Source organism: Diabrotica virgifera, chromosome 6, assembly GCF_917563875.1.
Source record: "Diabrotica virgifera virgifera chromosome 6, PGI_DIABVI_V3a".
NCBI lineage: Eukaryota > Metazoa > Arthropoda > Insecta > Coleoptera > Chrysomelidae > Diabrotica > Diabrotica virgifera.
Window position 1 is genome coordinate 230,251,403 of NC_065448.1, and position 144,179 is coordinate 230,395,581.

The following is a 144,179-nucleotide window of genomic DNA, read 5'->3' on the forward strand; positions in this document are numbered from 1 at the left end:
TGTTGCGAGTGGAACGTAGAATTTTGCGTAGATGCAACTACGAGCACTGGAGATATCCCTCAAACGAAATCCATAACATCTCAAACATCCTCAAAATCAGTGAGAGAATAAACTCTCTGAACAGGAACTTCACAATTAAAGTAATCAACGGTCCCCCCTCCGACACACAAGAATCTCTCAAATGTTCCTGTTCATCTTCCGGCCACGTATTCTACCGAAAGCCCAAACGCAAAAAGATTCATCTTCCGTCTGCTCTAATGCAAACATGCATTGACGAACTCCCAGTAGAATACGAAAACATCCTCGAGGCTACCCCGTTAGCCTTCCGTACCCACCTATAACACATCCTCTTCCCTACCCCGAACAGGGAGAAGTTGGTTATTTGCGGTTTACCAACTTCATTGCACAATTATACCTGTTCGTCCCAAGAAAATAGCCGCAACTATTTTCATCACTCGAACGCTCACTGTCCACGCTGCGCTCAAAAGCCACCTCCTGACCGCCGACGAGGGACGCAGGTTCGCCTGTCGTTGTACAAGGGTTTCTAGGGAGACTGGTCGAGAGCAAAGCACGGACAGTACACGTAAATGTCTATGGAACCAACAACAACTCCATCAAACTTTCTTCTCTGTTGTCTTTTTAGCCTTCTGGACACCACCGTCCGGCATAACCCAGGAACACCAGAAACACCGAACACGACACATGCCCCAGTGTGTTTTTCGGACTGTTTGCTTTTGCGACCACTTTTACATTCACTACAAACCCTGAAGAGGACTAAATCCTAAACGGGGACACTCATTGATAGCATTTCTACATAGCAATTTATTCTATACACGCAAATCAAACAATGAGAAGAAGAAGGAAGACCACAGTTGAGATGGGTAGATGACATAAAAACAATAGCTGAAACAAATTGGAAGTATGTTGTTCAGGATAGAGACCGATGGAAGCAGTTATGAGAAGCCTATGTCCAAACATGGACGATGGAAGGCAAGCAATAGGAAATAGCGGAGAAGAATGGATAGACCACATAAGCCGAATAACAACAAATTAAAGATGGCGAGAGACGGTTCCCCAATAGGAAGACGATCAGTGGGAAGACCACGAAAACGATGGAACAACAACTTACTGGAGGCACATCGAAAAACAGGCAGAGTCGTGTCTACACAAGAAGAAGAAGAAAAAAAAACGAAAATGCAAAATGCACTGAAGTCAAAGAAAACAATATAACAGATAACAATTGAAAGAAGGTTAAAGACTATACCTAAGCTAGGATATATGAAACACGTAAAACAAGATCCTCAAAACCTTGTTTATAAAGCAAACAAAAATCCAATCAGACCAAATGACCGTTTTGGAGTGTAATTTCCAGGGGCAACTCTGAATTGTATGAAAATTTGGATTTAGGTTCTACTTACCCTAAACTTCAAAGTTGAATTTGTGCCGTTGGTTGTTTTTACTTGGGGGGTGACATTTACCCTTTCTCGGGGGGTGACAAACGCGTGTTTAAAATAAGGCCGGAAATGAATAAATTGACTTATTTTAAGCACCTTTTGTTCTATAAAGTTTTTTACCTAAGTCAATACTTTTCGAGTTATTCGCGATTTAAAATGTTGATTTTTTAGACAAAAAACTACGTTTTCAGACCGTTTTTCCCAAATAACTCAAAAAGTAAATATTTTATCGAAAAAAATATTTTTAGCAAAAGTGTAGCCTATAAAAAAAAAACGAAAAAAATGGTGTACCAGTAAAATCTACAAATTGAGTAGAAGCAAAGTTGTAGCTCAAGAAAAATACGTTCTTGTTCGTCTAATTCCAAATCGAATAATTCATCGCGAAATCACCGAAGAAAGAAGCGTTTTTCGGGAAAACCTTATTAACATTATTAAAGTATCGAAAAAAGGCTTATTATTTGTTTTTTACAAAAGCTTACAGCATCAAAAATAAACGAGTTACACTGAAAAAAAAAGTTGGCCCCTTTTTTGGTAAAAAAAATCGTGAAAACCTCCCTCTCTTTAGCACCCTAAATGAAATTAATCGTTTGGCTTTACCATCTGTTTTAACTGTATGTGTATTGTTTATGTGATCTGTAAGTGATCTGTGTTTGATTGGTTTGAAGTGCTTATTTTTGAAAACATTTGGTTTTAAATTAAAAAAAATTTTCTAAAAATTTTTGAAAAATTTAATTTTTTCAAAATAACTTAAAAAGTATTAGTGATAAGAAAAATCTTAAAGAGTAAAAAAAGGTAGGTTTTGGTACTATAAATATGCTAGTTTCATTTTGTTTCTCCGTAAGACAAAAATTGGTTAAGATATGGCAGTTCAAAATTTGCATACACTCGTGATTAGTGACCCATTCAAGCTTTCTCAATTATAACCCTTTCAAAAATAAACACTTTAAACCGGTGAGACTGACAGATCATATAAAAAATAGACGGGTAAGTAAATTGCTTCTAAAGCGGTAGCGATTAATTTCATTTGGGGAGCTAAACACCGCGAGATTTTCATGATTTTTTACAAAAAAAAAAGAGGGCCAACTTTCTTTTGAGCGTAATTCGCCTATTTTTAAAGGTAAAACTTTTGTTAACAATTAAAACAGAGCTTTTTATAAACACTTTAAAAAAGTTTAAATGGGTTTTTTTCCGAAAAGTGCTTAATTTTTCGGTGATTTCACCTTGAAATATTCGATTTGGAATTAGACGCATAGGAACGTATTTTTCATGAGCTACAACTTTGTTTCTATTCGATTGTTAGACTTTATTGATACACCATTTTTTTGGGTTTTTTATAAGCTACACTTTTGCTAAGAATATTTTTTTCGATAAAATATTTACTTTTTGAGTTATTTACGAAAAACCGCCGGAAAACGTAGTGTTTTTGTCGAAAAATCAACATTTTCAATGGAAAATAACTCAAAAAGTATTGACTTAGTAAAAAACTCTATAGAACAAAAGTTGCTTAAAATCAGTCAATTGATCCATTTCCGGTCTTATCTTGAACATATGTTTATTCACCCCCGAGAAGGGGTGACTGTCACCCCCCAAGTAAAAGCAACCAATGGGACAATATCAACTTTGAAGTGGAGGGTAAGTAGAACCTACATCCAAATTTTCATGCAATTCGGAGTTGCCCCTGAAAATTACACGGTATCGCCGAATTTCCCGTTCATTTACTGGGCTAAAAGGAAATTCTGAAAAGAGCCGAAATTCAGAATTTTTTGTGCATCCATCGATAAATATGATCTACTATAATAACTAAATGCAGGTAGTAAATAATAAATAAGTTTTTTCTGGACGTCAGTTGTCATTTTATTATCAATTGGACGTAGCTATGCAAGAAGGAACCAACTACCAAAATTTAAAATTTGATATTATCGCTTATATGGCATAAGGAAGGTTTAAGCTTTGCTTAGCAAAAAAGAACCAATGGCTTCAGCATCAATATTTTGTGTTATAACAGTTTGGGAGCCATATTGCATTTTACAAAAGAGAACCAGTAACCACTGTTCCAGTGTTGTTGATTTGTTGATGAAGTTTTCCGTGTACCGATTTACCGATATATTTGTTTTTAATTAGTGTTAATAAAAGTTAAATTAGTTTAAAAACATTCACTAAGAATGTATTCACGAGGCAAAATGATGGTAAATATGTGCAACGAATCACAGGAGAATAAAGCACCGTATTTTGAAGTTAGTTTGTTATTTTTTACTCGAATCAGCTTATTGGTACTTACTTATGTTTTTCTAGTGATTTTTTAACATTACGTTTTCATGTAATTTTATCTATTGGTAGTGTTTTTTCCTTGTTTATAATTTTTCTCTTAAACACAAGCAAGTTGTCTCACATTTGATGGTGATTGGTTCCCTATCAGAAAACAGAGAACACAGAACCATTGATACCTAAAAGTATGTTTGTGGTTTCAGGAAAATGTCCTGCTCCCTGTTTCTAATAGTGAAAATATGGTTTCTACTAGTAATGAGGATGAAAACATTGTAACTGATCCTTAGAATGTTCCTGGTAACAACTATGGTGAAAATTTAGTCATTCCACTTAGTTATAGTGATGAAGATGATTTTGACGACAACACACAATAATGAGAGCAGTATGATTCCTGAGAGTAATACTGATGAAAATGCAATGATTTCTGAGATTAGGCCTAATACTGACGAAAATTTAACGATTTTTCCTAGTACTGAAAATGACAATTTAGAAATTCAACTTCCTGACGAAGAAATTATCATGGCATCTGCTCCTGATGCTAATGTTGCATTAACAGAAAAACAAAGTGTTTTTCAAAGTACAGAATATTACTCTGATAATTCAGTAGAAGTTTCTAATACGGGTAGGCCCAAAAAGGGTAGGAAGAGAAAATAATGGAATATAAGCAGGGAGAACAGAAAAAAAAAAGAAAAAATCTTAATAAATCATATGTGAATACTAAAGGTGTTAAGGTTTATTCAAAGTCATTAAGAGATTATATATGTAACTGTAACAACAAATATTATGAGCAGGTAAATGTGGAAGAAAGGAAAATTATATTTAATAAATTTTGGGAGCTAGGGGATTACAACTCGCAAAACATAATGATTGGAACTATTGTTAAGGAATCTAAAGTTACACGTCATAGAGGTAGAGATGCTACCAAAGGTTATTCAGTAGAAAATATTACTTGGCTGAAAAGGAAGTATGTAGGAATTTTTTTTGTACAAAGCTTGCGAATTTCTACTAAACGTATAGATGCCGCACTTAAAAAAATGTGGTCTAACTCTTTCCTAGACAAAAAAAGGCATTAAAGGAGAGCTCAATAAAATTTATGATTTCCGAAAAAATAATGTAGTAGAACACAAATAAATTTCCAAAGTACAAAAGTCATTATCAATTAATTGTGGTAAGTCTCAGTCGGCTCAGCGATGAATTTTATTCGTATATGACATTGAAGTCTAAAAGCTTCGAAACTATATCTTGCTTGTCTATCATGAATTAATACTAATTTTATAAGTAACACAAACACAACCGGAACAATGTGGGTCATTAAAACATTCACCCTCCTAGTTGAAAGGCTTTATTTGCACATTTCCTTTCGCAGCTTCAGTTTGTTGTTTGATGTATCGTCACAATGACCATTCTACGTCGGACCTGTATGAGCGACACTTTTGTCAGTGGTCCAGGGCAGCCAGGAGCCGCCCATAATAGTTAATGACAACAACCGTGAACAATAAGTCTTTTGTGGATTGAGTCATAACTAAAGCTCTAGTTAAAGCTGTGCTATTGTCGAGTCCACGGCATATTGTTTTAATATGGAATAACCGGTGTACATCTGCAAAGATAGACAGTAGAAAAATCTTGTAAATGTGCAATATAAACCGAATTTTAATTATATAGGATGCCGGATGAAAACGAAATATAGGCCTTATCATGGACTTAGATAACAGTTTTTATAAAACCCAGCGAAAGGTCAATTTTTGAATAAAGGGGGACGCACTATTACGGAATTGATTATTTTATAGGACTACTAGCTGACCCGGCGAACTTCGTACCGTCTTAGAAATAAATCAATAATGTGTTAGAGTTCAATAAATAAAAAATTAACACAACATTAAAAAAATACTTAAAAAATATTACATATTACCCAATAAAAAATATCGATTTAATTCATTCTGATCAGAAATATTTTTTGCAGTTCGTAAATATAAAACGATGGCGGTTTTTCAATGCACGAGTAATTTTTCTTGCCCGAAACATGGACACTTAAATTTTATTCAGCAAACTCCCAAAAAATTTGCAATTAAAAACGTCACTAATACGGTCGATACATACATACACAAATGTTTCTGTTTACTGAGAAAGAAGTGACACCGGTAGACGCCTGGCGGGGACACTACCCAAGTAGCAATTTGTCGACGCGACAACGTTGTCTACCGCGTGGCAACGTTTTGTTACAACGTTGATATTGCCTAGAAGACGACCCAATTCTGCACTAATTTGGTGGACGATTTTTGAGTTGACTTGGCGTTGCCTAGGCAACCTTAAGCGTTGCATAAGACAACTGAGGCGACTATAAAAAGTGCCTGCGTGCAATGGTTGCTCAAAGAGTCGGACTGGTTATGTTTTTTTACCTATATAAAAAGTAAACTATTTTGACATCATACCAGGTATTTAAATTTATATAAATACATAAATAAGGACTTAAACAAAATTACCTGATGTGAAATTTATAAACGCATCTCAGGTTACCGTCAAATATGGATATTCCACCTTTAAAAAACACACGCGCTCATTTTTATCACCTTTTTAACAAAAAATATGTAAATTTAAAAAATCTAATTTTAATATAAAAGCCAGAATTTATGTTAAAGATGTTTTGTATAAATTTAATGTATTGATGGTGCTTTTACAGGTATTAGAAAATGCCTGCATTTTTTATATTTTGTGTTTTTATTTTCTTTACATCCCAAAAAAAACAAAATGGTGCATTAAACAACATTACCAATATTACTTAAAATATACCTTATTACCAACCATAGACGGATGAGACAACCGAGAAGTCCAATCGCCAACCAAACACGGCCTGGACCGACTATCCCAACCACTTTAGAACGCACCCTCTTATTGGGTGACAGAAGTCATGTGACCAGTGCAATGAAGTGCATCATTCTCCTTAACAGCGTTGCCACATTTAGTAGATATCTACTGTTTTGGTATATTTTTGATATTATTTAAAAAATTCTAGTAGGCAATGTTTTTTATTAGATGTTTGGTATACATATTTACAGGGCCTAAAAAGAATCTACTGATTTCTATTGATTTTTTGACAGCAAAACTACTATCCGCTGCAAGATGATTCGGATGGAATTCAGACAAAATATGTACAAAAAGTACATATTTTGTCGGAGTTTCAGCCAAATTATCTTGCAACGGATATAGTACTGAAAGAGTAAGAACTGGCCTGGCAACCCTGTCTAGCAAAGCTGACACAAAGATTTAAGCTTATCAAATCTACTGATAAAACAATGGACAATGGAAAAACCAGCTAATAAAAAACAAATAAACAGGTTGTTAAATAAATCGAAAATTTGCAGTAAAATAAAATATAAAATAATAAGAAAAAAGTAAGGTTATAAAGTAAATTCTTTTTTTGCTCCTGAAGTTGCCGTAAACGTGTCACACATCTATAGAACTACACGTAAAGGCCCTGGGGTCGTGAGAGACAACTACCTAGTCGGCCAGAAAACCCATGGGCGTAAATTAGTTTAGCATTATAACGTTCTTAAGTAGTTGCGATTGTTGAAAAAACTTAACTGTGATATGTAGTTGTCACAATAGTAATAACTTAGTTGCCCATATAACTAAAGATATTACTTAACGTTGTAACATCGTAATGTCAGTCGGGTTAGGGGTCGTTGGCCGAAAAAACTGAAAGTCCACTGTGGCAACGTTATATACAGTGCATTTGTTTGTACTGACAACCAATGCGTCGAAAAATTGCTACTTGGGCTAGTCATAATTGGTCAATTGTCGAACAGGCTTAAAAATTATTAAATTACTAATATTAATATTAAGAAATAGGGGTAGGTGATAAAAGGGAGAAAATTAAGTATTGATATTTTTAATTATTCTTCTTCTTTTACATTTAACATTTAATGTTACATCATAACCATTGATGGGTCTTTGTCTGTCTTGCTATGCCCTTCCATTTAGGCCTTCCTTATGTCCTTCTTATACATTGTCTTATATTCATAGTTTTCAAGTCGTCTTCTACGTCAAACAACCATCTATTTTTTCGTCTGCCTGTCAGCATCTATTGTAATATTTTCGTTTTTGTCTTTGTATCTTTTTGCTTCTAGGTATATCCCAGCTATAGCAATTTTCAACTTTTCACAAATCTTTCAATATTGCACAATTTATTTAATTTTAATTCGGTAATTTCGTCGATCTTCGACAAAGTTCCCGCGTCCCGCAGCCAACGCCTTCCGCCGCGACAACGACAAATTTGCTTAGGTCATCATATATGATGAAATGCATAGTTTGCGAGTCTATAAGATACATATGTTACCGGCCAAACCCGATTTCAGGACAAACTAGTTTGGCCTAAGCGCGTTAGGATAAACTAGTATGGCCTAGGCCTAGAATATTCCATCTTCTTCGGTACATATTATATCCTTAATATTCCTGTATGAGTCATACCCTCATAATTAGATAAAAATAAATTCCAGAGGTAAACTTAAATGAAATTTTTTCTCGTGAACAATTTGAGGGGAAGTAATGGTTCTAATTTCTAGAGATGCCGTCACCGAGGATTAATTAAATGGAAGAAACCTCGCAGGAAATAAAGTCGAGGACAAAAGTGAATGCGAAATAAAGATCTCGACGCGTGTGCCTCCTTTTTTAACAGTTTTTGTATGAACTGCATAAACATTGATTATCACCATATCTCTATCGATCGGGTTCCAGACCTTGATTGTTAACATTTCGACACCGCCTGATTCAAGGGATACTTTTATGTTGTTAAAAAGTGGCATTCTAAATACGTCAATCAATAAACGCTTCAAACTAATCAAGTTATTTTAGCCTGCTTGATTAGCTCGAAATTTAACTTTTAATCTTTATAGTATTCGCTCCGTGCTTGACCATGTTGGAGATACACAGAACTATGCCAGGGTCCGTAGCGGCGAAATATGACAGTTTTTGAGAATTTTTGTATATGTCAGTGTTATTGTTTGTATAACAAATTGTATCAAAAATGGTAAACGTACATATCGCACCTCCGCTAAAAAAGAGTCACAACTCAAAAATCGCCATTATTGAGATGAACATGCTACAAGTATTACAATAAGTCGTACTTTCTTCGATAAAAGCGTCACTCTTATATTTGTACTATTTACCGCGAGATGGCGATGTGACACTTTTGTTTTTTACAGGTTAGCTCAGCATGCATTCCTGTACAGTGTCACCTTTGACTTTATAACAGTCGATACGTAGTGCTTAATCCTGAAAAGAGTCACATTTAGAATTGTGACAGTTTTTTTGTGAATTATTAGTTATATCTGATTATTGCAATAAGTAAAATACTGTTCTCTTTTGTGTTGTGACAGTTTTTTCGAAGTTGTGAACGAGGAAAGTACTTTTTAGGTGGTGCGGAGTAGTGTTACATTTTGAGTTGAGCCAGTTTTTTTGAATATGTAAATATATTTTTTAAACTATTTTTGGAATATGACTGTTTTGCAGAACCGGCACATACGATTTTCAAATCAACTGACGTTTTTTTTTAATTATGACGCTTTTTTAGAATTATTGACTGTTATTTTCTTGTTTATGACTAAAGTCCGAATTATAAGCATTTTGCTTTTTTTTACTTTTGTTTCTTATATAAATACCAAACTACTATTTGTTAATAATACGATAATTAAAAATAAATGTAATTTAATGTTAATGTCCTTTATTCATATTTATATCATTATATCCATGTTAAAATACAGGTTTTTTTCTTGACCCTTGCTTATTTCATAAAACTTTTTCTTATTTTTGCGACATTTTTTTGCTTATAATAGTGCTTATTTTGACCTTTCCGTCATGCTTATAATCCGGACTTTATTTATGACTGTGTGTTATCCTCCCTAGTTTTTATTTAATATTATTTTTGTTGCAGCAAACAGGCTGGTGCCATAAGCTGCAAAGTTCATCGAGTTCAAGGACATACAGAATTATGGTCCTTGCAAAGAAAATAAAATCAGAGCGTTATGCACCAGATCAAGTGTAGTTCAGGGCGCATCTGTGTTGAGATGGACGTTGAGAGGTGACTTAAATTTTTTTTGCAGAAATTGGTTGAAAATAACTCAAATAATAATATTTGAGTTATCCTCCCACTCAAAAAGGTCCGGAACATTATTTAAATAATTAATTAAGGAAATGTAATAAAAATTAAAATGTATTAATCATTATCAAAGGTCACTGGTATGCCCAATCAGATCAAACTATCCGCTGTCCTGCGCGTAGCACCAATAATTAATATTTATTTAAAAAAATTCCTGACGCCGTCGTAGTTAATCGATTTTAATTTTGCAAATTTCAAATGAAAGGTACGGTACACTTCTATAAGCAAAAAAAATTTCAACTTGATATCTGCTTTATTTTCAGTCCTGTAACATTTTGAAGAAATGAATTTTTTTTGGGAAAGCTGGCTTGCAAAATTTATTTTGCAAAATCTATTGCATCGATCTTAATGAAATTTACAGTATTGTTTTATTGAATCACAATGTTTTTCTGGGTGAAATGTGAAGGTCCTAAGTTTAGCATAAATGGTTGAAAAACGTAAAATGCTAATACATGTTTTTGTATGGTTTTTTTGCAATTATTGATATTTTGCAACAAGGGTGACTATTTTTTAAATGTTTAACCAATTTTGTATTATAGGATATACGATTACGCAACTTTTATATTAGTACAATTTTTCTCGGAAATTAATACTTTTAAAGTTATAATCAAAAAACGAACAAAAAAATCGAATTTTTCCTTCATTTTTTGACATTTTGATTATTTAAACAATGTTCCGGACCTTTTTGAGAGGGAGGATAGCTCAAATATTATTATTTGAGTTATTTTTAAGCAATTTCTGCCAAAAAATTTGAGTCACCTCTCAGCGTCCAAATGTACTAATATTTTTACAGATGTGCCCTGGTCTAGTGCGAAACTCAGGTAATCTGATATTAAATAATAAAAAAATAGCGTGCCTGAATAACAAAGTTTTCATTTTAGCTATAATATTGTTTCTTCTTTTTCAGAAATCTTAGAGAGACATCTTTTATAAGAATATTAGAATAATGATAATGAAAACTATACCTTTTACCAGAACTGAAAGACGACCTCCAAATCTCGGACAAGGAGAAGAATAAGTCCAACACCATGAGTTGTAGAGCCACTATGGGTTATAGAACCAATGATGATGATGACAAAAAATGTCTTCAATTTTCTGTATAATTGATAGTTATGAGATTCATCTCGAAAACCCTTTTCACCTCTTTTGCTAATTTAACTGAAGCTTGTGCTAACCCTCCCCACATAAAAAAAATTAAATTGCGTCCTATACAACCCTAAATAATGTAACTTTTTATTGGTCTAAATTTAGTAATTACAGATACTTCCTTTGGAAAATAGATGGATTTCTTAATATTTCATGTATATCTCCTTAATATATCTGTATGAGTCAGACCGTTATAATTAGATAAAAATAAATTCCAGAGGTAAACTTAAATGAAATTTTGTCTCGTGAACAATTTGAGGGGCAGTAATGGTTCTAATTTCTAGAGATGCCGTCACCGAGGATTAATTAACTGGAAGAAACCTCGCAGGAAATAAAGTCGAGGACAAAAGTGAATGCGAAATAAATATCTCGACGCGTCTGGAAAGGCGTCCTCCTCCCTGTGTCCCACTGGAAACGTGTGTAGAGTGGCGTTAAAGTTTCGGATTAAAGTATATAAGAGATTGAATGAGATAACTTTGTGTCATTCAACTGATGGGAAATCCTACTTTGTTTCGTGTTGTTTCGTTTCCTTATTTTTGCTGAGAGAATTGCTTTAGTTTTTCTACTATAACTTGATGAACTTAATCCCTTCTATAGGTCAAACAGAATCACATATTAGATACTCCTGAAGTCGTTTGCGAGCCGGAGAAATAAGAACTGAATTTAGATATTCTTGATGCAAATATTTTAAAAATATCTGTTTTTTTTTCGTGGCAGCTTTACTTTTTAAGATAGCTTTGGCTACAGGCATGTATTTGCGTTTTTAGAATAGGAAATGTCACATTTTATCTTTTATAAATATCACGTTGAAAATGACAGCCATATGACAGCGCCATATTGGCAGAGAGTCTCGAAGTCCTTCAAACCCTGTTGAACGCTATTATAAACAACGAATGCACTGAAAAAGTCCTAACAATAAATGTAAAGAAAACAAAATGGACAACAAAATGTAAATACTATAAAATTTAATAACAAAATCTTAAAAAATGTGGAACATTTTAGATATCAATAGGTAGAGACCAGATAAATAATTAGAAGGGGTCGAATTGTAGTGTTACCGTCTCATGCTCAGAATCCTGTGGACAGCACACGACATGTCTAACGGACATGTTCTAGAAACGATGCACACAGAGTGAGAATTAATAATTGTCATGTGAAAGCTTTGGATTAAAGTATATAAGAGATTGAATGAGATAACTTTGTGTCATTCAACTGATGGGAAATCCTACTTTGTTTCGTGTCGTTTCGTTTCCTTATTTTTGCAGAGAGAATTGCTTTAGTTTTTCTACTATAACTTGATGAACTTAATCCCTTCTATAGGTCAAACAGAATCACATATTAGATACTCCTGAAGTCGTTTGCGAGCCGGACAAATAAGAACTGAATTTAGATATTCTTGATGCAGTTATTTTAAATATATCTGTTTTTTTCTCGTGGCAGCTTTACTTTTTAAGATAGCTTTGGCTACAGGCATGTATTTGCGTTTTAAGAATAGGAAAAGTCATATTTTATCTTTTATAAATATCACGTTAAAAATGACAGCCATATCACACCGCCATATTAGCAGAGAGTCTCGAAGACCTTCAAACCCTGTTGAACGCTATTATAAACAACGGATGCACTGAAAAGGTCCTAACAATAAATGCAAAGAAAACAAAATGGACAGCAAAATGTAAATAATATAAAATTTAATAACAAAATCTTAAAAAATGTGGAACATTTTAGATATCAATAGGTAGAGACTAGATAAATGATTAGAAGGGGTCGAATTGTAGTGTTACCGTCTCATGCTCAGAATCCTGTGGACAGCACACGACATGTCTAACGGATATGTTCTAGAAACCATGCACACAGGGTGAGAATTAATAATTGTTATATGAAAGTTTTGGATTAAAGTTTATAAGAGATTGAATGAGAGAACTTTGTGTCATTCAACTGATGGGAAATCCTACTTTGTTTCGTGTTGTTTCGTTTCCTTATTTTTGCAGAGAGAATTGCTTTAGTTTTTCTACTATAACTTGACAAACTTAATACCTTCTATAGGCCAAACAGAGTCACATATTAGATACTCCTGAAGTCATTTGTGAGCCGGAGAAATAAAAACTGAATTTAGATATTTTGATGCAGTTATTTTAAAAATATTTGTTTATCTACTCGATCTAATATAATATGTATAAATTTTTAGTTTGTGAAAATTATCATTATAGATAGCAGTGCGTGAATGGTTTAAAGTGTGTGTGAAGTAACAATGTATTTTAAATGGGATTTATTTTCGCACTCTTTTTTGGCCCACTTTCATATTATCAAATATCCTTAACTTTCGCGTTGTCATAGTGATGACATGTGAGCGATAAATTACAACAAAACTTTTGACAGTTTTGTGGTTTGAAAAAAGTTAGGATTTTTAAATGGCAAAGTTCTAAAAATTGTAGAATAGAAATAAATTCCAGTGACGAAGAGTTACAGTTTTTTATTTGTTTATTATAGATAAAATATTGTTTGATACTGTGCGTGAAGTACTTTTTGCGAAGTTACGCGATGTCGCTCGTGCTCTAAACATCGCGTGCGTTTACAAAAAGCATAATTCACGAATTGTTTTATAAATAACTGTTTTTTTCGTGGCAGTTTTACTTTTTAAGATAGCTTGGGCTACGCTACAGGCATATATTTGCTTTTTTAGAATAGGAAAATTCATATTTTATCTTTAATAGATATAACGTTAAAAATAACAGCCACATCACACCGCTATATTGGCAGAGAGTCTCGAAGACTTTCAAACCCTGTTGAACGCTGTAAACAACGAATGCACTGAAAAGGTCCTAACAATTTAATGCAAAGAAACAAAATGGACAACAAAAATAAATACTATAAAATTTAATAAAAAAATCTTAAAAAGTGTGGAACATTTTATATATCAATCGAAGACTAGATAAATAAATTAGAAGGGGTCGAATTGTAGTGTTACCTTCGCATGCTTAGACTCCTGTGGACAGCACACGACATGTCTAACGGACATGTGCTAGAAGCCATGCACACATAGTGAGAATTGATCATCATGTTAAAGTTTCGGATTAAAGTATATAAGAGATTGAATGATATAACTTTGTGTCATTGAACTGATGGGAAATCCTACTTTGTTTCGTGTTGTTTCGTTTCCTTATTTTTGTAGAGAGAATTGCTTTTCTACTATAACTTGATGAACTTAATCCCTTTTATAGGCCAAACAGAGTCACAGATTAGATACTCCTGAAGTCATTTGTGAACCGGAGAAATAAGAACTGAATTTGGATATTTTTGATGCACTATTTTAAAAATATGTTTTTTTTCGTGACAGCTTTACTTTTTAAAATAGAAAATCCACGAGGAAAATAAACTTCCTGTAGCTGGCTGTATACCATAAATCACAAAAATACCAAGTTTCTTGTAAAAGATATATATTAAAATACCCTAAATAAGGGTCACAATACAAAACGTTTTCGGATTAAGGAATCCATCATTAGTGTTTAAAAGCCAGAATTTGCATGCCTGAGCCACCAAAATGTATAGGGTTTATATAGCCACCAACTGACTCGTCAGTTGGCCATTGAAATCCAATATGTGAGGTTTTCTCCGAAAAAAGTTCCAACCACGTGGGGAGAGTCCTGTGTTGCCCTGGGTAACATCCAGGTTTATCTATAACATCCGATGAATTTTATATAAATATGTAAAATAACTTTATTATTTTCATTTAAAGGGTTTTTACCCTCTATATTTTGGTGGCTCAGGCATGCAAATTTTGGCTTTTAAACACTGATGATGGATTCCTTAATCCGAAAACGTTTTGTATTGTGACCCTTATTTAGGGTATTTTAATATATACCTTTTACAAGAAACTTGGTATTTTTAAAATAGCTTTGGCTACAGACTTATATTTGCCTTTTATAGAATAGGGAAAGTCGTATATTTTACCTCTTGTAGATATCACGTTAACAATAACACCCATATCACACCGTCATATTGGCAGAGGGTTTTGAAAACCTTCAAACCCTGTTGAACGCTATAAACAACGAATGCCTGAAAAGTTCCTAATAATCAATGTAAAGAAACAAAATAGACAACAAAAAGCAAATACTATAAACTGTAATAAAAAAACCTTAGTGTGGAATATTTTAGATATCAATATTTAACTAGACTAGATAAATAATTAGAAGGGTTCAGATTATAGTGTTACCTTCGCATGCTCAGAATCCTGTGAAGAGCACACGATAGGTAACGGGCATGTGCTAGAAACCATGCACACAGAGTGAGAATTGATCATCATGTTAAAGTTTCGGATTTAAGTATATAAGAGATTGAATGAGATAACTTTTTTATGTCATTCAACTGATGGGAAAATCTACTTTGTTTCGTGTTTTTTCATTTCCTTATTTTTGTAGAGAGAATTGCTTTAGTTTTTCTACTATAACTTGAAGAACTTCTAATAGGTCAAATAGAGTCACATTATATATACTCCTGAAGTCATTTGTGAGCCAGAGGAATAAGAACTAAATTTAGATATTTTCGATGCACTTATTTTAAAAATTTCTGGTTTTTTTTTCGTGACACCTCTACTTTTTAAGATAGTGCCGTTATCCATCTGAATGTGATGAGGTAAATGAGAATAGAGATCGTGTTTTACCTCACTTAAAAAGCTATTCAATGCTCTATTCAATCATACATATAAACATGAACATAATTATTTATAGGCGTCAAAAAAATTTAATTTTTTTTCGAATTAAGTTAAATAACACAAAAAGAAGATTGTATGTAATTTATTTAATTCAAAATACATTTTACGGCTATCAAAAAAAGAGAAAAATATTTATGTGATAAATAAACCTTGCTTTTCAATTAAATTCAATGTTCAAGCTGCCACCCACCTGCAACTTTGAAGTTTGAACATTGAATTTATGCAAAAAATATTTATTTCTTAAATGAACAGTTTTTCTGTTTTCTTAAAGCAGGAAAATATATTTTGCATTAAATAAATTGCATACAGTGCTGGATGACAAAGTAAGTAGTTGGAGAACTCAAAAGAACGGTCTGCCACAGGGAAGTGGGAGGTCGTTCACAATGCTTTTCAATAATGTATACAAACGACCAATCCACGCCGACTGAAACCAAGCACTTCCTCTATGTTTACGATCTCGCAATATGTGCTCAAGGAAACAGTTTTGAAGAGGTGGAGGAGAAACTCGAAACTAACTTAAAAACAATGATACTGTACTACCTGCAGAATAGTGATGTAACGAATGTCATTTTTTGAACATTGGCGAATACGAATGCGAATGCGAATATCTGCGACCGACATTCGCGAATGCGGATGCGAATGCGAATGTTCAGTTTTTTTTTAATTTGTTTCTATTTTTGTAATGTTTCCTAAATTTATAATGACAAGTTAATTGATATTTAGTGTAAATCAATCTGAATCTTAAGCTTTATTACATAATACCAAATAATAAAAAAAGTGAAGGCTGATAATGTGATTAGGATACAAGGTTAAGTTCAATCTATCTATTGCCCTTCATTTGTCCAAAGTTGAACGTAGGCCTCCCCCTTATTTTTCCACTCTTCACGGTTCAGTGCTAATGCTGTCGATCTGGTACCTGCGTATCTTTTTAGGTCATCCGACCATCTCGTCTATGGTCTGTCCCTCTCTCTTTTGTAGTCCCAAGGTCTCCAGTGAGTTATCGCTTCATTCCATCTTTCATCTCTTTGTCTGCTGTTGTGTCCTGCATATTTCCATTTGAGAGTAGCTGCATGTTTGAGGTTAAGTTACCTTTTCTTAATAAAAAAAAGATGAGAAGTGAATAGATTTTGATTTTATTAACCTAATATTATCTTAAAATTATTTTTTTTTCTGGTTTTCATATTCGTCAAACATTCGCACAAATTTCGCGAATGCGGATGCGAATGCGAATATGCAAAAACATGCGAATATTCGCGAATGCGAATGCGAATACGAATATTCGTTACATCACTACTGCAGACATCCCTGAGACCAAATTCTTCTAAAACCCAGGTCTGCGCCCAGTGGTGACTCGTGGCTTTAGGGACAGGGTCGGCAAGGTTTTGTCTCCTCAGATAGGTATGTCATATAATTAAAAGGCTTCAGTTTCATAGGAGATTTTTGGTTTTTGTTTATTTTTATTTTTTTTTTCGTTTTTTTTTGTTTTTTCCTATAAATTTAGAACCTAAACCTGTTTATAAAGTAACTCTAGTCTATGTTGTTTCGAAGTAGCAAAATGGGTTAAAACGTCATTGTAAAATTTATTATTGTTTTGGAAAGATTTAAAAAGATTTTTTCTATTGACACTTGAGACAAGCATTATCTCTTGTTTCATGATGTTTCGACAATACGTTTTGACTCTTTTGAGACAACAGGAATCCCGTTCATTTGAGGCAGAATTTGTCCACATTCGAGAACAATAATTTAATAATTCCGGGAACAGTTTGATGTACCTAATAAATTACAGTACCTATATAAAATTATATATATTTTGTAACTTATCCCACCTTCCGGAAATATTTGAATCAGCAAATAAAATTTCATTTTCTTATTTTATTTGATTAAATAATTGTTTGGGAAAGTATGCAACGTATTTTAGTATTTTAGTTTATTAGTTTTTTATAGTTAAGCATATGACTACTTAATTATGTAATAACAAATACCCTCTTAGTTTTCTTATAATAAATATATACATAGTTTAACTCCATTTTATATAATAGATTTTATAGTTAAATCCTTCTTTGCTACACCACTGGTTGTTCATAAATATTTTCTTGTTGAAAGAGAAAACGCACCCACTTTGACAAAAGTTTGCTTGGCACATGTATCAGGCTAGAAAGTGTTTCAAGAAACCACATGTGTTTTCTTTGCCCCGAAAGGGCGGTACCTGAACCTTGCCAAGGAACAAGGAAGACAAAACTCAACTCATTACGAAATTCTACGTCGAACGAGACACATTTGCCTAGTTTACCACCCGGGTGGCGGTCCCATCACGGAGATGCTATCCACTCCTGGAAATACCGGCCAATTACACCCATTTTAAAGGTAGGTGCGATATTTTCTCTAACATTGATACAATTTATGAACATATAGCCAGGTCACCTTCTTCACATTTGCGTACAAACACACACATTTATTCATTTTTGCTATACTAAACGCACATACATATTTTATCTCTACAATTCTAAACAGTCCATTGTCTCTACTACCTAACTAATTAAACCCAGCGACCATTACTCATCAATCAGAAGACATTAGACGCTTCAATAATGATGGATAATTTTTAATAAACTTGTTTAATAGATATTTTGAAAATTCTTTGACGTAACTTTTAAATTTTGAATTGTCAAAGAGGTGAGTAAATAAAGCGGGGGTGTACTAGTTTTAACTTTTGCCTGGAGACCATACAATTCACCGGACATCAAGGCAGTGCCGTCATAAGTTTGCCTTATCAATTTATTTTTGATATCAAAAAATTTTAATCTCTCCTTTAAAACACCAAAAATAAATTCTGTCATATGGCATCTACTCACGTCTGAAAACCTAAAAACGTAACGTGTATCGAAGAACAATTGATAATTGTGAATGACATGTTACCTCTATCAGTAGTTTCGTCTACTTCTACCGAAAAGGTTCAAAATGTAACTACTAATTGATTCTTTCTTTCTGTGCTGTTTTAGGTACGCGGCTAAATCTCTTCGAGACAGAAAGTAAAGAAGAAAATTCCAGATCGAATTTGTTAAACAATTTTATTTGTTCTCTATAATTAACTTGATTTAACGGACGCTCCGATTCATCCTGTCCCCTAAATGGCAAATCCTGGCAACTTAAAAAAAGTACAATATGAATAATTAAACGACGTAGAACTAACTAATTTCATAGTTTCACCCCGGGCGCGCTAGCAAGGCACGTGCCTTGCTGCCGTTCGCAGATCACCGATCGGCAGATTTGTATCTTCCGGACTTGCAATTCAAATGAATACGGGGAATGTAAAATTGGTTGCCTATCATCTAATATTCCATAGCTTCTTATTACAAGCAAATCGTAAATCTGGGGACGGCTTGCCGAAGCGGGCCTATCGCAATCGGGTGCATGGCTATAGGATCATTAATTTGAAAAGTCTCTTACGCACAGCGCACAGGGATCGCTTAACGTATCGGATCGATCGAACTATTTTAAAAACAATGAATAAAATTTAGCCTGTATTATCTCACAGATATTTTTTTATTTCACAGAAAAGAATATCATCCACTTTGATTAAATTATATATTAAAAAAAAAACTATAATGTGTCCATAAATGTGTGGGTCGGCACTGCCGACCCTGCCGATCCTGACCAGCCGCCACTGTCTGCGCCTTCCACCTTCATGCAAAGGAAACCAAGCAAAAACTCCGAATTGGGTGGAATGGTAATACTTTAGAACACACAGACCAACCATGAGAACAGGGGTCGCTCCAGAAAAATCAACAATGGTTAACTGGGGGAATATAGACCTAAATGATGTGGCCTGTGACTATCGAGAAATACAGGATATGGAACATCGTCTTAAATGCAGATACTGTCACCGAGAAAGATGGAAAGGACGTAGCCCGATACTGGGATATAGTAAATCGATCCGGACACGATAAAGTAAGTATCTTATTTTACAAAAGTCTTCGTCTGAAAATAGAACATTGTTCTAATTTTCCATGTAGCAGATTTCGTGTAAAATACACCAATATTTATACTAATGCAATAATAGTGCAATAGTGCAGTGATATAAAATACCTGTATCGCACAGAACAGTGAATAGTGTCGTGTCAAGGTCTCAGGAGACTGAGACCCCAGAAACCCTGAAGATGACATCCCAAAGACGTCGAAAGCTCGGCTGCCCTGTGAATATCGACGCGGTTAAACCCGTAAGCCTGTTGCGTTTAATTTTAATAATACTAATTCTTGTGAATTATTCCTGAATTACAGAATTATTCCCAGCTTTTAGAAATCTCAAGAGTAGTCAATACTCTAGAGTAGTTAATGTTTAACACTGTGATCTTAGACTTTTACTATTCTATTTTTTTTTTGTCCTGCAATCCTATAATAGAAAGATATTAAAATATCTGTTACTTACCATTTAAAACATGAACTACTGTCGATGCAGGGCTAGCGTTGGACGGCATACACGTGTAGTTCCCCGTATCACTCAGCAAGGCTTTCGTCACCAGCAACTTGCTGGTGGTACCTGCCTCCGTCTTCTCTGTTTCTAGGCTAATTCCGCCTCGTGGTGAGTCGAAGTCAACGACAGCGTGGCCGTGGTACCAAAGGATCGATGATGGGGGCGTGGAGTGGACGTTCACTGTACACGTCAGGGAGATGGTGCTGCCTTTCTTGACGTACACCTCCGGGGGACCGGATATCGATGCCTGGGCATCTGGAAGGGAGAATACTGTACGATTTAGTTATAGCATTGAGTATTTTTAAATTCTTTTTATGTTCTATATTATATTTTAACTGTCGACAACATTTTTAGATAAAATAAAAAAAATATGAAATAAATGGACTTTAGACAAAGAGGAAAAGAACAACTAATATCTTTTGTAGTCCAGTAAATGAATATTTTTACGCATAATTTTCTGAGCCAGTACCGATTTACAACACAATTTGGCTATGGGTTTTACTGACTCTCAAGTTCAAATTCGACTCTGTATGAAACAAGTTTTTATTCAAAACAATACAAGGTGTAAATATACTAACCAATTCTAAGCAACTTTTATTATATAAACTTTTTTATTATAGTAAATACTTTTAGACTTATTCACAAGTGAAGTTACTCAGGCCTAATCGAAAAACTTCACCTTGCTAGACTACCAAGCAGATTCACAAAAACCATATATTCTTATCTCTCCAATCGGGCAATACGCGTCAAGATTGCAAATCAATAATTATCAACACCATTCACTACAAAAGCGGAAGTCCTACAAGGTTCAATTTTAGTTCCAATATTATATTACAGTCTCATAGTCTACAACACTGACATCATCATACATACATAGAACCGACAGTTCAGAGAAATAAGGAAAAAAATATCCTGTTGGTGACACAACCCCCTCCAGACCGAGACCAAATTTTTTGAGTAGTATGGACATCTATAATAATAACCTATATGGCGTTCACTGAATATGTTTATCTTTATTGGTTACTTAGAAAATTGCAAAATAAATCATAAATTTTGAGTTTTTATAAATATTCATAACTTATGTAAAAATAACTTAGAAACGTCTTATTACACGGAATGCTGAGACTTCTGGTACTTAAATCATACCCTAAGTTTTAAAGCAATCCGTCAAATAGTTTAAAAGTTATTTAATTTGTTATAAAAATATAAATCAGAAAATGATGAAGTTACAGAATACTTTGAATAGTTTATGAAAGAAGAAGATTTACACTACTAATTTAATTAAAAAAAAATGACCAAAAATAATTCTAAATATTGCATAATTATTTTGCAACAGCATGTGAATTCAAAAAAGGGGGGGGGGAGCTAACTTCGTCCCTAATTGTCCTAGGACAATTATTGTTTTTCTTTCTGAATGTGTAAAAAATTCAGTTTTACTAAATATGAAAAAATAATTTTTCTACGGGTAACGGTTATTCTAATTTCTACCTATAACTAAAAAGTTATTCCAGTTGTTTATAAGTAAGCAAATAATCGACATGTTTTTGCAAAATAACCGTTTAAAATTACTTTTTGTCATTTTTTAAATTAAGTTAATAGCATAAATTTTCTTCTTTCATAAACTATCCGAGGTATTATTGTAACCTCATAATTTTCTGACTGAAGTGTTGCAAAAAAATGAATTTGGGATAAAAAAATTAAATAAATTTAAACTATTTAACCAATTGTGTTGAAATTTAAAATCTAATTTAAACACAAGAAGTCTCAACATTCCGTGTGACAAGAAGACATTTTTATAATCTCAAAGTTTATGATTTATTTTGCAATTTTCTAAGCAACCAGTCAGGATAGACATATTCGGCGAACACCATATGGAAGTTTTTTATATGATTTTTGAGTTTCTTATTCTCAAATTTGTTTAGAATGCTTCACTTTTTAGCAATAGACGAAAAAAGCGAAAATTTACCGTTTTTTGATTTTCATTTTTTTATAACTATGTATATCATCACAATCGACCACATTATAGTTTTAGGCCTGGAAAGGATGTGCCACGAGAAAAATCTTATTTCTCTGGACTACGAGTCTATCCTACTATATGCTGATGATACTGCTTTCCTTAATGCGTGCACCGCATACGATACGCTGAGACTACCGTCTGTGTTCGATAGAGCCCAAACCCAGCTAAATAAAATCACAACATGTCATGGTGTAACAAATCGAGAGTTACACTCAACCCTACAAAAACTCAAGCGATTGTCTTTAGACATCCTAATAGCCCCCAAGTAAAGCATGCTCGGATGACTCTCTAAAAAAAACTTTAAAACACTATGCCCCTGACTACGTCACATACTCAACAGGCGTCCCATGAATAAAGTTTCCTTCCCTCTAGACATTCTTTTAAAATTGGTCACAATTGAACTTCTTGATGAGTATTATAACATCTTAGAAGAAATCCCCTTTAGCTATCGTAGATAACATAAGCTGCATCACATAAAAGCTGATGTAGAGCCGTTTCCAAAGTATTATGGTAACATCCAAGGTACTCTTCGCTTGTTGGTTGGTTTATGCAAAGATTCTTTTACCTTACACTTATCTCTTGGCTTTTAAAATAAAGTTAACCACCTTATAAGCTCTCTGCTCCACTGGCTGTATTTGCTACTTCATTCTGCAGAACTCTTGCAAATCCCCCTCCTACGCTCCCGCAAAAAAGGGAGATACTTCACTTAAAGAGGCGTAAGGCTAAATGAGGTATAAATGACATTTCTTTATTTCATTTCACAGGGATAAATTTGAAGTAGAGACTAACTAGAATCAATAGTCAAATGTAGAATCAATAGCAAATAGGAACAGGCTCAGAAAAAACTTCATTAATAAGAACAAACAATCGTGGAAAAGAACATTATTTCTTTATAATGCATTATTAAACTTAACTAAAATCAGATTATTTATAAGTTTAAAAACATTTTATACTTTGGATTAAATATTTTTAGAGTAGATACCTACCCATATTTTTAGGTGAAGGTATATAATATGCTGAAGGAGCTGTAATGATGTGCTGAGAATAATATACATTAACGCATAAAAATATTGCATATTTTGAAATAATTAACGTATAAAATAAAAATTTTTGTGCTGTCCCCAGTCTCATAGGAATAGTACATATTTTTTTCGAATGTGATGTTTTGAAGTATCTTATAGTTGGTATAATCGGTGTTGGAATACTTCCAACAGATATTTTCTTTTTCTGTTACATTACTCGTTATTCGTTATAAATTATCGCCACGTTGTTAAAACACGTAACTTTATACGTTACTATGTTAATATTATTAAAAAAACAATCTGACAATTCTCAAAAAGTAACTTAAAAAAAACATCAAAAAATTACTCTCTCGATAAATTATAATTTTAGCGCTTGTTCAAGACCAAAAAGGAAAAAATTTGTACGTATTTAAAAATTATAATAAAAATTTAAATAAGACTCCCGTTACTAACTATCTACATCTCTATAGTAAGGAAGACGGTAGCAAATAACCCATTCTTTTACAATCGGATTTAAATTTGATATGGGCTATATGGTGGATAATATAATTTTTACATTGAATCTTATCAAGGTAAGTATTCACTATTCTACCGAGATACCTGTGTTATGGTGCATTAACACGAATTTGTTATCCAATATGGCTTTCAAATAGCAAAACATGATCTACTAAAATGTTTTTAATGTACATATCAGCTCTCATTCAACCAATCACCTCCAAAAGTTCGGTATATCCTTTCCAAGAAATACCACTGCATAGCACTATGCCGCCACCACCAAAATTAACACTCTGTGTAAAGTTACATCTGGCATAGGGTTCATCATATGGAAGCAATATTTACAAAACTTCGTCTACTACAGAAGAGTTGGCAAAGAGTACCTATATCAGTTGTAACTTCATACAGAGCGTAAGATTTGGTTTTGGCGGCATAGTGCTACGGAGCGGTATTGCTTTGAAAGAATATATCGAACACGTGGAGATGATTAGGTGAATGCCAGCTGATATGTACATTGAAATCCTTTAATAAGATCAGGTTTGCCATGTGTTTCAGAAAAATAATATTAATTTAAAATATATAAAATAATAAGAATATTTAGTTTTAATTTACATTCATCTTTTTCTTAGTGTAAAATCATTATTTGCTTTAATTTCTAGTAAGCTCGTCAGCCTCCGGCTAATAAAAAATATATGTCACAAAACACAGTAATAATAATTCTTACTCACATCAGACTAGATCGTCTCTCGCGGTCCGCGATAGTTTTTACATAAAAACGCGGGCATTTTTACTAATTATATTTTCACATTATCACGAAAGAAAAGGTTTTTTTATTCATTCATAGTGCAAACGGCGACGGCCATGTTGAGCCTCACGTATAAATCTCTAATTATATAATATAAAAATCGTAAATAAAAAGTTGTGTATTCTTTATTTGCTGTATATGCTGTGACCTCATCCATTCTTCAGCCTGTAAGAACCATCCCTACTGGCAACACAGTCCTCACAAGTCCTTTGCAGTAAGGCCTGAAATAACAAACAATTCAGCTCTTTAATGTGGGTAGCGCAGCAAAAAGGCTACCCCACCATGTGAAAGCCATATTGGATATTTATTTATTATTTATTTATTTATTTATTGTTTATACATATGACCTGGCCTCTAGTGACTAATCCAGGTCGTTTTTTCCTGATGGGATTACAGATATTTTTTTATATTTTTAAATTTTTTACTAAACTACTAAATCTATTTTTACAATTTATTAACTAATGTGCCATAATCTATTAATTACATTTAACAAATACATTTAACCAATTTAAATAAACAATATACATTTGTTAAAATATTTTTGGTACCATCAGCTCCCTTCTAAGTTATAAAGACAGACTCTATTTTCAGAAGAGAGTTGGTAGTCTTTTTTTTAATTTAATGAATTATTTATTGAATTATTATTATTATAATTGTAAATATCTATTTTTGAATTTATATTTTATTTTATTTATTTTAACTTTATCTTACTCAACTTCATCAGGGTTGGATTATTTGTTGTCTTTTTCTATTATTATAGATTTCTTGTTGTTTTTTAGATATTATTTATATTATTTAGCCATATTGGATATGACATATTGGTGTTCACGCACGTCTTCATGTCGCTAACATAGTGAAGACTTTCCTTGATGAAATTCAAGTTAAAAATTATACTGGCCAATATAAAGCCCAGATCAGATTTAAATTGGATTATAGCATTTATATGATACTTCAAAATATCGCATTCGGAACAAAAATCCTATTCCTACGATACAAGGGGCTAAGAATAACAGCACAAACATTTTCATTCCCCATGCATGTGCAATATTTTTGTTCGTGAGTATATTATTGAACAAAGATTCTTTATAGTATATAATTAATATTCTCTGAGCTTGCAGTTCGTGACATACAAACTCTCCGTCAAACAATTACTTCAATTAATTGTACTCGAAGAAGCAGATTCGCCGAATTACAACCGCCACGTGGTCACCAGCATTATTCCGCCGACATTAAATCCGACTATTGATTGCGTCACGAAGTCCCTTTAACTTTGAATTATTGCATTAAGTGATAATTCAGCTATCCAACTGTCTAATAGTCTCTAATGCCTCAAAGTGATTCCAAGTCGGCCATGTTTGGAGCTCCGAGCCGAAATTCACATACGTAAGATCTAAATTATAGTTTTGTATCGTCTTCTAAGCTATTGTCTTGTTTCCTTGCTGTTATGTTATGTGTTTTGTACATGTCGGGTCGTGGGGTAGTTGAGCTAACTTTGGTATTTTGGGAAGATTACACAGATAGTCAATATTTATTTCAAAAACATGTAGTTTGTTTTATCCTATTAACAGTTAATTTGAGTGACCGTAAACAATAATATAAGGTAATATACATATATCCAACCAAGGTGAATTCTAACTTGAGTTCGGATTTAAACGCATAAAGAAACGCAAAAAAATCGCATAAAGAAACGATTTGTTTATCCTATTGACAGTTGACATATCCAACCAAAGTGATATAGTATAACGTGGGTTGGAATTTAAAACCATAAATAGTGCGGCAGATTCGTGCAAATATTAAAGAATTGTGCATTTAATGATAGAAGCATACATATAATTTGGACCACATATACTACACATACAAAGATTCTAATTTAGATGGGAGGCCATCTCAGATTATTCCTTTTACAAAAATGGCGGGCATTCAAAATGGCGAATATACATATGTGACTAATAGCCCGATAACTTTTGAACGAGACTTCAGATTTCAACCAAATTTGGTATATAAGTTCGTTTTTCGATTTATAAGATCGAGGTCTTGAACCGGAAGAATCGGTTTACCAGAAGTTTTGTTTTCCTGGTTTTTATGTAAAAATATGTTGTTTTTTTCAATTATTTCACCCTGTATGTATTAATTTTTCAAAAAGGTAATACGGCCATTAAAAAGAGCGTAAAAATATTTTTTTGAAAATATCTTATAACTTTTTAGTTATGTTAATTACCACTTAAAAATGTAGAACGTATTTTCACATGTACCTATATGCGACAGATTCGTGCCAATATTATAAGAATTATTGTTCATTTAATGGTAGAAGCATATAATTTGGACCACATATACTAGGGGTTCAAATTAAGATACGAGGCCGTCTCAGTTTTTGTTCCTTTTACAAAAATGGCGGGCATTCAAAATGGCGACTATACATATGTGACTAATAGCACGATAACTTTTGAACGAGATGTCAGATTTCAACCAAATTGGGTAGATAGGTTTTTTTTTTGATAGATAATATCGAGGCCTTGAACCGGAAAAATTAGTTTACCAAAATTTGTGTTTTTACTGTTTTTTTATGTAAAAATATATTGTTCTTTTTCAATTCTTTTACCCTGTATATATTAATTTTTCAAAAAGGTAATACCGGCGTTGAAAACAGCGTAAAAAAAATTTTAGTAAATATTTTGAACTCTTTAGTTATATTAATTACCATTTAATAAATGCATAACCTATCTTTACATGTAGGTACCTATGTGTGGCAGATTCGTGCAAATTATAATATAAGAATTATTGTGTATTTAATGGTTGAAGCATATAATTTGGACCACACATACTACACATACAAAGATTCAAATTTAGATATGAGGCTATCTCAGATTTAGTCTTTTAAAAAAATGGCGGGCATTCAAAATGAATCTACCGCCCATAAGTACATGTGAACAAAAGTTATGCATTTATTAAATTGTAATTAACACAACTGAAAAGTTTAAAATATTTCCTAAAAAATATATTTACACTATCATCAATGGCGGTATTACCTTTTTGAAAAATTTATATATACAGGGTGAAAGAATTGAAAAAAAACAATATATTTTTACATTAAAAAACAGTAAAAACACAAATTCCGGTAAACCGATTCTCCCGGTTCAAGACCTATTCATCAAAAAAAAGAACTTATATACCAAATTTGGTTGAAATCTGACGTCTCGTTCAAAAACTAACTGCTATTATTCACATATGTATATGTGCCCGCCATTTTTGTAAAAGGAACAAAAATTGAGGTGGCCTCGTATCTAAATTTGAACCTTTATATGTGTAGTATATGTGGTCCGAATTATATGCTTCTACCATTAAATGCACAATAATTCTTATAATATTTGTACGAATCTGCCGCATATAGGTATATATGAAGATATGTTTTGCATCTATTAAATGGTAATTAACATAACTAAAAAGTTAAAAATACTTCCTAAAAAATATTTTTACGCCCTTTTCAATGGTGGTATTAACTTTTTGAAAAATTAATACATACAGGGTGAAAGAATTAATAAAAACAGCATATTTTTACATAAAAACCAGGAAAAACACAACTTCCGGTAAATCAATTCTTTCGGTTCAAGACCTCGATCTTATACAGCAAAAAAAGAACCTATATACCAAATTTGGTTGAAATCTGAAGTCTCGTTTATAAAAGGCAGAATTTGAGATGGCCTCCCATCTAAATTAGAACCTTTGTATGTGTAGTATATGTGGTCCAAATTATATGCTTCTATCATTAAATGCACAATTATTGTTTCACATATCGGCTGCACTAAAAGAAACGCAAAAAAACATAAAAATGTGCCATTACATAGGATTTTACCATAATCAAAACAAAAGAGAATGATTATACATTGATAAGTAGTACAAGACAAAACGTATCAGATATAATGGAGATAACTATATATGAAGTAAAACAAAATTTTAGTCTAACAATGGGCTCTGCCTTTTTAGCCTACCTTAAAATACGGCCTCATGGATCAGAGTTATTGGACGCATTCTTAGATAATATAAACGATAAAGAAGAGACAATAAAACTTACCATCGAACAGGAATATAACACTCTACCTTTCGATGTTTTAATATCAAAGAAGGAAAGTTTATAGAAAACTAATACACATCAACAGATATTAAATGACAAATCAAATCATGGTACCAATTTTAAAAGGAGGTCATTAAATCCTTATACGCTAGAGGTAATTCCTTAAAAAAAGGCAAATTTCAATGACAATTTTTACAAAATGTTCTTTAAATATTTCTGATATACAGGGTGTAACCAAAATACAGGTCATAAATTAAACCACATATTATGGGACCCAAAATAGTTCGAATGAACCTAACTTACCTTAGTACAAATATACACACGAAAAAAGTTACAGCCCTTTGAAGTTACAAAATAAAAATCGATTTTTTCGAATATATCGAAAACTATTACATAGTTTTTGTTGAAAATAGACATGAGGCATTCTTATGGCAAGAACATCTTAAAGAAAAATTATAGTGAAATTTGTGCACCCCATAAAAATTTTATGGGGGTTTTGTTCCATTAAACCCCCCCAAACTTTTGTGTCCGTTTCAAATAAATTATTATTCTGGTGCCATTAGTTAAATTAAATATTTTTAAAACTTTTTTGCCTCTTAGTATTTTTCGATAAGGCAGTTTTTATCGAGTTGCGGCTTCTTTTTTAATATGTTTACATAAAAATTTTGTGAGGGTTTTTTTCCTTTAAACCCCCCAAATATTTGTGTACGTTCCAATTAAACTATTACTGCGGTACCATTAGTTAAACACAGTGTTTTTAAAACTTTTTTGCCTCTTTGTATTTTTTTGATAAAGCATCTTTTATCGAGATGTGGCTTCTTTTTTAATATGGTTCAAAATATAGGTACCTAAAAATGTACATCATAAATAAATTTTCATATAATTACCTAGTCTCCATAATCGTACTTTACCATAAAAATATGTGGTGGATTTGACAAATATTCAAATATCTCGATAAAAACTGACTTTAGGAAAAAGTACTAAGAGACAAAAAAGTTTTTAAAAACTTGTGTTTAACTAATGGCGCTACAACAATAATTAAATTGAAACGTACACAAAAGTTTGGGGGGGTTTAAAAGAACCAAACCCCCATAAAATTTTTATGGGGTGTCCAAATTTCATTATAATTTTTTCTTAAAATACTACCGCCATAGCAATACCACATGTCCATTTTTAATAAAAAATCTCTAATAGTCTTTGATATATTGGAAAAAATCGATTTTCATTTTGTAACTTCAAAGGGCTGTAACTTTTTTTACGTGCATATTTTTACTAAGGTAAGTTATGTTCAATCGAACTATTTTAGGTCCCAGAATACGCGATTAAATTTATGACCTGTATTTTTGTTACGCCCTGTATAATTAATAGGTAGTTCTATAATATTTACTGAAAAATCACTTTTTCCTATTAAAACACTTCCCATGAGATTTCTTTTATCATAGGTACATTTAGTTAATAATATAATTTTTAATAACACCATAATGTAGAACCAAATATTTTAACGCCACTTGCAAAATATCCAGCACCATTTTATTTAAATCTAGCGTAGTATGAGTTTCACATCTAGTTATTTTAAGTTAAAATAAATATTGGGATTGTGTTAAAGTTTCTTGGCGAAAAACTAAGAGATTTTCTAAAATAACCACTTAGAACTTAAACATTTGTTTTATATATTTCTCTTTCTACAAATTAGTCTTTCGCCGGAGAAAAATCTCTATTTCTCAGAACTGAAAGTTTCTTTTATTTTAAAAGTTATCAAAAATGTGTTTGCTTTAAAAAGATAATGGCTCAAATTTTTGTATATTTGAAGATTCATATCAAAAATAATTTTTAGCGATTATACAAAAATAACGAAAATTTTCTTCTTCTTCTTTCTTCCCTAGATCAGGTCGGCTTTGACCAAATGGTATAGCTTTATTATACGTGCGACAGTAGTAGTTTAAAATGTCTGTCATCTGTTGACCATTGTATATTCGCTATCTATAGTTATATTAATGATAGTCCCAAAAGGATGGAAATGTTTAACTTATTTTAAAATTTCACTCAAATGAAAATTAATAAAATACTCTATCCTACACAATAACACCTGAATAAATACTTTCACTTCCTCGCGAAGAAAGGATCACTAATAAAGATAAAAAAACGAAAAACGGCTGTGCCTTAATTTAACACCTTACAAAGAAGAACTCAAAGCACCTAGAGAAGAAGTCCACTATAAATCCTAAAATAAACTTGGAAGAAAACCGAAAAGTAGGAAATACCAAAGGAAAAAATTAAAATAAAAATATTAGCACGGAAAAACTTATGTGTTGTCAAAATCGATTATAAAATAAAAATTCAATATTTAGAATTTGTCGTTGTCATCACTCTCTGGTTTGCCTCTTATTATTTTTAAAGTTTTTCCAATGGTACCTACTTTGGTGAAAAGACTGGTGATATCAACACTGACTATGATATTGTTGGAATTTTAATCTATTTCTGCTACTGTTTGCTTCTGATGTGTGCTGGAGGTAATATTATATCTAGGGGGAACTTTGGTAATCTGCTGCAAGGAGAACCCATGCTGTTGCAAATTGGTGTAAAGTGTACATTTTCCTTGTGGGTTTTTGGAACTCCGTATAAATGAGTTGTTCTGCTGTAGTGTAATGTTATTATTCTTTTTTCGAGTATTCTTGTGTAACTTGTGCATTGTTTTATATATTTTATTACCATTAGACCATTTATCACAGTCGCAGTCATAAACGGAATCTTTAGTAAATTGCTTGGTGTTGGAGAGTTAAAATGTATATAAAACTTTTTTTTTATTCTTCTCTCTTCTTGTATATAGGCTTTAAGGCCTGTTTCTTCTTCAATATTAGCCTCCTAAATTTTTAATTTTTTAAATTATCGCACCATTTTTTTCTTGGCCTGCCAATACTCCTTCGTCCATTTGGTGACTTGTCTCATGCTATTCATACTATCCTATCCTTTGCCATTCTACTAATGTGTTCGTTCCACTCCTATTTCCGTTTTGCCACCCATCCATTTATGTTTTCTACATTGCATGATCTTCATATGGTTTCGCCTTTCTCCCTATCCAACAGACTTTTCCCTGATATTCGTCGAAGTATTTTCATCTCTGTTGTTTCTAGTCGTCGTCTCGTTTTATATGTGCCAGGTCTTGTCTCCGCCGTGTATGTCAATATAGGTCTAATTGCTGATTTATAGATTCTGGCTTCTGTGTCTTGTCTTAGGTGTTTGTTCTTCCAGATTGTGTCATTAAGAGATCCCGCCACTTTACTTGATGTTAATCTTTGTTGTCGTACTTCCTCTTTAACATCTCCGTAACTGGTTCCTATATCTCTTTTCAGATATCGAATCCTTGCTTCCTGCTTTATTATTTTCCCATCAAATTTGATTTTACGCCGTAGTGGGTATTTAGATGTTGTCATAATATAATTGATTTTTTCTGCTCATATTATCATATTATTATTGTAATTCTTGGTTGTTGTATTGAAGATGTGTGTTAATTTTTGGAGATCGTCTCCTGTCTTGGCGAATAATTCGGCGTCGTCTGCATAACATAATATTTGGATTTCTTTGTTCCCCTTTCTGTAACCATGAGCTTTACTGCTTCTATTATTTTTATAGAAGCATAGCTTTCAATAGAAGTGTATAAACGTAGATAAAAAATAATCGAGGTGTTATAAGTTTTAATAAATCTAAATATTATGTAAAAAGAGTTGTTGAGTTGTTATATTGCACTTCATATATCTCGAATCGATAAATAAAACCTTTCAGGAACCAACTTACTTTCCAAGAAGAAATATATCCCGAGCTCAAGCCCAAACCAAACAGATTTATCATTGGCTGCACAACCCTGATGAAAAGTTGCAAACTAATTATTGTTCAATAATATTCACCTTCGGCTAAAAGTTTAACCGAACCCTTCACCTCCCTGAAGGCATTTCCGAGATTATGTATTTTGATGAGGTAAATTGCGTACCTCATATTTTACCAAGTTGGAAAGTCTATTTCTTGAGCGTCTCACGATATAATTTCTAGTTTAGAAGTTTGTATCTGTAACAGATACGGACTTAACGAAATAAAAAAGTTTTCGAGGTGTACGACTAACACTTAGAATTTTATGGTTGTAGCTTATCAAAATTCCGGGTTTTATTATAATAGTGTAGGAAACAGAGGTTGAACCTTGCAAAATGAACACAAGTCCGGTTTTATTTTTTTTCTGGTAGATCAAGGGGTGCTTATTATAAGACTAACTTTTTCTGAGAAAATTTCGCCCCGGAACCCCCTTTTTCGCCCCTTTAAAGGGGGTAATTTGTGGTTTTTGCGGAACGTAGCCCTTCCTGTACCTTTTACAAAAAAAAATTTTTATAGAAATATGAAGCGGACTATATTTTCTATGATTTATTTCCCGACAGCATATGTCTATCATCCACCGTTTAGCGGGGCTGGCGCCCCAAAGTTGACAAGTTTTTAAAAAAGATGTTTTTAAAGAATATATATTTTTCCCTAACTGTAACGGAAATTAGGAAGAAATCCTGCGACAAGTATTCACAAATAAGTGACTGATTTTTTGGTATAGGTTTCACTTAAGGGTAATTAGCCTATTTTTAATAACAGGGTGTTACATTTTAAAAAACCCCTTTTTATACCATCTGAACCGTTTACGCTAGAGTAAAAAGACTTTCAGCGATTACCCACGTACTGGTGCTATTTACAAATTTGTATAATTTACCCCATTTTTTCCTCGGAACCACCCCAAAAAAAGAAGAATTAATAAATAAAATGATTTTCTTGAAATCCTTCACACACAATGCCCTTTATTAATATGCTTCATATATCATTTTGTGCACGTTATTATTATTCATGCATGGACACCAAAAGCGATTTCCTAGTGCAACCCCTGTAGTCAAAAATAAATAAATAAAATGGGGGTTGAAACTTTTTTTTTTTTTTTGCTTTTTGATCCATACGGGCATATGCTTCATAAATAGTGCTTTTTAAAAATATATATGGTTATTGCAACATTCCTGCGGAAATCACCCGTATCCTTGAAAATATACTGCAGAAACTACCCCTATCCCTTGGCGAGCATGTTTTTACGATTTTCTCATTACCTATGTATTATTTTTAAACAAAACTTATACAAGGTTAAAGACCACTATTAACTCTAAAAATTAGGTCCGATTCATTTTTTCGTGTAAGCAACCGTTACGGCACAGTGGCGCCGTAAACTTCGTGATATGCTTTGGCGGGCTACAGTTTTTGTTTTTTATTTCGTCACTTCTTTGTTTTATTGATAAAGTACTTATGTAAAATAAAACAACACAGTGTAAGCTACAAATTATGACCTATACACATTTTACATTCTTTGCCCCCAAAGCCACAGTGGTGGCCCAAAATCAATTTTTGCATATTTTCGCCACCTACACGCATTTTATTTAAGTGGCGTATCCAGGGAGGGGTGATGGGGGCGATCACCCCCCCTCAAACCAAAAGTGATATTATATTTAAAGATTATAAAAATATTCATTTATTTTTATAGAAATACTTATATTATTATTTTTATAATGATGGCGTACTTTTTATGTTTTAGCGACAGTGGCGGATCCAGCATCGTTAAGGGGGGTGCCAATTGGCTAAATTTCTATAAAAATAAATGAATATTTTTATAATCTTTAAATATAATATCACTTTGGGTATGAGAGGGGGGTGATCGCCCCCATCACCCCTCCCTGGATCCGCCACTGCTTATCGACCACTTAAGGGTGAATATTGTGCTATTAAGGTAGCATTAATGAAATAAAGTGCGTGTAGGTGGCGAAAATATGCAAAAATTGATTTTGGGCCACCACTGTGGCTTTGGGGGGCAAAGAATGTAAAATGTGTATAGGTCATAATTTGTAGCTTACACTGTGTTGTTTTATTTTACATAAGTACTTTATCAATAAAACAAACAAGTGACGAAATAAAAAACAAAAACTGGAGCCCGGCAAAGCATATCACGAAGTTTACGGCGCCACTGTGCCGTAACGGTTGCTTACACGAAAAAAATGAATAGGACCTAATTTTTAGAGTTAATAGTGGTCTTTAACCTTGTATAAGTTTTGTTTAAAAATAATGCATAGGTAATGAGAAAATCGTAAAAACATGCTCGCCAAGGGATAGGGGTAGTTTCTGCAGTATATTTTCAAGGATAGGGGTGGTTTCCGCAGGAATGTTGCAATAACCATATATATTTTTGAAAAGCAGAATTGATGAAGCATTTGCCCATGTGGATCAAAAAGCAAAAAACAAAAAAAAAATTCAACCCCCATTTTATTTATTTTTTTTTGGCTACAGGGGTTGCACTAGGAAATCGCTTTTGGTGTCCATGGGTAATAATAACGTGCATAAAATGATATATGAAGCATATTAATAAAGGGCATTGTGTGTGAAGGATTTTAAGAAAATCACTTTATTTATTAATTATTCTTTTTTTTGGGTGGTTCCGAGGAAAAAATGGGGGTAAATTATACAAATTTGTAAATAGCACCAGTACGTGGGTAATCTCTGAAAATCTTTTTACTCTAGCATAAACGGTTCAGATGGTATAAAAAGGGGTTTTTTAAAATGTAACACCCTGTAATTAAAAATAGGGCAATTACCCTTAAGTGAAACCTATACCAAAAAATCAGTCACTTATTATCGCAGGACTTTTTCTTAACTTCCGTTACAGTTAGGGAAAAATATATATTTTTTAAAAACATCTTTTTTAAAAACTTGTCAACTTTGGGGCGCCACCCCCGCTAAACAGTGTATGATAGACATATGCTGTCGGGTAATAAATCATAGAAAATATAGTCATCTTCATATTTCTATAAAAAAAATTTTTTGTAAAAGGTACAGGAATGGCTACGTTCCGCAAAAACCACAAACTACCCCCTTTAAAGGGGTTAAAAATGGGGTTCCGGGGCGAAATTTTTTCAGAAAAAGTAGGTCTTATAATAAGCTCCCCTTGATCTACCAGAAAAAAAATAAAACCGGACTTGTGTCCATTTTGCTAGGTTCAACCTCTGTTTCCTACACTATAATATCCTTTCACAGTTTTCGTTGTTTTATTAAATTTCATTTCTCCAGGTACGTACCTTTTAATTCCTATAAATATTTTCTCATGAAATAATTATATATATAATCTGGTTCTCTTCTACTGTGAGGTGTCGAGAAATCTGTTTTTACTTCCTAATCATCTCTCTCCAAAGTTTTCTTTTGGATTTCCTTCCACTGGCTTCGTCCTATGTAAGGTTTCTGCTTTATAGTGATTTTCCCACAGCATCGTTCCATTGTTGACACGGTCTTCCTCTTCTCCTTGTGCCAATTCCCTTTGCTTCTCAAACTACCTTGACTTGCCTCTGTAGATCTAACCTATTTAAATGACAAATCTCAGTTTTGATCTTTCTATTGCTTTTTTTGGCACTCTCAACATCTAGGTTCTTTCTTATCGTTTCATTTTTTACCTTGTCCATTAGCGTAACTCCTTCTAATTCTTCGTAAATACATACTTCATTTCGGAAGATTGTATCTTGCTCTTCTCCCGTTCAGTTAGCTTCCATGTGTCACTTCCATATAGCAGAGTAGGGAGGCATATTGTCTTATATACTGTCACTTTTGTCTTCTTGCTAATTTATCTTTTGCTAATGAAACCTATATTCAGGGAGCGTTATAGTCGTGATGTTTTAGTACTTCTGTTGTTCAGCTCTTTTTGCATTTTTTCTTTTTCACCTATTATAGTTTTTAAATATTTAAAATCCTCCACCTGTTATACTAAATTTCCATGAAATAATTTTAGACCGGTAGTATATTTTTAACGAAACAACCATTTTTAATCTAAAAAAATTCAATGGATCTTTTACTGTCGTATAATTAAAACTATCCAACATCCTCTTTTGACTAAATTGTCGCCAGTCATTTTTTCAAAATATAATAACTAATCCCTCAAAGAATTTACCGAAAAATATCCCGTTATGGAGTACCCTGAAGTTTCCATTTATTTTGGACGACATACCATTTGGACCACAGGTATATAGTTTGGTCTTTCTTTTCTGTTGCAATAGCAACATAAAAAACATAAATTCTGATCTTGAATGGTCCTAGAGCTGGTACCAATCTTACTTTTGTAATATGTGGAACAGGCTAAATAGAACCTATGCACTGTATTAAATATCTCGGCATCCAACTAGAAAGTTCAACAAAGAGAGAACGGCGGCAATAACAAAAATTATGCCAAAAATCGGCGATCCAATTACTCTCAAAAGAAGTAGGTATGTTCTTTCAGGTTGTATTGTTCTGAAGCTATTTCCTTGTGGCATTTTTATGATTAATTATTTATATGTAAAATAAGCCACAATTAAAATGAAAAAAATAATTTTATTAACGTTTCGACGCCCAAATCGGGTGCCGTTGTCAAAATACAAAATACTACTAATGGAAACAAAAATGTTGTTGCTTAGTAAAAAAAATTCTTCTAATAATTTATTTAATTTGACTCATTTATATCGGCAATTCAGATACATATGATACATTTTAAAGTAGAAGACTTTAAAATGATATTGCCAATATTTATGAGTTGCGTTCCTGGGACGTTCATTCGATTACATGAAATCAACCCCAACTCAAGAATATCCGTCACAAAAAAAAAATCATAGCATGTGATCTCTCTTTAAAAAGACAACCACATGCAACGGTGACATTAAAATTCTAGTATTAGAGATCTCATAGTAAATCACGAGGGAAAACCAGGAAAAAACTTCGTGATACTATCCCGATATCGTAAGTATTTGGTCTTACATTTAAATTACTCTCAAAATTAATACCAAATTCTGACTTTACTATAATTTTGTTTAAATTATAAATAATATCAATAATATATGGATATATAAGTAATACTAAAATATAAAGTATGTACTAACTCGACTATTGACTTATTAATTGTGGTATTTTCTTTCTATTGACTTCCTCTTTCAGTATGGTATCCACATCCTACTGCATTCCACCGAGGAATTTGCGACACAATTGGTTTCGTTTAGCATAATTAGAGCCGCTTTTTTGATTTTTCTCTTTTTACTATCTGTTTCTTTCAGGACTATACTTGAATCTCTCCACTGAACTCTATGTTCATTATCCCATGCGTGTTGACATATTTGAGATCTATCAAACTCTCTATTTTTAATATAAGATTGATGTTCACTTATTCTAACGTTTAATGGTCTTGATGTTTCACCTATATAAAGATAGAGCCAAAATTACTTGTTCTAACGAAAATTCATTTTTAGAAGAAAAACAATTCTTAACATCTGTTTTGTTAAAAAATGATTATCCTTTATCGTTTATAAATAAGGAATTGTCAAGATTGGATCGAATGGAACAGAACAACATACAACGGGATCCTACAACATTCACAAGAAATAATACGAGGAAAATATCAATACCACACATAAAAGGACTATCCGAGAAACTTAAAACAATAGGAAATAAATTCAACATTTCAACAACATTCAAAACAAACAACACATTGAGATCTATTCTATCTAAGACTAAACCTAACAATGAACAAGAAAGGACAAAGAATTGTATTTATAAAATACCTTGTGAATGCGAACAGTTTTATATAGGTGAAACATCAAGACCATTAAACGTTAGAATAAGTGAACATCAATCTTATATTAAAAATAGAGAGTTTGATAGATCTCAAATATGTCAACACGCATGGGATAATGAACATAGAGTTCAGTGGAGAGATTCAAGTATAGTCCTGAAAGAAACAGATAGTAAAAAGAGAAAAATCAAAGAAGCGGCTCTAATTATGCTAAACGAAACCAATTGTGTCGCAAATTCCTCGGTGGAATGCAGTAGGATGTGGATACCCATACTGAAAGAGGAAGTCAATAGAAAGAAAATACCACAATTAATAAGTCAATAGTCGAGTTAGTACATATTTTATATTTTAGTATTACTTATATATCCATATATTATTGATATTATTTATAATTTAAACAAAATTTTAGTAAAGTCAGAATTTGGTATTAATTTTGAGAGTAATTTAAATGTAAGACCAAATACTTACGATGTCGGGATAGTATCACGAAATTTTTTCCTGGTTTTCCCTCGTGATTTACTATGAGATCTCTAACACTAGAATTTTAATGTCACCGTTACATGTGGTTGTCTTTTTAAAGATAGATCACATGCTATGATTTTTTTTTGTGACGGATATTCTTGAGTTGGGGTTGATTTCATGTAATCGAATGAACTATCTTTCAGTAAAGTCGTCCCAGGAACGCAACTCATAAATATTGGCAATATCATTTTAAAGTCTTCTACTTTAAAATGTATCATATGTATCTGAATTGCCGATATAAATGAGTCAAATTAAATAAATTATTAGAAGAATTTTTTTTACTAAGCAACAACATTTTTGTTTCCATTAGTAGTATTTTGTATTTTGACAACGGCACTCGATTTGGGTGTCGAAACGTTAATAAAATTATTTTTTTCATTTTAATTGTGGCTTATTTCCCATATAAATAATTATTTCAGGTTGTACATTCTACGCTCTTACACGGTGCCCCTATGTAGTAAAAAGCCTTGAAATAGCTACAAAAATATAGAGCTAGGATCGATAACGTCCAACAATTTGATACAAAATGTGACGCAGAACAAGTAAGCCTAGGATGTTACTGCCGAGCTAATTACGCAAATAAGTAATAAAAAGATGACACTACAAAGATCGAGACCAGAAAAGAAACAGGGTTGATGAGGTAACAAATTATATATAGTGCGGTCGTGGGTCCATACAGCCCCCGGTTGCAGGATGATATAGACGACACCATTACAGTCAAAGCTACAATTATATTACATAAGATGTATTTTACGACGAAAAAAGCAAGAACTAAAAAAGGAAAGCGAATGGGAGAACAACAACTCAAAATAATCTGTTATGCAGACGATGCAATACTAATCTCTCAAAGTGAAAATCATTTACAATGTATCCTGCAGCAATGTAACAGACAGAACCGCTAGAAAGTTTAACATGTTAATTTCCCCAAAAAAGAAAAAATCCAGGGTTATAACAGCAAATACAATAAGATGTAAATTGGAAAGAGAAGTCGAAGATCATGTGAATAGAGCAAACAGAGCCGCAGTTTGCCTCAATGACACAACATGGAGAAATAAAAATATCGGAAAAGAAATGAAAGGTAGAATTTACACAACAGTCATCAGACCAATAACGACATACGTGGCAGAAACACGACCCTACACAGAGAGGACAAAAATATAGCTCGAAACAGCGGAGATGAAAATACCCTTCGAAAAATCGATGGCTCTATGGGACAGAGCTAGAAGTATAGATATACGACAAAGATGCAAGGTGGGTAACATTAATAACTGGGTAAGAAACAGAAGAATAGAATGGAATGACCACATAAGACGAATGACAACAAACAGAGTAGGTAGTAAGGACAGCGGAGGGACGGTTCCCCAGTAGTAAGACAATCAGTGGGAAGACAACGAAAACGATGAACGACAACTTATTAGAGGCAAATTGAAAACCAAACAGAGTCATATCCATATCTATACAAAAAGAAGAAGAATAATGTATTTTCGACTTCATGCACAACTTTTTTGACTTCTAAATTCCCCCGTTGTCATGCCACATACATCTGGATATTTTATTTTACCATATTTTTGTTTCTGTACATTACTATCTCTTTATGTTATTTTAAGTGATTCTTATCGCTTTTAGGTAAGAATATTTTTTATACTTTATCCTCTCGCATTTTCAGCCTGCGAAAGGCATCCCAATGTTTCGTTTACGGATTGAATTTGTCCGCGGTGCCTTGTCTAAAGAAGGGGTGTATTTTAGTCGGTAGGCGACTAGTCATAGGGCATTGAATGCATATTCTGGATGCTATATGCCTAAGCATGTGTTCCGGATCCAATTCAACAGAACTAGGGAGGTATTCCCTAATCGGTTTAGAACCTCTCCACCTCAGTAAAAAAAGGTCAATATAATTCTTCCTAATGTTGTTCTGAAGCTATTTCCTTGTGGCATTTTTATAATTACGTATTTTTTTATGGGAAATAAGCCACAATTTTACTAAAAAATGAATTTATTAACATATAATTAATATTAATTTATTAGTTAATAAATTCATTTTTTAGTAAAATTGTGGCTTATTTCCCATAAAAAAATACGTAATAATTCTTCCTGTTGTTCTGAAGCTATTTTCTTGTGGCATTTTTATAATCATTGAAAATGATTAAAAATAGTTGATTCTAATTCTTCTTATTTATTTAAAAAATAGTTGATTATAATTCTTCTTATTTATTATTAAACTTATTTCCCATTGAAAATAGTTGATTATAATTCTTCCTCTTTATACGGCTTGTTCATTGGTGGATTTATATCCCTGTGGAAGGTTGTCACTCCATTATTTGCGCGATCGGCCGATATATCTACCGATTGGTGATTTATCTCTTGCTATTTTGACCACATTTGTCTCCCCCACTCTACGTACGTGGGTATCCTATTCTTTTTTAGTGTCCATTCGTTTATACACTGTACGTTACATTTTTATCTTCTTCACTTCTTCTTTACTCCTCTTTCGATCGGGGTTTTCCCCTGTAATAATTCTTCTCAGTACTCTCATATCTGCCGTTTCTAGTAGCATTTTTGTTATGTCTTTATCGGGTATGTTTTCTGATGCTTATATCATTATTGGTTTTAAACTTACTTTATAAATTCTTGACTTCATCTCAGTGTTAGTATGTCTGTTTCGCCACATAGTGCTATTAAGGCATCTTGTCAGGCTTTGCATTTTTTACTTGATTTCTCACTTCTTTGTCCAGGTTTCCGTAGCTTGACATTGTAATTCCGAGATGTTTTACTTCCATTACATATAGTGGACTAATCTTTGCAGAATATCTTCATCTTAGGCTATTAATATGGGGCCGTCTGCGTAACAAAGTAGTTTAATTTATTTGTTTCTCATTCTCTATCATCTTCCATTGTTGACATTTTTGATGATTTCATCCATGAATAAATTGGCATAAGACTCAATAAGTCTCTCTGTCTTATTCCGCTGCCTATATCTATAGGTTCTGTAAGGTGTCCATCTATTCTTCCATTTTGTTCTTTTGGTATTTATATGTCAATAGTTTTTATCATAGCTAGGGGGACTTCTCTATTATACAGAAGATTAACCAGAATAGCCAGATCAAAGAAAAATCTGACTCCAAAAAAAATAAAGGAAGGATGAAAATTTGGGAATAGGTAGTTGAAATTGTTTATTATTATATAAGAAAAAGTTTACAATTCTCCATCCCCTCCATTTTACCAAAATGGTGGGGAATACCCCCTCTCGAGGATGAAACAAATACATTCAAAATAAGACCTGAGTTGGACAAAATGAATAATTCTAAACAACTTTTCTTCTATAGAGTTTTTTCACTAATTCAATACTTTTTGAGTTATTTGCGAGTGAATATGTTCATTGTGTTTAACACAATAAAACATGTTTTTGGACGATTTTTCGGATGTAACTCAAAAAGTATTTTAGCGAAAAAAATATTCTTAGCAAAAATATAGCCCATAAAAAAATGAAAAGAAAACGGTGTATACATGAGGTCTGTAGAACCAGCAGAAGCAGAGTTGCAGCTAATGAAAAGTAGGTTGTTCTTCGTCAAATTCCAAATCGAATAATTCAATGTGAAATAACCCAAAAACGAAGCACTTTGAGGGGAAAATTTATTTCAATTTTTTTAAAGTGTTTAAAAAAAGGTTCGTTTTTGTTTTTTAGAAAAACTTGTAATATTAAAAGTAAGTGAATCACCCTCAAAATATTTTTGATCCCTTTTATTTTCTGGTAAAAAAATCACGAAAATCACCCCCTAATTAGCATCACATATAAATTTTAACATTTACAATTTCAGAGGTTATTTTGTCTATGTATTATTTATATAATCTGTAAGTTTCATCGGTTCAAAGTGCTTCGTTTTGAAAAAGCTGTAGTTAAAATGGCTTGAACGAGTAACTAAGCACGAGTTTAGGCAAATTTTGAACAGCCATGGCATAACCAGTTTTTGTCTAACAAGAAAACAAAAAATTAAAAATATTCAGAAAAGTAAAACGTACATTTTATTACTCTTTAAGATTTTTGTTATTCCTAATTGTTTTTAAGTTAATTCCATAAACAATTACGATTTTTTTCAAAATTAAAAAAATGTTTTATTTAAACTCAATTTTGTTCCAAAACTGAGCACTTTGAACCAATCAAACTTATAGATAATATAAAAAATACATGAGTAAAGTAACTTGTAAAGCGGTAACGATTAATTTTATTTGAGAAGCTAATTAAGGGGTGATTTTCGCCAATTTTTTACCAAAAAATTAAAGCGACCAACAATATTTTGAGCATAACTCACTTACTTTTAATGTTAGAAGTTTTTTAAAAAACAAAAATAAACCTTTTTTAAACACTTTAAAAAAGTTGTAATGAATTTTCCCCGAAAAGTGCTCCGTTTTTTGGTTATTTCACACTGAAATATTCGATTTGAAATTTGACGAAGAAGAACCTACATTTCATTAGCTGCAACTCTGCTTCTACTGGGTCTGCACACCTCACGCATACACCATTTTTTTCAATTTTTATAGGCTATATTGTTATTAAGAAAATATTTTTCGCTAAAATACATACTTTTTGAGTTATCTCCGAAAAACCGTCCAAAAATATTATTTTTTTGGTTAAAAATGACCACATTCACTCGCAAGTAACTCGAAAAGTATTGACTTAGTAAAAAAGCTCTATGGAACAAGAGTTACTTAGAATTAGCCATTTTATCCAATTGCGGACTTATTTTGAACGTATATTTTTCATCCCCGAGAAAAAATTTTTCACCCTGTATTTTCCAATTTTTGTAAAATGGAGGAGATGTAGAATTGTAAACTTTTTCTTATATAATAATATACAATTTCAACTACCTATTCCCAAATTTTCATCCTTCCTTTATTTTTTTGGAGGTTTTCGTAAAATTTTGCGTTCCCTAATCGGGCTAGAAGAAGACTTCTCTATTATACAATATAAGTGTGATTGTGACAATGTGATTGTTGATTTGGGCTTATGTGTGTTATTAGGCAAACCATTTTTTGAAGTTATACTTCTTTACCGGCGATATGAGGGTGAATTTTTATATGTTAAAACCTATGATCCCGGCGCATGCGCATTATAACTTTGTTCTGATTGGATGTTCAAATGACATGTCAAAAATTATTCAATATGGCGGCTGTGGTACAGCTGTAGTTTGATTATTTATGGTTGTTGCGTTTTAAAATTTGTGTGAAAAGAAACAACAAACAAAAGTTAGTTAATAGTTGTACTGCCTTTTTAAATAGTTTTCATATACCTATATTTTTGGACTTTTGGACTATTTTGGACAAGGAAAACTCATTCTAATTTGGTAAGTAGTTTTTATTATAATCATATTGTAATTATACATTTGGATTAGGTTGAAATACAGTAGAGCGTCGATTATCCGAACTAATTGGGGGGCATAGGTGTTCGGAAAACCGATTTGTTCGGATAATCGAACTACAATATTGGTACATATTTATAGTCATACATATTTATCCACAAGTGAATAAAAGCCATATTTATATACCTACATATTTATTTATATCTTGATAATGACAACTAGCAACTAAACAAAAAAGTGCAGTTTTTGCAACAACATAATTATTTTTGGATACAATATTGAAGAAAATTGAAGATATTTTAAGCGTCAATTACTCACGCTTGCTCGGTATTCGAGTGCGGGATGCGGGAGTCGATAGTTCGAATAAGCGGTCGTTCGGTTGATCGACGTTCGGATAATCGACGCTCTACTGTACATTTATTTTCTCAAGAATGGGGATTTTAGAGAGAAATCCCAAATTAGGTCCGATTTTTATTTTTAAATTATGATTTTTTTGCGTAGATTTATTTTTCTAGTAGGTATGTAATGCTTTGATTTACATACTTAATTTGATTACCAACAAAAGTTCTACCAATCTTCATATAATATATTGTTTTCTTACTGTTTTGTTATATTTTAATATTTTCTTCCACAAAATTTAAACTACATAATTTAATTATATTCAAAACAACTGTCAAACAGTAAAACGTTCAGTTATCCTATTTTTCCACATGACAAATAATGTGGAATTGGACGATTGAGTCTAGACTTCGATTACGGATCAAAGCGCCCCGAAATTCGCGGGTTCGATTCCCGATGCAAGTTTTTATTTTTTTTATTTTTTATGCATTTTATGATTGTAAGTATATTTGTTATATAGTTTTTTTTTTCAGAAAATGCGTATTTAAAATTTTTGCCAACAATTATTATCGTTCAGAAATCATTTTTTCTTTGTGGCATTTTTCAATGTGTTTGTGTGCGTTTTATTCTTTTATTTTTTAAAATTTTTGGTATTGCCTTAAAAATCACATAATATGTAGTAGAGTATAACTTCTTACGTGCGTACAAAGTACACACACATTCTTTTTTTTTTTGTAGTTACTGCCTCAGTTCGGTCCTGCTTTCATATTTGAAAGTTTCGACAAAGTTAATAGGCACCTTGCAACTCAACTTGTAAACGAATGTGAGTTATGAAAATGAGCAGAGCAGACCTACGTCTGAAATTGTGTGCTGCTGCACGGGATGAAAATGTTGACCTTAATTTGGATTTTGGATCATGTCTTAATAATTTTAAGATGGCGTTTCACTTGCTCCATTTTCTTAAAACTTTAATTCAAACTTGTAAACTTTCTTGACGGATTCGGTTTTAATTCTGCTAGTTTAATCTCGTCAGACTTAAATTGGGACATGCATTTATCCCAAATGTAGGTATTATCAAATGCATATTTTACCAAGTGAAACTTTATTAAATATAAACTTTCTTTCAAAAGTTGAGAGACTCAACTTATACAGCGTGTCTACTTAAGTTGGAGACATATGGGAAACTTTTTTGTTATTCATTTTACGAAAAAAAGTTATTCTTTATAAAAAGTTCTGCATGCTCTAAAACCTGAGATTCAATCATCAGATATAAAATTTTGTCAATATTATACGAGATATGTCAAAAAATATGAACTTCGTTCAAGAGTAAAGTACCTTTATTTCTTTCTCTCAATATCGAAAATTCTTATTATGAAAAGTTGTTTGGAAATAAAAACTAAGATCAAATATGCAATTACATGCTTCTAATTGGAAAAAAACATTTTCCAAATTTTTCTCAATATAGATACTAACTTCGTTTTTATTTATTACACATACGATAACTCTTTTATTATTACTTTTACGAAAAAAAGGTATTTTTCATAAAATGCTCTGTATGTCCTAAAACCGAAGATGCAACCATCAGATATCACATTTTATTAATTTTATACGAGGTATGTCAAAAAAGATGAATGAAAAATGAGTAAAGTACCTTTATTTTTCACAATATTGAAAACGGTTATTAAAAAAGTTGTTTAGAATTAAAAACTATGTTTCAATATGCAATTACATCCATCTAATTGAAATATTGTGAAATATAAAGGTACTATAATCTTGATCGAATTTCATATTTTTGACACACCTCGTATAAAATTAATAAAAGTTGATATATCATGGTTGTGTCTTAGATTTTAGACCATGCAAAGCTTTTTATGAAGAATAACTTTTTTTCGTAAAATGAATAATAAACGAGTTATCATATTTGTAATAATTAAAAACGATGTTGGGTATCCATAAATTCGAGAATTTTTTTTTTCAATTAGAAGCATGTAATTGCATATTTGATCTTAGTTTTTAATTCCAAACAACTTTTTATCATAAGAATTTTCGATATTAAGAGAAATAAAGGTACTTTACCCTTGACCGAAATTCATATTTTTTGACATACCTCGTATAATATTGAGAAAATTTGATATCTGATGATTGAATCTTAGGCTTTGGGGCATGCAGAACTTTTTATAACTTTTTTTCGTAAAATTAATAATAAAAAATATTTCCCATATGTTTCCAACTTAAGTAGACACGCTGTATAGACGTTAGATAGACGTAAGGTGAGAAGGACAGAAGAGCAAATAATAGATGTTAATCCAAAGAAAAAGATTTATGCAAGGCAAAATTATTAGAAATTAGAGTAGGAATATTAAAGAAATTTAAGGATTTAAGGGCACTAATATCAGTAGAAATAGTAACAGGCATAGCACAACATTTATTTAACATTTACTTAACAAGCCATGAAGTTGAAACTTGGCAACATCTAATGGTAGACCGGTTAAATCTGTCAGTTCTCATTTGTTTGTATACAATATTTATCATACTTACAAAAAAACTGAAAAATTTTACAATATTTCGTACTACAAATTATAAAGAGCTTTAAAAGTTATGTTATTAAGATGATTCTAGTTTAAACAGCTTGTTTTTTTGCAGTAAAGCCGCGTTTACACGATGACAATTGACGAGATAATTGTCAGAAGACAACTGACTGGCATGAAATTATTGTCTTCGTCTAAACACTTCAGGTCAATTGCCTTGCCACCTCGCCCCCCGCCACTCGAAATCTCAATTGTCGCGACAATTGGCGCCGTTTGAACGGTGTAAGCCAGTAGTGTTGTCTTGTTTTTGTTGTTTGACACAACAGGTGACTAGCAGTCGGCCATGTTTTAGCTGTCTACTGCCATGCCAATAGTTGGCCCCGTATAAACGTCTTCTCGTTCAACTGGACTGGCCTCCAAAAATCCGCAACCACGTGATGACAATTGTCCAATGACAATTGTCATCACGTGGTTGCGGATTGTCGGAGGCCAGTCCAGTTGAACGAGAAGACGTTTATACGGGGCCAACTATTGCCATGGCAGTAGACCTAACACAAATAAGACAAACCACGTGTATGTTTTAAGTGACACAAGAGAACTAGAGGGAACTGGCAAAAAACACGACAGCACTACGGGCCTATACCGTTCACACGGCGCCAATTGTCGCGACAATTGAGATTTCGAGTAGTGGAGGGCTCACTGGGCGCAGCTTATTGTCCTCAGTCTACTCCCGGATACAACTGAATTTTGGGCCAATTGTGAGGGCAGTTGTCAAGGAAATTGGCCTAAAGTGTTTAGACGAGGACAATAATTTCATGCCAGTCAGTTGTCTTCTGAAAATTGTCTCACCAATTGTCATCGTGTAAACGCGGCTTTAAGAAGAGACAACTGGAGCAGATTACTATGATTATTTGCAAAGGGATGGTTTGTGCTTAGCAACAGATTCAGTAAAATTTATTTATTATCACCTTTGTTCAACATTTGAATTTATTATTAACAATCCCAATCTTAAAAAAATATTTTTGCAAAACAATTATTGTTACCTGATGTTATTATGATCTTTGGTAATGAAAAGTTTACAACAGCATGAAGGATTTCACTTAAATTTTGAATTTTAATGTGAATGTGGGGAAAATACCTTCAAAGTTTATTCTGCTGTTATAAAAATCATGTGTAATATTGTTTTAAATAATTATACAAAAATAGCAGCCATCAAAGTAACGAATCTTCAAAAAAGTATCAAAAGAAAAATAACGATAAGGGCGATAACAAAAAAGAAAATTATCCCTTCTAGTAAACCCTAACAACGCATATCAAACATTGTGAGCAATTGTGTTTATAGTTATTTCTAGCGATATTTTATATTGTTATGATCTGCTTTCTAATACTTTTATATTAATTATTATTTACTTGATCAATTATTTAATTAACGCAAATCATACATAAAAATTAAGAAAGAATCTCAGGGTGCCTTTTTATAATATAAAAAATGTCTAAATTATCTTATGTTATACTTATCTTCTCTCGTGGTTTCAGTATCTCTTAGTTGATCATTATCGGGATAAAATAGGAAAAGGAAATAAATAGAAAAATCATAAATAAAAACATACAATTACCTTTATTATCAAAAGCAATGTTCTGTAAATTTATCAATTAAATTCTGTGGGCATAACTGTCCAAAAATAAACTTTTACCATATAAATCAATCTAATTCAAACAAATATTTATCGCTTTGTTCTTGATAACATTAATAAACCCAGCTAAACAAACAAATTTGGTATTCGCAAAATTACTTATACTTCCTATTAAATTTTTGAAATATTGGAATCTTAAATTCATATGCTTTTACGTAAAAAAATTAACTTCTGATTTTAAAAAAAATCTATCACATAGTTTATTGACTAACCTTTTTGATTCACACACAATGATGTCTCTTCTTGACCCAAACAGCTCCTCCTTGTTGATTATGTTAGGCTCCCAATCAAAGCCCTCTCCGTTCTCAGCAAACAATCCAGCAGGATACCAGCAACTATTTCTCAAAAACACAAGCCAGGCTTCCTTTGACCAGGACTCGTTCAATAAACTCCAAATCTCTCTCCTCTCTTTCTTTCAACAATAATCTCCTGAGACCCAAATATCTTTTTTACTTGGTGTCACAAATAATTTTAATAACGATAATTCTTGTAACTTACTCTCTTGGACTTTACAGAATCAAAGAGGTGTTTCTTCTCGATTTGATTTGTCTCTCGTTCCACTTTTCAGCTACTCTCACTTATCAAACACAACCACTAGTACTTGCTTCTGAACTACTCACGAAAACTTTTGACTGCTCCTCTCGGCTGCCCGTAACACAAATGAATTCCTCTTTCCAAAACTATCTCAACATTCAAACAAAACTTTCCCCATTCCAAATTGCCAAGCCAATCAGACACATTTCTCTCTTCACCTCCCTCTGTTTAAATCGAAAAACCCAGTCATTCTTTCAAACAATACTTCTACTCAAAACTAATGACTTTTCGGAAATTATCTAAATATTCCTGTCATTAAACAAACATATTTAAAATTCCAATTATCTTTACCTCTATTTTTCTAAAAACTAATAATTACATCTACCTGTGGATTTCCCTTTTCCGTAATAAACCATCGGTTTAAAATTATAATCCTAAATAACTTTCCCTTCACTTTTATTTACAAAAGTGTTTTTAATTCTTCATGGAAAACTCATTAAAAGAGAAACCCACTTTGCGTGAAAGCTAACTTCTAATAAATATTTACAAATCAATATACAGAGTGTATCAAATTTATGTGCCCGCGTTATTGTTAAAAAATTAAATTTTTATTCTATCTTTGATTGATAAATTGAAATACAATAGTATATAATTTAAAATAAGGTATTATTTATTTAAAATAAAATATTTTACACATATTCTTGTGAATGTTTTTTTTTGTATAATAAACGTTACTTACAAGGAATTACATTTAAGTTGATTTTGCAAAAGCTTTTAATTAATATATTTTGCTGTTCGACTTACAAAATACTATAAATTTTACTTGAATTTGTACTTTGAAATCGTAGTTTCGAAAGCGGTAGTCCGAAAGTCATACTACCGACGTCATCAATTGCGACGTTGCCTTTTTCTTTTCATGGCTTGTAAAGTAAAGGTGGCTGTGTAACAGGTCATAAATGGGTATTGTGCACTTACTTTTTCGAGTCTGGATCGGACTACAGCTTTTCTGCCCAGTATCGGGTTACGTCTACACCCTTTGTATTTGCGAGCCATAAATCATCGAGGGTGCACTGTGATGGGAAAAGTCTGCATACTCTCAGGTGCTCCATACTCTGTGTTTCCCCACATTCAAAAAGTGTGTTTTTATCTGTCTTGATGCCTCATTTAATGAGGTTCTGTTTTACAGGAGCAACACCGGTGCGTACGTGGTTGTGTGTCCGCAAGGTTCTCTAGTCCAGCTTCACTCCATTAGGTCGTTCTGGATGTAGCGGGAACAGTTTGGGTGGTTCGACGCTGACATTTCCCATAAACCTTTTCCTTGATTTAAGTCGGCTGGTTCCTGGCGGTTCGTTAAACTCATATAATTGGTGCCTTTCATTAAAAGTTTACCTGAATTTCTCCACATATTGTGAGGCGCATTTACGCTCGTCTGGTGACGCGAATCCAGCAGCCCGGTACAGTAAGAGTAGAAGAGTAGGCTTCATACAACCGGTAGTTATTCTACATGTTTCATTTAACGCCGTGGTGACTTGTTTGGCGTGTCAAGATCTACCCCAGACGGGACAAGCATACTGTTGAAAAACATGAGGCCTCAGCTGTTGACTTTAAGATCTGGGGGTTTGCACTCCACTTGCTACCTACAGGTTTCCGGAGAAGGTTGTTTCTCGTAGAAACCTTTCTTTAGTCTTGTACTCTGACAGCGGAGTTTATATGTTAGTGACCGGTCTAGTATAACTCCAAGATATTTAGGCCTACGGCCTAAATATTTATAGGCACCAAATGGTTGTTGAGATGAAATGCACATACTTGGGTTTTAGTAGGATTTGCCTTTAATGAGTTCTGTTTTTAGTAAGTTGACATCGTGTTTAAAGCCCTTCTGTTATCGACTCTAGTCTGGGAGTGCATTGGTTGGTCGTTGGTTTAGATGTTAAATAGGGACGGCGCCAGAACGCTTCCTTAAAGCAGGCCATTTTTTGGGTTCCCCATCTGCTATTCTTCCCATTTAGCACAACGTAGAAGCGTCAAGTAAGTAAAGTAAGTAAAGTCGAAAGTTTATAGGATGGCTCCACAAGATACATATTCGACAAAAGAAAAACTTTTTATAGAATCGAATAAAGCTGGACTAAAATCGTGTCTAATATCTTACCCTCAACCAATAAAGTTTTCATGAAAGAAATATAAATAAAAATAAATTGTTCTCAAAGTGGATAACTCCGTAGTTTTCTAATAAATGAAGGGAACGTGTAAAGAAAAAGCTTACATGAAATACATGTTAACCAGGATAAAAGAGGCAAACAATTATTAGAAGACAATAAGAACAAATGCACTTTCAAGAAGAATAAAAATATTTACTGGGGATGTTTTTCTAAATAAATAGAACAAAATAATTTGTATGGTCTGCAAGAGGAAATATTGGGCATTTTAAGAGGCGAAAGAACGGAGATAAAGAGTGAGTTAGGTGAAGCTAATAAAACCAAAACTTTGAAAATTATACATATGGATTGACTATCTACAAAAGTTTATGCAGAGTAAAAATAAATGAGGTTAAAACAAAACAAAGGCTCATAGTTTAAAACAGGGTACAGTTCCCCTTATTTATCTAGTTTATAACAGCCTTATGATAGTGTCCTTTAAATTTGTGGCCACAAATTTCTAAAATTCAAACTAAGCATTATCTGAACGGCTCTTTTATAGACTAGAAAAGTGCTGTGTATACACAGACACACATACTCGTACAACCCCAGCCCCAATGACTTCATGCAGAAATTACTGCAAATGAAGTAGTAAATATACATAGGAATTTCTAAAATCACTTGAGAAGCTAAAGAGTAGCAGAAAACTGCAGGTAAAAACAGAACCACATGAATTATAGAAGTATTATTTATTTAATAAAATTATAAAGACAATAAAATACCGGAAAAATGGAGAACTAATTCTGTTGTTAATAAAAACAACCATAAACTAGAGAGGTATAAAACTAAAATTGCATACCAAGCTATAGAGGGTGGTACCTTTTCAAATTGAAACACTGTATATTTGAATGTATTTTAATTATAAATTTTACGGTGCTGCATTTTATTTTCATTTTAAGTTATTTTCACGTAAAGTGTAAAATTTGTGAGCAATGTAGTTCGTACACGACATAAATAAATGAATTGGTCAATGAAAATAGTAATAGTACTCTTATATTTTTATTTCCCCAGAAATAACGGCTGAGTTTATTTTCCAATCGCCACATTTTCTTTTCATTCGGTTCCTGCAAATCAAGGAAACATAAATATCTCAAACGCGGTGAGTTTTAGAGGAAATTTAAGTTCAATATTGAAATCTTAACATTTTTATTCGTTGCTATAAATTGAACATTTATTGGTTTATGGAGTGTAAGTGCACCAGTGCCAACACCTGTTAAATCCACTTTATATTTTAGTTGAGTAAAAGGCATATGTTCATTTTTCTGTAAGAATTATTCTTATAATTTAGTGTTTTATTAATCAATTCTAATAGATTTGGTGATGAGTTTACTTAATAAATCTTTTGTGGCTTGTTTTTGTCTAGACATAAACAAAAAGGTTAGAACTGTATGGAAACGCTTTGTTTAAAAGTCCAACATTCGTAAAATAGTAAATTTCTTTGATCTATCGATTTTGTATAAGTTTGTAATAATAGCACATTTTTAGAATTCCATTATATTCAAGATATATAGGGTGAGGCAGATAACTGGCCTATTAGAAATATCTCGAGAACTAAAGGCAACAGAATCATGAAAATTGGAATAAAGGAGTTTTGAATGATGATCTATTAAATGAAAATATTTTCATCTCTTTGCAACTTCCGGTTTTACCGGAAGTTGCTTATAACTTCGTTTTTTTTTAAATGGGACACCCTATATATTTTTACATTTTTGGATTCTCTTCGATGTCTTCATTCTTAAAATATGAGGTTTTGTAATATTATACAGGGTATTTTAAAAGATAATTACGTTTTTTTATTAATTTCGTAGCAAAATTCACACTCTGTAGAATTGTAGTAGTTTGACATCTAAAACTCTACTTACGTTCAAATGATTTTTAATATACTCTACTATTGTTAAGAATCATTAGTATAGCTAAATTTTTAATTTTAGTATACAGGGTTGGCCGAAACTCGGAATGAGTATTTTCTGAGTTTTCTTAAACGGAACACCCTGTATTTTTGTATTGTAGTGAAATGATATTTTACGGTACTTCTTATTTCTTAAACATTTCCTATACCTAACTGCTTTAATTTGTGAGTTATTGGTGATTCAAGCTAAACATTAATTGCAACAAAAAATACGTAAAATTTTATTGGGTTGGCCGTGAAAATACTCAATCCCAAATAATTTTTCAGAAATAAATACATATTAATCCAGACTGGTCCTTAAAATTACCAATGATGGTTTGGTTATCAAAATACCTACGTAGTTAAGATTGTTGGTGCGATTAACAATTAAGCACAAATTAAAGCAGTTAGGTATAGGGAATGCTTAAGAAATAAAAAAGTACCATAAAATATCATTTCATTAAAATACTAAAATACAGGGTGTTCCATTTAAGAAAACTCAGAAAATACTCATTCCGTGTTTCGACCAACCCTGTATACTAAAATTAAAAATTTAGCTATACTAATGATTCTTAACAATAGTAGGCTAATATTAAAAATCATTTGAACGTAAGTAGAGTTTTAGATGTCAAACTACTACAATACTACAGGGTGTTAATTTTGCTACGAAATTAATAAAAAAACGTAATTATCTTTTAAAACACCCTGTATAATATTACAAAGCTTCATATTTTAAGAAAGGAGACATCGAAGAGAATCCAAAAATGTAAAAATATACAGGGTGTCCCATTAAAAAAACGAAGTTATAAGCAACTTCCAGTATAACCGGAAGTTGTAAAGAGATAAAAATATTTTTATTTAATAGATCATCATTCAAAACCCCTTCATTTCAATGTTCATGATTCTGTTGCCTTTAGTTCTCGAGATATTTCTAATAGGCCCTTTATTTGCCTCACCCTGTATATAACAGCACTGCAGGCCTCAGTGTCTCAAGGCTTGAAATTTTTCAACTGTATTTCTCCGCTTTACTCTGTCCAGAGCAGATATCTTCCAGGCAGATTTGCAATGCCTGCTCTTTGTAGATTTTCTTTGACTGCCTCCAGCCACTTTTTCTGCGATCGACCACACCTTCTTCTTACCTCACCTCTTAACAATATACTCTTTGCCCATCCGTTCCCTGACACCCTTTCCACATATCCCAGCCAGCGAAGTCTTCTAGTTTTAACCACATGGCTGATTACTGGCTTCCCAAACAGTTCTCGAACTTCCGCATTCATCCATTCGCCCGTCTTCCATTCGGCTTCTCCATTTGCCCTCTCCCACTTTTGCACCACCGAATACCATCCTCAGCAGGCTTCGTTCCAATCTTTTCAATGCATTTTCTTCTCTTGTATTCAGAGCCCAACAGTCTGCAACCTACTAGTCAGTAGTGTAGGTTTTATCACCGTACTGTAATATAACAATAATTTTGCTGCTATTGAGATAAGACTACTTTTTAGAAGTTTGCTCAACGCTCCAACCACTCTCCTTTCCTTCGCAATTATTTTTTCAATTTCTGGAACTTCATCTCTTTTCTTCCTTATAGTCACCCCTAGGTACTCAAATTCTTTAACTTTCTTGAAACAATATTTCTTTCAAATAAAAATGTGTACCATTTTTATTCAGTTGCAATGAGAAGGCAAAACAATCTTACTTTTCAATTAGAATACGGAGTGCAGTCCAGTCCCTTGAATCGCGATTTTCGGCTCTTATTGGAGCCTTCATCGGAAAGAGCGCAGGCACTGTTCTCCATATTTTAACTGATTCGCATCGAGAGGTTTTCCCACCCATTGCAACTGAAGTGATGATAGTAGGTGGCTAGCGCCATCTGGCATTGAAAGACGAAGTAGTTTTCAATCCTAATAGTAAATTATTAATATTGAAAATATTAAAAATATTACTAAACGATTTTTTAATTGAAAAGTTATTGGTACACTTTCCTGGTGACACCTCCAAGACTTCTACAATTTGCAAGTCAAATGGATGCTGCAGTGAAGACGAGAGGGAAGGAATTCTACACTATGCAATTCACATCCCCCGTCTGCAGCTGGTAAAGTTCCAACGGAAAAATGCACCTAGTTACTCTACGGAGTAATACGACTATAAAATAAAAATGTATACCATTTTTATTCATGTATACCCGTAGAGTAACTAGGTGCATTTTTCCGTTGGAACTTTACCAGCTGCAGACGGGGGATGTGAATTGCATAGTGTAGAATTCCTTCCCTCTCGTCTTCACTGCAGCATCCATTTGACTTGCAAATTGTAGAAGTCTTGGAGGTGTCACCAGGAAAGTGTACCTTTTAGTAATATTTTTAATATTTTCAATATTAATAATTTATTATTAGGATTGAAAACTACTTCGTCTTTCAATGCGAGATGGCGCTAGCCACCTACTATCATCACTTCAGTTGCAATGGGTGGAAAAACCTCTCGATGCGAATCAGTTAAAATATGGAGAACAGTGCCTACGTTCTTTCCGATGAAGGCTGCAATAAGAGCCGAAAATCGCGATTCAAGGGAATGGACTGCACTCCGTATTCTAATTGAAAAGTAAGATTGTTTTGCCTTCGCATTGCAACTGAATAAAAATGGTATACATTTTTATTTTATAGTCGTATTACTCCGTAGAGTAACTAGGTGCATTTTTCCGTTAGAACTTTACCAGCTGCAGACGGGGGATGTGAATTGCATAGTGTAGAATTCCTTCCCTCTCGTCTTTACTGCAGCATCCATTTGACTTGCAAATTGTAGAAGTCTTGGAGGTGTCACCAGGAAAGTGTACCAATAAGTTTTCAATTTAAAAACCTTTTAGTAATATTTTTAATATTTTAAATATTAATAATTTGCTATTAGAATTGAAAACTACTTCGTCTAATATTTCTTTCCTTCGATATCTATTCTAATTTTCTAAACCTTTTCTTAATTGAGTGTATCTTCTATTTCCATAAATTATCTTCAAGATAGTATCTTACAATCCTTGCTATGTTTGTTAGCAGAGCACGATTGCCAATAAACCAGCATTTGGTATCCCATGATGTTGTATGGTCTCCATTATGTGTCTGCTTGTGGTCAATGCGCCCCTGTCAATCAACAGGAAATCTGTGTGTGCCTCAAAAAAATCTCGGTCCAAAACAGTACTGAGCCGCCACCAAAAGCAACCAGGTGCGGCTGACAGTATAACGTTCTCCAGCCCTTTCTTATTTCGACTGTCTTTACAAAAAATTGATATTCTACACTCATCCGTAAACAATACTTTCCAATCAACTGTTGTTCAATTAACGTGTTCACGGCCAAATGTAAATCTGCGTCGTTTCTGAGCTAAAGTAAGTAAAAGCCCTGTTGGTGGATAGCAAGCTGTTCAGCACTGTTTTCTTAACCTGCAACGAAAAGAAAAAAGCATGATTGCTGGTCCTTTGGCTTGCTGAATATGCCTTTGGAGTATTCTAACAGTTTGCGTCAGCTTTCGCAAAGCAACAATAGTGAGAACGAGATTTTCTCTGGCTGTTGTTTCCTTTTTGGCGGGCGATGTTAATGATATTGGGTCTCAAGAAATCGTTGGTAAATTATCTGCATAGTTGAATAACCAACATTCAATTCATCTTGCCACATTTCTTTGGCTTGCTTTATTTTCCAGAAATGTAACAATCTGATGAGACTTTAGACATTTTTCCATCGTTATGAAGAAATACACTTCACTGTAGGGAGGCCAGTGTAACACTACGATATCTCAGAAACCCTTTAGAACACTACAATCGTCCACACAGTTCTCAAAACCCGCGAAATTTCGTTGATTGTTTAGTAATGAGTTTTGAGGATTTTATGGTTTAATAGGTTTTGCTAATTTGTTTATTCTCGTTACAGGTTCAGTGTATTTTTACAATTTCCTAAATGTGGATGGCCCATTCTCTCTGACGCCCAGTTTATGTACGTAGAATTACATAAATAAATATTAAATGAACATAAACATATGAATAGAATGAAATATTTAGGTACTAAAAGAAAAAAATCCACGAGGAATTTAAATTATTATTTGTTGACTGTTTATTCGAACAGACATATTTAATACCCTAATAATTAAATATAATACTCATAATATTTCGTCCAAATAGTTGTAACTTATATCCCATATTCCCGGAGTTCTAATTGTCGGTGTATTCATTATGCAGGTCTAGTTTTTGTTTCTCTCCACCCTACTCTATTTATCCACTAACTACAAATCTGGGGAGGAAATCATGATAATTATTCTACTCCGTACATAACGGAGAGGAGCGTAGGTGAAGATGAACGAACACAAGAGAGGAAACGCTATAAATTCTCCCACAAAGCTCAGTGCAGTAATGGCACAGTAGCTGCGAGGTTCGTGTTGAAGTATGTGTTTGTTTGATAATGTTTGATAATGTTTTACAATGTTTATGCAGTTGGTTATTAAGAAATTGTGACACTACATTTTTGTCCAAAATTTTTAACTCACAAGGAGAATATTGGATTTGAAACCAAAGTAGGGACGGGAGAGTGGCGCATATTCAACTTTGGAATTGATGTGTGACGACACGTTTCAATTACTATTTTACTATTTTTTAAATGCTAATTTTAATTTTTATTTTTAATAACTTTTTCAAAATGAAATAATATGGTCCATTTAAAATTCACATTTCTTTCTATACGAAACCAGATGGTAATGGCCTGTTCAAATTCAGTTTATTTATGGGAAACAAAATTCCCCATTAAATAGTTACCTTAACAGATCTTATATCAATAAATCACTTTTTAAATGCATTCGAAGACGCTTCTTAAAACTACAGAATTGTTTTCAGCCTTTAAAATGCCAGATAAAGGGCCAGCCTCTTAATGTCAATAAATTAGTCTTCAACGTAAAACCACAGACATGTGTTTTTAGTTCAACCACAGCAGTCTGACACAAACCCTCGTCCCGCAAAGAATAACAAACCCTCTTACCAGATATAAGCACGCCTTTTTAACCAAAAATAAATAAATATATTATTGTTCGTTGTCTTACACTTATTGTAATTTCATTTAATTGTAACCGTCAACACACCACCCACGGAACATATTTGATTTGCGTTTGTGAGAATATTTGTCTCTGTTTTTGTTAATAACAATTGTCTCACACTAACTGTGAGACTGCTGATAAAATTATCAGAATTTGATATCAACCCAACGTAAAATAACGAAAACACGGCTATATTCCGGAAAGAACGAGGCCGGATGAGTCGCCTGTCAGATTTACTCAACGCGCAACAACAGGTGTAATTATCTTCTTATTTTAATTTTATAAATTTTTCTTTTCTTTCTTTGAAAACAATTTCCGATTAATTGTGGCTTAATCCTATCGTGAATCATTAGTTCTAATAAATTTCCTCCATTGATCTCTATTTTCAGCTGTTTTAAGGATTTCGGACAATGAGTGGTCAGATAATAGATATAATACTAAATAGATTAGGCAAGGTATGGGTCGCTCTTTGCATCGAGGTGTAACGCCAATATTGAGGACGTCATTGGTTAATATTCACTTTGAGTGGTTTAGCCATCTTTGCCTGTCACATGCGCGGGATCGCTTGGTTAATACACGACAGACTAGAGATAGACAGACCACCAATCGACTACCGCGCGTTACGTTTTTTTGCTCAGTATGCCTTGTCTATCTTTAATATATCTAAGAGTCTGCTGATTGCGAAAATTATCTGGTCGGTGACAATCCGTTTGGTCTTCTCCCCGGATCATTTGTAGAAATAATTGATCTTTCTAAATTATCATCACCTCTGCGAACCACGAGAACAAAATACTGTCAAATTAGTTGCAGATATGTTGTGGAGAGCTTTTTTTTTCAATATAAAGCTGATTTGTCTGATGAGCTATCCAAAATAAGCATAGCATTCGTCTCAATTCTCAATACCACATCTCAATGGTATCAATTTTTTTGGCGTTCTTGTGAGAGCGAACTCTGTCCTATATAGAAATATTGAAAAAATAATAAGTGAATTCACTTATCTCGTCGTGATTACTAGAGGTATATCTGTTTTTACAATTTTTAGTTGGGAGACTCCGTACATTTCTTTGGCATACCAATAAATCTTCGAACTTATGCTTCGTAATTGCCATCATTAATTTATACTAAATCCGAGATAGTTAAAGCTGTCTACTATGTGATATTCTTGTAAAAGGTTACTCAACTAAATAGTTTTGAATCTAAAGATTTAGCTGATGATTTAGCATTTCTTCCGCTACTATAGCTGTAGTGTCATCAGCAATTTTTCAGCTGGAAATTTTTTTACCACCCACCGTTATTTCACTTAACAATCCTTCTAAAGCCTTTTTCATAATAATACGCTCACCATAAATATTAACCCTTAACTGGTGACCATGCGTCTCACAGACTCCGCACGTTTATTAACGTCTCTGCGTTTCTCGCCACAAATACGTAGCAACCTGTAATTCGGTGTACCTTCCTAGCTTTTAGAGTATAATCGAATGTGCTAATGGGGGGTACCTCGCTTGTCCCGTTTTCTAATTACGTCGCGGAGTCTACTAGACGCAAGATCACCATTAGTGTTATTTTAATATGGATAGTTGTCGTAAAGCTAAAGAGTATTAGACGATGATTTCGAAGAAGTTTGCACAAAATGGTATAATGAGCCGAACAGTGTAGTGATGATGATGTGGGAGAAGGATATTATATAGAATGTGATAAAATTTGTATAAATTGTACCAGGGTAGAATAGATTTTTAACGTTTTTTGTGATTTGCAGGTTTTGTACAGAATTGCAAATATGTTGTTTTTAACAAATTTTTATATAAAATGTACCTATTTTTAAACATACATATATTATATTTGTTTGTCTATGTTTATTTTTTTTAGGAATACGACTTTAAAAATTTTGTGTTATAAAACATGTTACCATTTTTTCTGTTTTTGTTATAAGTCCTACAGTTTAATTTTTTTCTTTTTGGCTAAATAAAAATGACATTACAATATTGTTTTATTATTAAAAACTGTTTTATTGCATTTGTTAGGTGCCAGCTTGACAAAAGCAGCTTTTTTAGCCAGGAGTCTGTTAGACTCATGGTCACCATTTATGTAATTAAAAATACGGTCACCAGTTAAGGGTTAAATAAATCAGGCGGTAAAACGTTTGTCTAACCCCTCTATCTACTCTGAATTGGATTAAGAACCTCTGATCTTGTCGTACTACGGCCATATTGGATAGGTACAAATTTTTAGTGTCACCAGGTAACGTTTCAATGAGTTGTATCAGGTGCAGTATATATTCATGTGCACTTTGTCCCTTTACAAACCCTTCTTTTTCATGCGGTATTTCACAATGTAAGTAAATTTTTAATTTGTTTTTGATGATATGCAATAAAATTTTACTAGCATGTGTTATTAGTGACAATGTACTCTGGTTCTCACATCTGGTTGTGCCTCTTTTTTGTGAAGCGGAATATAAATTCCGATACAACAATAGATGGCTATTTTTCCAAATTCCAAATAGCGACGCAGATAGAATTTATGTTAACTTATCTAGTTTTTTGTCGCCTAGTAACTGCACCATTTCTCCTTATATTGTGTCAATTGCTAGGGATTTATTTATGTTTATCGATTTAAATGTATCTTTCACTTCAGACAGCAAGGCAGTAGATTCTCCAGGATACTCAGAGGGTATATTTTCTATTGGAGTGTTGCTATTTCTTTATAAATCGCTAAAATAATTTCACCACGTTCTAAAGGTTTCCAATATTCAGCCAGCATCAGTTTCAAATTTTCTTATCCATCGCAGACCAATATCTCGGTTCCTTCTGTCAACCATGTTCTTCTATTTCTCTGCAGAGTTTGGAGATGCTATCCGCTTTTTCGTTGCATCAGCGCCTTCTTCTGCATTCTGCACGTTCTTCATTTATTGTTTATTATGGAACAGACGCCATTTAAATATAATAATTAACAGAACAAAAAGATCAAACTGAAAAAAGATAAATTGTAATATACCTTTCAAAGTAGCAACAAACAACAGAAAGAAATGGATAAGTTTTGTGAAAGATGTTAGAATTATTATCAAAGAATTATTCAACTATCGAAAGTACCATCGCGTATTTTTAGTCAATAATAAGCAATGTTCCGCTTTGAAATCCTTCCCATTGGTCAGTTCATCTAGAAATCCCAAATATTACTAACAATAAAACACTGAAAACGTTTGTTTTCTATACTTCCACAAAATTTATTATAACTATGTCACTACAGCCGTTTCGGCAGAGTGCCTTTCTCAAGTGATTTAGTTTACTATGGGTTTGCCTTTTTAAAGTCTTTAACTGAAGAGGTTGAGGAGTGAGGAGCTGTTTGTCTCGAGTTGGTCATTCAGAATTATATCAGTATTTTTTAATTTATTAATTTCCATAGATTCTAATAAAGATAGCTTAAGGCCTTTATTTTGAATATGCAGAATTTGAAACTCTTCATTAAAAGAATGATTATGATCTAGAAGGTGAAGTGCGTATGTAGAAGTGTCTGTTTTTTTATTGTTGAAAGCCCTTTTATGTTCTGCTATCCGTTTGTCAAAGTTTCTGCAAGTTTGACCGATGTAAGTTTTCGGACAGTCACCACAAGTTAGTTTGTAGACACCACTCTGTAGATGTTTTCTCTTTCGGCTCTTATTGTTCTTAATATATTTGCTTAAGTTGTTGTTAGTTCTGAAGGCTGATGCGATTCCTTTCTTTTTTATGTATCTGGCTATTTTTGTCGTTATCTTGCCAGTATATGTGATAGAGCAGAAGGTACTGGGTTCTTTCTGTGGTGGTGGATAGATTAATCTGACAGACTGACAGAAATTCCCTTGTCAAAAAATAACTTCGAAGTAGAACTGAACATCATTAAACAAATAGCAGTAAACAATGGCTATAACGAACAAACAATTAATAGTATATATTATTTATAATTAATAAAATTTAAAACCAAAAACTCCACAAGGAAGCCCTGAAATTATTCTATCCACCACCACAGAAAGAACCCAGTACCTTCTGCTCTATCACATCTACTAACAAGATAACAACAAAAATAGCCAGATACATAAAATAGAAAGGAATAACACCAGCTTTCAGAACTAACAACAACTTAAGCAAATATATTAAGAACAATAAGAGCCGAAAGAGAAAACAACTACAGAGTGGTGTCTACACACTAACTTGTGGTGACTGCCGGAAAACTTACATCGGTCAAACTGGCAGAACATTTGACAAACGGATAGCAGAACACAAAAGGGCTTTCAACAATATAAAAACAGACACTTCTACATACGCACTTCACCTTCTAGATCATAATCATTCTTTTAATGAAGCGTTTAAAATTCTGCATATTCAAAATAAAGGCCTTAAGCTATCTTTATTAGAATCTATGGCAATTAAAAATTAAAAAATACAGATATAATTCTGGATGACCAACTCGAGAAAAACAGCTCCTCAGTCCTCAAACTCTTCAGTGAAAAACTTTAAAAAAGCAAGCACATAGTAAACTAAATCACTTGAGAAATGCACTCTGCCGAAACAGCCGTAGTCACATAGTTATAATAAATTTTGTAAAAGTATAGAAAACAAACGTTTTCAGTGTTTTATTGTTAGATAAAATAAACTTGCATCAAGTAACGGTCGAATCAATCAATTATCCTAATATTACTACTCACCAGCCTAACTTTTAAGACCCGAGCGTAAAATGTTGGGTACAGCAAAACACCAAAAACACTGGAAAGAACATACAAAATCCAGCCAGCCTCTCTCTTATCTGAATCGACTACATCTCAACAGCCTCCACATGAGCTTCATTGCCACACGCAATCGCCAACACGACTACCCCAGTGGTACTTGTGGATATTGCTTTTGTGCGTCAAACAAAATTCATCACAAACCCTGGATGAAGAATTTTAAACTGGGACACGTCTGATTTTATTTCATCATGTTAATTACAATTATTATGGTGGTCTATTTATATAAAAATATAAAATAATATGCTGCAGCACTAACCACTAGCCTATTCAATTAAGCTCACTACGCAAATTACGTTTCAAAATAAACTTAAATCAAAATTGCATATAATCTCATCTTACTAATTAGAAACTCTCCAGTGTGGCTGAATGCGTCACTGGACTCAAGTGTAAATGTAAATACTACGCTACGCTATGCTATGTAGGTACCTTTGGGTCGAGGGCCTGGATGCGTGGCAGCAAGGGAGGATAAGTCTGGAACAAAAGGAACAAAAACTCTAATTTCTAGTCGGTTCTATCATCCCACCGATTGTGCTATTATTAAGAGCTCATGGCGGCATGCAAATACGACAAAATTTCTTTGGTGTTGCCCTGAGGCTCAGTGACCTGTGTCGCTTTTATTCTTGTGACACGATTTTTTTGCGAGTACATACAGAGGTCATTTCCGCATCGTAGTTTTGTTACTAGAAAAGCATTCAATATTTAGAATAAAACAAAACAATAATGATTGTTAATAATTATTAATATGAATTTACAAACAAGCCTAACAAATCTTAAAACTAAAAATTAACTCACTAAGTAAAATAGTTATTGAAAATTTTGGTTATTTTTTTTTATAGGCAGATAGAAATTTCAAAATAAATTACGCAATATATTGCAATATATTGTCACTAAGTAAAATAGTTATTGAAAATTTTGGTTATTTTTTTTATAGGCAGATAGAAATTTCAAAATAAATTACGCAATATATTGCAATATATTGATGGCCAAAATCAGAAATATGGGGAAGATTTTATTAGCTTTTGAGCTTTTCCTGGTAACACTGTCGAGCTTTTTTATTTTTAACGATTTTTGGGTGCCTGTTATCACTCGGAAGTCATAAAAACTAAATTCTTTGTAACACAAGGGTGAAAATCAACATATTTATTTATAAAACAAATATATCTCAATACCGTTACCTCACGTAATGTCTAAAGAAAAAATTGTGATTCCCAGCGGAATATGTTTTTGAATCGCGGAGTAATATACAAAAGATAAGAGGAACAGTTGTTGAACGTTTCTCACTACGCTCAAGCGTGCTGGCGCTATACTGCGGCAAAGCGAGTCGAAGGCAGGGGTATTCAACATGCTTTATTTCCGGTAATTTTACTCCGATCAATATGAAATTTTCAGAAAGTATTCTGAAAGTTATGCACTTTCATTTACTAAAACAAAAAAATTAAAAATTTTAAACCATGTCCCCTTTATAAATGATCCTTTAGAAACGGCCAGGGGTCAAAGTCAATATTATTTTTGCTAAAACTGTCGAGAATCTGTCAATATCAGTCCTAATCCTTCTTGTGAACTTTCTAATTACAACTTTCAAGAAGAATTTTCAAGTATTTTTCTCGAATTTGTGACTGTTTTAGATTATTGCTAGATACTTGACAGCCCACTCCTAAATTAAATAAAAAAAAATGTTTTTATTTGTATATTTGTGCTCCCTCATAAACAACAACAGCGAGTGATCCTCAAAACTCAGGAGTAGAGTGGCAATGGCTCTAAACAGCTAAATCGATTAAAATATGGTCTTGTTTTTCCCATTTCTACAAAAGCAGATGAAACGTACTTACAAAAAAATCGAAGGAAGTAATATGGAAAACTCCAAAATGTAGGTCTGCGGTAGAATAATTCTACGCATATTCTGAACAGAACACAGGACCATCCTGTGAATTTTGGAAGGGCTTGAGATAAAAGAAAAGCTACTGAAAAAACTAAACCGGGCATATCTAAATTACTTTGGCCACATAGCCCGAAACATAGCATGAAAATGTTGGTAGTGGAAGGAAAGATAAAAGGCCGAAAACTAAGAGAAAGATCTCAAACACAATGGGCAGATCAAATACAGATCTTTGTGGGCTAATTGCAATCAATGGAGTTAGCAAGTTAACAATATTTAGAGTATCACGGCGCCCTGATGAGAGCTCAAGGAGTAAGGAGGAGGAGAATATGACACGTTTACATTAATTGCTGTAAGAAATAAATAAATGTCTTTCTCTTACTTTCACTGTGCTTTCACTATGCATTCCAGTGTAAAATCCACTTAAAAAATTACTATATCTGGTTTAGGGTTTAAAGATTATATGTATATGAGCAATATTTTTACTTTTTCGAAAATTTTGGGGGGAGGTCTACCGATTTTCCCCAAATTTTAATATGTTATTGTACTACAAACAGAAAGACATTCTGAATTTTTTCAGATTTTTTTAAGCCCAGGCGGCCATTTTGTGAGCCTTAAAATGTCAAGGCCTAGCCCTTTTTAACGCGCTTTTAAAAATTTTTTTTCTCGGCTACCTCTTCACAGAAAATAATTTTGAGAACATCATATTTTAGCTATTCACGTCTACTTTTAACGTGAATTTTTCAAACTTTTGGAAAATATCAATGCGCCTTTTTGGCAAACATTAAAATAGGTCCACTTTTTACCAAAAATGACCATATTCAAACAGCAATAAAATAACTTTTAAGTACTGTATCCATATCTAGCAAGTAACAAGTTAAAAGATCTCTAAAAGATCTACAATTTGACATGTAAAATTTTTTTTAGACTTTACATCTTTTTAAGCTATGGACGTTTGAAAAGTGCCTTTTTTACAAAAAACGCGTTTTTTCGCATTTTCAAAGAGGTGGAACTTTTTTCTGCCAACTTCGAATTGCACAAAAATTTATTTGAACGTATTTTGTATCATATATTATAAGCTCCCAAAGGAATTTCTTTGGCTATTTGCTTTTAAATCCTTCATCGGAACCTCTAAAAATCAATTTAATTCTGAAAAATACGAAAATTGGCATTTTCGAGGCTTGAAAACTTATATGTAAGTTATGATTTTTGAGGCTGACAAGTGCCTAAATTAAAGATTACATATTCAGTTTTGATATTCTGGTGAAAAATGGGGGCTTATTTTAATACAGAGTATTATTTTTTAACTCTAAATTATTCGCTTCTCCTCTACTATTAAACCGCCGCGCCGACTTTCATAGAATTAATAATTAAAAAACAACGGTACATATTGAAATAAGGCCACATTTCTCACCAGAATCTCAAAACTGTATATTTAAGCTTTACTGTAGGCAGTTAGCAACCTCAAAAATTGTAATTTACAATATGAATTTTCAAGCCTAGAAAATGCGTATTTTCGCATTTTTCAGTTTTACACCACTTATAACTCGAAGATTATCAACTTAAGAGAAAAATGAAAAGAGACCTTTTTTGTTTAGAATCATCCAAAAAACATAAAAAAAATATTTTTTAGAGCCAAAAAATGTGATTAATTTTTTCATACAGGAACAGCTTCACAATATGGACTAACATTCAATTTAATTAAATTTTAAATTGTCATAACTTTGGTTTCGTAAACGCTAGGGACTTCTTTCGGAGCTTAAATTAAAGGTGTTTTTTTCTACTTTCATAATCCATGACGTATGAAAGGGTTAAATAGCGCCTGCTTTGGCGAGGTAGGTCAACAAGTAAAGGTATATTAGCTCACGAAGGTATCAAAATTCTCGATTTTTTAGAGGTTCAGATGAAGGATTTAAAAGAAAATAGCCAAAGAAATTCCTTTGGGAGCTTATAATATATGATAAAAGCTACGTTCAAATAAATTTTTGTGCAATTCGCAGTTGGCAGAAAAAAGTTCCACCTCTTTGAAAATACGAAAAAACGCGTTTTTTGTAAAAAGGGCACTTTTCAAACGTCCATAGCTCAGAAAGTTGTAAAGTCTAAAAAAACTTTACACGCCAAATTGTAGATCTTTTAGAAATCTTTTAATTTGTTACTCGCCAAATATGGATGCAGTACTTAAAAGTTATTTTATTGCTGTTTGAATATGGTCATTTTTGGTAAAAAGTGGACCTATTTTAATGTTTGCCAAAAAGGCGCATTGATATTTGCCAAAAGTTTAAAAAATTCACGTTAAAAGTAGACGTCAATAGCTAAAATATGACGTTCTCAAAATTATTTTCTGTGTAGATGGAGCCGAGAAAAAAAATTCAAAAAAGCGTTAAAAAGGGCTAAGCCTTGACGTTTTAAGGCTCACAAAATGGCCGCTTGGGCTTAGAAAAATCTGAAAAAATTCAGAATGTCTTTTTGTTTGTAGTACAATAACATATTAAAATTTGGGGAAAATCGGTAGACCTCCCCCCAAAATTTTCGAAAAATAAAAATATTGCTCATATGTATTTCGAAGGAAAAATTGTATACGGAGTAAAATACACTTCTCTCGGAAAAAAGATTTGAGCTCGAAAAGCCTACGAGGTATCCAAAAGGGTGCAGCACAGTATTTCTTTTCTTCTAAGGCTGTGTTTATGGAATTTCAGCTGTAATTAGTAGGCAGCAATTTTTAAGAAACCTTTGACATTACTGAAAGTAGACTTATATAGGCTTATAGGACTCAACTTCTTCTACAGGCTTGCCTGGTTTGGGTCATAAGATTATTTAGGCTACTTTCCACAAAAGGGAATAGTAAGCAGTCGCTAAGGTTGCGATAATAATCTATGTTAAATATTGCACTTCTTTCTTGCAAATTTTCTTTTAGTTTAGAATTCTTGCAGTGATTGATTAAGTCGAATCCTGGGGACTTTTTTTGAAAACTTGTTTGGCAGTAAGACACCATTTCCCATGATGCTTCTAGTTGGTATGGATATTCTAAATACAATTGGATAATATACAGGGTGTAACAAAAATACAGGTCATAAATTAAACCACATATTCTGGGACCAAAAATAGTTCGAATGAACCTAACTTATCTTAGTACAAATATGCACACAAAAGAAGTTACAGCCCTTTGAAGTTACAAAATGAAAATCGATTTTTTTGAATATATCGAAAACTATTAGAGGTTTTTTGTTGAAAATTGACATGTAGCATTCTTATGGAAAGAATATCTTAAAGAAAAATTATAGTGATATTTGTACACTCCATACAAATTTTATGGGGTTTTGTTCACTTAAACCCCCCAAACTTTTGTGTCCCTTCCAAATAAATTATTATTGTGGTGCCATTAGTTAAATTCAATGTTTTTAAAACTTTTTTGCCTCTTATTATTTTTTCGATAAGGCAGTTTTTATCGAGTTGCAGCTTCTTTTTTAATATGTTTACATAAAAATGTTATGAGGGTTTTGTTCTTTAAACCCCCCAAATGTTTGTGTACGTTCCAATTAAACTATTACTGCGGTACCATTAGTTAAATACAGTGTTTTTAAAACTTTTTTGCCTCTTTGTATTTTTTTGATAAAGCATCTTTTATCGAGATGTGGCTTCTTTTTTAATATGGTTCAAAATTTACTTAAAAATATAAATCATAAATAAATTTTCATATTATTACCAAGTCTCCATAACCGTACTTTACCGTATACAAATATGTGGTGGATTTGACAAATATTCAAATATCTCGATAAAAACTGACTTTTGAAAAAAGTACTAAGAGACAAAAAAGTTTTTAAAAACTTGTGTTTAACTAATGGCTCTACAATAATAATTAAATTGGAAGGTACACAAAAGTTTAGGGCGGTTTAAAGGAACCAAACCCCCACAACATTTTTATAGGCTGTCCAAATGTCATTATAATTTTTTCTTAAAATACTACTACCATAAGAATACCACATGTCCATTTTCAATAAAAAATATCTAATAGTTTTCGATATATTGGAAAAAATCAATTTTCATTTTGTAACTTCAAAGGGCTGTAACTTTTTTTCCGTGCACATTTGTACAAAGGTAAAGTAGGTTCAATCGAACTATTTTTGGTCCCAGAATATGCGATTAAATTTATGACCTGTATTTTTGTTACACCCTGTATATTATCATCTATATAGGGGTTGTTGTTTTGACCGTGTAGTTGGAACACTTCCTCCAATTATTTGGCAAAGACTGGTCTTTTCCTTGTTACTTTTAGCCCATCGTCCGTTATTGGCCCAGATGGGCGGATTAAAGAGTTGTGGTCGGTTAATCATTTATGTTGCCTTTCGTAGCGAGTATTTGGAGGTTTCCGTGGCAGATAGATTTTGTAGATATCGTTTTATATCATTGTGTTTATTGTTGTTTAACAAAGTTTTTAATCGTAAATCGTAAACAATTATATTATCACCTAATATATGTATTTTAGTAGATAGAAATATATATGCAGTAAAATACACTTTTCTCGGAATAAAGATTTAACCTTTAAGTATATCCTTCCATAGTGTTCAACAATTCTTTTGTATAGATCGCCATCGCCTTGCCGTATTATTGTAACGACGTAAAACCTCGGCCATAGACTTTTCCAAATCGCCGTTTTGAAAAATCGTACTTTGCATTATAAAACCTTTATCCCCGTATGGTCTATCTATTGTAAGTATTTTTATATTTTTTTATTAAAAGCTTTCGATATTCGAACAGTGGCATCCGCGGCCAAGTACATTTTGTTATCGGCAAATTCCTTCCAAGGCCCTTTGTGTCCTTTTGACACAGTAAAAGCACTCACCCCGAACTCTCTATCGCATTTGCTTGGATTCGGGATTCTTTCTGGATGTTTCGGTGGGATGGAATCTGAAACTGTGAAAATCCACGACTTGCGACTAGTGGCGCTACCCCAAGGGGGCTTTTCTATAAAATTACGCTTTGTATACATTAGTATTATGATGTTTTCGTTGAAAATAAAAGTTTTTATTCGAATATTTTACTAGACGTATTGAATTAGTTATTTTAATTATTAACAACATTATAATAACTGCTAGGTTATGTCATATTATGCGATATTAGATAAGGAAGCGGAAATTTTAGTAAGCAATAATCAGCAATCATCATGAACACAAACCCAAAATGAAAGCTAGTTTAAAAGGAAACAATACTGTTACCTAAAGGAAGTAGGGAAATGATAATTGATAAAAGCAATCTGAGAAAAATTTGCCAGAAACAAGGGCTCATCAAGATAAGGCTGAACTAAATCGTGCAAGTCAACAACTCAAATGGACTAAATAGAGAACGATTCCATATAGTTATCCATCTCCAAACATCTTCATATATCTATTTCAGCATCTATGCATCCTCAGTAAAGCTATGCAGTCACAACTCTGAAACAAATATCAACAATCCTGAATATTTATATACCAGCATATATACCAATATAGTCAACAATATCGAAGTACCGTATACAGATATTGCTAAGTAATTAGGTATATCGTTAGATGCCAAACTACGCTGGAAGTCTCACGTCAAAAAAGGGAAGAACTAAAAATAAGCTATACAGAGTGAGTTTTATGTATGGAAACACTCAATTATCTCGGAAACGGCTTGCACGATTTTTATAGATTTTGGTGGGTAAGAGTTTTCTTAGGTGGCCGATATTATAGTGGCAATTACATTGTTGTCAGATTTTTCGTTTTTTTGGAAATCTAATGAACTTTCTTATTTCAAATAGAACACCCTGTATATTTTTTGCGTTTTGAAGTCCTACAGAAATACTGACTATTTTTGATGTTATATGCCCTATACCTAAATGCCATAATTTCGGAGTTATTGCTACATTTATTAAAAAAAATTAAACAAATTATAAAAATCAATTTTTTTGGCTCGGGTAAATATTATTTTAGATTCTTTGGATCATTGTGAACAAAAAAGATATTTTGTAGTTTTTCTATAAAATTAATCGTTTCCGAGTTATAAACAATTTAAAACTGAAAAAAATCGAATAATGACGATATTCAAGGTGCAAAAACACAAATAAAAATTATTAGTTTTGAAACTGCGTAGTACCCAGATTCAAGTTCAAGCCCTATTTTACCAGATATCGATAAGTAATTTGAACTTGTTTTATATTAAAATATTTTTTTTGTTGTTAATGCAGCCCGATCGCCCGTCCTCTTATATGCGCTTTATTAACAAATTAAAAAGCGATGTTTTAGAATAAAACGTACCAAAAACTCTTATAGCCAGCTCGTAGAAAAAGGATAGAGCTTGAATTTAGGTACTTCTTAATTTCTAAAATTATATTTTTTATTTGTGTTTTTGAACCTTGAAAATCGTCATTGTTAGATTTTTTTCAGTTTTAAAGTGTTTATAACTCGGAAACGGTTGATTTTATAGAAAAATTACACAAAACTTTTTTGGTAACAATGATCCAAAGAACCTAAATTAATATTTACCCGAACCGAAAAAATCGATTTTTATAATTTGTTTAAAATTGTTTTTTAAAATAAATGTAGCAATAACTCCGAAATTATGGCATTTAGGTATAGGGAATATTTCTTTAGGACTTCAAAACGAAAAAAATATACAGGGTGTTCCATTCAAAATAGGAAAGTTCGTTAGATTTCGAGAAAAACGGAAAATCTGACAACAATGTAATTGCCACTATAATATCGGCCGCCTCAGAAAACCCTTACCCACCAAAATCTATAAAGATCGTGCCAGCTGTTTTCGAGATAATTGAGTGTCTCCATACATAAAACTCACTCTGTATATAAAATAATGTATTGGCTAGTTGGAAGAAGCTTCATTCTGTCGATCCACAATAAATTATTACTTTTTTGTAAATTGCTTTACATAATAATATTAAGACCTCTATGGACTTCTGGATGACCGCTATGGGGTGTACTAGAGTAAGCAAAACAATATTATAAAGATTTTCAGAACAAAATACTAAGAAACATTGGTAAATATTAGCCTAATTAGGTATTAATTTTAGTCATCTCTCTTTTTCTCTGTTTTTTTACTATGGTGTAGTAAGTATTGGAAACAAATTGTAATAAAATAACTTTAGATAGAGCTGCAACACTGTTTTACAATATTTATAAGATCTCTAAAAATCGTCAATGTTAATTCAATGCTTATTTATGGCTATTATGTTTATGGATTGGCTAGTCTTTAATTCCAATCTTAATCCAAACCCGTCATAATCAATTGCGTTACAAATCTTCAGGAGCCTTTCTCGTGCTTACTATTGCCTTCCATGTTTGTATTTCCTGTGCCACTTTATCCAATTGTAGTAACCAGATTTACTCCAGATCCTCTCTGATTGCCTCTTTTTATCTATTTTTAGGCCGTCCCGCACATTAATCCTGTCGCCAGGGGGGGTACAACGGCCTCCTTAATTCAGATGGACTTACCCAAGTTTTTTTTTATGTATTTTGACCCGTAGAACACGAATTTTTTGTGTAACAGTTGATCCGGATGTCGATAAGTTTGTTATAAACAAAGAACTTGAGGAATTACATAACAGCGATTTTTCGCAAAACAAAATATTTTTTTTGTATTTTTTGGGTGATTCTCATCAAAAACTGGTCTTACATGTTTTTTCGTAGGATGCATATTTTTAGAGATAAACGCGGTTGAACTTTCAAAAAGTCGAAAAAGTGCAATTTTTGAACCCGAATAACTTTTGAATAAAATAGCAATTCTGCTTACTGCATTTGAAAGTGCAAGTCAAATTATATCGGTTTTGATTATTTCCAAAATTAAGATTTTATTTGTTAAACAAAGCCATAAACACATGTTTCCCGTGCCCAATGCATGCGTTTTAATGTATTGTCCTTTTCATAATCATTTTTCAGTGCGTAACAAATGATAGGAAAAAGGGTAAGTCCGTGATAATACACATTTATGACATTTATTCTAACATGACATTTTAGTTAAATCTGACAGTTGTCACATTTTATTTTCAATTTGGAATAAAAACAAATCAAATGTGTTTCTTGCATTTATAAAATGGTATTTTCTTTGATTTGTATAGTCTTATGAATTATACAGATTATATTTGTAATATTATTATCCAATAAAAAAAAATTATTTGTTTATTATGGCGCCATCTATCGACAACTAGAATAACTAGAATAAATGTTATAAAAATGTCACCGACAAAATGTAATCACCGACGTGCCTTTTTTTCTGTCACATACAATTTAATGCGTTAGAAAGAAATCGAAAAATTGTGACGCACTGAAAGATGATCATGAGAAATACTGTACGTAATCTACGTATAAATTGTGTGTATGCGCGCCTACTCGTTCGATTTCAAATGGGAAATGCATTGAAAACATCATTCAATCACTATGTGTTTATAGCTTTGTTTAACAATAAAAAAATTAATTTTTAGCAATGAAGGTAATCAAAACCGATAGAATTTGACTTGAACTTTCAAATGCGGTAAGCAGAATTGCTATTTTATTTTTCAATCAAAAGTTATTCGGGTTCAAAAATTACAATTTTTCGATTTTTTAAAAGTCCAACCGCGTTTATGTCGAAAACTATGCATCCTACGAAAAAACTTGTAATAACATTTTTTTGCTCAGAATGACCCAGAAAATACAAAACAATGTTTTGTTTTGCGAAAAATCGCTGTTCTGTGATTCCTCAAGTTCTTTGTTTATAACAATCTTATCGATATCCGGATCGACTGTTACTCAAAAAATTCGTGTTATACGGGTCAAAATACATAAAAAAAACTTGGGTAAGTCCATCTGAATTAACGAGGCCGTTGTACCCCCACTGGCGACAGGACTACATGCCTTAGCTGGTCTTTCCCAAAACACATTGTTTAAAGAGTGATATCCATACTGGTGCTAACAAATTCGCTGATATTTTAACGGTGATTCAAGGATCGCATAAGATTGATAATTTCGTTTACTGAATAGCAATTCATAATTATTAATTCCTCAATACTGAATTGTGTTAAAGCTGTTATAATAGACCGATGAAGGAAATAATACAGGTACTTTTCTTTAGAAACAATATTGTAACGATATTATAACATTTGTTAAATGTTAGTGTTAGAGAGTCTAATGGCTGGGACACGTCCACAGACAAAAACATACAAAATTAACAAAGAAAATATAAGAATGGAAGCCAATAGGAAGACGAAAAAAAATAAGACCTAGAAGGGGATGGTTGGATGATAAAAATGACCTGAAAACTATAAATGTAAGACAGTGGAAAATAAGTGCACAAGAGCGGTCTGAAAAGAGGCATAGCAGAACAGTCAAAGACTCATTCAGGGTTATGATGCTAAAAGAAGAAAAATATTTCCCAGTGAGTTAGATATAATGTCCGACATTTTATCTGGATGTACACTTCGCCACAAAAAAAACTGGTACAAGTCTTATAACCGAAAATCGTGTTTTTCTAGTTGTGTAAATTGGTCTTATCACATATGTCATTCTTATTTCTAGACAACGTTGCCAGTTCAACTAAAATATTATATCAAACCAGCTAAAAGCAGGGCTGTGCGGCAGACCGCAAGTTTTTAGTAGGTTTACTAAAAATTAAAAGAACATCGAGAATTCTCGATTAGTCAGTCGCATTTATTTAAACATGCATCCTAAAAAATTCTCTTATTAATTTTGTAATGTTCCATCATCTCAATTAAGTATGACATAAAGGACAGATAATAACTCTAGACATGACATTAAATTATTATGTTTAATTTAAAATCGAGAAGTGTGAAGGGTTTCTCGTAAAGTGTAGCACAAAACTCTTTCAGAGTTGTGGGATACTAATAAATAAAACACACTGGAAATATTAAAATTTGAAATTAATAAAAATGAATAACTTTTACAGTGAACAGGTGTGGAACATTATGTATTACAATAAAATTCGAAACTGCTGAAATATTAAGGACATAGGTGGAAAATGTCGCCTGTCAAAATGTTCAATGCGTTTTATTAAACACATTGAATTCTGACTAGAATTTTGAGTTCTGTCTAAAAATTTTGTACCGGATGGTGAATTTGTTGGGGCCATATTCAATGTAAAAACTGTTGAATTCCTGCTTCCCTAATTATTTTATATCAAAACAAATAAACAACTATTTCTGGAGGATTTAAATCTGTATTGAAAACAGCTGTTAAAATTGTTCTACGAATTAAACATATTCCAAAATTTTGTAAAAATATAATAATTTTTCACAGAAATACGCCAAAGTTAGGCCACACACACTACCATAATGTGTATCGGTTGCGTTCGGTCACAGTGAAGTTATTATAAATATTGACAATTTGAACTGTCCAAATTTTTATTTTATCATTTCTTGTTTAAAAAATAATAACATTGATAAGATAGCCTCAGTTGAGGAGAAACTAATAATAATAATAAAGATATTTTGTTCAGTCAATAGTGTGCGAACAATCAGGTAAATAATAACGTGGGCCTAACTTTTACACACCTACCTACTGTGGCAAATGTAGGTATTTTTCAAAATTTTGGAATGTGTTTAAATACTAGAACAATTTTAGCTTTTGTTTTTAATACAGATTTTAATCCTCTACAAATAGCTTCTCATGACTTTTGTTGTAAAATTATTAGAGAAGCAGGAATTTAACAGTTTAGAATTTTACACTGAGTTTCCTATGAGTTATTTTTTGTATTTAGATTTAGTGCAATTCCATTACCTGTGCTGGCAACAACGTCGTGATTCATGAGCCATTGTGTCCAGTCTGAACACAGATTTACATTGGGAAAAAAAAGTGTACCAGTTTTTATTGACGCGAAGTGTACAACCGACATCTTAAATTTTTCTTTGTCAAATTTTATGCCCCTTTGTGTGTATATTTGTTTATTTATTTAACCATATTTCCAGTAACAGGAATTTGCACGAAGTTTTCCATTTTTTAATCAAGTACATAAATATTTACTTTTTATCCTTTATTTATTTATCCTGGTGACGCCTATGTGTGGAACTATCTCCGAAGAACTGAAAAGCTTATTCAAAGTCGGTCACGTCACAAACGAATAAAACTGAATAAATAAAATAACAGAGTTCTATTTTTGATCCTTTTTCGTTCGATGGTGCCGATGTTGGTTTCTGAGTACAATGTACAATCAATTGGATGTTTGACAAAATGACGTTTTCGCGAATACTGTCAGCTTCAACGAATAGATATAATTCGGTCTTTGACTGCACAGTTGAATACACAAAAAAACTTTTCTTTGGTTTAATACGGTTACGTCTTTCTTAGAATTAGTGCATCTAACAGAACTTCGAAGTTGAGGATGTTGCTATTGCATTACGAAAAATTAAGACGGTAAAAAACAGTAAATTTTCAGAGGAAGACAAATATGCTACAGCCATATCTAACAATAATGGAAAAGTTATCAATAATATAAATATTGTAATGGGTAGCTCTTTCAGGACAACAGACTCAGCAAAACATACGTTAAAAACAAAGTAAATATATTTAAGGTATTTATGTACAGTTCAAAATAAATATAATTCTATCTTCTGTAAAGAAAAAATAACATTATTCTTATTACTGTCATGGAAACATAATATTAATATTAAAACAATACAAGACACAACACAATATATACAATATACACAATAACAATCTCGCTACATGGAATCAACCTATTTACACATTCAGACCCGGAGATATCGCATTTCAATTCAATTCGATAACATTGAAGGGCGACACACAATCACTCGTCCATCGTTACTACCGCTCACCACGGTAACGGTTCCGATGGAACGCCACGTCAATACTGCGGCGCCTACATATGCAAAGTACCACCTCGAGCCGGTGCATCTCTGCCATCAAGCTATTATTAATTCAATACGTTAAAAATAACTGCCCCTATGATTCTCCTCCTCGTCTTAAATACGCTCTCCGTGCCACTTCTCCTTCGGTTTCGTCTAGTGGGGTATGAAGAGGGGATGCGTCAACAGGGATATTTCTTCGATCATCTACGGCCGACAGGCCCCGATCGCCAGCTGTGGCATCATATCATTACAATATTAAAATAATACAAACTCACAGTAGATGAGTTTATGGAGCACTGTGGTTCTAAAGTATAGGTATATTTTGAAAGTAGGTTCTCAGAAGCTAACTGGATAAGATTGGCTGGTCATTGGCTGCATTCAGAGGAAGACAGGGTATTAAAGACAGTGTTTTTTTAGAAACCAGATAATAGAAAATCACTTGGCGATCCCAAAAAAATGTGGAAATATGATGTTGAATTAGATTTATCTAAGATTAAGGTACAAAATTGGAAATGGAAGCTCATGATGTAGAAGATGTAGGGCTATAGTATATGCGGTGAAGACTCATGCTTTTCCATACAGAATCTATGCTTCTCCATAGAGACTTTTGTCAAACACTACGTAAGCCGACTGAAGATGCAGAGGCAGAGGGCAAAGATAAATATATTCTATTATCTTCTACAATATTACGCGGCAGTAAAATCGTATTGGGCTATTTCAATGCCCAACTGGGCCAGAAATAGCATCTAAAATCAGTGACTGGCACCAATAGTTACACACACGATAACACTAACGGTAACGGTTCACAATTAATAGAATTTGCTGTAGCTAACACTATGGTAGTAAAAACTACACAGATTTAAAAGAAAAACATTCATACAGTAACTCAAATGACCCACTATTCGTAACCAGATATATCAGGTACTCATCAATGGAAGGAACTCTATCAATATCATTAGCACACATAACATGAAAGAGAAGAGCGTGACACAAATTACTTCTTGGCAAGAACTAAGATGAGTACAAAGCTAAATTCAAGAATATCACTTGCAAATATTAAAGCTAATAATCAACCAGAAATTTCAAAATATAAGAGAAACCATAAACTGCTAAAAGGGCAATATTTGCGCCTTGTACAAAAGAAATAACACGAGAGTGGAGACGAAGACATAACCAGGAACTCCAAGTACTCTATGGAGATGAAAATATTGTACATCAACTACATCAAGTATGTACACATAATACATAGTCCTGTCGCCAGGGGGCTACAACGGCCTCCTTTATTCAGATGGACTTACCCAAATGTATTTTGACCCGTAGAATACGAATTTTTTGGGTAACAGTTGATCCGGATGTCGATAAGATTGTTATAAACAATGAACTTGAGGAAGTACATAACAGCGATTTTTTGCAAAACAAATCATTTTTTTGTATTTTTTGGGCCATTCTAAGCAAAAAATATTCTTACAAGTTTTTTCGTAGGCTGCAAAGTTTTCGAGATAAATGCGGTTGAACTTTAAAAAAATCGAAAAATTGTAATTTTTGAACCCGAATAACTTTTGACTAATAAATAAAATAGCCATTCTGTTTACCGCATTTAAAAGGCCAAGTCAAATATTACCGGTTTTGATTATGTGCATTGCTAAAAATGTATTTTTTGTTGTCAATCAAAGCTATAAACAAATATTGTTTCCCGTGCCCAATGCATACGTTTTAAAACATGCTACGTAGAAATATTGTACGCTCGCCTACTCGTTCGATTTTAAATGAGAAATTCATTGAAAGCATCACTCAAGCACTATGTGTTAATAGCTTTGTTTAACAATAAAAAAATTAATTCTTAGCAATGCAAATAAACAAAGCCAATAGAATTTGACTTGAACTTTCAAATGCGGTAAGCAGAATTGCTATGTGATTTTTTTTTAGTTAAAAGTTATTCGGTTTCAAAAATTGCAATTTTTCGATTTTTTGAATGTTCAATCGCGTTTATCTCGAAATCTATACATCCTACGAAAAAAATTATAAGAACATTTTTTGCTAAGAATGACCCAAAAAATACAAAAAATATTTTGTTTAGCGAAAAATCGCTGTTATGTAATTCCTCAAGTTTTTTGTTTATAACAATCTTATCGACATCCGGATCAACTGTTACCCAAAAAATTCGTGTTCAACGGGTCAAACTACATAAAAAATATACCGCCGTTGAACCACCACTGGCGTCAGGACTAATACATAAAATAAAATTTTATAACATCTACTGAGATCGAGTGATTAAAGACTACTTGGGTTGATGACGGTAACAAGTGATCTACGTAAGATAAACAGTTAGAGATTATTGTACAACACTGACCAAAAGTGGAAGAAAATTGTAAACGCATCCAAAACTTGCTTAGAGTTATAGAGCTGGAAGAATAATCTAGCCAGAATCAACAGCATGCTATAATGTGGAATCATAGAGACCAATAATTTTAGTTACTCTACCTTTGGTTAGTTTAATTGCCATTCTCATGTGAAAAAAACTTTTAGAAAATATGAATAGAATCTTATTGAGGATATTCCAAAAAAATTAATTAATGAGAAGAGATCCAAACAGAGTTAAACAGAAAATATCCACAGTATTTCCGGAAATGAAGAATCAGACTTGCGCACAGGAAACATCAACCTATGAAGTACACAAATAGATCAAAATCAAAAACATAGTTGTTTCAATTTACCCTTCTCACAAAAACGCGATAAATAGAGTGTAACTAACCGATTAAAAAGCGAGATTCACACCTGATTTTAAAAAATAATCCTCTAATATGTGACCGTTGTAATACAAACTCAACAGTAAAACATTATCATTGAATGTGACAAAGTCAAAAATCAACAAGTTTATGTTAAAATAACTTCAAATTTGTCGGTCATGACAGGACAAAACCGCGAAACAAAATACTGAATATAGGCCAGTGAAAAGAGAATTTATTTCGACGGTCACTTTAACTATTTTCTGTGTCCTGCTACAGGTATACAGAAAGCACGTCAGGAATTCACCGCACTACCCCATAACAAACCTCTTAAGGAGTATCATCCTGACACCATTAAACAAAAAATGTCAAAACAATAGGACAGCAACCAATAAAGGTGGATTTAATAAAGCAGCAAAATATCTTAAAAAATGCTAAGTGATCTAGAAAATACATTAAATGCAAAATACCTAGAATAGTTAGCACCACAGACTACATTCCTTGGGAAGACTGTCAGAAGATTGTTACGACGACAACATAATATCGAAACGAGAAACGGACATTGGGTACCCACTGATGTGACGAAATGACAAATATATTTCTTCAATAGCTGGAATATACCTTTATTCCATTTACTTTTAAGTTACAGACAACAAAAGAGGAAAATATTAATACAAGTCGAGGCAAACTTTGACAGTCTACTGCAATGAGAACCCATGCTACCGCAATTTTTTCTGACGCATTTATATTTTGATTGCCTTTGTGAAGATTTGAGGCTCCATATTAGATGTGATATCCTGCTGTAGTGAGGTGTTGTGTTCTTCTTTGGTAGTTTGTCAGGTATCCTTACTGAATATGAGAAAACTGGAACATGAATATACAAAGAATGGGACGAAAATCAACAATTCAAAAGGAAATTGAATACCTAACAACGAACAATATACAAATAAAACAGCAGGAAATGGATGAAAGTAAACAAATCAAAGGAACAGACAAGTACAATTATTGAGGTATCATATTATCCAACAAAGGAACAACTGAAGAAGATATAAAACATATAATAGGACAAACAGTAGACTTCACACGAAAATTGAACCCGGTACTATGGATAAAAACATCAGCAAAAAATAAAAAGAAGGATATATTTATGTGACCAGTTCTTGAATTTCCTCTTGATGTCAACTTTTGTCCATAATTACCTATCATGGTGGTTTAGCATATGGACCCTGTCCTGTTAATCTTAAAAAACGGTAAAATTCATTTTAAACCCACCCAAGTTTTTGAACATAAAAAACATTATCGTAAAATGTATTGTAGAAGGAAAACGACGCTAAATTCTTGTGGATAACGGGTTAAATATACTTCTCATTTTTTTCTTAAAATACGTTAGTCATCAAATTTTTTACAGTTTATCTCGCACAGTTTGAATATAATCGACATTTAATATAACTTCTTTTAAACGTCTTTTCAAGCACAACAAAAGTTATTAGGAGCATTATACACCTTAAATCGACATTTTCTCTGTTATTTCAAGTTAAATACACTGATTTGGGCATGCACCAAGAAAACAAGTTTTTTTTCTTTTTGTGTTATAACTAGAAGATTCATAAAGAAAAGAATCTCTTTGCTATTTTATAAGCTACCAAAATGTTTTATATGGTTTTTTTAGTTAGATGCATAGTTTTTAAGGTATTCGCAAAAAACCGTTGGAAAATGTGTTATGTTTCAATGAAAATGGCCAATTTTCAACAAGAAATAAGTCAAAAAGTATTGATTTTTCGAAAAAAAAATTATAGAACAGTTTTTGCTTAGTATAAGGTTCTCTAGCAACTTCCGTAGTTACTTAAGCAAAAAAATTTCCACCCCCGAGAAGGGGTGGGAACCGCCCCCAAGACAAAAGCACACATCGGTATAGGGTAGACTTTGTTTCTTGGGCTATTCCCTACTTACTGTGAAAATATCACGTAAATCGATATAGTAGGATGGAATTCGGAGCCACATACCCACATTGACTGCCCTATAATGTTTATCCCTATATAATTATAATTCTGAACTCGTTCTGTCGTCTTATTATTTACGTGTTGATTGATGTTTTTAATATTTTTCTTTGATATAACCATGAATTTTGTTTTCTTTATGTTTAGTGACATCTAGTGACATGGAAAAGCTATTACTAATATAAATATTGTAACGGGTAGCTTTTTCAGGACGACAGACTTAGTAAAACACAGGTTAAAAATAAAGTAGATATATTTAAGATAATTATATCAACTTTAAAACAAATAAAATAAAATATAATTCTATCTTCTGCAAAGAAAAAATAACATTATTTTTATTACTGTCATGGAAACATAATAGTAATATTAAAACAATACAAGACACAACACAATATATACACAATAACAATCTCGCTACATGGAATCAACCTATTTACACATTCAGACTCGGAGACATCGCATTTCAATTCAATGCGATAACATTGAACAGCGACACACAGTCACTCGTCCATCGTTACTACTGCTCACCACGGTAACGGTTCCGGTGGAACGCCACGTCAATACTGCGGCGCCTACCTATGTAAAGTACCACCTCAAGCCGGTGCATCTCTGCCATCGAGCTATGATTCTCCTCCTCGTCTTAAATACGCTCTCCGTGCCATTTCTGCTTCGGTTTCGTCTAGTGGGGAATGAAGAGGGGATGCGTCAACAGGGATACTCCTTCGATCATCTACGGTCGACCGGCCCCGATCGCCAGCTGTGGCATCATATCATTACAATATTAAAATAATACAAACTCACAGTAGATGAGTTTATGGAGCACTGTGGTTCTAAACTATAGGTATGTTTTGAAAGAAGGTTCTCAGAAGCTAACTGGATAAGATTGGCTGTCATTTGCTGCATTCAGAGGAAGACAGGGTATTAAAAACCACCAGGTTTTTTTTTAGAAACCAGATAATAGAAAATCACTTGGCGATCCCAGAAAAATGTGGAAATATGATGTTGAATTAGATTTATCTAGGATTAAGGTAAAAAATTGGAAATGGAAGCGCCTGATGTAGAAGATGTAGGGCTATAGTATATGCGGTGAAGACTCATGCTTTTCCATACAGAATCTATGCTTCTCCATAGAGACTTTTGTCAAACACTACGTAAGCCGACTGAAGATGCAGATGCAGAGAGCAAATATAAATATTATCTTATACAATAGTACGCGGCAAAATCCTATTGGGTGATTTAAATGCCCAACTGGGCCAGGAATATCATCTAAAATCAATTATTGGCACCACTAGTTTACACGATAACACTAACGGCAACGGTTTACGATAGAATTTGCTATAGCTAACACTATGGTAGTAAAAACTACACAGTTTTAAAAGAAAAACATTCATAAAGTGACTCAAATGACTTACTATTCGTAACCAGATATATCATGTACTTATTAATGGAAGGAACTCGATCAATATCATTAGCACACATAACATGAAAGAGAAGAGCGTGACACAAATTACTTCTTGGCAAGAACTAAGATGAGTACAAAGCTAAATTCAAGAATATCACTTGCAAATATTAAAGCTAATAATCAACCAGAAATTTCAAAATATAAGAGAAACCATAAACTGCTAAAAGGGCAATATTTGCGCCTTGTACAAAAGAAATAACACGAGAGTGGAGACGAAGACATAACCAGGAACTCCAAGTACTCTATGGAAATGAAAATATTGTACATCAACTACATCAAGTATGTACACATAATACATAGTCCTGTCGCCAGGGGGCTACAACAGCCTCCTTTATTCAGTGACTGGCACCAATAGTTACACACACGATAACACTAACGGTAACGGTTCACAATTAATAGAATTTGCTGTAGCTAACACTATGGTAGTAAAAACTACACAGATTTAAAAGAAAAACATTCATACAGTAACTCAAATGACCCACTATTCGTAACCAGATATATCAGGTACTCATCAATGGAAGGAACTCTATCAATATCATTAGCACACATAACATGAAAGAGAAGAGCGTGACACAAATTACTTCTTGGCAAGAACTAAGATGAGTACAAAGCTAAATTGAAGGGGTGGCTGCAATAACCAGGTAGCTCCAAATTTTAAAATTTGTGGGAAATCGAAAAAAAACCTCCTAAAAATTCAAAGGAGGATTCTCCAGGAGCTGCCCGGTTCTTGCTACAAACCGAAAGCAAGGTAGCTCCAAATATCGTTGCCAGTTATGTGCCGTTATTAAGAGATACCCGTTTGTTGCAGGGAACGATCGGCCGATTTTTGTTAAGAGTAAGTGGAGCTGCCTAAAGACCAATAATTTTAGTTACTTTACCTTTAAATAGTTTAATTATCATTCTCATGTGAAAAAAAACTTTTAGAAAATATGAATAGTATCTCATTGGGTATACTGCAAAAAAATTAATTAATGAGAAGAGATCCAGAATTAAACAGAAAATATCAACAGTATTTCCGGAAATGAAGAAACAGACTTGCGCACAGGAAACATCAACCTATGAACTTCACAAATCGATCAAAATCAAAAACACAGTTGTTGCAATTAACCCTTCTCAGAAAAACGCGATAAATATAGTGTAACTAACCGATTACAATGCGAGATTCATACCTGCTTTTAAAAAATAATCCTCTAATATGTGACCGTTGTAATACAAACTCAACAGTAAAACATTATCATTGAATGTGACAAAGTCAAAAATCAACAAGTTTATGTTAAAATAACTTCAAATTTGTCGGTCATAACAGGACAAAACCGCGAAACAAAATACTGAATATAGGCCAGGGAAAAGAGAATTTATTTCGACGGTCGCTTTAACTCTTTTCTGTGTCCTGCTACAGGTATAGAGAAAGCACGTCAGGAATTCACCGCACCACCCCACAACAAACCTCTTAAGGAGTATCATCCTGACACCATTAACCCGGCACCTGCCACGTGGCTTTGCAAGGCGCCAACTGCCACGTGGGGTGCTCACAGCACCCCTTAAAAATTTTCTGTTATCTACTTGTTTAAAAAACAAAATAATGTGTTCAGTAACACAATAATATAAAAAACATATTTATTAACTTATTAGCCACTAATATGTTATAAAAGTTAAAAAACAAAATGAAAAAGGTGTTATAAGCAAATTAGCAAGTACCAAGGCATAATAAATGAAGTCAAGCAAAATATCTAAAAAAATTAAGATTTAGTGAGTATACAGTCTAGGTTAATAATTTAAATCATTTATTTCAATAAAAAATGTAAATTTGACCTGTTTATCAAAAATACAAAAAAAAATTTAAAACTTAAAGTTCCAGATGATGAGACTCTAATTCGACTTTAGAGCTACAAGTTCAGAATGACACTAAATAACCACTTCAAACACTAACACATCTATGCTATATAATATTATAGAAAGCTACTATGACGCACAGCTCGGTTACCAAACTTGAAATACCAAATATTTGATAAAAATGTGTTACGGGGTGCTGGTAGCACCCCACGTGACAGGTGCCGGGTTAAACAAAAAATGTCAAAACAATAGGACAGCAACCAATAAAGGTGGATTTAATAAAGCAGCAAAATATCTTAAAAAAATGCTAAGTGATCTAGACAATACATTAAATACAAAATACCTGGAATAGTTAGCACCACAGACTACATTCCTTGGGAAGACTGTCAGAAGATTGTTACGACAACATAATATCGAAACGAGAAACGGACATTGGGTACCCACTGATTTGACGGAATGACAAATATATTTCTTCAATACCTCGAAACTACCTTTATTCCATTTACTTTTAAGTTACAGACAACAAAAGAGGAAAATATTTATACAAGTCGAGGCAAACTTTGACAGTCTACTGCAATGAGAACCCATGCTACTGCAATTTTTTCTGACGCATTTATATTTTGATTGCCTTTGTGTAGATTTGAGGCTCCATATTAGATGTGATATCCTGCTGTAGTGAGGTGTTGTGTCCTTCTTTGGTAGTTTGTCAGGTATCCTTACTGAATATGAGAAAACTGGAAAATGAATATACAAAGAATGGGACGAAAATCAACAATTCAAAAGGAAATTGAATACCTAACAACGAACAATATACAAAAAAAACAGCAGGAAATGAGTGAAAGTAAACAAATCAAAGGAACAGACAAGTACAATTATTGAGGTATCATATTATCCAACAAAGGAACAACTGAAAAGGTATAAAACATAGATATAATAGGACAAACAGTAGACTACACACGAAAATTGAACCCGGTACTATGGATAAAAACATCAGCAAAAAATAAAAAGGAGGATATATTTATGTGACCAGTTCTTGAATTTCCTCTTGATGTCAACTTTTGTCCATAATTACTTATCATGGTGGTTTAGCATATGGACCCTGTCCTATTAATCTTAAAAAACGATAAAATTCTTTATAAGAGGTATATTTTTTGTTAAAATCCCTAAAAAGGGCTACATCACAGAGATAGTTTTCGATTGGATGACCGATCATCATCAGTGTTTACGTGAATCTAACCTGCTAACCACCAAAATAAAAAATATGTAGGTAAAAACCCTTTACAACTGATCCATCATAGGAACATAGATGAATAATGTGCAATTAAAGATGGATGTCTAAAATATCCAATGTATTACCGAATAGGTAATCTAATCTCTAGGTACCATTGAGCTCGAATTTGACTTGTTCACAGGATGACTATATGGTAGCAAGTGATAATAATAATAATATAGTTATCATGTGAACAAGACAAATTCGAGCTCAATGGTACCTAGAGCATAATACTTTGGATATTTTAGACATCCTTGTTTAATTTCACATTATTCATCTATGTTCCTATGACGGATCAATTATAAAGGGTTTTTACCCACATACTTTTTATTTTGGTGGTTAGCATGTTAGAATCACGTAAACACTGATGATGATCGATCATCCGATCGAAAACTAGTTTTGTGAAGTAGCCCTTTTAAGGGATTTTAACAAATATACCTTTTTTAAAGAATTTTATCATTTTTGTAATATATGGTATACAGCCAAATAGAGGAAAACTTTTTCCTCGTGGATTTAAAAAAAAAACATAACCGAGAAAAGAAATATTGTATTCTTTATTGTACAGCAAATATTTCTTAATATTTTGTTACTTTCATTCTCTAAGTACAGAAGAGGTAAATAAATTTAATTTTATCCAGTGTATATTTATTTTGCTATTACTCTCTGGATAAATCTAATGTTCATTTTTGTTCCACAAACATTTTTAGCCAATTTAACCGACATTCATAATCCTCACATATAATTCTACCTAAAGCTACATCACTTTTGGCTTACAAAAACATATCTTTTCGTTTCAAATGCCCGAAACAATAGTTTGTAATTCCACGGATAACCTGGTTTGGCCTCATTACGGAAAGTGGTCGGTTTTTGGAGAAAGTTTCGGAGGATACGTCGCTGGGAGGGTGATTATATAATTGTCGACTTGATAAATAGAGAGATAACGAAGGGGAGGGAAAAAAGGGTAAAATGAGGGTGTATTATTATATATACAAAAGTTTTATTAGGTGGTGGAGCGCCGAAATATGTGTCGGAATTACTTGGACGAAGTTTGAGTTTAATTTAGGAAACGTGGGATTATGCAAAACATTTTTTTATTAGCTGGCAAAAATTTCAGTTCAACTTTTAGTTATCTGGAAAGGTTTACGAATTTTAACACAAATATTTCAAAATAAAGGCTTATTATAATTAACAACATCCTTCTTTGGTCTTAGTGCATATGTCAGACACTATAGCATAAATTCCGTGAAAATCCTAGAATTGATCACATAATATGGACCTTACACAAAACTAAAAAAATAATTGACTAAATTACTGGAATACAAAATACACTAATCGGCACAAAATTCCGCCACCCAGAATTTTTGATTAAGTTTGACAATTTATAACTTTATTATTTTTTCTCCGATTTTCAAGACTATTGCACCAGTTTGAAGGTACATGTATTGATACCGTTTGCTATTATTCCGGTAACACAAAATTTTTGCTTGTATGGCATTATACAGGGGTGGACGGAAGCGTTGAATTTTCTCCTAACTTTAAAAAATTCTGTGGAAAAATGGAAGAGCTGATTTTATTTCATAATTCTCTCATATTATACCGGAGGCATCACTAAAATTTTGTTTTCGGAATTATCCGAATATCTCTTTTCTTGTAAGAGCTGTAATATTTTTTGTAAATAAAAACACTGATTGATTCATAAAATAGAAGTTGGAATGATAAGATTAGAATGGCCCGAATGCAGCCCAGATCTCAATCCTATTGAGCATTTATAAGATGAATTAAAGAAAGCTATTCGCCGTCATCCTAGGCTTCCAGAAAATTTGGTACAGTTATGGTCCTGGTAGAGGAATATCGGGCTATTTCTCAGGCAAGGATAACACACCTTTATTCGATGCAAAACAGATTGCGAGCAGTCGTTTCTGCAAGAGGTGGACAAACCCGCTATTGATTTGTTTTGTTTTGTTGTTAATTTTGTTTTGTTTTGTTAATTTTAGTGCGCTTGATAATTTAAATCAAATGAACCTTCATAGCAAGTTTTCATTTACAGCTATTACTAGAGCTCGGGAAATATGCAATAAGTGCATATTTCCATATTTTGGATAAACTTTATAAGTTCATATGCATTTATTAAAAGTGCATATTTTGAGTTATTTATGAAAAACCGCTATGCATTTTTTCACGAAAAATCAAAATTTTTGATCTTTGATACCTTAAAAATTATTGATTAATTTTAATAACTTTATATAACAAATTTTCCTTAGAATTTGTCCCTCTATCATTTGTGGGGTTATTTTTAATTAGGATTTTAGACGCTATACGAATTATATCCTCAATACGATATATTTTAATTTTTCTCGACATTTTTCTCTTGAGTTGAATCAATTAAAGTGTTGTTCGAGGATTAAGGAGATAAGCCCAAAAATCTAAACTCTATCACTTCGAAAGCTCATAAATTTCTCGTAATTCCGCCGCAAAGATCAACTCAATATCTCTCTTTTTAAGTTGGGAGGGGGGCTGCATTAGCCTCCACAAAAATATTAAATTTCTGCCCAGTGTAACGCGCCTGAAATTTTTAATCTACGGTATATAAAATCTCATAAATAGCTCGTAGTTTAGCTCTATTTGTATCTTAATCTCTACAAGGTGGGGGGCCAGCTCAACAGGGGTGAAATATAAAGAAGTTTTTCCGCATATAAACAATTATTATCAAATAGAGGGCACAGTTTTTTTCTAGAAAATTTAGAAAGACATTTAATAATAATACATGTACATAGTTTTAACTTTAATAACAATATAATAAAGAATAATGATGAATATAAAGAATACATGAATATAATGATGTAGAAATTTCAATAAATATTTTTGAGACTTAAGCATAATAGTTATTTATGATATAAGTGTTAAAAGTACAATTTTAAGGCACGCATGTGAAAGTTTGCTGAATGAGCGAAGCGAATTCTGCAATTCACATGAGTGCCTTAAAAATGTACTTTTTAACACGTATATCATACAATACTTTTTCTACAAACGTTATAAATTTATAAAATACAATATTTCTGTTAATTGCTGAAACCATAAAACCTATGACCCGTAAAAGGTAGAACTGGTTGTCTACACTCGAGGGGAATGTCTAAAAATTCTTAGCGAAAATATTATACCGTTATATAAATTGGTTTTTTCTACAAACGTGTTAAAAATGCAATAAAAAAGTTTAAAATAATGGGCGTCGAAACGTTAATAAAAATCATTTTTTAATAATATTGTGGCTTATTTCCCATTCTAAATAGTTAAAATTGTAAAAATGCCACAAGAAAATAGCTTCAGAACAACAGTTTAAAATAAATTTTAAAAAACCTTTTAAACCACCTTTTTCAAATTGCGCAAGTTGTACTATTAATATTAATGTTAATAAATAAAATAAAAATATTTTGACGATTCACAATTTGACAATTCACTTTTAACTGCTGTGCCTTAAAAATTTTAAAGCACTAGTGCTTTAAAGTAGCATTTTTAACGCTCCTATGGAGTGCTAAAATAGTTATTTATGAAACAGTTCGTGAAGTATGCTTTTTGCGAACGCACGAGATTTTTAGAGCACGAGCGACAACGGAGCGAGTGCTATAAATCGTGTAAGTTCGCAAAAAGTACTTCACGCACAGTTTCATACAATATTTTATCTACGATAAACAAATAAAAAAATCTGTAACTCTTCTTCACTGGAATTCATTTCTATTCTACAATTTTTAGGAGTTTGACATTTAAAAATTCTAACTGCTTTCAAACCACATAACTGTCAAAACTTTTGTTGTAATTCATTGCTCATATTGTCATCACCATGACAACGCGAAAGTTAAGATTGTCACCATGACAACGCGAAGGTTAAAACAGTGCGAAAAAGTAAATCCCATTTAAAATACATTGTTACTTCACGCACACTTTAAATCCTTCACGCACTGCTATCTATAATTACAGTTTTCACAAACTAAAAATTTATATATAATATGACATAGGGTAGATAAATTGCATTTTTAACACGGTTGTAGAAAAAATAAATTAAATACTTAATACTCAATACAAAGATTACTGCGTTTTTTATTTATATGTATTAAATGCATAGAAGCATATTTTAGTGCATATTTCATTAGTCCTAACTCAAGCCATTAAGTCAGGGAAAAGAGAAGCTTTCAAATCCTTCCTTGCTAAGCTCGACTTCCGAAAAGACGGCGTCAAAGCGCACAGGTTCGTTACTACGCTAAACAATGATGGAAACAAGCAACAGCAAATGCCAATGAGAGGCATGGCTAGAGAACTCACCACACATGCCGATATAGCAAACGAACTCTGTAAACACTACACAAAAGTGAGTAATATTAAGATAAATAAGAGGGAGAGAGCAAGACTGTTGCGCTATCCCCCTCCCCGGCGGATGAGCAAAAGTATAAAGGACATCTGTACAGAAGATTTCTTGATATCGGAGCTGGAAGCAGCTCTCTCTGACACAAAAACGAAAAAGGCAGCAGGGATTGACGAGTTGTACCCGGAAATGCTTAAATATCTGGGAGCCGCAGCCAAAAACACCATTCTGAGCTTGATTAACCTAACATGGAATTCAAGAGTCCCAAGTCAATGGAGGAAGAGCGAGGTCATACCCACCCTAAAGAAACAAAAAGACCCGAGCCTGACTGATAGCTACCGGCCAATATCCCTCACAAGCTCCTTATGCAAAGTAGCCGAAAAAATGGTTCTGGACAGACTGAACCGAGCCATAACCCATCTTGAACTGATTGACGACGCACAAGTTGGCTTCAGGAAACACAGGAACACCATGGACCATGTAGTCGAGTTTGCTCAAAAAGTCAAGGATGCTTTCCACCGTAAGATGTCAACAGTTGCAGTGCTGGTAGACCTCAAAGCTGCATACGACACAGTATGGAGAGGTTTGCTGTTACACAAGATAGCGAAGTCTGGAATTGACGGTAAACTGTTCAATTGGATAAAATCTTTTCTCGGTGAAAGGTATCAGAGAGTCAAATTTCACAACCATTTTTCCAAATTCAGACTACAAAGACAAGGGCTGCCACAAGGAGCTGTCATCAGCTGTCAATTGTTCAACCTAATGATAAACGATGTACTCGCAATGATTAGAAAGACACCTGGTGTTGATGCCCTCCTGTATGCCGATGACCTCCTAATATGGGCATCAAGTAGCAGTCTGAAAGCGCTCGAGGGAGTAATGAACCAGGCTCTCAAAAATCTAGAAAAATGGGCGGATAAAAACTGCCTAACTGTCAGTACAACCAAAACCGTATATCAAGTAGTTACCCTTTCAACAAAGCAGACTGCTGTCAAGCTGACATACAAAGGAGTCGACCTGGAAAGAGAGGATGTAACAAAATACCTGGGGGTGTACATAGATAAGAAAATGACGTGGAAACCTCAAATCGACGACATTGCAGAGAAAGCCACAAAGAGATGTCGACTGCTCAAACGTCTCACAGCAACAAAATGGGGCGCCACGCAAGATGTCTTGGTAGCAACATACAAAACCTATGTCCGGCCGATACTAGAATATGGGAGTGAAGCTACAATAACTGCGAGTACAAACACCACCTCCAAGCTTGAAGTCGCCCAGAACACTGCCCTTCGCGTCATCACCGGTGCTCCAAAATCAACACCGATTACATCAATGGAAGCCCAGACCGGTATTGAACCAATACAATGCCGCAGAGAGCAACACGCGTTAACCTTCTGGGAAAGGCAAAGACGAATACTTCCACAAAAATGGGACGAATATAGACAAGCAGCCTCACGTCTTAAAACACAAACCACTCCGCTTACAGTAGCAAATCAAATCATGGAAAAATACCACATTGACCTGTCGAAAGCCGCCCCCTTCCCAGCGCAAACTACACTCGCCCGCTGTCTACCAAACACAGAATTGCGTCTTGAAAACCATAACGACCCGAAGCACTTATCGTCAGACATTGTCCTAAGGAAAGCCGCCCTAGAGACGATACACACCAATTACCCAGCGCATGAGTGGCTCCACATCTACTGCGATGGCTCCTCGATGCCGGACTCGGGAAGAACAGGAGCAGGATATGTCTCAACGTTCTCCAAAGGCTCCATAGCTGTGGGTGCCCCTCTCACCAACTATGATGGCGAAATTGCTGCTATACACGAAGCCGCTAAAAGTCTCGAGAATCTCCAACACCCCCAAAAAGTTGCCTTCTTCATCGACTGTCAAGCCGCAATCCTCGCCCTGTCGACAAATCGATATACCGACTGTGCCCAAACAATATCTTGCCGCGTCCAACTATCGAACTTACTGGAAAAAGGGTGGCTGATTACTTTACAATGGATCCCTAGTCATGTCGGTGTTGAAGGGAATGAAGCGGCGGATGAACTTGCAAAAGAAGGCACTACTCTTCCACAGCCCCCTAGCTTCCAATCGTACACATCAGCAAAGTCCACCATTAAAAGAGGAATCAAAGCGAAGATAAAAGACCAGCAAATACAAGCCGGTGCTGGAAAATCTTGGGCCCACCTAATAGAGTCACCAATCCCTCACAACTTGCCGAGACCCATCAGTGTAGCCGCGTTCAGAACAACTCCGGGGCATGACTACCTGGCCTCCCATCTACATCGCATCGGCGTCCGTGAAAATGACAACTGTCCACTATGTAATCAGCCCCAGATGGATGCTGCTCACCTCCCAGAGTGCCCAGCCCTGATAACAGACCCACCCGAGGAGGATGAAGATCGCCTACGAGAAACGGCTCGTCTATACTGGTCAGCGCGCCGCCAAATGGCTAACATGCCAAGGGTGGGTGTTGGCTAGTAAGTAAGTAAGTAATATTTCAATTGTTTTTTGTGCATATTTGCATGCATATTTTAGGGTTTTTAAGTGCATATTTCCCAAGCTCTAGCTATTACAATAAAAGAGATATCAGAATAATTCAAAAAACAAAACCTTAATGATACGTCCAGGATAATACGAAAAGAGTTTGAAATAAAATCAGATGTCCAATTTTTCCACAGAATAAATATTTTAAAGTTAGGAGAAATACAACGCATCCATTCACCCCGTATAATGCCATCTAAGCAAAAAAATTTTGTTACCGGTGTAATAACAAACAACAAGAATACATGTATCTCCAAACTGATGCAAGAATCTTGAAAATCGGAGTACAAATAATAAAGTTATAGACTGCCAAACTTAATAAAAAATTTTGAGTGGCGGAGCTTTGTGCCGGTGAATGTATATACAGTCGGAAAAATGAAACAATACCCATGGACGAACATCTAAAACACGCTGTATTTTCCTGTCACCGTGTCACAAAGAAAATTGTCCAGTGCAAGTACATGTAACAATAATTATTACATGTACTTGCGCTGGCCAATTTTTTGTGTGACACGGTGACAGGAAAATACAGCGTGTTTTATATGTTCGTTCATGGGTATTCTTTCATTTTTCCGACTGTAACACATTACATAAAGGAAATCGCACACATCTTATGGAAAATAGAATGTCACTCAAATTCAATAAAATTTATACGAATAGATTCGTTTTAAATTAACGGTCAAATCTTACCATTGCGCCAATTCTATATTTTCACTAATAAGAGCAGAAATTGATATAAATAAATCTGAAATCAAATGGGTACGTGCATAAGTTAGGGAGAGAAAAAATATTTTAAAACACCCAAATTGTCGGTACTCCATAAATCAGCGGATTAGTTTCACTAATCCGCTTAGGCCCAGCGGGGGTTTTAAGCTCTTTTGAATAGCACCCAGAGCAATAGTGATGATAACTGACACTTTTACTGACTCAAAAAATGTGATTTCGATAAAATTTAATTGCAATTTGCGCCGTAATTATACGTAATTAAGAGTTGGCGCAATGATAAGATTTGACCGTTACTTTAAAACGAATCTATTCGTGTAAGTTTTATTGAATTTGAGTGACATTATATTTTCCATAAGATGTGTGCGATGTCCTTTAAGGAATATCTGACAGACTACATAAGAAGAACACTACAGAAGGAACTCAAGACTAAAAACTTGGCCAGGACTCACGCGATCAAAATAATGTTACTATTGTCCTTTTCATGAGCATTTTTCAGTGCGTAACAAATGATAAAAAAAAGGGTAAGTCCGTGATAATACACATTTATTTATGACATTTATTCTAACATGACATTTTAGTTAAATCTGACAGTTGTCACATTTTATTTTCAATTTGGAATAAAAACAAATCAAATGTGTTTCTTGCATTTATAAAATGGTATTTTCTTTGATTTGTATAGTCTTATAAGTTATAGAGATTATATTTGTAATATTATTATCTAATTAAAAAAAATATTTTTTTTATTATGGCTCCATCTATCGACAACTAGAATAACTAGAAAAAATGTTGTAAATGTCTGTAATCACGGACGTGCCTTTTTTTCTGTCACATACAATTTAATGCGTTAGAAAGAAATCGAAAAACTGTGACGCACTGAAAGATGATCATGAGAAAAAGAATACAATAATTTTCTGAAACGACACAGCAAAAGAAAAAGAACAAAAATTCATTGTTTTGCAATAGCAAGTTACGACATATTTATACTCTTGTTATTCTTTTTGATGTGCCTATCTACGACGAATGTTGCCGATCATCATAGCAATTTTTCTTATCTGCAACAGCGTGAAAAAGCTGCACAGATTTTGCCAGAAACCTGGTTCTGAGGTTCTTCAACCAGGATGTTCTTCTTCTTACTGGATTTTGTTTTCCAAATATTTTTTCTTGTAGCAGGGTACACCTGGATTCGTTTCGCATAGTGTGTCTAAAGTATTGCAACTTTTGAGATTTGATGGTTCTCGGTTCTTTTTCATTCTTTTCATTTGTGACTTTGTTAGTCAACGGGATTTTAAATATTCCTCTTTATAGCCACATCTCACATACATCTAATTTTCTGCACATAATATATCTTCGTTTAAGGTCGACGATTTAACAGTATAAAAAAACATATTGGCTACGTGCGTCTCCCCTCTACTTACAGTCACGTGACACGCTGTCAGATTTTGTCAGGACGTTTTAACATTGAGTCTTATGGGATTATTTTGTTAAACTTGAATATTTTATTTTGTAGTGATAATAACCGAATACAATTGTTAGAATTCATTAGTTGTTAATTTATACTGTAATTTATAGTGCAACACAAATATTTTCTTTTTCGTTAATAAAGATTTATTGACATAAACTGCGATAGTGAGGTTATGTATACAAAATCAAACTGATAATCAATATTGGAAATAGAAGAATTTATATCAGATTAAGTGCGTTTTTATTTTCTGTTTATATTAATACATGATATCACTAGCGGGACACGGCATTTTTTTAAATGTCTCATTTAAACATACACAAAGCGTCCTGATAAAATTTCAAAAAACCGCCACCATGAGCAGGCAAAAAACAGCCTCGTCCGGTTAAGGGTGGATCTACACTGCGCGTCGTAGAAAACGGGCACCCTAAAAAATGGGTCATTTTTGATGTCGCATATGTCCTAAACCTGTTATCCGATTTAAGTGATTTTTTTAATATGTTATAGCCTTATTCTTTGTCAATATCCCCGTAATAATATTTTTGTTAAAAATGTAAATTTTCATTGTATACCGGCTGTAAGAATCAAACTGTGTTTTTTTCTCAAAGTTCGCAACACACTGTGGAAGATTCTAGCATATATAAAATACTGAAATTAAAACTCAACTATGGCCTCAGGTTTTCTTAAAATTCTGTTTTTTGACTCATTCGCAATATGTTGGATGATACAAAAGTTTGTACTTTAACAACTTTGCATGCTCTTTATCAGTACAGAGTGATTCTAAAGAAGTACGACAAACTTTAAGAGGTAATTCGGTTTAAAAAATAATGACCGTTTGCTTTATAAACATAAGTCCGCAAATGCTTTGTTTCCGACATACAGGATGTTGAATTTTTTCTTACAAACTGACGATTTATTTATTGCCCTAAAATCGGTTGAGATATGCAAATGAAATTTGGTGGGTTTTAAGACGTCATTATTGCATATTTTTGACATACAATTAAGAATTTTTTCCCGTATGCGCGCCAATGGTGAATATAAAATTCTTAGTTGCATGTCAAAAAATGCGCAATAACCATCTCTTAAAACCTACCAAATTTTATTTGCCTATCGCAACCGGTTCTAAAACAATAAATAAATCGTCAGTTTGTAAGAAAAAAATTTAACATCCCGTATCTCGGAAACGAAGCATTTGCGGATATATAATTATCAAGCAAACTGTCATTATATTTTAATGCAGAATTACCCCTTAAAGTTTGTCGCATTTATTTAGACCCTAACACCCTATACTGATGAAGACCATGGCTGGTTGTTAAAGAACATAACTTTTGTATTGTCCAACATAACGAATCAAAAAACAGAATGTTAAGAAAACCTGAGGCTATAGTTGGGTTTTAATTTCAGTATTTTATAAATGCTAAAATATTGCACAGGGTGTTGCGAACTTTGGGAAAAAAACAGTTTAATTCGTACACCCGATATACAATGAAAATTTACCTGTTTAGCAAAAATATTATTACAGGGATATTGACAAAGAATAAGGCTATAACAAAATATTAAAAATATTATTAATCAACCTATTGTAAAAAAATCACTTAAATCGGACAACAGGTTTAGGAGAAACGCGACATCAAAAATGGCCCATTTTTTAGGATGCCCGTTTTCTATGACGCGCAGTGTAGTTTTGCCAATGTGCGCTTTTTCTCTTTTTTGTTGGTCCACTCTTTTTACAGAGATTCGGTCAATGTAGAGTTGACCTACTAACTGTTATGGTTTTCTTGTTAATAATCATAAGCTTTGTCTTCTTTAGGTTTCTATTGTTTATGCTCGTATACTCTTCTCGATAACCAAGAAATATTTCAATTTTAGTCCAAAAGAAAAAATCTACTTACCATCAACGTTCAGCATGATCGCCAAGTTGATTTTGGGCTCAGTGTTCACTTGACACTCATACACTCCCGCATCTCTTTTCTGTACATACTCAATGCGCAAGTCCCAGTCATCGCTGTGCTCTGGGTGACGCACACTAAACCGCGCATCGCCTGTGTACGTGTGAATCCCAGACGTGAGTATGTGCAGATCCCTCTTGCGCATCCACGAGACCTGAAACCAATGAAAACAATTAATATTTGTGTAAATTATAATAGAAGCTGTGAACGTGTGTAATTGTGTAATTTTATTATAATCCAGTTTATAAGCGTGGCAGATTTATCTAAAATTTTGTCAAATTTCTCTTAAGACCAAAAACATTTAAAAAAAAAGATCAATGGGAAAATCCCAATAGTTGGCTGTATACCATAGTTTAAAAAACCAATACAGAAGTAAAAACTCCGAGATGTATTCTGGTATAAAATCGTTTATTTAAAACTATAAAATGTCATCGATTGCAGAACGTTTTCGTTCTAAACAGAACATCTTCAGTGCATCCTGCCGAGTATTTTGAAACTAGCACACTGTAAATAGTGTTAACATCATCATATATGGTTTACATAATGTAATATGTTAAAATGTTATGACTACAAGTCGATGTTAATGAATAAAGTGGAACACATGCTAAAAGGGTGCCATGGTTCCCTGCTCGAAGATACTAGGTACTTGCCAATTCAATGGGCACAGACCAACTCTGTTGGCAACAAGTTGGTCTATGCCCATTGAATTGGCAAGTACCTAGTATCTTCGAGCAGGGAACCATGGCACCCTTTTAGCATGTGTTCCACTTTATCCATTAACATCGACCTGTAGTCATAACATTTTAACATATTACATTATGTAAACCATATATGATGATGTTAACACTATTTACAGTGTACTAGTTTCAAAATACTCGGCAGGATGCACTGAAGATGTTCTGTTTAGAACTAAAACGTTCTGCAGTCGATGACATTTTATAGTTTTAAATAAACGATTTTATACCAGAATACATCTCGAAGTTTTTACTTCTGTATTGGTTTTTTCAAAAATATTTACGTTACGGAAAACAAATGGTTTAAAATTTTTCAGATTTCTCTGAGGCGAAATTGAAGAAAGATGTATTTATTCGACCAGATATCAGACTTCTAGCTAATCAGGAGTTTGCCACCAAGAGAGCCACTTAAAAGTACAGACTAATAGTCCAGAGAAACAAGATTTTCCTCGTGACACATCCCCCTCCAGACCGAATTCAAATTTTTTGAGTAGTATGGATATCTATAGATATTAATAACCTATATGTTTCCTGCAGCCGACTTATAGCCCAGTAAATGAACGGGAAATTCGGCAATACCGTGTAATTTTCAGGGGCAACTCCGAATTGAATGAAAATTTGGATTTAGGTTCTACTTACCCTCCAATTCAAAGTTGAAATTGTGCCGTTGGTTACTTTTACTTGGGGGGGTGACAGTCACCCCTTTTCGGGGGTGAAAAAACATACGTTCAACATAAGACCGGAAATGGATAAATTCACTGATTCTAAGCAACTTTTGTTCTATAGAGTTTTTTACGTAAGTCAATACTTTTCGAGTTATTTGCCATTAAAAATGTTGATTTTTCACAAAAAAACTACGTTTTCAGACGGTTTTTCGCAAATAACTCGAAAAGTAAATATTTTAGCGAAAAAAATATTCTTAGCAAAAGTGTAGCTTATAATAAACTCAAAAAAATGGTGTATCAGTAAAGTCTATCAATCAAATAGAAACAAAGTTGTAGCTCATGAAAAATACGTTCTTATTCGTCTAATTTCAAATCGAATATTTCAAGGTGAAATCACCGAAAAATTAAGCACTTTTCGGGAAAAACCCATTTAAACTTTTTTAAAGTGTTTATAAAAACCTTTGTTTTAATTGTTAACAAAAGTTTTAGCATTAAAAATAAGCGAGTTACGCTCAAAATAAAGTTGGCCCTCTTTTTTTTTGTAAAAAATCATGAAAATCTCGCCGTGTTTAGCTCCCCAAATGAAATTAATCGCTACCGCTTTACAAACAATTTACTTACCTATCTATTTTTTTATGATCTGTCAGTCTCACCGGTTTAAAGTGTTTATTTTTGAAAGGGTTATAATTGAGAAAGCTTGAATAGGTCACTAATCACGAGTGTATGCAAATTTTGAACAACCATATCTTAACCAATTTTTGTCTTACGGAGAAACAAAATGCAACTAGCATATTTATAATAGCAACACCTACATTTTTTTATTCTTTAAGATTTTTCTTATCACTAATACTTTTTAAGTTATTTTGAAAAAATAAAATTTTTCAAAAATATTTAGAAATTTTTTTTTTATTTTAAAACCATATGTTTTTATAAATAAGCACTTCAAACCAATCAAACTTACAGATCATTTAAACAATACACATACAGTTAAAATAGATGGTAAAGCCAAACGATTAATTTCATTTAGGGTGCTAAATAGAGGGAAGTTTTCACGATTTTTTTTTACCAATAAAACGGGGCCAACTTTTTTTTTAAGTGTAACTCGTTTATTTTTGATGCTGTAAACTTTTGTAAAAAACAAATAATAAGCTTTTTTTCGATACTTTAAACATGTTAACAAGGTTTTCCCGAAAAACGCTTCTGTCTTCGGTGATTTCGCGTTAAATTATTAGATTTGGAATTAGACGAATAAGAACGTATTTTTCATGAGCTACAACTTTGTTTCTACTCAATTTGTAGACTTTACTGGTACACCGTTTTTTCGTTTTTTTTTATAGGCTGCAGTTTTGCTAAAAATATTTTTTTCGATAAAATATTTACTTTTTGAGTTGTTTGGGAAAAACGGTCTGAAAACTTTTTTTTTTGTCGAAAAATCAACATTTTAAATCGCGAATAACTCGAAAAGTATTGACTTACGTAAAAAACTATATAGAACAAAAGGTGCTTAAAATAAGTCGATTTATCCATTTGCAGCCTTATTTTAAACACGCGTTTTTCATCCCCGAGAAGGGGTAAATGTCACCCCCCAAGTAAAAGCAACCAACGACACAAATTCAACTTTGAAGTGGAGGGTAAGTAGAACCTAAATCCAAATTTTCATGCAATTCGGAGTTGCCCCTGGAAATTACACTCCAAAACGATCATTTATTGGGCTATTAATGATATAAATTGCTATAAACAAATAAAAATCAAAAAACGGTAAATTTTCGCTTTTTTCGTCTATTGCAAAAAAGTGAAGCATTCTAAATAAACTTGAGAATAAGAAATTCATAAATCATATAAAAAACTTCAATATGGCTTTCGCTAAATATGTCTATCCTTATTTGTTGCTTAGAAAATTGCAAAACAAATCATAAATTTTGAGATTTTATAAATGTTCATAACTTATGTAAAAATTAAATTAGAACCTTCGTATTACACAGAATGCTGAAATGGTCCAAGAGCTGTGAGACATTTTTGAGTAGGTATTTTAGGCAACCTGAAAATTTTACAGGTGACTCTTCCATGATAGCCTAATACAAAAATGCCGGTCTGGCTGGAGGGTAGCGGTTATTTTCCCCAAAATTCCCCCCCAAAATTAAAAAAAGGGGAAAAATTGTTATTACAAAAAATATCATTGACGTGACTTTAAAGTAAATTTAAATATTCAAATATAAAGAAAATAAACGAGACAGGCGATTTGAGGGCGATTTTAACTCTGCAAGATACTTGCATGGGCGCCCCAGGATTATTTTCAGGGGGTGCATCTGAAATTCAGAAGATTTCATCTGAATCTGTACATACTGTTAACGAGTATAAAATATACAACTATTCATGCATATACATTCTTTCCGGACAGGGAGGCGCAATTGTTCTTTTAACAGGGTATTTTTTAATATTAAAAATAAATATTCTTTGGTGTATGGTGTATGAATTATGCTTGGAAACATGGATCATCTCCAAAGTGGCGATCTGGAGTTTTTATGGAGTATGGTACTGGTAATTCTAAAAGGTACATAAATATAACGAAGCTACATACGGGATTAGAGCCATCTTTATGTACGAGTTTGCCTGCTTTCCACGCATTAACTGGATGTGATTATAATTCGTCGTTTTTCCAAAAGCGGAAGATTAGACCGTTTAAATTATTAACAAAAAATTTAATTTATCAGAAAGCATTAGCGGATCTTGGAGTTGCCCACGTTACCGGTACGCGCGATGAATTTTTCGAAACTTTGGAAGAATTTGTGTGCGACATTTATGGTACAAAAAATTTATTAAACACAGCACGATTTCAAACATTCTGCCGAAATTATAAGTCTAATAAGAAAAATGAGTCTTTTAAGAAAATATTGAAAAAGTGTGATCCATCTACTTTGCCTCCGTCCAAAGCCGAATTGAGACAACATCTGCTAAGAACTCAGTATATCACGAGCATTTGGCGAAACGCAGATTTGCAAGTCCCCAGTTCCTTAACACCTAACGGAAATGGATTGATCCTAAATATGGATAACTTAGATTTTAATTGGTTTGAGGGAGATTGTTTGCCTCAATCAGTTTATGATGCTATAGTTCATCAGAGAACCAAAGAGAATTTCAGATATATGGCTGAAGGTAAGCTTACATACATGTTCTTTTTATAACTGAAATCTTTTTTTTAGTTAACTCAATCTTCTGCTTCTTTGTGTGTCTGATCCTTTCATGACAATGGCGATCATCACGGCCCATTTTATTCTGTGTGCAACGATTCTGAAGAGTTCTATTGTTATTTTTACACTCCACTACTTTAAATTTTTCTTGCACTTTTCCTTATATAACCAATCACATCACGTTTTTTATTTCTTAGTATATGACCAAAGTAGCTCATTTTTCTTTCCTTCATAGTGTTAAGTAGTTCTTTTACCTTTTTCATCTTTTCGTATGTTTCCGTGTTTGTTACGTGTTGTGTCCATGATATTTTTTACATTATTCGATAACACCACATCTTAACAATGGCAAGTTTTTTTCAGATGCGCCCGTGATTGTCCAGGCTTCGACTCCATATAAAAGGACAGAGAATACGTAGCCAACTCAATTAATTAATCACTAATTAACTAGTCTGACGAAGAAGAAGAGAATGAATATTTAAGCTCAGATGAGGAGTTTGAAGAAGAAATACAAGATTCGGACACAGAATTAATTTAGTTTATAGTTTTATACTTTTCTACCTGTACCTATATTTATAATAATAAATTTGTCTTTCTCTATTATATTTGCAAAATTAATAAAAAGTTATTTAAAAAACTATAGTATATAATAATTACTTTAACGTTTCGAGGCACAACAACATGGGAATCGTCAGGTCACGTTATTTTTCTCGAGCGAACGGACTCGCTCAGCTACAACAGAGAACGCAAACAGCTATCTGTATACGCTCCTTCTCACACTGCTGCTTACCTATAGCGCTTTTCATTTACATGCACGTGTAATTTGTTTGATCGGCTGGCAGTTGGAAGATTTCACCAAAAAATCCTGTCTTTTTTAGAATATTTATTTTTAATATTAAAAAATACCCCGTCAAAATAAAAATTGCACCTCCCTGTCGGGAAGGAATGTACATAGCTATGCATGTATAGTTGTATATTTTATACTCGTTAACAGTATGTACAGATTCAGATTAAATCTTCTGAAGTTCAGATGCATCCCCTGAAAATAATCCTGGGGCGCCCATGAAAGTATCTTGGAGAGTTAAAATCGCCCTCAAATCGCCTGGCCTGATTATTTCCTTTATATTTGATTATTTAAATTTACTTAAAGTCACGTCAATGATATTTTTTGTAATAACAATTTGTACCCTTTTTTTAATTTGGGGGGGATTTTTGGGGAAAATAACCGCTACTCTTCAGCCAGACCGGCATTTTTGTATTCGGCTATCATGGAAGAATCACCTGATAAATTTTCAGGTTGCCTAAAATACCTACTCAAAAATGTCTCACAGCTCTTATACTAAAACTTCTTGTGCTTAAATTACATTTTCAATTTCAAAGCAATTGATCAAATAGTTTAAAAGTTATTTAATTTGATTATCCCAAATTCATTTTTTTTTGCAACACTATAAGTCAGAAAATTATGAGGTTACAGTAATACTTCGGACAGTTTATGAAAGAAGAACATTCATACTATTAAATTAATTGAAAAAATGACAAAAAGTTATTTTAAACAGTGTAAAATTATTTTGCAAAACATATCGATTTTTTGCTTAGGTACTTATAACCAATTAGAATAACTTTTTAACCGTTACCCGTAGAAAAATTATTATTTCATATTTAGAAAGAATGAATTTTTATTTATTTTTTCATATTTAGAAAGACTGAATTCTTATACACATTTAGAAAGAAAAACAATTCTCCTAGGCAATTAGGGACGAAGTTAGCCCCCCTTTTTTTTAATTCACATGTTCTTGCAAAATAATTTTGCAATATGTAGAATTATTTTTTGTCATTTTTTTAATTAAATTAATAATGTAAATCTTCTTTCATAAACTATCCAAAGTACTACTACTGTAACTTAATAATTTTCTGACTTATAGGGCTGCAAAAAAAATTATTTTGGGATACACAAATTAAATAACTTTTAAACTATTTGACCGATTGCTTTGATATTTAGGGTATGAATAATTAAGCACCAGAAGTCTCAGCATTCCATTTAATAAGAACGTTATAAGTTAATTTTTACATAAGTTATGAATATTTATTATAAAAACTGAAAATTTATGATTTATTTTCCAATTTTATAAGCAACCAATAAGAATAGACATATTCTGCCATATTGAAGTTTTTTATACGATTTATAAGTTTATTACTCTCAAATTTGTTTAAAATGCTTAACTTTTTGGTAATAGACGAAAAAATCGAAAATTTACCGTTTTTTGGTCGTTATTTGTTTATAACTATGTATATCATCAAAATCGGTTGCAGGAAACATATCGGTTATTATTATAGATGTCCATATTACTCAAAAAATTTGTTTTCGACCTAGAGGGGGTTGTGTCACCAACAGGATATTTTTTTCCTTGTTTTTCTGAACTATAATCGAACGAAAGAACAAACAATCAAACAGATTACAGTAATCGCTCAAAATGTAAAAAATAAACAGTTAGAGGCAGATAAATTAATCAAGAAAAAATCATTGATAACAAATGAGATCTTGAAAGTAATGGACAAAATGAGGAATGAATGAAAAACCAGAAAAGCGAAAAAAAATAAGCAATGAAAAGATGCGAAGAAATTGAGACTCTACAGTCAAAGTACGATATTCCCAACGTACATAGTAAGGTTACAGAACTCACAGGTGAACTAAGACGGAAACTGGAACGAAATCTAACTAAGTGTGATGGAAACATCGTCTTGAATAAACAGAATAAAATAAGAATATGGAAAGAATACCTTGAGAAAATATTTTAAGATCAAAGGGATATCACATTTTAGCTAAAAGAAGATGTAAATGATGGACCAGGAATATTACAGAAGGAATTTTATTCTGCAGTAACACAGCTGAAAAATGGCAAAACAGAGGGCACCGATAATGTATAAGCAGAATTACCAAATATAATGGAAAGTGAATCAATATACAATATACAATATACAGAATACAACTCAAAAGAAATAACCAGATTTGCATGAAACCATAAACCTACTAAATAGGTACCGGCTAAACAACATCAGACATACAGATAACACCATTATTTGCAGGCAACCTAGAGGACCTGCAAGTGTTTATGAATGAAATCAGGTACCTATTGTAGTCAATAATATGTACTCAATATATCCGTAAATAAAGCAAAGCTTATGATTCTTCTTCTTAAAGTGCCGTCTCCTCAATGGAGGTTGGCTACTACAATTGCAAACTCTTCTCTGTCGTCAGCTGTTCTTATTAGCTGTTCAAAATTTAGCCCTGTCCATTGTCGGATATTTCGGAGCAACGAGAGTCTTTTCCTTCCTAGGCCTCTCCTTCCCTCGATCTTTTCTTTCACTATAAGTTGAGCACATTGGTACTTATTATTTCTCAGTATGTGGCCCAGCTACGATGTTTTTCTAACTTTCACTGTGTTGAAAAGTTCTCTTGCCTTGCCTATTCTATGCAGCACTTCTTCGTTTGAGGTATGCGATGTCCAGAAAATTTTGAGAATTCTCCGGTAGATCCACATTTCAGAGGCCTCCAACTTATTTATGGTTGATGTTTTAAACGTCCATGTCTCAACTGCACAGAGAAGAGTAGACCAGACGTAGCAATTGGATAAACGTAGTCGAATTTCGAGATTTATTCGAGAATCACAAAGCAGTTTTTTGATTTTTTCGAAAGATTTTCTGGTCTGTTCTATTCTCGATCTTATTTCTAGATCAGGATTTAGGCTGCTATCGATCTAACATCCCAAGTACTTAAATCTATTGACTTGTTCTAAAATGTGCCCATTTATTTTGCAAGGTTGTGGTACGTTTTGGTTTTTTCGGATTGGCAACACTTTGGTTTTTTTAATGTTTATTTTCATACCAAACTGCTCACAGGTCGAGTTGGCCTTGTCGATGAGTCGTTGTAGACTCAAGTCGGAATCCGCAATCAACAACGTGTCATCGGCGTATCTCATGCTGTTGATATTTACGCCATTCACCTTGACTCCATCCTTGGAGTCTTCCAGTGCCTCTTTAAATAGAAACTCGGAGTAAAGATTAAACAGCAGAGGCGACAGAATACATCCTTGTCTAACTCCCCTCCTAATTTTTACTTCTGCGGATGTGCCACCCTCGATCCTAACTCTGGCGTTTTGGTTCCAGTACAAGTTCTTCTGTAAATTGATGTCTTTTCCATCTATGTATTTTCTATCTAAACAGACTTTTTGCAAACGTTCTCATAGTAGGTCGTGTCTTACTCTATCAAATGCTTTTTCGCAAAGTCCATAAAGCATATAAATATATCTTTCTGTTGGTCGTAGCATTTTTGCGAGAGAACTAGTAAATTGAAGAGGGCTTCTCTCGTTCCCATGCCGGCTCTGAATCTAAACTGATCGTCTCCGATGAGCTTATGATTATATTAGCAAGAAAAAGAAAACAGAAGGTCAATTTCATGTCTACCAAATCCTCGTAGAAAGAGTGATGAACTGCAACTACATCAGCACCGAAATAAATGAAGAATGGACCAACAGCCAAGAGACAAGAGCACGCATAGAGAAAGCTAGATCTACTTTCAACCAGATAGAGGCTTCTTTCAAGAGCCACAACCTTTATCTTGGTTTAAAAGTAAGAATGCAGCTATTTTCTTTTTTATGGTGTTGAATCATGTGAATCGAGATATGTGTAGAATATTGCAAGCATTTGAGATGTGGCTATATAGTAAAATACATAAAATCTCATGGTCTCACTCAGTCACACATAAGTAGGTCCTCAGAGGAATGAAGAGAAACCGGGAGTTACTGACCAACAAAATTTCGAAGTTTACAATACTTCTGATACATTATGCGAAATTAATCAACATAATGCCCTCCTGCATGCCTTGTAAGCCATCCTGCAATAAAAAATATTTGGAAAGCAAAGTGCAGGAAGAAAAAGGACATCCTGGTTGAATAATTTCATAACTTGGTTTAACACAACATCTGTGCAGCTTTTCCGCACGGCTGTAGACGGGCATATTTAGACGAAAAAAAGTACCTAATTTGTGAAGAACCGTAATATGCTATTAGACGGATAAAATAAAATTACAATTCATGTAAATCAAAATGTTATTCCGTACAGGTTGGAATAAATTTTTATCAATGTTTAGGTCCAAAAAAGATATTTTCAAGAAAGTATATGAATCATAGGAGGGAATCATTGTTTAAATAATTAAAAATGGGTAATTTTTGCATAAAATTTACTTTTATAACTGCTGTGGTAATTCGTGTTCTTATTAAGGATTTTACAATTTTTTTCTGCAAAGATGAGGAAACAGTCTTTTATATGAGATTTACTACATTAAATTTGACCCTTAATTTATTTAAATAATTGTAAATCAAAATTGAAGAACACATTTCCAAAAAAATATTATTTGCAATATAAATAAGCTCTATAAAATATCTTGTTTTGCAGAAAAAGTTGCGCTATAATATAACTTATAAATCGACAAAAAAATTGGTCGATAAATATTAAGCAGTTTATGAGGTATTTAATTTGTTTATAAAAAGCTACCATTTTTTCAATTGCAAAAACGCGGTTGTTGCCGATAGAGTATACAAGTTTTTAATATCTCATTTGTTTTGCTTTTATGTATGTTTTCGATAAATGTATTGACAAATCAAAATTTCAATTAGACACCCTTCCAAAATGGCGTTTGAAAATTGGTGTAATTTGTTTAAAACCTATTCTTTTATTAACATCGCCGGGATTAAAAATCTTGAAACTATTTGTCGATATTTATATTCTTGGTAATTTTTGACATATCCATAAAAGAATAAAAATTTTCTAGAAGCATTTTTGGCCGAGATAGCTTTTCGCAGTTTAAAAATTCACAATTTGTTTATTTATCAATATTAACATTTTAAAGTTCGTGAGTACATCTATCAACCCTACTACTTAACAATGTCATTTATACACATAATCAAAATTGTAGAATATTTTGAAAAATGATGATTTTCGTAGCACCTTAAATGTAAACTTTTTGTCTGAAAATTGGCGGAGGAGTAGTTTCCAATATATTTGTTAATAATGGGCCAATTTCAATGTTGTCTTTTAATTTGGAGTAGCACATAAAAATACTAGCATCTGCATGACCCTTTTTGCCATAAATAATCAATAATTAGTTATAAACATTTTTTTTCTCTAGTATTGTGATAAACAAAAGTTGGCACCAAAGATAATCACAAAAGAGTATTAAAACAAATTTTTATTTTAAAAATTTAAGAAAATAGTAAATTTTTCTTAAAGAATCATAAAAACTTTTTTCTTTGTACAAATCATTGGCAAAATCTCGCAAAGATAATGTGAATACAAAATATAATATACAAACAAAATAGAGGACAACCTCTATATAAATATATGTATATAAGTGAATAAATATTAACAAATATATACACAATTACCTGTTAAAAAGATTATAAAATTAAATGTAAAATACACATTCAGTGAGCACGTAAAAGTTGGAATTAATTCATTTTCTCGAGAATGGACAATTTTGGAAAAAAATCCCGAAACAGTTCAATTTTTATTTTTAAATTACGACTTTTTGGCATATACACCATACTAGTGACGTCACCCACCTGTGCGTGATGACGTCATCGATGATTTTTTTTAAATGAGGATGGGGGTCGTGTGAGAGCTCATTTAAAAAGTAATTCAATCCTCTATTCAGTAGTATAAACACTAACATTATTATTTATACAGGGTGTCCAAAAAAAATTTTTTTGCATTAAATTTATTGACAAAAAGAAGAATGTATGTAATTTATTTAATTCAAAATACATTTTATTGCTCTCAGAAAACAGAAAAAAATGTTTATTTGAAAAATAATCATCGCTTTTCGCTTAAATTAAATGTTAAAACTGTCAAGAGGCAGGTGGGTGGTGGCATTAATATTGAATTTAAGCAAAAAACAATATTTATTTGTTAAATAAACATTTTTCTGTTTTGTGAGAGCAGTAAAATGTATTTTTAATTAAATAAATTACATACATTCTTCTTTTTATGTCAATAAATTTAATTCAAAAAAAATTGTTTTGGACACCCTGTATAAATAATTATGTAAATGTTTATACTACTGAATAGAGACTTGAGCTGTCTCACGACACCTATTCCCATTTAAAAAAATCATCGATGACGTCATCACGCACAGGTGGGTGACGTCACTAGTATGATATATATGCCAAAAAGTCTTAATTTAAAAATAAAAATTGACCTGTTTCTGGATTTTTTTCCAAAATCGTCCATTCTCGAGAAAATGAATTTATTCCAACCCTTACGTGCTTACTGTATATTTTAATATTGTACAAAGCAAAAAGTCTTAAACAAATTTTTAATGCTAATTCAGCATTATTTTGTTAATTTTTTTATACAGAATCTTTTGGGTCAATTTTTATTTATCACATCTAGAGAAAAAAAATTTTTTAAAAATGTTTATAACAAATTGACGAATATTTATTGTTAAGAGTGTCATTTAGATTTAACTATTTTTATAAGTTACCATAAAATAAAAAAAAAAACATTAAAATTGGTCCATTATTAACGAAGATAACGCAAAGCACCACTCTTCAGTCTTCATGCAAAAAGTTTTCAGTTAAGGTCGCTACGAAAATCATTCTTTTTTAAATATTCTAAAATTTGAAATAAATGACATTGTTAAGTAGTAGGGTTGATAGATGTACTCACGAACTTTAAAATGTAAATATTGATAAATTAACAAATTATGAATTTTTAAACTTGGAAAAGCTAATGCGGCAAAAAATGGATCTAGAATTTTTTTTCTTTTCTAAGTCTGTCAAAAACTACCAGGAACACGAATATCGAAAAAAAAAAATTAAAAATTTTTAATCCCGGTGATGTTCTTAGAAATACAAGTTTTAAACAAATTACACCAATATTCAAACGCCATTTTGAAGGGGTGTTTAATTAAAATTTTAATTTGTCAATACATTTATTGAAAACATACATTAAAGCGAAGAAAATGAGACCTTAAAAACTTGTATATTCTATCGGCAACAACCGCGTTTTTGCAATTGAACAAATGGTAATTTTTTATAAACAAATTCAATCTCTCATAAACTACTCAATATTTATCAACCAATTTCTTTGTCGATTTATAGTGATATTATAGCGCAACTTTTTCTGCAAAACAAAATATTTTATAGTGCTTGTTTATATTGCAAATAATATTTTTTTGGAAATTTGTCTTTCAATTTTGATTTAAAATTATTTAAATAAATTAAGGGTCAAATTTAATTTAGTAAGTCTTATATGAAAGACTCTTTCTTCATCTTTGCAGCAAAAAAATTGTAAAGTCCTTAATAAGAACAAGAATTGCCGCAGCAGTTAAAAAAGTAAATTTTCTGCAAAAATTACCAAATTTTAATTATTTAAACAATGATCCCCTCAGATGATTCATATACTTTCTTGAAAATATCTTTTGCCTTGACCTAACCTTTAACAAAAAATTTATTCCTACCTGTACGGAATTACATTTTGATATTATTTTATTTTATTGGGCTATATGGCAAAATGGAATTCATTCAGAAAATCAGCTCAGTACAAACTATATAAATCAGTTAACACTATCAACATAGCTTTTATCTTCTTTTTGTTGGCTGGCTTGTGTTACTTGGTGGTGTTTTCATATCGTTTTCAATGAATTTGTTGTAATCTTATAGATATATTAAATGCAAAAAATTGAAATAAATATATAAAAAAAAATGTTTACACATATTACAATCTTTCATTGAACTAAATTCCAAACTCTCCTCTAAAATTCTCTAAAATCTCTCTGGATAGTAATCTCAGTAAAGCGACTAAATTAATCCTGCTCTGCAAACCGCTATGGCAACGTGACCTTTAAACTCGGGTAATTTGATAGAACCGAAAATGAATTGGCCAGTTCTCGTTCTGATGTAGCGGATTATTCCGCATTTCTGAGCAAAATCAAGCAGTAATTCCGTTAACACAACATATACGCACGATTCACATCATAAATCGAACTTCCACGTCAAATTCGACTGTCTGTTGGCTGTTGCTAGTAGTATCGCTGCGCCATTGTTGAAGCACTGATGCTCATTCTCATCGATTGGATAGATAGTAGCTTCAAATCAGTGGTGCGTCAACAATAATGATAACTGGGAATTAAAACCATTGTTTTTAATAAATGTGGAAAAAACAGATTCGGTTAATGTTTTATTAATTTTTTTTTTGTAAAATTTCATTTCCTTCTCAATCCTATTATCTATATATCGTATTTAAATCCCATATCGTATATTTTTATATAGTCCATGTGGTGAGACCGCTCCCGTCTGAAAAACATTTCTAATTGAGTTTCTCTGCGGATTCATATTCAGAATCCCCTTTAAACAAATCTGATGGGTGCCGGACGGAATTTTTGGGCAGAAATTGTTTAAACAATCTTTTTAAGCAAATACATAAGATCACCTTTTATTGCTCAAAAAATATATTTTTAGGGTTTTTGGGTCATTCTAAACAAGAAAAGTATCTTGTGATTTTTCTCAAAAATTGACACTTTTCGAGTTAGAGGCGATTTAAATTAGTATTTTTAAGGGTGCCGATAACTTGGATTAAAGCTTAAATATTCCTTTTCAATATTCCGAAGAGTGATCGGGTCTAACTTCAATTTAGACCGTAGTTTTTTAATTGTTAATTATGCATGTCCATCCGGTTTTTTTGCCGGTGCGGCGCGCACTATTTTCAAAAATCTCCTATTTTCCTCCAAAAAATATTTTTGCTAGATTCTTTGGGACATTCTAAATAAAATAAGTTTCTTGACATTTTTCTCAAAAATTAATAGTTTTAAAGTTATAAGCGATTTAAAATCCGAAAAATGACAAAAAAAACACACTTTCGCATTTTAAATCGCTTATAACTTTACCAAACTAAGGACTTTTGAGAAAAATATCAAGAAACTTATTTTCCTTAGAATGTCCCAAAGAATCTAGAAAAACTATTTTTCGGAGGAAAATAGGAGATTTTTGAAATAGAGCGCGCCGCACCAGTCAAAATATCGGATGGACATGCATAATTAACAATTAAAAAACTACTGTCTAAATTGAAGTTAGACCCGATCTCTCTTCGGAATCTTGAAAAGAAATGTTTACACTTTAATCCAAGTTATTGGTACCCTTAAAAATACCAATTTAAATATGAGTTTTTAAGCCTCGAAAATGCGTATTTTCGCATTTTTTAGATTTTAAATCGCCTATAACTCGAAAACTGTCAACTTTTGAGAAAAATCACTAGATACCTTTCTTATTTAAAATGACCCAAAACCATGTACAGTTGCGGTCACTGAATAGTTTACACCTTAATTTTTACATTGTCATTATCAACACCAAGGCATTTCATACCGGATGGAATGTTTGTCGCTCTTACTTAGAGCTCTCTGATTCGCTTGTTGCGGTGAATCGTTCCGCATTTTTCTTCTGTGTTATCAAAGTTTGTTGTATGATTTGGTTTTCGTTACAATTTTCTTCCACTCATTTCGATATACGCATAGGTCCCTCCAGTTTCTCACTTTCGAGATTTTGATATCTCTCATGACTTGGTCCTCCAATCTCTCTGTGTCTTGCCTTGGTTTCCTTCTTCCACCCGGTGATCTTCTTTATTAGTAGGTCGTTTTTGAAGCTATACTTCTTTATGCGCGATTGAGATTGAGGGTGAATTTATATTGATCTGCGCGCATGCGCACACCGACAGCATGGTATTAGTCGTTATACGGGCTCTGATTGGGTGTTGAAATGATCTGTCAATAATAAATAATTGTTCAATATGAAGGTAAACAAATGTATAATATATTAGTTTTATTGTTGTGAGGACAGAAACAAAAAAGTTTATGATTGTAGTGATATTTAAATAGTTTTTAAAAGCAACAGGTACGTAATAATTGTAAATGTATCATAGGTACCTACCTATTTGAACCTACCAAAATACATAATATGTAATATTTTTATTTACATAATTTGATTACCATCAAAATTTCTATCAATGTTCACCTAATATATTGTTCTCTTAATCGGTTTTGTTGTATTTTTTCAATTCTAAAACATTTCAATTCAAAATAAAAATAATTTAATTTAATTCAAAAATGTCAAAAGCTTAATCCGTTTAGTTAGTCGATCTTCACACATAATGACACATTGCCTCCGTGGCGAAGCGTTTAAGGTGAATGAACCCCAATATACCAACCGCGCTGATAGCTAGTTCGAATCCCAATAAAAACTTTTATTTTTTTATTTTTTTTATACATTTTATGATTGTAAGTATATTTATTATATAATTTTATTTTCAGAAAATACGTATTTAGTTAAAAAATTTTCCGACAATTAATGTTCAGAAATCATTTGTGGCATTATTAATGTGTTTGTGTGTGTTTTATTCTTTTATTTTATTTTTTGGCACTGTTTTAATAAAAATGTTTGAGAAGTAGTAAGTATAAATTAGTTTAATATTTAAATAAAATATAAATAAAAAGTATATTAATTTCGTTTAAATCACATAATAGAAGTATAACTTCTTACGTGCGTACAAAGTACACACGCATTCTTTTATTTTTTTTTCCTCCCAATGTGTTCCAGTCATCTCTGTTCCGGCGCTTTAATGAATCTAACTATATATTCTCCCTTTATTTTGTCTCTTAGTACATGGTCCATTCTTCTTCTTATTTCTTCCTTTTCCATTCCTATCGGGCCCATAATTTGTATGATGATTTTCCTTTCGAATATTCTTATACGCCACAGTCCATGGTCCTTTTTTAGAAGATGATTACAAATGTCTTAAAAATGGTCTTAACTGCTTCGATTGAGATAGTCTACCACTTTCTGCGAAATTTCAGAGTGCAGGTTGGACGCATTTTCGCGTCTCGCCTCATTAACATATTTACGTTGTCGGACTAAGGAAACGCAGCCCTAAATTTGTCGGACAAGAGATCGACAATCTTTATTAATTAAATATAAGTACCTACTTTAAATTTAATCTTAAGAAAGTCTAAATTTTCAACCTATAAAAATATTTGTAAATTATTTTTAAAAGATATTTAATTGAAATGCTGTTTGAACCATTTTCCTGGTGACACCTTAATGGCTTCTGAAAATTGCAAGTCAGATGGATGCTGCATTGAAGACAAGAGGGAATTCTAAAAAGTTGCAATTCACAACCCCGTCTACAGCTTGGTAAGAAATGCAGCATGCATCTGGCTTGCAAGTTTTAGAAGCCATGGAGGTGTCACCAGGAAAATGTTCCAAAAAGTTTTTTATTTAAATATCTTTTAAAAATATTTTACAAATATTTTTATTAGGTTGAAAAACTTAGACTTACATTTAGCAGATGCCGCTACACACCTACTACCTTCACGTCAGTTGCAATGGGGGGATTAATATATGTCGAAAATTTTTACCTGGAGTAGAAATAGCAGCCTATGCATTCTCTGAAGAGCCTTTAACAAGAGGTAAAATCGTCGATAAGAGTGCTGGCCACGTTCTCCAACCTAAGTAAAAATTAAGACAGTTTTGGTTTCGCATTGCAACTGAATAAAAATGGTAAAGGGGAGAGGCTTGTGCCTTGGGGCCAGCTTGTACCATGGGCCATCCCATCTTTATTTTATTTTACAGTTTTTCTTTGGATAGTTGTTGAACGTGATTAGAAATCGTTTGCAGCTATCGTAAAAATATAGTGTTTTATTTCGTAAAATTAACTATTGATAGGATAGATAATTTTCTTTTCTAATTTTTATGTTAACAGATATCATACATTAAATCACAAGATGTGTATACCTATACTAATAGGTAGTGAAACAACATAGTGAGAAATATAATAAAACCGTTTTATTAGGTTAAATTCACATTTGTTTTCTTTTCGGCCGGGTCTTGTACCTTGGACCGCTATCACGTCTTGTACGTTGGGCCGTACAAAATTAATGGGAAAAAAAAGACACAGTTTTATGTTGCACAAGTAACTGCTGTAAGTCCCTACTTAACGGTTCAGTATCTGAAGAGAATTCTGAACAGCAACAAATATTCTGGCCCAAGTGGTGAACAATTTGACATTGACATTGAAGATGTTTTGCTCAAACTTAAACCACCAAGTCAGGCTGAGTTGTCTGAAAGGCAAAAAGAAATACAGGTGTTTGACTTAGATTTTGAGACGTTCAGTGTTGAATAACACAATTTTTTTATATATTTTAAAGGGTTTACGCGTGGTTCAAAATATAAGACTACGTGGTTCAAGGTACAGTACTGGTTTGTACCTTGGACCAAATTAGCTCTAATAAATAAAATTCTAAAAAATGTTTTTGGTTTTGTTTTATTAAAATGACCTTTTAATACAGGGTGAGCATGAGTACATACTCCTACCTCGTATAGAGGCTCCTATGGGGAATAACAAATAACCATTAAAAAGTGTCTGCTCCCATTGTTTAATAATATACAGGGCGAGTTTCGCATTTTGACAGAAATTTTTATTCGTCATAATTTTTGAACGGTCAGATCGATGTGTCTCTTATTTTGGTCAATCGTTACACTATTATCACCCAATCAACCGATTTAGTCAAACTAGAAAAAAATCAGGTGCGGATTTAAAAAATTAGTTCGTTTGGGTCTTAGAAAAAATTTCACCCTGTATACGCTTTTTAAAAACTCTAATATGAATTTTACAAATTAGACAAATAGCCAATTAAAATGGCATATTTATTTTTTTCCCCACACGATTACTTAATTTTTTATAAAAAAATCAAATTTGACTATGAATTAAAAGTTTGGTAAAGTGAACCATAGATTTAAAAAAAACTTTTATTACAAAAAGTAATTTTTTTTAAAAAATATTTAATTTATGTTACCACAAAAATCAACTGATTTATTTAAACTAGAAAATAATCAGGTCCGGCTTTAAAAAATTAGTTCGTTTGGGTCTTAGAAAAAATTTCACCCTGTATACGCTTTTTGAAAACTCTAATATGAATTTTACAAATTAGACAAATAGGCAATTAAAATGCCATATTTATTTTTTCCCCACACGATTACTTAATTTTTTATAAAAAATTAAATTTGACTATGAATAATTAATAAAAGTTTGGTAAAGTGAACCATAGATTTAAAAAAATTAACTTTTATTACAAAAATTAATTTTTTTTAACAAATATTTAATTTATGTTACCCCCAATCAACTGATTTAGTCAAACTAGAAAAAAAATCAGGCCCGGATTTAAAAAATTAGTTCGTTTTGGTCTTGGAAAAAATTTCACCCTGTATACGCTTTTTGAAACTCTAATATGAATTTTACAAATTAGACAAATAAGCAATTAAAATGGCATATTTATTTTTTCCCCACACGATTACTTAATTTTTTATTAAAAAATCAATTTTATCAAAATCGGAATTTTAACCTAAAAATGAAAAAAAAAAAATTAAATCAGGGTAACTCGCTACAACTCTGTTCCATTTTAATATTTTTTTTCTGAAATTTTTACAGCACATATCTCTTACCATTGTGAAGACTATGAAAATTGTTGTAGACTTTCAGTCTTCTTCTCGTAAAAGTTATGAATTTTTAAAAATTAAAGGTGCAGATTCGTGAATTGCAAAGTTAAATCGCAAAAATTAAGTGAAAGAATTTAAAATTTATCTATTTGATCACGTCTATGTTAAACTCTAGAGTCCAAAGAGAAGTGTATGGGGAGTTTTAGATCTAGACATGTTATAGAAAAAAAAAATTGTGAAACTTTTAATTTTAAGAAAAACGTTGTTAATTTTTTTTTTATTTTTATGGTAAAATTGCGATTTTGACAAATTTTATTGTTTAATAAAAAATTAAGTAATCGTGTGAGGAAAAAAATAAATATGCCATTTTAATTGCCTATTTGTCTAATTTGTAAAATTCATATTAGAGTTTTCAAAAAGCGTATACAGGGTGAAATTTTTTCTAAGACCCAAACGAACTAATTTTTTAAAGCCGGACCTGATTATTTTCTAATTTGAATAAATCAGTTGATTGAGTGGTAACATAAATTAAATATTTGTTTAAAAAAATAAATTTTGTAATAAAAGTTAATTTTTTTAAATCTATGGTTCACTTTACCAAACTTTTAATTCATAGTCAAATTTGATTTTTTTGATATTTGTAAAATTCATATTAGAGTTTTCAAAAGGCGTATACAAGGTGAAATTTTTTCTAAGACCAAAACGAATTAATTTTTTAAAGCCGGACCTGATTTTTTTCTAGTTTGACTAAATCAGTTGATTAGGTGGTAATAGTGTAACGATTGACCAAAATAAGCGACACATCGATCTGACCGTTCAAAAATTATGACGAATACAAGTTTCTGTCAAAATGCGAAACTCGCCCTGTATATTATTAAACAATGGGAGCAGACACTTTTTAATGGTCATTTGTTATTCCCCATAGGGGCCTCTATGCAAGGTAGGAGTATGTACAGTTCCTCATGACTCACCCTGTATAGTATACTATGGTGTGTAAACTACAAGTAAGTCCAAAAAATTTTCTTTCAAATTTAAAAACTTAAAAATAATTGAGCTTTGAAAAAATCCGGTTCAAGGTACAATCTCCTCGCCTACATTTTTATTGAAAATAAAAAGTTTTGTAATAACAAAGTCGTAGAGTCCGACACCTGCAAGATGCCACTCTAGCGCGGTAGTTTTGTTATTACAAAACTCTTAATTTTCAATTTGAAATACTTATTTTTAATTAGTAAAGATTGTCTATCTCTTGTCCGACAAATTTGCAGCCGCCTTTCCGTAGTCCAACAACGTAAATATGATAAGGATGCGGGACGCGGAAACGCGTCCAACCTGCACTCTAAAATTATTCAGAAAGTGGCCTCGTGGAAATGAAGCAATTAAGACCATTTTAAGACTTTGTAATCATGTTCCAAAAACGACGATTAGCCCAGTCGGGATAGCATTTGACCTTGCATTAGGAGCTGCCCCAAATTTTATTTTTCTAATCTTTAGGGAGGGTCAGTATTAGTAGAAATTTAAAATCTCGACTGAATTCCGCCGTTGCGTTAGCCGCCATCTTGATTTTAAACGAGAACCGTTTTTGCTCAATATCTCCGCCATTTTCAATTTTTTGACAAAAAGTATACAAACTGAAATTGTTGAAAATGCGATTTTCTATAGTTTCATTTATTACAATTTTTTTCGTGCGGTCGACATTTTTCGAGTTATGAGGAGAAAATAGTGACAGTTGAAAATTATTGAATTATTGAATTATCTCGTGTATTATTAGTTTTACAACAAATATATACCTATACAAAAATGAAGAGGATTAAATTTTGTATAATTTTTATGCCGTATATTTTATTGATAAAATCAATATTTAAGGTAGTACGTATGTGGTAAAGGTGCGAGCGTAAGACCTGATTGATTTTGTTCAATATCTCCGCCATTTTCAACTTTTCGACAAAAAGTGTAAGAACTGAAATTGTTGCAATTACGATTTACTACAATTTTTCGAGAGAACCAGTGGCGGGTCTACAAGGGGGAAATGGGAAAATTCCCCCCAACAGGGTCCAAAATTAAAAAAAAAATTGTTGAAACATCACGATATATTAGCTGACATAAAACTTAAAATATCGTCAGACAAAATCAACCAATCAAACCCGCTAGTTAATAAAATTAAGTGAACTTAATGCATATAATGTTTTTTATGTCTTTTATATACTTAGTTTGGTTGATGTTTCATTGGAAGTTTCAAAAATTGTATAAAATATAATTCTCTTTATTTTTGTTTATGTACAATTATGTCGTAAATTTAATAATAAATGGGACAATTCAATAATTATGCTTCCCCTCCGCTTCCATTATTTTCCCCCTTAACTCGGAGACTATTGATCGTATAAAAAAATTGTGCCAAAGAAATTGTAGGAAATTGCATTTCCAACAATTTTCTTTCCCACCATTTAGGTTGAAAAGTTGAAAAAGGCGGAGATATTAAGCAACAACAGTTCTGATTTAAAATCAATATGGCGGCTAATGCAACCGCGGAATTCAGTCGAGATTTTAAATTGACACTACTATTGATCTCTGCTAAAGGATAGAATTATAAAATTTGGGGCAGCTCGGAAACAAAATTCAATTCAATAATTATGCTTCCCCCACCACTTTTTACTATTTTCCCATGTAAATCGGAAAATATCAACGGCATGAAAAAAATTGTTAAAAGAAATTGTAGGAAATTTTATTTTGAACAGTTTTAGTTGAAAATGGCGTAGATATTGAACAAAAACCATTGCTATAAAATCAATCCGGTTTTACGCTCGCGCCATTACAGCATACGTACTACCTTAAATATTAATTTTAGCAAAAAAATGAAAGAGATCAAAATTGTGTAGAATTTAATTCTCTTAATTTTTGTATAGGTACATATTTGTGGTAAAACTAATAATAAATTAGATAATTCAATAATTCAATAATTATGCTCCAACTCTCACTATTTTCCCCTCATAACTCGGAAAATATCGACCGCACAAAAAAAATTATAATTAATGAAATCATATAAAATCTTATTTTCAACAATTTCAGTTTCTAGACTTTTTGTCAAAAAATTTAAAATGGCGGAGATATTGAGCAAAAACAGTTCTCGTTTAAAATCAAGATGACGCCTAACGCAACGGTGGAGTTCAGTCGAGATTTTAAATTTATACTAATATTGACCCTCCCTAAAGATTAGAAAAATAAAATTTGGGGCAGCTCTTAATGCAAGGTTAGGCCTGTTATTCGTCTAACCTGACTGGACTAGATGTACTGTGGACTAGTAATTTTTTATTTTTTTTGTGAGGCACATTGTCTCAGCTTCGTATGTAACTAGGTACTGGTCTGATTGCAACTCTGTATATTTTCAGCTTTGTATTTCTGGATAAGTCCTTGCCTTTCGTTAGGCTATGATCTTCAGTATTTTTTTCTTGTTAGCATTCGCTCCGTTACTTCTTTACTTGTCTTATTTCTGCCCTTCGCAATTGATCTCAAATATTTAAATTGTTGAACTCTAAAAAAAAAAAAAGAGTAGAGCTTTAGATCTTGACTTCTCTCGTCCTGCCATCTTCTCTTCTAGGACAGAGTAGATATTTTGTTTTTCCTTCGTTAATTTCTAGACTAGTGCTTCATTTGCCAGGATTATTCCTTGTCGAAGTCCTTTATTGGCTATAACCGGTTCTGAGTAGTTTTATAAGAGTGGTAGATGTTATTTACGCCGTGTTTTTCCATCCTGAGAAATATTTTACTTATTCCTCCATTTGTGTTGGTTCTATCCTTACCCTTTTATTCGTATTCTGTCTGAAGTTTCTTTGAGCTTTTTTGACAAAATTGTTTTTTTCTGGTATTTATTTCTTTTTTATTTAATTATAAATTTGCGTCCTCTATTGATTTCTGTCTGGTTAATCACTTGTAGTCAGCCATTCCTGGAAAAATCCCTTTTTTCTTTAATTAAGGGATTGGTAATGCAGGTCAAATATTCAGTAGATACAGGAGAAAAATGGTAAATAGATGATGGTAAGGATGTTATCTCGGAATTTCATTCTTTCATACCATTCCTCTTTATTTCTTTTATTTCGTTTTTGATGCTGTTTCAAAGCAAAAAGAACAACTTTATGATTTTATTTTTTACCCTCATTACGTTTTATTTTTATTAGACTCCTGTAATCGTTATTTCTTATGTATATGCTTGATACCACTAAATGATATACTATTAAAAAAATGACCATCTATAAAAAAGTCAAACTAGACGGGGGAATAGAGGTATTTAAATATAAACAAAACAGATACTAAACAAGAAGAAAAAGGCTCAAAAGACTTATTAGTATTATTATTATTAGACAAATATGCAAATTGCATATTTTGCATTTATAATGCATAAAAAAAGCAAAAATGTCATATTTTGCATATTTTTATAAAAGTGAGCATAAAGTGCATATAATTTGAAAATTTGGTGTTAACTTTATATTTTTACAACCAAACTTATAGATAGCATGAAAATGCCAATATTAAATTTTGTTTTATAATCACTTGGTATTTAGTTCTTGGCATAGTGACTAATAAAAGACAGCGGCTTATAGTTTTGTCACGTTTTGTCCTGGATTTAAGGGTTTGTGTTTGCCAGTTTATGTCTCTAGGTAAAAATTTTTATTTAGACGGTCAGTTTCACTTGATTTCACTTTTATTGTAAAATTGGAGGCGTAAAAAACGTGTATTGTATTTCTAATTGTAAATAATTATTGTGCTTTGAAAATGCCGAAAATAAGCAATGTTTCATTTAGGATAAAACCTCACAAAGAGCTATCTAGGGATATGGGTAAAGTTTATTGCTCATGTTGTGGCAAAACCGTAAGAACATATGTATTATTTTTTATTTTATTTTAAAAATTTACAAGGTGGTACAAACAAAGATTTTAAAATTGGAAATTATGTTTAAGAAAAGTACTAACACAAGGCTAGTTCGCAATAAATCGATGTATTTTTTTCAACCATTATTTAAACTCCTTGCGATAAAAAATAGGATACCCATTTAAAATTCAAATCATTCAATAGTCTACTGAAAGGTCGCTAACATTTTTTTTCCAACAATAGTATAGTTTGCTTTAGTTTTGCTAAAAACCAAAACATATCATATATTGCAATTAATTAATTAAATGCTTTCAATTTATGCGCTTACAGTATTTTTTTTTAAATGTAAATAGAAAATACCAAGAGCCTCTTGTAAATATTTGGGGGTTCTTCCTTCTAGCACAGTCATTTCTTGACATTTTCAAGATTACTACACCGATTTTTATTTAATTTAATTTAAATATTTTAATTGTCATCCAAAAACGGTTCATGTTTAGTTTATTTCTACAATCTTAAATTTAAAAATTGGGTACAACTATAGAATATTAATTTATATTCTTTTTTAGATTTCATCTGAAAAAAAAATCAAATAGATCAGCATATCAGAACCGCGAAACAGTTAGCTAAAAAAGTAAAAACCACATCCGGTGAAAAATATCAACCTTCAGTGTCTAAGTGCTTTCAGTCTAATTCTAAAAAACAAACCAAACAAGAAACTTTTAACGAAGACTTGTGTCGTGCATTAGTATCTTCTAATATACCGCTTTCAAAATTATCTAATGAAAATTTTAGTTCTTTTTTAAAAAAATATTGCAAAAAACATTCCCAGTGAATAAACTCTAAAGAGAAATAATGTCAATTTGTTATATTCCTCAGTTATCCACAACATAAAAGCCGATATAGGTAATAATTACTTTTACATAATGTGTGGACGAGACCACTGACTCGTCAGGAAGATACATTGTGCACTTATTGATTGGTGTACTTAGCTATGAAACCTTTCCTAAATCGTATTTAATTTCCTGTAAGCAAGTGGAAAAAACCAACGCTCTAACAATATCACGGTTTTTAAAAGAAGCATTAGCAAACTTTTTCTTCCTGCTGCTGTGCCTAATAATAAATTATTGCTTATTTTATCTGATGCCGCACCATATGTGGTGATAGCAGGACAAAATTTAAAAATATTTTATCAAAACTTAACACATGTCACTTGTTTAGCGTTTGGAATAAACAGAGTTACGGAGGAAGTAAGAAAAAAATTTCCACTAGTTAACAGTTTAATAGCGAGCGTCAAAGAGGTATTCCTGAAATAACCTGTAAGAATACAATGTTACAGAGATATGCTTCCTGCTGTTCCACTGCCACCGCAACCCATTTTAACAGGCTGGGGAACATGGTTGGAAGCAGCTTATTTCTATGCTGCTCATTTTGTTGATTTAAAAACAAATAATTAACCTTTTAACGGATGATAGTTGCTAATCTTTATTGGAAGCTAAGCAAGCCTTCCAAAATAACATCCTCCAACAGCAACTGTCATTCATAAAATCAAATTAGAGTTTTGTCCAGAAAACTATAACCCAATTAGAATCCTCGAAATTATCATTGTTAGAGAGTACAGTTTTAATAATAGAATTTGAGTCGTTGTGTCAAAACGTTAAAGGTACTATTGGAAAGCAAATTTTTCAAAAATTTAAAGTAACTATGGAAAAAATAGTGGCTACCAGGTTTTTTCTGAAGTGGTTCAAGTACTAGCTGGGACATTTCCCGAACCACTTAATTTAGAACCATATATTATAGTAAATTTGAAAAATGGCCCAGTTACATCAGTTGATGTCGAAAGAAGTTTTTCTATTTACAAATAAATGTATTCAGATAGAAGCCATAAGTATTTATTAGAAAATTTTGAACATCATTTGATAATCTGTTGTTACCACAATCCAAAATAATATTTATATGTTAAAATAATTGTATACGTTATGTATTTATAATATTGTAAATATTTTTGTAAATAGAAAAATATTGTAAATATTTTTTATTACATGCATATCTTCTAGATAAATATGCATATTTTGCATAAAATACTGCATATTTTTGCATAAAATACTGCATATTTATGCGCATATTTCATACTTTTTTATTTGCATATTTGCCTAAGTCTACTTATTAGTTTTACTTATTTACATAAGTTTCTAATAACAGACTCAATTTTACACTGTTTCAGAAAGAAGTAGAATATCTACACAGCATTAAAGAAAGTCAATGCAAAATAAATTGGTATACCTACCGATCTGGCAAAACAGTAAAACAACGACAAAGCAGCAAAACGAAAATTTACATAAATCCAAATTGTCATCGATTTGCATCGAAATTAGCAGCTAGAGTGAGCTTATAAATGTTTGATTGTTTGGTATGATAGCAGGGTTATAAAAGTGTCTAACGGCCTTTATTAGTACACCTAAATGGAATAAAATTTATACCGGATTTGTTTACTTCCGCAACGGGAACTGGCATTGTTATCGTGCGCCAATCATATCATTATATTTGTCAGATTCCAGGCTAAACAGTAATTTAATATATTTAATGCTTTTGAACAAAATGCACACACGGTTTTGTCGATAAAGGTATTCAAGCTGTATTGATTAGTAAAACAGAATTCGGAGCAATTAAATAATAAAAGCTATTGTTTGAATTTCAGAAAACTTGCACATCCAACCTATGTAGCTTTGAGCGATTTTGATCAGCTTGGTTTCATTTAGCTGACTGCTAATTTAACTGTCAGATGCAATACGTTATTCGAGTTTAATATGTAAGTTGTTCACTGTTCACATTGTTTTAACCTTTCAGCGTCCAAGTGTGATTAGTAGGTCAGTTTGTTTTCAGTTGTCAGTTGTGGCCCACGTAAAATTTTCAAAAAGCATATATTTTCTTTAAATGTTGCCACTGTGAAAAAAGATTTTTTAATTTATATTTTATGGTTTAGCAGTGTTTTTTCATCACAAGTACTGTACCGCGTGCCGCTTCGCGGACGTGTAACGAACACAATCGTCCTCCACCACTGTGAGAACTGCACTGATTACTGCGCATCACAGTTCACGCAGGCCACACCTCCCACTGCTTACCATCCGTCGCCAGCCGCCATCGTGCCAGTGTGCTACTTACACGTAGGCTAGTCGGCTAATCTATTACGTTGCTAGTGAACAGTGAACTTGATTAGTTATTTGTCTTGATTCCTCTTATACAATAATGAGTGTAAATCCAGTAAAACGGAAAATTGATAGTGAGAACAGAATTTACAAAGAAAGTTGGAAGAGTGATTACTTGATTGCTAACAATAATGGAAAGTTGCAGTGCTTAGTGTGCATGAATGTCGTTTCAGTGCCTAAAGAATATAACGTGAGAAGACATTACACAAGAGTGCATAAAAATAAGTATGCTACGTACACAAATGAAAGTCTAGTTGCAGAGTCTAGTAGTCTAGTAGTCCCTAGTTGCAGATTTGAAGAAAAAGCTTAAACACCAAACTGGTATGTTCAGTAAAATATTACACTCTCAAACGCATTCTTTGCATGCATCTTATGCCGTGTGGCTTGAGTTGGCAAAGGCAAAAAACCTTTAGCTATATCAATTTGATAAAAAAATGTGCTGTTGAAATGACCAAAGCTTTCGGTGATTTTAAATGGCGGAGAAATTTGAATCAGTGCCACTTTCACATCAAACCATACAAAGAAGGATTGTTGCTATGGGTGAGCAAGTAGAAAAATCTATGCTTAGCCTGGTTAAGAAAAGTTCATATTTCTCACTTTGTTTGGATGAAAGCACTGATCAAACCGATGTTAGTCAGCTGTTAATATTTGTGCGCACTACTTTTGATGATTTTACCAGTAAAGAGGAGTTATTTGATATTTGTCCTCTTTATGGAACAACAAAAGGAAAATACATCTATGAGGCTGTGAAGAAAATAGTTGACAGAATTGGAGGCTTTGATAAATGTTCAGCCATAGCAACAGACGGGGCCCAATCAATGACAGGTAAAAAAATTGGATTAGTGGGTCTGCTTCGAGAGAATGGTGTCACTTGCCCAATAATTCATTGTATTATACATCAGGGAGCTTTATGTGGAAAATCATTCAAGGAAGATCAAGTTTTCCAAACCGTGATTAAGATTATAAATATGATTAGAGGTGGAAATCGATCTCTTTTACACAGGCAACTTAAGCAGTTTTTAGTGGAAACAGAGGCTGAGTATGGAGACTTGCTAATGTACAACCATGTAAGGTGGCTGAGTGCAGGAAAGTGCATGGAACGATTTTTTGCCATAAGAAAGGAAATCCCTGCATTCCTCAACAAATACGTTTTATCTGACACAACTGAACTGGAAGAGAAGTTTAAGGATCCAGAATTCTTAAGACAGTTAACTTTTATAACAGATCTGACTAGTCATCTTAACATGTTAAACTTGTGTCTTCAAGGAAGAAACCAGACGGTTTCAGATTTGATCGGAATGATAAACGGATTCCGGAATAAGCTGAACGTGTTTAAACGTGCTTTGGAAAAGAACAAACTGACACACTTCCTTAGCTGTCTGCAAATAGCAGAAGAATTCAACGGTGAGGAAAATATTGAGTTTTCATCCTGCATTTCACAAATTGAACAAGTTATTGATGAATTCAATACAAGATTTGAAGAAATTGAAAGTCTCAGAAGCAGTGTACTACTTTATAATAACCCTCTTGGAGCAACCATTGATGATCAACCACCCAACTTACAGCTTGAGTTATGTGATCTTCAAGCAGACATGTTCCTAATCACCAGACAAGAAAAGGGACCTAAATTTTTTAAACTACTGTCAAAGGAGAAATTCCCAAACCTGCGAGATTTTGGACTGAACATGACGTCAATGTTCGGAAGCACATATACATGTGAAAGTGCCTTTTCCTCCATGAAATACATAAAAAACAAAAACAGAAGCAACCTTACCGATTCTTCCTTACGTCATCTTATGAGACTGTCTACAACTGAAATGGAGGTGGACATTTCTTCATTGGTGGATGAAGCCGATCGACCACAGTCCTCACACTAATTGGATACATCTTTTTCGTTGCTTTTGCAATGTTTGTCTTGATTATTGGAAAGTGATCAATAAATTTTCCGTTTATAAAAAAATGTAGTTGTTGAGCAATAAAAGAAATAATACTCTTTTTTGTTTTAATTATTTTTATACCTCACTTTATTTTGTTATTACTTGTAACAAAATTATTATATGGCCCGCGACAACATCAAAGGTTTTAGTTTTGGCCCTTGAGGCATTGCAAGTTGGACACCCCTGCTCTAGCACTAGCATTCGGCTCGCTAGTGCATCGAATTCACGCCGTCCCACGCCGTATTGTATAAAATAGTGATAGAGGTAACAGAAAGTTAGTTGAAGCTGGACTACTGATCTGGCAATAACTCTACGGGCTCTATGGAGAACTGATCTGAAACTTCAACTAGTTCGACCTGGAGAAATGATCCGGCAAGGACCGGGCTTTAACGTACTGGGTTAAAGCCAAATCGTGTAGCGGTTCAGAATTAATGAATCGCTGGCGGCCCCGTTACTCCCCGAATCGTGAATTAAGCGGTTGCTCCCATCATCATCCTGATACCAACTGCCTGTCTTTTGTCGATGTCTGCATGAATGAACTAACATAGCGCCGTATTTTTCACGTCCAGTAAATATATTTATTTTTGTTTAGATAGCCGCCTGAGAACCTCATTCAAATCTGAGCGAAGAATTAAATATTATTTTGTTGTTTTCATTTTCTATAAATAAATAGAAAAAGACTGAATGAGTATTATACACTTCTATATAAATCAAAATGGCAACAGGTGTATCTTCTCAAAAACTGATAGTGTGTAAAAAATATTTATTAAAATCAGCTAAGTACTTTGGGCATAGCAAATGCTACCATCGGAGCTTCGTATAGGTATAGGTATAAGAACCTCATCATCATCAACCCGTACGCGTCCACTGCTGGACATAGGTCTCCCTCAGCTCTTTCCATCTTTCTCTGTTTTGTGCGGCTTGCATCCAGTTGCCGACAATACGTTTCAGATCGTCAGCCCATCTGGTTGGTGGTCGTCCTCTGCTCCGTAGTGCTTCTTCTCGTGGCCTCCACTAGACAATACGTTTTGTCCATCGGTTGTCTGACAATCTGGCGACGTGTCCTGCCCAATTCCACTTGAGCGACGCGATTCTTTCGACGGCGTCCGCTGTTTTTGTTCTACGACGTATTTCTTCGTTTGGGATTCGGTCCCTCAGGGAGACACCCAACATCTGGCGCTCCATAGCCCTTTGAGTTATGCGAATCTTGTTCACTACCTTTTTTGTGAGTATTAATGTTTCCGCTCCATAAGTGAGTACAGGCAATACACACTGGTCAAAGATTTTCCTTTTCAGGCATATGGGTAAGTCCGATTTAAATACGTAGCTCAGTTTACCAAACGTTGCCCAGGCTATTCCTATGCGACGTGGGAGCTCGCACGTCTGGTTATCTCTTCCCAATCGAATTTCATGTCCCAAGTACTTATAAGATGCAGTCTGCTCAATATTGATTCCATCAAGAACAATATTACAATTTAGCACCAGATTAGTCATTATTTGCGTCTTGTTGATGTTAATCTTTAGTCCGACCTCTAAGGAAGCGTGATATACATAACTTGTTCAACAATAATGTTGAATAAGAACCTCATAAAAGAGTAATTGTTGACAAACAACATAATATTATGTTGTTTGTCAACATTTAATTTTAATATTATTAATACTAAATTGATGCAGGGCTAGGACTTTGATCCAGGATGAAAACCCTTACAAATATTAAATATCACATCAATGTGCTTAGAGAAAATATGGCTACCACATTGTAACCTGATCAGCTGTTAGATTTCAGCAAATGGGGATTTTGATTTTATCTTCTTTGGTTGGGTTATAAGAATGTATTTTTATTTAAACTAAATCTGTGTTTCGCTGAGTCTGTTATCTAACAGAATCACCCGTCATACTGCTTAAAGTAGAGCACAGATGTCCCTTTAAGCTGATTATTCTAGAGTCTAGAGAAATAACCAAATCTTATATACCTACCTACTCTATTCGCTGATTTCACAACTGTCTAGTAAATTTAGTATGTAATTATTTTTTTCACCTACCTCTACCGAAAGTATACTTTTCCGGACCTGATTCTAGGGAGCAAAGTTGTACTTTTCCTCCCTAGGGAGGAAAAATAAAAGTGACGTCATGGTATTTCATTCATGAAATCTTATTGACGCCCTGTACAATATCTATTTTCTACTACGTAAGTATCTATACATTTTAACGGTTATTTATAAAACACGCTGTATTTTGAAGAATGGTAAAAAACAGTAAATTGTTATTTTGATTTAACAATGTTTACATTAATAATTTGACTTATATTTGACAGTTGACAGTTATATTGTACCTACTTGTTAGTTTTAGTTCTAATAAATTTTGTTGGTTAGTTACATAAATAAACTAAGTAAAAATGAAAAAATTATTTGTTATTTGAGGAAGGTGGAAAAACCCTATGTATAACATGGGAGTAAAGTGCCTTTTCCTTCTTTGAATGATTACTGCCCTCCTCGGGCAGTGTCGGGCAGTAAGCTTCATTCTCGGGATGCAAAGTAGCACTTTTCTCCCTTGTTATACAAATAGCTATCTCCACCTACCTCTACCGAAAGTATACTTTTCCTGACCTGATTGTAGGGAGCAAAGTCGTACTTCTCCTTCCTAGGGAGGAAAAGTAAAAGTGACGTCATGGAATGTCATTGATGAAATAACTTATTGACGTCCTGTACAATATTCTACACTGCTCGTCATAGAAAACATCCACCCTAAAAAATGGATCATTTTTGATGTCGCTTATCTCCTAAACCTGTTTAGGAGATAAGTGATTTTTTGAATATGTTATAGACTTGTTCCTTGTCAATGTCCCTGTAATGATATTTTTGCTAAACAGGTAAATTTTCAGTATATACCGGGTGTACGAATCAAACTGTGTTTTTTCTCAAAGTTCGCAACACCCTGTGGAATATCCTAGCACTTATAAAACACTAAAATTAAAACCCAACTATAGCCTCAAGTTTTCTCAACATTATGTTTTTTGATGCATTCGCTTATGTCGGATAATACAAAAGTTAGGTACTTTAACAACTAGCATGTTCTTTTTTAGTACAGGGTGTTTCTAAACAAGTGCGACAAACTTTAAGGGGCAATTCTGCATGAAAAATAATGACCGTCTGCTTTATAAACTTATGTCCGCAAATGCTTCGATTACGAGATACGGGATATTGAATTTTTTTACAAACTGACGATTTATTTTATTGCCCTAAAACCGGTTGAGATATGTAAATGAAATTTGGTAGGTTTTAAGAGATGGTTATTGCGAATTTTTTGACTTGCAACTAAGAATTTTATATTCACTATTGGCGTGCATACGGGTAATATGACCGATCATATTACCCGTATGCACGACAATGGTGAATATAAAATTCTCAATTGTATGTCAAAAAATGTGCAATAACTACGTCTTAAATTCCACCAAATTTCATTTGCGTATCTCAACCGGTTTTAAAGCAATAAATAAATCGTCAGTTTGTAAGAAAAAATTCAACGTCCCCTATTTCGGAAACCAAGCATTTGCGGACATAAGATTATAAAGCAAACTGTCATTATTTTTTAATGCATAATTACCCCTTAAAGTTTGTCGCACTTGTTTAGAAACACCCTGTACTGAAAAAGAACATGGCTAGTTGTTAAAGTAACTAACTTTTGTATTATCCGACATAATCGAATGAATCAGAAAACATAATGTTGAATAAGCTGAGGCTATAGTTGGGTTTTAATTTCAGTATTTTATAGGTGCTAGGATATTTCACAGGGTGTTGCGAACTTTCAGAAAAAACACAGTTTGATTCGTACACCCGGTATACAATGAAAATTTACCCGTTTAGCAAAAATATTATTACAGTGATATTTACAAAGAATAGGGGTTTAATACATTCAAAAAATCACGTAAATCGGACAACAGGTTTAGGAGATACGCGACCTCAAATATTACCAATTTTTTAGGGTGCCCGTTTTCTATGACGCGCAGTGTATTATCTATTACGTAACTATCTATACACTTTAACGTTTATTTATAGAACACCTTTTATTTTGTAGAATGGTAAAAAACAGTAAATTGCTATTTTAATTTAACAATGTTTACATTAATAATTTGAATTATACTTGATAGTTGACAGTTATAATGTACCTACTTGTTAGTTTTAGTTCTCTAATAAATTTTGTCAGTTAGTTACATAATAAATAAATTGTTTAAAAATTAAAAAATGACTTGTTATTTGAGGAAGGTGAAAAAATCATATGTATAACATGGAAGTAAAGTGCCTTTTCTTCCCTTGAATTATTACTACCTTCCGCTACGCGTCGGGTTCATGAAGTAAACTTCATTCTCGGTAGGAAAAGTAGCACTTTCCTCCCTTGTTATACAAATAGCTATTTGCTACGTTTGTTCAATTTTGCCGGACTGACAATGGCTGGAAATCACTGTATTTTATAACCAAGCATGCCTGCTCATTGCCAATATTTAATCAAAATAATAGTCGTACGCAGCTATGCATATTCTATTCATATTATAATTTATTAACAAAATAAAACTGCATTGATTAAAACAAAACTTTCTGTGTGTTTTTATAGTGGTCTATGGATTAGTATTTACACATGGAAAGTTTATAATGCAAACTAATAAATATATAAGTTATAACGTTTTCAACTTAAGAGGATCGGTACGTATTTTCGGCTGCAATGCTATTCAAATGGGGATATTTTTTTTTTGAATCCTGAGAAAACTAATAAGTATTTTTAAAATTTAAACGCAGAATGAAAGACCACGTTATTAGCGAGGGCCGAAAGTCCCTGAGAACTTCTATAATGTTTATTTTAATAAGTTACAGGGGTGAAAATCTAAGAGAAAATTTAGTGTGATTTTTAATTTCAAATATATTAGTCAAAATAAACTGTTTATTTATTCTAAGGGACTTTCGGCCCTCGGTAATAATTTAGTCTTTCATTCTGCGTTTAAATTTTTCAAAAATATTTATTGGTTTTTTCAGGATTCCAAAAGTAAACACAATGCCGTGGTAATATTTTCCAAATCTATCTTTTTCTTACAACGCACTCAGCCGAATATAATATTGTCAGCATATATTGTCAGTCAGACACTGACAATTTTAAATATTTGACATTGCATCGGGAATATGTTGAGTTATTGATTAAATATTATTGAAAAATAGTGTATTTGATAAATAATTGATTTAAGACGTGAACTTAATAAAAAGTTATTTATTGTGTATTATTTATTGAAGATCCAAGCAGAGAATACATCGGGATAATTATATTCTGTGATCCAAGTATTTTGTTGTTAAAGATGTTCAAAATTGTAAGCGTTCCATAACAATATACATGTATTATTAAAAAATGTATTATGTATTATTAAAAAATCATTATGTATTATTAAAAAATAATATGTATCATTAAAAAATGTATTATGTATTATTAAAATTATGTATTATTAAAAAATCATTATGTATTATTAAAAAATCATATGTATTATTAAAAAATGTATTATGTATTATTAAAATTATGTATTATTAAAAAATCACTTTAACACTTTTCTTCTTTTCTCGATTGAGTATTAGTCTTTGTTGTACAAATAAATTATTACAATCACTGAATACATAGTTAGTGAAAAAATTATCACATTTATTAACTGAATTAATAATTTCCAATTATAAAAATAACAGTTATCCAAGAACATTCAAAACCCATCTCTTTAAATTAATGATGACATTTTCAAGTAGAATGACATTCTAGTAATGTTTACATATCAATACCAGTGTGAATTTTACTACACGTAATTTGCCGTGTAAAGACAGAAAAAGTAGGGATACACGTAAAATATTTGCGAATTATGTACCCATAGCCTTAACAGAAATATTAAAAATATTGAAAATATTAAAAATATTCCTAAAAGATATTTAATTGAAAACTTATTGGACCATTTTAAATTCACAAAACTTACAATTCACGACCCCGTCTGTTCAGCTGGTAAATTCCAACGGAAAATGGACTTAGTTACTCAAAGGAGTAAAACTAATATAAAATAAAATAAAAATGTATACCATTTTTATTCAGTTGGAATGCGAAGGCAAAACAGTCTTATTTTTTACTTAGAATAGAGAGCGCAAATCAGCACTATAAATCGACGGTTTTCGACTCTATTTGGAGTCATCATCAGAGAGGCGTAGGTTTGCTACTCTCCTTTTTCTCCTATGAGTAACTAAGTCCATTTTCCGTTGGAATTTACCAGCTGAACAGACGGGGTCGTGAATTGTAAGTTTTTAAATTTCCTCTTGTCTTCTTCGCTTTAGCATCCATCTGGCTTGCAATTTTTAGAAGCTATGGAGGTGTTACCAGGAAGATGGTGTCCAATAAGTTTTCAATTAAATACCTTTTAGGAGTATTTTTAATATTTTTCAATATTTTTAATATTTCTATTAGGTTGCAAAACTTTAAAACTTTGACTTGCAGTTACCAAATGTCGTTAAACACCTACTTCATTGACGTCAGTTGCAATGCGGGGATAAGCTCTCGGATATTGATCACTTGGGGCAGAGAGCAGCAGGCGTACGCCTCTCTGATGATGACTCCAAATAGAGTCGAAAATCGTCGATTTAGAGTGCCGGTTTGGGCTCTCTATTCTAAACGAAAAATAAGACAGTTTTGCTTTCGCATTGCAACTGAATAAAAATGGTATATATTTTTATTTCATTTTAATAAATATGTGTAAACTCCCATTATTAACCCTTAATTACTGACATGCGGTTTGTCATGCCATGCCGAAAATATGTTTTGTTGTAAAACAAAATAAAAATATATGTTTAATAAAAGATTTCTATAATACCATCTGGTATCTTCAAGAGATGTGTAAATATTGTACCCACTCCCAACTGCTTTAGTGTTGTTATGGTTTAGTCACTGAGCTACGTTGACGTAAAGTTTTGCGGTATCACGTACCGCTTATCAGTGTTTACATTTCTATAGTTAAAAGCAATCCAGTGTATTCTTTCTACCCCACATTTTTCTACCTTTTAGTGGAAAGCACTATTTTGATATTTTACTCACAATCGGTTAGTAATTTATGGATTTCTAACCTTTGAAGTAATCAGGAAGCGACTTATTACTTACTTTACTTTCCCAGCTAGCCGGGAAAGTACTTTCCCGGCTAGCATCTGTCACTTTTCTACATGCAAATGTCAATGTCATTTTTGATTAAAAGATGGTTTAGGAGGAATAGAATCCACTCAACATGTATTTAATTAAGAAACAACAACAATAACAAAAAGAAAACTATTTGGAATTATAAATATTAATAGTTACATTGGAATTATGATTACTATTAACGGTTAAAGTAAGACCGTGTTGCTCAAAATTATGAGTTTCAGAAATAGATGATGACGCCGACGTTTCTGGATTTTCTACATGAGACAACATATTAGCAATTTTTATTGTTACTTAAAATAATTCATCTTATAACATAATGAAAATGGATACAGATATTTGAAACGAAATTATTATTGGTAGATTGTGAGTATTAGAAATCCATAAACTACTAACCGATTGTGAGTAAAATAGTATACAAACCTCGCGGGAACCCATTCTAGTCTCGCGTCTGTAGTTTACCTCGGTGCTTCGCACCTCGGTAAACTACTTTGCCGCTCGGCTGAAATAGAGTGCTTTCCAGCTAGGTATGTAATATACTATTTCAGTTACCAATACTCAAGTAACTTTTTTGTAATTGAGGTTATAAAGGATTTTGTAATGACCTCCACCATTTTTTTAATATTATGCATGCGTTTATAAAGTTAAAAAGTTTATTTTATTTGGAGCAGTATTTTATTATACAGCAGTGTGAAGAATCATTCCGTGGTTGATGTAAAAAACAAATACAGTGATATAAGACAAACTCATATTGACAACAAGGAGAATAGGCAACGGTATGACATACCGCATGTCAGTGTCTACGTCCTGAAACATCCATGTTAGTAGATAAGGTCAAGGAGTATTCTTCTTTTGGAAATGAAAGAAGTCAGAAGAAAGAGGTAAGAATAAGTAGGGTGAGCTATTAGTACAGAGAGGTTACAGTTGAAGTAACCAATATAGTGAAACGGGTCAGATTTGTATGTTTTGGTAGTTTGGCTTTAAGCTATAGTCCGTCGACTGGATATTTCGGGTACTTAATTATATAATTAAGAATATTTATTTCTACGTATGTACATACCGTGCTAAAATTAATGACCATTTTTATTTACATTTCATCCTATAGAAATCTTTCTATTTTTAAAACATCACGTTGAACAAAGTGTTTGTAATCGGAATGCAAAGCCACACTATACTCTATTCACGACCTGCCTGCCAACTAGAATGGTCTGATAGTTTGGTTACCTTACTAAAAGATTTCGGTCAATTGTAAACAAGAATAAGGTACTACGACTATAGTAATGTCTGTGTTGTATGTTTCCCACATTGAATATTTCCCCAGGCTGTGGGTGACAAAACGTGTTATAATTCAGGAATTTTTGAAACCTATCAGCTGTTGTAAAGGACGATGCCAAGAATAACTTATACTAAAATGTATTTTTACATGACATTTTATTTATGACGTTTTTCATTTGTTAAATTTGCTATTTTTAAAGATTTTAATTTTGCAGCTTAGGATATTTATTTTAGAGAAAAACTTTTAAATAGAAAGTTGTAGTAAATTAAAAACCTACAATTTGAGCTATAGCAAGTTTAATTTCCTTAATTGGTTATTGCAAAACAGCCTGCGAAAAGTCCAAAATGGGCGTTTTTTGCAATTGCAAAATTTACTGTAAAAATGACTAATTTTTAAAGTTTTAGAATAAAGATCTTTCAATTCCAAACATAAAAAAAATTGTAAAGCCCTATTGGTGAACTCGTCGCTTAGATATTATAAATTGTTTATCACGAGAGGTCAAATGTCGAAGGCTATAACTTTTTGAAAACAAATCGTAGAGAGTTAATACATACTAGATCCACTCTCCTTCTAAAGACTTATATTTTCATAGTCTGATGTAAATAAATGCATAAAACCTTTTTCAAGCTCTTATTTCGGGTTTGAAAATAAGGGGGCAAATTTCGTTATAAACATTTAGAAGGGAAGCCGCCCCTATACATCCCATCAGTTTCTAACTTTAGATTTAAACCAAAATAAAAATTTTCTACAACCAATTGAAGCCGAGATAATTGTTTTTGTTTTCAATCGTAGTGAATTTATTTATAACAATTAAGAAATTATTTCACAGTCATTAGCTAAAGAAAGACTTATAATATCTTAAAACAAAAATTATTTTAAACGAAAATTACCTTTAATTAACAAAAATGATTTGTAAAATAGAGTGGAGATTTATTTTCCTTTACGATTGTTATTTATTGTATCGGTTGCCCTTAGCAGCAACGTATAGTACATTGAAACACGGTTTTTGCTCCAAATTTTAAAGAACCGCTTGGATTGACATGAAAGTTGGCAAACACATAGATAACATGTCAAAGAAGAAAAGTGATATTAGGTTGATGTGTGCTTTTGCTCTGGGGGTGAGTTTTACCCCTTATGGTGGTGAAAAAATATATGCTTAAAATAAGTCTGGAAATGGATAAACTGACTAATTCTAAGCAACTTTTGTTCTATAGCATTTTTTCACTAAGTTAATACTTTTCGAGTTATTTGCGAGTAAATACGTTCATTTTTCAACAAAGAAAAAACACGTTTTTAGGCGGTTAAAAGGTGTAAGGAAAAAGTCTTTAGAAGGAGAGTGGATCTAGTATTAACTATCTACGATTTTTTTTCAAAAAGTTATAGCCTTCGATATTTGACCTTTCGGGATAAACAATTTATAATATCTAAGCAACGTGTTCACCAATCGGGCTTTACAAACTTTTTTATGTTTGAAATTGAAAGTTATTTTTTTAAAGCCTTAAAAACATACAAAAAGTTATTTTTACAATAAATATTGCAATTGCAAAAAACGGCCATTTTGGACTTTTCGCAGGCTGATTTGGAATAACCAATTAACGAAATTAAGCTAGGTTTTTTAATTTACTATAACTTTCTATTTAAAGTTTTTCTCTAAAATGAATATCCTAAGCTGCAAAATTAAAAATCTATAAATATAATAAATTTAAGAAATGAAAAACGTCATAAATAAAAAAGTGCACAAAATTTTTGGTTACATTAAGTATAATATTCCTGGCATCGTCCTTTACAACACCTGATAGGTTTCAAACATTCCTAAATTATACCCTGAAATCGACCTATTTTTCATCCACAGCTTGGACTATATTATATCAAAATATTCCCAAGCTGAGCAAATGGGGAATATCACATCATTCACCTGGTAGTTTTCTTTATATGTAAATTCCATATCTGTGTCTCCACTAATAAAGTTAAATTATGTAAGTAATTAAAACTGGGCCTGGAACTACTTGTACATAATTTAAACCCGAGTTTAAGCATATTGAAGCCATTCACGCATATATTTCCCTTTACCTTCCCGTTTCCCTTCCCTTCCAAGCAAACTTACGATTAATTTTAAGGGTGGTCGGTTCCAATAATGTTAGTTATTCTCGTTTGCTTTCACACACGTTTTCATTTTAATATGGGCTGAACTACACTATTAGTATTACTATTATTAGTGAAATATTTACATAATTATTATATATTTTTTAAAGAAATATAAATATGTAATATTCATCCGTCTGCAAAATGATTTGATTTAATATTATATCCATTACTTGGGCAAACTATCTATCTATCTATCTATCTATCTATTGCTCTTCATTTGTCCAAAGTTGAATGTAGGCCTTCCCCTTATTTTTCCACTCTTCTCGATTCAGTGCTAATCCTGTCCATGTGGTCCGTGAGTATCTTTTTATGTCATCCGGCCATCTCATCTGTTTTCTACACTTTCCTCTTTTGTAGTCCCAAGGTATCGAGTGTATTATCGCTTCATTCCATCTTCCGTCTCTTTGTCTGCTGTTGTGTCCTGCAAATTTCCATTTGAGAGTAGTTGCATGTTTGTTTACGTCTTTCACTTTGGTTTTATTTCTGATGTATGTACTTTCCTTTTTATCACTTAGCTTGATACCCAACATCTGCTTTCCATTGCTCTTTGAGTATTCGCCATATTTTACATATTTTCTTTTATAAAGGTCCATTTCTGTGCCTATATGTAGGTATTGGTACTATGCGCCTCTAACAGCAAAATTATTTGATTGATAATAATTAAAGTAAAGCATATTTCAAGCGCTACACGGCTTCAAACTTATTCGTTTAACATAAAGAAGTGTGTAAGTTTATTTGTAAGAAAGTTATTAACATTTATAGCAAACGAAATTGTTGACTTATTTTGCAATTTTTCAAGAAGCAAATAAGGGAGAGAATGGTAAAGAACAGTGGTGAGAAGCACTAAATGGAGAACACCTACCGGTAGAATGGACGTATTACAATCAATACAAACATTTATTACATCAATATAAGGAAGGAAATAGAAAAAAACTGTAAAAACTATCGAGGAATTAGCATTATATCGTCTCTAGGCAGACTATATGAAAAGATCATAAAGGAAATAATATGTCAAAAATGAATAACCATTTTCACTTTCGTTGCAACACTCATCATTATTTCAGTCAATCAGAGAGTGCAGCAAGCACCTCTACCGGTTTCAAAACTTATTAGCCTCTCATCAGGAGGCACATATGCTGTTCTCTCTGACCCAACTAGAACAAATCCCGGCGTGCAGTCACGTATTGCAACGAACTAAATTGCAGAGTTGCCCTAGCGGCAACTGCTAGCAAAAAACTAAGTTTTCAATCTAATAGCACATAAAACAACACCCAAAAATGTTACTCTACCTACATCCTATCAGATTGAAAATAAATCGAAACCTCCTCTGGTAACATCTCCGAGGCTTCTACAATTTGCAAGCCATAGCGGATGCTAAGGCTAAGGAAGATGAGGGAATTTTACAATTTATAATTCACGTCTCATCTGCTCAGTGCGGTAAAGTTCCAACGAGAATGTTTCCCTTCGTATTAGTATTCGAAATAATATGTATTAGTAATATATTTACAGGACTATTTCACTAGACTGTTTTTAACTGATAAAACTTCATAGCAACGCATCGTTTTCTACTGACAAAACTCCTTAGCGACGTGATTTCTCAGCGACAAAATTGTGACAGATCCGTCAGGAAAGTGTCTGGTAATAGGGTCATTCCATTTCAAATCACTCAATTTTGGAGCAAAAAAAATTTTGGACTTCCGATTTGTCTGAAAATTGGTATATAGCTTCTGCGGGACCTAAAAATAAGATATTTAAGGTCAAAAAATCTTCTTCTTCTTTTTTTCTCAAAATGTTTGTGTTTGCGATTTTACAGTGATTTGGTGTTTATTTATACAAATTTGCATTTTCTATCGTAAAGCATCAATGGAAAACATAATATTTTAATAGAAGGGTCTCAAAAATGTCATTATATGGCATTATAACAAGTTACTTTGAACCAAAACAAGCTTTTGATCAAATTTTATAGTGTAGAAAACGTTAAAATACCGTTTTTTACATTTTTCTCCATTCCCAAAATACATCATACTTAATCGATTTGGCTGAAAATTTGCCCACAGATATACAAAACATAGGACTTTAAGAGGTGAGAAGGATTTGAATTATATTGCAATACCAAAAAAGTTACATGCAATATTACATGCAATATAGTCAAAAATATAGGCGTCTACTGTAAGTAAAATTAACTCGAAAATATCGACCTCACGACAAAAATTGTTAAAAAGAAATTGTTATAATTGTAAATATGATTTATTTGGAGCAATTTCAGTTCCTACCATTTTTGTCGAAAAGTTAAAAATGGCGGAGATATTGAGCAAAACAGGTTCTCCTTTAAAATCAAGATGGCGGCTAACGTAACGGAGGAATTCATTCGTGATTTTAAATTTAGGCTACTATTGACTCCCCTAACGATCAGAAAAATAAAATTTTGGGCAGCCCGGCATTCAAGGTCAAATGCTATCCCGACTGGACTAATATATACTTTTGGGTCTGATATTACTGCATGTAACTTTTTTGGTATTGTAATATAATTTAAATCCTTCAAACCACTTAAAGTCCTATCTTTTGGCTATCTATGGGCAAATTTTCAGCCAAATCAATGATGATGTATTTTGGGAATGGAGGAAAATGTAAAAAATGGTATTTTAACGTTTTTTACACTATAAAATTTGATTAAGAACTTGTTTTGTTTTTCATTGATACTTTACTACAGAAAATGCAAATTTGTTTAAATAAACACCAAATCACTGTAAAACCGCATTAAATAACATTTTGAGAAAAAAAGAAGAAGAAGATTTTTTGACCTTAAGAATCTTATTTTTACGTCCCGCAGAAGCTATATACCAATTTTCAGGCAAATCGGAGATCCAAAATTTTTTGCCTGAGTGATTTGACATGGAATGTACCAATAACAAATAAATAAAGATTATATTTCGTTGATATGGTGCATTAATTGTCTAGTGAAATAGTCCTGTCGAATATCATTCGAGAGAAAATAATTTACCGGCAAAATTTTCTCCTGGTTTCATTCAAGTTCGTTGCCTTTTGGTACTTTTCGCTTATGAAATTTTGACAAAATCACTCGACTGACGACAGTCGAAAATATTGCCGGCAAAATTTTCTCTCTTGTGATATTATATACGATAAAATTGGACAAGACCAAGCAGGTTTCACAGCGGGAAAAGCATGCTTAGATCACATTTACACGGTCGGACAACTAATAGAAAAAATAATGGCCAAAATAAATCCGTCCATCTGGCTTTTTAGACCTTAAGAAGGTATATGACTCGATACCAAGAACATGGAAGCTATGGGAGACATGGAAGTTTCACGAATAATAATAAAAGGAGTAAAACCGTCTGAAAACATGGTTTTAGTTGCAAAATGAACATTTTCACTCGAAAATAACTCGAACATAGTATTTACTTACTGAAAAACTGTATAGAACAAAAGTTGCTTAGGAATTAGTCAGTTTATTCATTTCCGGACTTATTTTTAACCTACGTGTTTTCACCCACGAGAAAGGGTGGCATTCCCCGCCCAAATAAAAACAACTCTGGGTTCAAGTCTGAAAATGAAGTAGGGGAATCAAAATTCAAATTTTCAAGCCAATTCGTCATGGCGAGGAAAATCTACTCTAAAACCGTCATTTACTGGCTTTATTTAATTAACATTTAAATTACCTGGTCGTTAAAGTTAATGACAAATTAGATAAACACTTAAACTTTGCCATCAAAACAAACAAAATCCATCCGTTCGTTTGCATGTTTATTCCATTGTCATTTACACCGACGTCCGACCAATGCGACGCCGACGCTGCAAACTTCATTCTTACGCTATTGTTTCCGGACAATGAACAGTTCATTTTCCTTTATTACTGGCTGCATTTAATCTCAAATAAGCGCATCCGAACACTATTGGAGATTGGAAAGCAACAAATTCAAATTTGCGCTGGTTCAAATCATGATGGTTTTGCATTGAAAATTACTCGTTCACAGACACCAATAAATGTTTTGATTGTTTGGCACCGATGCAAACTTTTGACATCGATTCGTGATTTACTTTAGGATCAGATGCTCTTTGCCAACTCAACACATTTTAGCCGCTTGGCTTTAATTAATTAATGTTGGGGTTCAAGGTAGACCCCTACTTTGGAAGGAATTTAGAAAGTTTCGCAAACTTTCTATCCACAATATTATCAGTCTCGCTTATAGAAATTATGAAAACGTTTATAGCGATTTGTTTTTAATTTTAGTACATTTGGCCTTGTGTATTTTATCCACTGATCCAAAGTTATTGTCATCATAGTGAGCTCTGAAGCACAGATATACTAGGTGTCCCCGAAAATAGTGCGTTCCGTAAAGGTATAGGTAAAAGGCACAATGTAAGGCAAAAAACTCTTATAACATTTTTTTCTAAATTGATCGGTTTGACCAAAAAACCAAAATTTATTTTGATATGCAAATTGAAGTCTGGCAACAACGCACAACACAAAAACCTAAAGATTAAAAAAGTAGGTTTTTAGGTCAGTTGCATCTGGTAGGTAAAATATTGTAAATATCAACCAAACCCATATCCATTATTTTGCAGGTACAGTCCATCTAATTTACTTACCGTTGCACGTCATTATCTACGCCAGAGATCTAAGTTGACATAGTTGCCAAAGTATAAAAAAATCATGAATCCATTTTAAATCAAATATATCATATAATTATTGTAAACGTGGATTATAAACAAAACAAATTAATATTCAATGTAAATAAGTAAAAACTTAAGAAATAGAGAACAAGAATTAAGTTACAATCTTTTAAGATTTGCAGTGCAAGCGTTTTTGCACTGCATTGTTAATAATTAAAAAACGGCTCCAAACTCTTGGCATGAAGCCGGTAGGTTTCTTTGTATATGTCTACAATAACAACTAAAAAAGTTGTCAGATACCTCGATTATTCCAAGTCGTGATAAAATTAGGTGAAATTTATATTTTTATGGTAGAGGATTATAGTAAAGTAAATAATAAAAACAGTAAATATAATAAAACAGATACCTACTTATAGTAAAGAATATAAACAAATATAAAGTGTCATCACCTCAACTGTCAAATAAATGTTACCAATTTATTCTAAAATGTCACCTTCGTTCGATTACAGTTACAGTGTGTTCCGAACAAATCTGCTTCATAAAAACGCTTTATAATCCATTTATACAAATTAAATGAAACACATTATTGTGTATTTCTTTAGGTTAACATTAATAGAAATCGTCAAATATTATTTCTACGAGTATATAATAAAATATGTCTAATGGCTGTAATTCCAGTGTACTAGGCAAAATGATTCTAAAAAAGAACACACCTACCGCCATAATATTTCGTGTTGGTACCATGTGACGTCACAGGCTATGACGCGGATGACGTGCAACGGTTAGTAAATTAGACGAAGTATAGGTACCTACGATGTCAACAACCCCAAAAATTACACCTCAAAGTAAATAAACAAGGGGTTACTTGGTTAAATTTCCACAGTCACAGCAAGTTCTTCTAGGCTACGTTGCCATGTCATTCAAATTTATGAAAATAAAAATTGACTTATATGGAGAACAATGTAATTTTTTTCTTGGAAACCGTTAACTGTAGAAAAAATGTTATGGGAATTTTTTTGTTCTAAATTGTGTATTATATCCATACCTTAAAGGAACGCACTATTTTCGGGGACATCCTGTATACAGCGCATGTCTTATCATTATTTTAGATTATATACTTGCCAGTTTAGAACAGGAAAAGATAAGAGGCGGGAGGAGTATAAAAAGAAGGAGAGTGTCATGGTTAAAGAATTTAAGGGACTGGTTTAAATGCAGTTCTATAGAACTCTTCAGAGAGCGGTAGCTAGAGTATAGATAGTTATGATGATATCCAACCTCTGATTTGGAGCAAGCACTTAAATAAGAAGAACTCAGTTTACATCAACTTGTACTTTTCATGTTTTAGTAAACAAAATAATTATTACTAAAAATGGTCTTCCCGGATAAACAGAAGCAATCTATGCTCGAAATATATGGCCAAAGAATTAACGGAGAATGGGTTTACTCCAACCGAAATAATTCTAAAATTTGATTGAAGAATTTCCCAATGTTGTAGTTCATTATGACGTCTTTTGCAGAACTATTGATAGCGTTGTGAATGTTTATAGAGAAACGGGAAGCGTAACTCACAATCCAGGGGCAGGCAGGCCTAAATAGTAAAGAAATACATTTATATTATACAGTGTGGGCCCAGAAAACGGTCCACTTCGATATTTAGCAGTATTTATTCGATTTTAAGGAAATAAAGAAACAGGTCGATTTTTTATCTAAGGGGGACACATTTTTACGGTCTGTCATTTGTCAACCCCCTCCCTTCCACTTCCCCTACCCTTTATTTTTGAATAGAGAATAGGGGCGTGTGCTAGCTTATTTGAAAGGTTGCTCAATTCCCTATTCAGTAATATTAACATTGACATTATTATTTATACAGGGTGTCCAAGAAAAATTATTTTCAATTAAATTAATTGACACAAAAAGAAGAATGTCATTTATTTAATTCAAAATACATTCTACTGCGAACATAAAACAGAAAAAAAATGTTTATTTGAAAAATAAACATTGTTTGTTGTTTAAATTCAATGTGCAACCTACCAAGAGGCAGATGGGTGGCAGTTTGAACATTGAAATTAAGCGAAAAGCAATTTTGTTTATCAAAAATATTTTTTATTTGTTTTTTGACAGCAGTTAAGTGTATTTTGAATTAAACAAATTACATACATTCTTCGTTTTGTGTCAATTTAATTAAATGTGTAAATTTTTGGACACCCTGTAGAAACAATTATGTTAATATTTATACTACCGAATAGAGCATTAAATAACCTTTCAAATGAGCTAGCACGACCCCTAATCCCAATTTAAAAATACGGGGTGGGGGAAGTGGAAGAGAGGGGGTTGACAAATGACAGATGTGTGTACTGTAAACATGTGTGCCCCTTAGATGAAAAATCGATCTGTTTCGTCATTTCCTTAAAATCTAATAAATACTGCCAAATATCGAGGTGGTCTGTTTTCTTTGGCCCACACTGCATATTCCTGAAAATGTTTATTACTACTTAGCAACAAACATTTTGCCTACAAATGGTTTGCTGTTTTTCATTATTGTGTACAAATCTTTCTGAGTAAAGATTATGGTGTTGTTTAAAATAGATCCTAACTGTCGATAATACCTAAAGGGCAGATTCCTTATGACTCCCTAATAAAGATAAAGGTAAGAGATATACTCAATCAAGACATAGATAAGAG

At 32.7% G+C, this 144,179-nt stretch overlaps 2 protein-coding genes across 2 annotated transcripts; one reads left to right on the plus strand and one right to left on the minus strand.

Moving 5' to 3' along the window:
- Positions 1–18,572: 18,572 nt before the first annotated feature.
- LOC126886317 (lachesin) lies at positions 18,573–97,832 on the minus strand. Its single transcript, XM_050653190.1, has 4 exons — positions 97,803–97,832; positions 97,073–97,283; positions 20,151–20,465; positions 18,573–18,586 (listed from the first exon to the last, which is right to left on the minus strand). Exons 1-4 carry the CDS (start codon positions 97,830–97,832, stop codon positions 18,573–18,575), a joined length of 570 nt encoding a protein of 189 aa, XP_050509147.1.
- A 27,725-nt stretch (positions 97,833–125,557) lies between these two features.
- LOC126886318 (general transcription factor II-I repeat domain-containing protein 2A-like) lies at positions 125,558–126,190 on the plus strand. Its single transcript, XM_050653192.1, has one exon. The coding sequence runs from the start codon at positions 125,558–125,560 to the stop codon at positions 126,188–126,190; it is 633 nt and encodes a 210-aa protein (XP_050509149.1).
- Positions 126,191–144,179: the final 17,989 nt, after the last annotated feature.

Bases quoted from the DNA above. Each gene is read 5' to 3' on its own strand.
- LOC126886317 (XM_050653190.1), bottom strand. From the start codon at position 97,832: ATGGGCATAGACCAACTTGTTGCCAACAGA. The intron at 97,284-97,802 runs GTTGGTCTGTGC...CATTGGTTTCAG, and splicing joins ACCAACTTGTTGCCAACAGA to GTCTCGTGGATGCGCAAGAG. The intron at 20,466-97,072 runs GTAAGTAGATTT...TAAATCGTACAG, and splicing joins GATCATGCTGAACGTTGATG to TATTCTCCCTTCCAGATGCC.
- LOC126886318 (XM_050653192.1), top strand. From the start codon at position 125,558: ATGTTAAACTTGTGTCTTCAAGGAAGAAACCAGACGGTTTCAGATTTG.